Raw genomic sequence first — 127,899 nt, forward strand, 5'->3', positions numbered from 1 at the left:
CCGAGTGTCATTTATATTTGTTACTGTTGCTCCAAGATATTTGAATTTTTCCACCTCTTCGAAAGATAAATCTCCAATTTTTATATTTCCATTTCGTACAATATTCTGGTCACGAGATATAATCATATACTTTGTCTTTTCGGGATTTACTTCCAAACCTATCACTTTACTTGCTTCAAGTAAAATTTCCGAGTTTTCCTTAATCGTTTGTGGATTTTCTCCTAACATATTCACATCATCTGCATAGACAAGAAGCTGATGTAACCCGTTCAATTCCAAACCCTGCCTGTTTCCTGAACTTTTCTAATGGCATATTCTAAGGCGAAGTTAAAAAGTAAAGGTGATAGTGCATCTCCCTGCTTTAGCCCGCAGTTAATTGGAAAAGCATCAAATAGAAACTGACCTATACGGACTCTGCTGTATGTTTCACTGAGACATTTTAATTAATCAAACTAATTTCTTGGGAATACCAACTTCAATAAGAATATCATATAATACTTCCCTCTTAACCGAGTCATATGCCTTTTTGAAATCTATGAATAACTGATGTACTGTACCCTTATACTCCCATTTTTTTCTCCATTATCTGTCGAATACAAAAAATCTGATAAATAGTCGATCTATTACGCCAAAATCTGCACTGATGATCCCCAATAATTTCATCTACGTACAGAGTTAATCTTCTCAAAAGAATATTGGACAAAATTTTGTACGACGTCAACAAAAGTGATATTCCTCGAAAGTTACCACAGTTGGTTTTGTCCCCCATTTTAAAAATAGGTACAATTATGGACACCTTCCATTGTTCTGGTACAATTTTCTTTTCCCAAATAGCAAGTACAAGTTTATAAATTTCGCTATATAATGCACTTCCACCCTCTTATATTAATTCTGCTGGAATTTTATCGATACCTGGAGACTTGTACTTTTTCAGATTTTCTATCACAATTTCGTCCCGATCATTTCTATTTGGCCTATGTACATTTAGTAGTTGCGCAAAATAGTTTTTCCATCTGTTTAGGATTGATGGAGAGTCTGCAAGCAAGTCACCATTCTCATCCTTGATCACGTTTACCCTTGGCTGATATCCATTCTTAAATTCCTTTATACCCTTACATAAATCTCGAATGTTTTTGTTCTCATTATTTGTTTCTACCTCATTCAGTTTTTCCTTCAAGTATCCTCTCTTTTTATTCCTAAGTGTACGACTTGCTTCCCGTGTTTCATTGAAATAATTATCTCTCTTCTCCTCAACTGCATCCTGTAAGAATTTCAATTTTGCCTGTTTCCTTCTTTCTACTACCATGCAACAATCTTCATCAAACCACGGTTTCTTTTTCTTAGTTTCATAATAACCTATGCTCTGCTCAGCTGCAATTTTGATACTATCACTGATATTTTCCCACACACTATTAACATCAACTTCGTCGGAACTTTCTAAAGTGGCAAACCTATTCGAAATTTCGACCTGATAAGTTTGCTTAGCTTCCTCGTCCTTCAATTTCAAAATATTGAATTTAGTAGTATTAACTTGTTGCTCTACTCGCTTGGCTACTGATAATCTTTCTCTTAATTCTCCAATCACCAAACAATGTTCAGAATTACAGTCTGCACCCCTGAAAGTTCGAATATCTGCTATACTAGTATGTCTCCGTTTATCTATCAAGATGTGATCTATTTGGTTGTGTGTCAATCCATCTGGAGAAGTCCAAGTATATTTATGTATATCTTTATGGGGGAATGTTGTACTTTTGACAATTAAATTTTTCGATGTGGCAAAGTTGACTAATCTAACTCCATTGTCACTACTAGTTGCGTGTAGGCTCTCTTTTCCAATAGTTGGTCTAAAAATATCCTCCCGTCCTACTTTAGGGTTGAAATCCCCCAATAAAATTTTCATGTGATATCTAGGTAACTGATCAAAAGTATGTTCCAATTCCTCATAGAAGCTATCCTTTATATGGTCGTCTTTCTCTTCTGTAGGGGCGTGAGCATTTATAACTATGATGTCGCACCATCTACCCATAAGTACTAAATATGGTAACCTGTCACTGATAAATTCGACCTTTTTTACTGCTGATTTTATTCTTTTATGAACAAAGAATCCTGTTCCTAATTGGTGATTATTGTTTCCTTCCCCATAATACAACCAAGTAATCTCCTATTTGAGATATGCCATTCCCATCTAACCTAAACTCTTGTACTTCCACGAAGTCTATTCTATATCTAGCTGGTTCTTTTGCTACTGATGTTACCCCTCCTGTTCTATAAAGACTAGTTACGTTCCAAGTGCCAAATCTCAAAACCTTATTCCTTTGCTGTGGTTGTGCCAGAGAATCAGTCCTATTCTGAGGCTTATTGTAGGGATTCGTAACAAGCTGTTTTTTTACGGTGATGGGTTATTAGCCCTTCGCCCAACCCCCAAGCTGGAGGACCACCCCTTATCGGCTGTCCATGACTGCTTATTCAATATATTCCTAGCTACCCTCCATATCTGGAGGCCGTCTCCTCTATCCACAAGGTCACGAAAAAATTGATGAAGAAAATAAAAAGGTACAGTAGAATCCCTCTTAACTAGCACCAAAGGAACCAGGCTAGTTCTGGATACGAGATTTTGTCGGATAATTTAATGAATACCGGTATATACAAAAAAAAAAAAAGTTCCTATTTTATGGTCCCAGATGTTGAAACTGCAGACATATGGAGCTTATTTCTCTATCACTTGCTCATAACTGAATAAACATAAAAACTGTGTGGATTTTTCTTATTAAAACACATCACACAACACAAATAATACACTAGTTCTAGGTTCGAATATTCACTGAAAATGAAAGTTCGTGCGAACTTCCAAATGTGGCAACACTGATGGCCCAAACATAACTAAATTTTCTTCTTCTTCTTCTTCTTTTTCTTCTTCTTCATGGTTTGAACTTTCAATCCGTTCCAGCTCCTATTGTTGACACCATCTTTTCCTAGGTCTCCCTGTACTTCTTTTTCCTCTAGATTGATATTTCAAGGCCATCCTAGGAAATCTGCTGTCACTCTATCTGTATGTTGTTGCCAGTCTTTCCTATGTTTATTAATTAGTTCATACAGTTCTTTTGTTTGTAATTCTTGTCGAATGTCTTTGTTACATTTTTTATCTTTTTTTTTTTATCCAATGCCACCAGGTTGTCTTTTCGACATTTCTGGTCTTCTCTCCTGGCTGTGGCTTAATTGTAACCCACTTCTGAGGTTGGGGCACCTGGAAGGCGGAGTTACATTACCCCGATGATGTGATAGGATGATTATGATAATGTAGTGCCAGGAGAGGTCTTAAATCTAAACTTAACCTAAATTCCAGACCATGGACGAACACAGGAATAATCCCTTACATTTTTTATCTAGTTTTGTATATCCAGCTATGGATCTAAGAAATGTCATTTCTGCTGATTGAATTCTTGAAGTATGTTTTTTATTTATTACTCATGTTTGAATTCTTGAAGTATGTTTTTTATTTATTACTCATGTTTCTGATCCGTATGTAAGTGTCAGTATTGCCATTGATTTATATAATTTCATTATTAAATCTTTGCGTGCTTTATGTTTAAGTGTTCTTAATATTTCTGTAATGTAGTTAAACTTATTAATTTTTCATTTAAATCTATTTCGTATTGGTGAGAGACAGTACATCCCAAATATTTAAATTGTGATATGGTACTTGTTCAATATTTATGCCATGTATCACTATTTTTTATCTTACTGGGCTTTTTCCTTTAAATGCTATAATTTTAATTGTATTATAGTCGCGACGCTATTATTCCTGGCATGACTCCTCCTCTTTGCTTACGTCTTAGGAAGTGAAGGCTCTATAAAGTCTAGGTAGGTAGTATCGTTCGCCATTTTTGTTCTTTCATTGCTGAGCTGCCATACGAGGAATCTATTTGCCACACCGTTAAATATTATCATGTCGTAGCTCCTGTGATAATAAATCAAACACACTGTAATTCAGCAAATAATTGAGCGGCAAATAACGTCTTCGTGTGCTTTCTGCGAACGCCAACGAAAGAGCCAAAATGGCGGGCGATTATATTAAGTATTTATCGAGCCTTAAGAAATGAATAACGTCTTCATAATTGAATCACAAGACGCACACGTTGAAATGTAGCCTACTTGCAACGTGATTGGCTGCCGGAAATTAGAGCGACGGGACTGCAGTAGAAATTAATTGATTTAGACAGTGGATCATCTTCATTTGTAGCCATCAGTATCTGGTCATCTGTGAATAATGAGGATTTTAATTCTGTCTTTTTTATTTTAATACAGTGAAACCTTGGTAAGACGCTCTTCAAGGAACCGCATAAAAATAGCATATTAAATGGGACCGCGTATTAGCGAGAGTGGATCATTATTGGATTTTTTAAATTTTAACACAAAGGTATAATCAGCATAAACATTTGTTGAAGAAATTTAAGGATTTTTCACTGTTGTTCTAAGTGTTGAAGAAGGGATTCCTAATGATTCCGCCAACTGTTTCTGATTCATAATGGTGTTTTCATCATGTTTACGGAGAATTTGTAATTTCTCTGATATCGATAAAGCATTCCATTTCACTCCTTTATTCATGTTGGCACCAATGAGTCACTTCACACTTGTACACGATGCACTGGTCGTCTTCACTGACAATGCGATTTAAAACTGCCAGCAAGAAGGATAGGCTTTGCAGGTACTCTAGGGTCACAGTCCATTCTATTGTATTCACCAAATAAAGACTCCTACAAATCCTTGAATATGCGGGTGCTAGTGGTAAATGTAAAAGTCCAGGAAAATTTTATCAATATCCTTTAATGTACAATATTTTAGAATTTCATATAGAGATGTCAAGGGATTGGACAAAAAGAGCGTATAATGCGAGCTAATATAACAAACGGGCATGTATTATTGGGGTTTCACTGTACCTCCATTCACATTGTTTTTCCGTTCTCTTACAATTCCATCTATAAATAGATTAAAAGAGCAGTCGATAAAGAAAAACCTTATCTAACACCATTATTAATGATTATTGTACATCTTTGATTAATTTTTATTTTTGTTCCGTCATACATCCTTTTGATAATTTGTATTAAATGCAATGGTATTCCTCTAACTTCTAACATATTCCATAGTATCGATCTTGATACTTTGTCAAACTAAGTAAACATAAAAACTCTGTGGATTTTCTTTATTAAAACACATTACACAACACATATCGAACAGAAAGAAGTCATATAAAAATAACGACATAAAATTTCACGTTCCACTTGAAGTTTGTACACCATTGTTTTCTTAATTCAACAGCCTGCTTTTTCATATATGTACATAATCCTTCCTCCTCCCATACCTAGTGCTTGATGCCTGTGCACGATGTCAAGGTCAGAAAAATGCGCTTGCTTTGACATCACTAATATAGTAGGTTCGTGGCCCATTTATTTTAGGGCTCATCCTAACATTTGCTTTAGTGCCTTAGGAAAACCACGCAAATCCACAGGCAGAATGAGTTGTCTCAATTTAGAAGGCTAGTCAATTGGCTCTGAGGTGACTACTGTATTAAGATACAGCCCCATCACCCTGAAGGCGTGTTGTTGGGAAGGGTGAGGGTGAGTGTTATTGTTTTCGTAATAGTCCAAGGTGAATTTCACCACGAGACAGGTCACTGGGGCATAAGATAAGCTGGGAATGAGTCTTGATCCTAAGACTCGGTCAGGCAATAGTTGCTTTCCGCTTTACAAGTTGCTTCCGATGCTGTATTTTGGGTCACCAGAGACAGAGTTCAGCTCCATCAGCTCAACTTGGATAATGGAAGGAACGAGGGCAGAAATTTGAGGGTGGGGGATGATTATGGCTTAAGATAGGCTGAAAATGGGATCTGATAGAAAGCCCCGAACAAGCAATCTTAGCCCTCCCACCCCATCTTAAATTCCTGGCTATGCCACTGCTGAAAAGACTATAGTCGAGAGATGCTCAAAGGAGCACAAGTCATATATATATATATAAAAAAAAAGGAATAAGACTTTTTTCATTATGTAAACTATCACTCTTATTATCACCATGACTGCATACATGAGCTGTTGAAGAATACTGATTGGAAAATATGATTTGACGCAAAAACACACACACACACTGCCGGCCATTAAAGGCGGGAATCACTATTGAGATGTAAGAGGGAGAGAAATGCTGTACTATAGGTCTCACAAATAGGGAATACTGACAGAAGGAATGCAAATGAAACAAGTGTGCTTAAATGTGACAGGCTCATGTCAGTAGATTTACTGGCATGTGAAAGAACTCCTGCGGGACAAAATTCCGGCACATCCGGCGATGCTGATATAACCACTGCAGTTGCGAGCGTCGTTAAATAAAACATAACATTTTGAAGCAAATGAAACAATGCGATAAGGAAGAGCGGGCGACAGGAAAGGTCACGAGATAGCTTGAATGATATTCAAGAGTACAGTCAGAAGAGAAATTACATCGATAGACTCAGTCTTGCGTTGTGATAGTTACATTACGACTTTAGTTTGTTCCATTGCATGTGAATACATGTCTTGTATCGCATGGTATTATTATTTCATTCGTAAACCTATGTTGCACATTTAATTAGCTTCGAATTTTTCTCTTGTCACGTTCTTTATTTCCACAGTGATGTCCTCATTTGTTCATCTTCTTGGAAGAGACAGTACTTCCATCTGCCCAACCTCTCCCCTCCTCGGTGTGCCTACATACATACATACATCAAAACAGACAGCAACGCCACCATTGCTTTTCGGTAATCGTTCCTTGCACAAGCTATACCTGTGCAAGAATAATGCTATCTTTTGTTTTAGTATATAACTGCCGAGAACATTTCATACTGTTTCCGTATTTTGACTGTGAAGCACATTAATATCACCAGACATGGCTGCCCGGAGATTGAAACTTTAACACATGTCTTGGGATTCTGTGAACAGGGATTGCTCTTGAGGAACTCTAGACATCATCTTGTAAGATTCAAAATTGCTGCCGCATAAAGAAATAAGGGCTGGATAGTAGAAGAAGAAATCTCCTGTCTAGCTGAAAATGAATCAACGAGACGAGTAGATATTTTAGCGTACAATGCTGACACTAAACAGGGCATCATTGTGGACCCCACGATACGTTTTGAAGTAGAATGTCATCAGTCAGCCGAGGTCCATCTTGAGAAGAAGTCGATCTATGAGCCTACAGTCAACTATTTCAAGCTGAAATATGCCTTAATTCACGTTGAGGTGTTCTGCTTGCTCATAGGTGCTCGAGGGACTGTACCAGCTTTTTTCGAAGAATTTCGACGGCAGTTTGCTCTGCCAACATCTCTGAGGGATGACATTGTGATAATTGTGTTAAAAAAATCCTGCCAAATCCTAATTAATCACATGGTGCCACATTAATAGCAATTGTAATTTTTTCACTCCCTTTTCTTTGTTTCCCTTCTTTAAAATTTAATATCTATATTTACATATGTATAATAATTTTTTTTGAGGATATACTGAGTCCGTAAGGGCTACCCTCAATGGGGGGCAGTTTACTATTATTATTATTAAGACAATTACGGCATGGCACGTCCTCAGGTTGCGGATAGAGGAGACGGCCTCCAGATATGGAGGGTAGCTGCGAATATATTGAATAAGCAGTCGTGGACAGCCGATAAGGGGTGGTCCTCCAGCTTGGGGGTTGGGCGAAGGGCTAACAACCCATCACCGTAAAAAACAGCTTGTTACGAAACCTAACAGTAAGCCTCGGAATGGGACTGATTCTCCGGCACGACCACAGCAAAGGAAAAAGGTTATAAGATTTGGTACATGGAACGTAACTAGTCTTTATAGAACAGGAGGGGTAACATTAGTAGCAAACGAACTAGCTAGATATAGAATAGACTTAGTGGGAGTATAAGAGGTTAGGTTAGATGGGAATGGCATATCACAAATAGGAGATTACTTGTTGTATTATGGGGAAGGAAATGATAATCACCAATTAGGAACAGGATTCTTTGTACATAAAAGAATAAAATCAGCAGTAAAAAAGGTCGAATTTATCAGTGACAGGTTATCGTATTTAGTACTTACGGGTAGATGGTGTGATATTGTAGTTATAAATGCTCACGCCCCTACAGAAGAGAAAGACTACCATATAAAGGATAGCTTCTATGAGGAATTTGAACACACTTTTGATCAGTTACCTAGATATCACATGAAAGTTTTATTGGGGGATTTCAATGTTAAAGTAGGACAGGAGGATATTTTTAAACCAACAATTGGAAAAGAGAGCCTACACGTAAGTAGTAATGGCAATGGAGTTAGGTTAGTCAACTTTGCTACATCAAAAAATTTAATTGTCAAGAGTACAACATTCCCCCATAAGGATATACATAAATATACATGGACTTCTCCAGACGGAATGACACATAACCAGATAGATCACATCTTGATAGATAAAAGAAGGCACACTAGTATAGTAGACATTCTAACTTTCAGGGGGGCAGACTGCAATTCTGACCATTGTTTGGTAATTGGAGAATTAAGAGAAAGACTATCAGTAGCCAAGCAAGTAGAGCAACAAGCTAATATTAGTAGATTCAATATTCTGAAATTAAAGGACGAGGGAACTAAGCAACGTTATCAGGTTGAAATTTCAAATAGGTTTGCTGCTTTAGCTACTGCTGACGAAGCTGAGGAAGAGTTAGATGTTAATAGCGTCTGGAACAATATCCGAGATAATATCAAAATTGCAGCTGAGCAGAGCATAGGTTATCATGAAACTAAGAAAAAGCAACCATGGTTTGATGAAGATTGTTCCATTGTAGTAGATAGAAGGAAACAGGCAAAATTGAAATTCTTACAGATCCAATCGTGGAGAATAGAGATAATTATTTCAATGAAAGACGGGAAGCAAGTCATACACTTAGGAATAAAAAGAGAGATTACTTGAAGGAAAAACTGAATGAGATAGAAACAAATAGAATAAAAACATTCGAGATATATATAAGGGTATAAAGGAATTTAAAAACGGATATCAGGCAAGGGTAAAGTGATCAAGGATGAGAATGGTGACTTATTTGCAGACTCTCATTCAATCCTGAACAGATGGAAAAACTATTTTGGGCAGCTACTAAATATACATGGGCCAAATAGAAATGATCAGGACGAAATTCAAATACAAACTGCTGAGCCATTTATACCGGAACCCACACTTTCTGAAGTCGAAATTGCGGTAGAAAATCTGAAAAAGTACAAGTCTCCAGGTATTGATCAAATTCCAGCAGAATTAATACAAGAGGGTGGAAGGGCATTATCTAACGAAATTTATAAGCTTGTACTTGCAATTTGGGAAAAGGAAATTGTACTAGAACAATGGAAGGAGTCCATAATCGTACCTATTTTTAACTTTCGAGGAATATCACTTTTGTTGACGTCGTACAAAATTTTGTCGAATATCCTTTTGAGAAGATTAACTCCATATGTAGACGAAATTATTGTGGATCATCAGTGTGGTTTTAGGCGTAATAGATCGACTATTGATCAGATTTTTTGTATTCGACAGATATTGGAGAAAAAATGGGAGTATAAGGGTACAGTACATCAGTTATTCATAGATTTCAAAAAGGCATATGACTCGGTTAAGAGAGAAGTTTTATATAATATTCTTATTGAATTTGGTATTCCCAAGAAACTAGTTCGATTAATTAACATGTGTCTTAGTGAAACTTACAGCAGAGTCCGTATAGGCCACTTTCTATCTGATGCTTTCACTGCGGGCTAAAGCAGGGGGATGCACTATCACCTTTACTTTTTAACTTCGCTCTAGAATATGCCATTAGGAAAGTTCAGGATAACGCAGATGGTTTGGAATTGAACGGGTTACATCAGCTTCTTGTCAATGCGGATGACGTGAATATGTTAGGAGAAAATCCACAAACGATTAGGGGAAACGCGGAAATTCTAGTTGAAGCAAGTAAAGCGATTTTTGGTTTGGAAGTAAATCCCGAAAAGACTAAGTATATGATTATGTCTCGTGACCAGGATATAGTACGAAATGGAACTATAAAAATTGGAGATTTATCCTTCGAAGAGGTGGAAAAATTCAAATATATTGGAGCAACAGTAACAAACATAAATGACACTCGGGAGGAAATTAAACGCAGAATAAATATGGGAAATGCCTGTTATTATTCGGTTGAGAAGCTTTTATCATCTAGTCAGCTGTCAAAAAATATGAAAGTTAGAATTTATAAAACAGTTATATTATTGATTGTTCTGTATGGTTGTGAAACTTGGATTCTCACTTTGAGAAACAGAGATTAAGGGTGTTTCAGAATAAGGTTCTTAGGAAAATATTTGGGGCTAAGGGGGATGAAGTTACAGGAGAATGGAGAAAGTTACACAGTGCAGAACTGCATGCATTGTATTCTTCACCTGACATTATTAGGAACATTAAATCCAGATGTTTGAGATGGGCAGGGCATGTAGCACGTATGAGCGAATCCAGAAATGCCTATAGAGTGTTAGTTGGGAGACCGGAGGGAAAAAGACCTTTGGGGCGGCCGAGACGTAGATGGGAAGATAATATTAAAATGGATTTGAGGGAGGTGGGATATGATGATAGAGACTGGATTAATCTTGCAGAGGATAGGGACTGATGGCGGGCTTATGTGAGGGCGGCAATGAACCTCCGGGTTTCTTAAAAGCCATTTGTAAGTAAGTAAGGAATTATATTTTTATTATTAAATCAATCACAAAAATGAAACAGTTTTATGAAGCTCACGTCATGCCCTACAGATAATGATTTTATCTGCTGCTGAAACTTTGATTATGTCTATTGGGGCCTTTAAAATGATATAAACATTAAACAGTGACCTCTACTTCATTGGTGGTACGTGAAGAAAAGAACTTTGGAGTGCAGCACTCCACAATGCGAAAGTTACGCTATGGATACCCTTAACTTGATTACTTTTTAACTATGTGACTGTCACTGAATTAGGAGGAAATACATATTATTAACAGAAAAATGAAGATCTCAGGAATCAGATAAACAGAAAAATCAAATGTCTTTTTAGTAGACGTAAAGATGGTGAAAGTAGGAAATGACAAATAATAAATTAACATTTACTGGTACTTTATATAAAGGATGGGTGAACTAATGAATAGGCAGGATAGGGTATCCAGTTTTCTTTGACCCATGGGTGCTTTAAAGTCTTGAAAATAACACTTTAAGAGTACCTTTAATTCTTGGTGTGTCACGAGGACAAACAAGTTTTTATTTACACAATATACAGTTTTTGTTAGAACTTGAGATTTTAATCATATGTTCATTATCATTAAAATGTCATTTTTGTAGTACTTAATGCATTTATAATACAACATTTATTTATAATTCTTATATTCTACCTTGTACAGCTTAAGACAGAAAAACTTGCTGCTGTCTTGAAAAAGTTGTCTATCTTCAAATTCGACTCACTTCGTTTCCAGTGGAGTTTACAAGTGGGCATTTCTGTGGGAAAATGGTTCTAAGCTAACCTTTTAGAGTAATGTGTTGCTTTTATCTTTTTTAAGGTGTTATATCAGGCAAGGGTAAACGTGATCAAGGATGAGAATGGTGATTTGCTTGCAGACGCTCATTCAATCCTGAACAGATGGAAAAACTATTTTGAACAACTACTAAATATACATAGGCCAAATAGAAATGATCGGGACGAAATTGAAATACAAACTGCTGAGCCATTTATACCCAAACCCACACTTTCTGAAGTCGAAATTGCGATAGAAAATTTGAAAAATTATAAGTCTCCAGGTATCGATCAAATTCCAGCAGAATTAATACAAGAGGATGGAAGCGCGTTATCTAACGAAATTTATAAGCTTGTACTTGCTATTTGGCAAAAGGAAATTGTACCAGAACAATGGAAGGAGTCCATAATCGTACCTATCTTTAAGAAGGGGGACAAGACTAACTGTAGTAACTTTCGAGGAATATCACTTTTGTTGACGTCGTACAAAATTTTGTCCAATATTCTTTTGAGAAGATTAACTCCATATGTAGATGAAATTATTGGGGATCATCATTGTGGTTTTAGGCGTAATAGATCAACTATTGACCAGATATTTTGTATTCGACAGATAATGGAGAAAAAACGGGAATATAAGGGTACAGTACATCAGTTATTCATAGATTTCAAAAAGGCATATGACTCGGTTAAGAGAGAAGTTTTATATGATATTCTTATTGAATTTGGTATTCCTAAGAAACTAGTTCGATTAATTAAAATGTGTCTCAGTGAAACGTACAGCAGAGTTCGTGTAGGTCAGTTTCTATCAGATGCGTTTCCAATTCAATGTGGGCTAAAGCAAGGAGATGCACTATCACCTCTACTTTTTAACTTTGCTCTAGAGTATGCCATTAGGAAAGTCCAGGATAACAGAGAGGGTTTGGAATTGAACGGGTTACATCAGCTGCTTGTCTATGCGGATGACGTGAATTTGTTAGGAGAAAATCCACAAACGATTAGGGAAAACACGGGAATTTTACTGGAAGCAAGTAAAGAGATAGGTTTGGAAGTAAATCCCGAAAAGACTAAGTATATGATTATGTCTCGTGACAAGAATATTGAACGAAATGGAAATATAAAAATTGGAAATTTATCTTTTGAAGAGGTGGAGAAGTTCAAATATTTGGGAGCAATAGTAACAAATATAAATGATACTCGGGAGGAAATTAAACACAGAATAAATATGGGAAATGCCTGTTACTATTCGGTTGAGAAACTTTTATCATCCAGTCTGCTGTCGAAAAATCTGAAAGTTAGAATTTATAAAACAGTTATATTACTGGTTGTTCTTTATGGTTGTGAAACTTGGACTCTCACTTTGAGAGGAACAGAGATTAAGGGTGTTTGAGAATAAGGTGCTTAGGAAAATATTTGGGGCTAAGAGGGATGAAGTTAGAGGAGAATGGAGAAAGTTACACAATACAGAACTGCACGCATTGTATTCTTCACCTGACATAATTAGGAACATTAAATCGAGACGTTTGAGATGGGCAGGGCATGTAGCACGTATGGGCGAATCCAGAAATGCATATAGAGTGTTAGTTGGGAGACGGAGGGAAAAAGACCTTTAGGGAGGCTGAGACGTAGATGGGAAGATAATATTAAAATGGATTTGAGGGAGGATTAATCTTGCTCAGGATAGGGACCAATGGCGGGCTTATGTGAGGGCGGCAATGAACCTCCGGGTTCTTTAAAAGCCAGTAAGTAAGTAAGTAAGGTGTTATATTACTCAGTAACGAAAATGCTGGACTTCGAAGTTAAAAACTTTCATGGCATTACTGGTAGTGGTTCTAATCCTAACGACTACCCACCTTTTATTTACTTATTTCTTATTTGAGGTTTACTCTTCTTTTATGATACGTTAATTATATGCTTAGTCATTTATTTCTTAAATAAAATAATCGTAATAATAATTACATAATGTTATACTATTAACATACTGAAACTTGTGAAAACACGACTAATTTCGTCGTATTTTGTCCCATAAAGCAGGCGATTTAATACTTCGATGTGTTGATTTCGTGAAAAGAGTAAACACCATACACTTACAAGAGTGGAGTAGTAGCAGGTTGCTAGTCTGATTCATGCTTATCTAGCCAAAATATTCCGATTAGAAGATAAAATTTGTTCGATCAGCAAGTTTTTCTGCCTTAATCCGTACTTCATTATACATAATTCTAAAGAAGTTCAGGAGATAAACATACTATCAAATATTCAGAGGTACATACTTTCGAAATTGCGAAGATTTGCTTCAGATTTGAAATCCTTATATTTTGCTTATTATTTATTTTGTGTTTAGATGCCAGTAGTTTTGTTTACCGTAAACTGGGTTTACTTTGAACATTTTTTTCAGAAAATCCTATTTAGGTTTCTACATGCTGCATTTGTTATAGATGGAGGTAAATTTGGTATGAGAATGATTTTATGATCATTTACAAGTAGAAACCTTAAATATGATTTTCTGAAAAAATGTTCAAAGTTTCCTCTCTTCGGAATATATATGATAAGAACTTTCTTGTGTTAAATTTTAACGTACCTTGTTAACATGTTTCGACCTATTTTCGGTCATCTTCGGAACTGGTCGTTGTTGGTCTTGGCGCCTCTTGTTTCCTGTATGGGTGCGTTCGTAGTGTAGAGTCAAAGAGTGTATGTGTTTTGAAATTGAGTTGTGTGTTGAGAATATTGTTGGGGTGTGTTTTCGTGTGTCTGTATATTTCATATTGTTCTAGTGTGTTGAGTTTCTGGCTTTTTGGTTGGATGTGCAGTATTTCCATGTCTGTGTTGATGTCTCTGTGGGTGTGGTTGGCATTTGTGATGTGTTCTGCATATGTGGAGGTGTTTTGTAATTTTGTTATGGCTGTGATGTGTTCTTTGTAACGTGTTTGAAATGATCTGCCTGTCTGTCCTATGTAGAAGTTGTTGCAGGTGTTACATTTGAGTTTGTATACGCCTGTGTGGTTGTATTTGTTTGTTTGTGTTGTTTGTGTGTTGAGATGTTTTTGTAGAGTGTTATTTGTTCTGTATGCGATGTTGTAGTTTAATTTCTTGAATGAGGTTGCAATTTTATATGTGTTTTTGTTTTCGTATGTTAGTGTGATGTATTTTTTGTGTTCTTGTGTTTGTGTTGTATTCTTATGTTTTTTGTGATTATGTTTTATCATATGTATTATGTCGTCTATTATGTTAGGGTTGTATCCGTTTTCTTGTGCTATGTATTTGATTGTGTTTAGTTCTTCGTTGTAATCCTGTTGGTTCATTGGTATGTTGAGTAGTCTGTGTACCATTGTTCGGAATGCAGCTTGTTTGTGTTGTATGGGGTGGTTGGATGTGTTGTGTATGTGTGTTGTTGTTGTGGGTTTTCTGTATACTTTGAATGTATGTTTGTTGTCTACTTTAGTTATTGTGATGTATAGAAAATTTATGGATTTGTTGTTTTCAATTTCTAATGTGTAGTGTATTTTGTTTATGTATTGATATAGGTTTTGGATGTCTTTTGTTTCCTTTGTATAGTTTCCTTTGTTTCCTCTCTGTTCAAAGTAACCCCAGTTTACGGTATTTGAAAATAGAAATTACACGTGAAATATTTTTCTGACTCCATTTAGAAGAGAATCATTATTTTAAAATATACAGATGTATCTGAGATATAAATAAACAATAAATAATTATAAATTATATAACTAAAGATCCTCTTAATATAAATTACACTAATTTTAAAAGTGAGTGTTTCAAATGCTGTCTCCTAATCTTGGCAGACATTTAAAATAGTTCTGGTAATATTTTATTTTGGAGAGAACTATATAGAAAGTAGAATATCAGTTCGAATAAGTCATCATCAACATTTTAACCTTCATAGCAAAAGTAGTAATAAAACTACAGACCTTCGATCTATTTATGGATTTATGCACTCAGAATAAATTAAAACAATAATAAAATTGTTCATTGAACTCTCTGAAAGACTCTTATAGTTACATTTGTCATGTCTTTCATATAGACATGTGGAAGAAATAGTGCAGATTATAATTACAGTAGCAGTACACTGGAACTTTAAAGGAAGGATGTGCTCGAATACTAAGGAACTGGTGTCTGTTCTTCTGGTGAAGTCTGAGTTGTATCTGTGGTATTGTATATTTCTGTGGCGTTGCTGGGTGCTTCTCCACCACCAAATGCAAGTCCTAAGAAGTTGCTGATCAGTGCAATTCCATGTTCTGCTGATTCATTAACTGCTGCTATTAATTCTTCCTCATTGATCTCTTCCACTGTTTCACCAGTAGTTGAATTTGTTGGCGAATCTGTGGTGCTGCAAATCATATGAAAATTTTAAGTCATATATTCAATGAGCACACAGTCTACAATTTTATTATTGTCCACAAAATTCAACTCTGCTTGTTATCATTCACACTTATCTTACCATAGTTAATAATGAACTGTTTCCACTGCTTTACAAGCTATGACAGGGTTTTCATTCACCCTAGACCAGTGGTCATCAGCATAGTGCACCCTTGGGCTAGTGTCTCTTACCCATGGAGAAGAGACTGTACTGTCATGCATCTGTAGCTACTAGTGGGTATGTTTTCTCCCTATCCCTTCTGCACAATGGTGCATATTCCGATACACTGTTTACCTATTTCATTGAATGCTGACGACCACTGCCCTAGACTATATTTGAACACAATATCACCAATAACAACTTGTAGCCCTATATTCAATTACATATATATTTCACAGAGCTTATGTAATAAATATATGAGTTCACAATAAAATTAATACTACAGTAGAACATCGATTATCCAAATACTGATCAACCAAATAGTATAAAATTAATATTAATAATACAAAATTAATACTACAGTATTAATTAGGAACATTGAGATGGGCAGGGCATGTAGCACGTATGGGCGAATCCAGAAATGCATATGGAGTGTTAGTTGGGAGACTGGAGGGAAAAAGACCTTTAGGGAGGCCGAGACGTAGGTGGGAAGATAATATTAAAATGGATTTGAGGGAGGTGGGATATGATGATAGAGAATGGATTAATCTTGCTCAGGATAGGGACCAATGGCGGGCTTATGTGAGGGCGGCAATGAACCTCCGGGTTCTTTAAAAGCCAGTAAGTAAGTAAGTATACTACAGTAGAACATCGATTATCCTAATACCGATCAACCAAATACTGTAAAATTAATATTAATAATAACAAAATTAATACTACAGTAGAACATCGATTATCCTAATACCGATCAACCAAATACTGTAAAATTAATATTAATAATAAAAAAATTAATACTACAGTAGAACATCGATTATCTGAATACCGATCAACCAAAACATTGGTTAACTGAAAGCATTCCATTCGGCAAATTCAAATGTTTGCGAGATTTAGCGGCAAAAAGCCGAGTCTCAGCTCTGAGGCAAAGAAAGAAAAAATTAATAATTTGGATTTCTTTTCCTAAACTGTAGACCTACTTTAATTACTATTTTGAACTTGTCAAACTAGGCTAGTCAGTTCTCTGTGTTATTTGTAAAACGTGTAATACGAGGGGGATCCAGGAAATAACGACCGTTCGCGCATACCCGCCACGCAGCTGACTCCCCTTCCTTGTTTGAAGGTCAACTGGCTTCCTTAACATGTGTTCTCATAATGTTGTGAGTACTGGTTGCAACAAGTCGCCATTGTGCATTTTGTGTTACTTCAAAATAAACGACGTGATTGATAATCCCGCCGACTGTGAGGTGAGGAGTGTGATTCGATTTTTGAATGCCCGACATTTGAAACCTGCAGAAATTTAGCGGCAATTGAAAGAAGTGTATGGTGATACTGTAATGAATGAAAGAAATGTGAGAACATGGTGCGAAATGCTCAACAATGGGCGAACAAATGTCCACGATGAAACTTGACCCAGATGCCCATCACTCATCACAGAAGACCTGAAGACTAAAGTGAACGACAGAATCTTGCAAGACAGGCGCACATCACTCGACGAATTGCATATTGCCTTTCCTGACATTTCTCGTTCTTTGCTTGGTGAAATTGCGTTGCAACATCTTGGCTACCACAAAATCTGTGCACGATGGGTTCCACGGCAACTGAGTGACCAACACAAAACTCAGAGAATGGCCTCAGCATTGACATTCTTGATGCGATATCACACAGATGGAGACGCCTTTCTTGATCAAATTGTGACTGGTGATGAGACCTGGGTGTCTCACAACACCCCAGAGACCAAGCGCCAATCACGTCAGTGGCATCATCCCTCATCACCCAAGAAACCAAGAAAATTCAAACAGACTCTCTCAACACAGAAAGTCATGGCTACTGTCTTTTGGGATCGCAAAGGTGTTCTTTTGCTGGATTTCATGCCAAAAGGCACTACGATCAATGCAAATCGTTATTGTGAGACTTTACGAAAACTACGGCGAGCCATCCAAAACAAGAGGCGAGGAATGCTTTTGAGAGGAGTTGTGCTTCTTCACGATAACGCCCTCCCGCACACTGCTGCTTCAACTCGAGAATTGCTGGATCAATTCGGTTGGGAAATCTTAAGCTGAAAGACTTTCTGGGTGGTACACGTTTTGGAAGTGATGAAGAGTTGAAGAAGACAGTGAACACCTGGCTTAATGAACTGGCGGCAGAGGAGTATAACACGGGAATTCTAAAGCTAGTGAACAGATACGACAAATGTTTAAATGTAGGTGGTGATTATGTAGAGAAGTAAAGGAAGCTTCAGTTATGTAACAGACTTTGTTTTTTCAAATAAATATATATTTTTTTAATTATTACAACAAAACAGTCGTTATTTCCTGGATCCCCCTCGTACAAAATACATATTGTATGTACAGTTTTGTGTTTAATATAAGTGTTTCTTTGTTTCATACTGCTTCTATGACACTGGTACAATTTGTTTTCGTAAATGATCGGTTATACGAAAAATCAGTTATCTGAACACAATAGTTTGAAATGAAATGAAATGAAAGTAGCTCCTAAAACATAATTCCGAGTAAATGTTCAGTATGGTATAGAACATTTTTCAATATTATGAAAGATCTTACATTTTGAAGATTTGTAGCATATAGAATGGGTTCAATAGGTGCTGGTACTAATATTTACAAAAGAAGGAAAAGAGGTTGAGGAGGAATGAGGACGAAAAGAAAATTAGGAAGGAGTCAATAAAATATGGTGTAGTTTATGACAAAGAAGAATAAGAATATGCTGAATGTGAGATGACAGTGATGTGTGGTGAGGGTTGTAGTTGTGTATATGTTAATTATCATGACCACGAAATTTATAAAGGAATAGAAGAAACAGAAGAAGAACGTGATGATAGTGGTGATGATATTTATAGGTAGCACATAAATTCTTGGCAATTGTAATGTTTAGAATGTGGTCATGGATGATGTGGTCTTGAAGCTGTTTGGCAAGCCCCTATCAGTTATCACTCTTGAGGTAAGTCAAATTTGTGACTGTCGCCTGCATTTTAAACACCAATACAGTGAAACCTCTCATTTATGGACATCGAAGGGATGTAACAATCTGTCCGCATCTGAGAGGTGTCCTTTATTGGGAGGGAAGCTCCCCAATCTAACAATGAATTTATAACATGCATTATGTATCTCTTCACACTTTAAATAAAATGCATTACTGTAGTTTAATTCTAAATACAGTCTACTGTACTACAGTAAATTCTTTGCAACTTTGAACTTCAGTAGGTAAGACCGAAAAAGGAAAATACAGTACTGTGCCATGCAGTTTTATTCTAGGTCTACAGTTATGCAGTACTGTAATTTATGGTTTTCAACTTAACTTTTACGGTCAGGTGCCATGTTTTTCGAAACAGAACAACTGATTGAAGTGAAGAGAACATTCCTACTAACCCTATCATGTGTCGAATACAATTTCACGATCGCGGAAACCTTGGACCCATCAGACAAGTCAAATTTTATGACTTTGTTTATCCATCTGCTTCCAGCTAACAAGGGGTAACCTGCTGGGCTAGTGGTAGCTTACGAGACCCTTATTGTCTTCTTTCATGTTAAGGAATTTCTGTACAGTTCTCAAAACTAAATTTTCCATTTTTGTAACACATTAGGTCTTGAAATCCAAGTTCTGTCCGCAGTCAGGAGGTAAAGCAAGCTTTAGGACTGTGAAACTGCTGTCCGTGTCTGAGAGTGTCCGTAAACGAGAGTTAAATTTATCATTATTTCTATATTATTTCAGTTGGGACATAAAAATCTGTCTGTATATGAGGAGTGTCCATAACTTGGAGGTGTCTGTAAGGAGAGGTTTCACTGTAGTTGGCATGGATAGTCCTTGGAAGGAACATTCTCAGCAAACCTTCAGTTTCTTATTGAATGTAAGGTAGCACAATTGAATGGTGGAGGGCAGTGACTGTGAATTTATGAAAATGGAAGTAATAGAATAAGCTGAATTCTTATTATATAATGCTCTGATTTAATATATTTCAGGTTATGATCTGGTTATAGAGTAAATCATAAATCCTGGAAAGAAAAAATTAGATTATAAGGTCATATAGGCTATAACAAGTAACTTAGTGTTGTGGGATTTAATCGATTAATCGATCAATTTCTATTGTAAGATGAATTGATCAAAAATATTTAATCAAATAATCGAGTCAGTTAAAATTAATCAGTTGTAGCTACTTGATATTAATTATTATTTTGTTAATGCAAACTCAGAGTAAAAATTCCGTCAATATTCGTCTCTCAGAAATTGCTTACTTCAAACACGATAATACCGTTATTTTGTTACTGCAAAATAGGTAGCAAGTATAGCATTGGGCAAATCTTTGCACAAACACTTCAGAAAGAGATTAAGATATGAGGACAGTGACCTGGGCTAGCCCTATTGAAAGTTGAAATACAATGCGAAACCCATATTAAGTTTGTCAACTCGTCTTCCTAGCATATGAAATACATACTTTGCTGGAATTCTCCCCCTCATCCCTTAGCCATGGCTGCATTGTGTGCAAATGAGAGAATAACTATATTCTTCTCTTTCTAAAATTTTGTAACCCGATTACAATAGGGCCCAGTCTGCTGTTCTGTTGCAGTTTCTTTATTAAGTTTCTAGATAAAGCTTGTGTGTTTAGTTTGCTAAAGAAAAAAGAATCAAATTTCTGTGATCTGTGAAAAAAGTAATAGGTCTATGAGAATCTGAGAAGTAAACTCGGTGAAATATTTAGATTTAAATTGAACGATCATGGAGTAGTGCTTAACAGAAAAAAAAATTCGTTTTTAGTGATGCAGGAAACATTGTTACTAAATGTAGAGCAGCACTTAGTTCAGTACATGTGAATGCACTCATATTTTTAAAATCATGGATGAAGTTTTAACTAGGTGAGTCTTCATACTTTTTTATATTTGTGTTTGCCCCAAAAATCCCCGGAGAAATGACACAATAAATTACAAGCCTACATAATAAATATGTTAGTAAATAACTAAAATAGTATTGCTATGATGTACTGAAGTACATGTGTTATTTTCTTTGCAGGAATTCTGCATTACCATATGGTGAAGAATGGGTAGAACGGAGAAAAATTCTCTCCGGCACAGGACTCGAACTCGGGTCATGGATGAATATGTAATAGAATGCGAAACTGCGGTCAGCACCTTCTGACTGTAGGGGGTTCAAGTGAGATGATCAGAGCCCGACGTCGTGGGTGGTGAACATTAGAATTACGTGTTGGGTAGATTACCCAGAGTACTCTATTTATCCGTTCGTTTGAGACGAACAGACGATGCTGAGAAGACAAGATGGCAGCCAGAAACTTGCTAATGTGTGAATATAAAGTGATACTAAGTGTGTGTATAAGCAGTGTATGTTAAACAGTGATGTTTACGGACGTTATAAAAATGGTGTTGTTGAATGTATTGTAAAGTAAAAGTAATATAATAAATTGAACTATCTAAGTAGTTTTTGCAGACTTTTCCATTGTGCTATACACTAAATACTCAAAGAATACAATCCCAATTATCTAACCTTTTGCTTTATTTTCTGTCTCTGGTTATATTTTAATTGGGTAGTGTAAAATAGATCATCTCTTTTATCTTCCTGCTGGCTCTGGTAAGAATTTTCAGTGGAAGATGGTGTGAGAAATAAAAATGTAAATGTTTTATTTTAAATTGGGTTAGTTGAGAATATCGATGAGGATGGGAGGGAAGGAATATTTTCTGCATAGTTTAACATTTTCGTCACCAGGTACACTGCTAAATGCATAGAGTAATTAGTTTTTGTTTTTGCTACTTGGTGCGCTGCTAGATGTAACAAGTTCTCCACTGTCCAACAGATGGCAGCAAGATCAGTTTCTACATTAGCGCCTCAGTAAGTTTCGCATCCTATTATATATTCATCCATGCCTGGGTTTTCAGTTCTACGTGCTGACGCTTTGTCCATTCTACCCATTCTTCACCATATGGTAATGCAGAATTCCTGCACGGAAATATATATGTACTTCGGTACATCATAGTAATATGATAAACATAAGTAATCACTTTGTGATTCGAGACAGCGCCTTGTTCCGCCAGACTCCAGCCACTTACTCGTAATGAATGCACCTCTGTACATAGTGTTAGACATTGTGCCACTGTCACATATTCTGTGACACAGTACATGAGGGTAGACACCAAAGGAGAACAGAGAGGTAGAAATTAAACTGAGAAGGATTCAATCCAGCATTGGAACTAGAATCCGGTGTGGCTTAGTGGATAAAGCGTCAGCACATAGAGCTGAAAACCTGGGTTAGAGTCCCGGTGCCGGAGAGAATTTTTCTCTAGTCTACCCATTCTTCACCATATAAAATAGTATTGTTTTGTAATACAACAATACAGTATATATGTACATATATACTACATTTTATACTTATGCTTATCACCAAACACAAATTAAATTTAACAATAATTGTATATTACAGTATATTAAAACTTTTTTCAAATCGATCAAATTTCTTAGATTAATCGATTAAATTCAAATCGTTAATCAATTAAATATTTTGATCAATCGACAGCACTAAATTTTTTATTTATTTACAATAGTTAAATATTAACTTCCTTTACAGTAAGATATGCAGTAACCCAATTTTGTTTGTAAGATGGAGCAGTGGACATTAAATGGAGGTGACATCCTGCATATATTTTCATTAATATTAAGTAAATTCTGTTAAAAATCTATAAATTATTACTCTCTGGCTTTTGATAATGGCAATCTACTTGAGAACGTATAATAAACAGGAAACTATATTTTTAATATAATAACACAATCTCAAGAGAAAAAATGGAACTCCATGCATTATAATCCACAGTTAATTCCCGATTTACCACGAAAATCGTCTGTAGCTGCATTTAGATTGGCAACAGGCCATGACTGTTTGGCCAAACACCTGCATAGAATTGGAATATATCAGTCCCCTAACTGCCCATTGTGCAACTCAAACCAAGAAATGGATTCGGAACATCTCAAAATCTGTGCTTCAGTGGCTGGCCATGAAAAATCTTTGAAAAATATTGGAGTGCATGAGGTCAAATGACTTTGTTGTCAAATGCTCGGCATTAGAAAACAACAACATATCTTTAATAGAATACCAAACAGAAGAAACAAAAATGCGGACACAAATTTCCACTTAATTTCAGAAGTATCCAGACAAGGATTAAACCTTGGCAAAGAAAGATCCAATGATAAAGACAAACTTGCATATTTTAAAGAGTGTAAATTCTATTCTGATTTTGCGTTTTCTCTGTTTCAGCTTCAGTTCGCCTCTTCAGCTAGAGAAAGTGTGGTGACAAAAATCTGTCGATCACTACTCCAGGACAGTGGAGAAGGAAAGATCTCTAACGAGAAATTCCAAATTGTAGAATTTGATACACCTCCACAAATGCGGCCCTGTCTTTTGATTTACGTCTTTTGATTTTGCTTTGTAAATAAAATATAATATTTTATTTTGGAATCGGCGCTGAAATATAATTTATGTTGTATTTTTTTGTTACTATATATAAAATATTCAATATTCATTATCCGGAAACATTTAGCCAGTAATTCCATCGCTGACTTCCCTCCTTCCCACACAAAACACAAAGCTCGCTGCCAAACATCTTACTAGTTGTTCTTGTGCTTGGGAAGAAAGAGAATTTGTTGTTTAGTACATCTTCCGACCATCAGTGAACATGAGGCAGATTGCAAACATCACTCGTAAACTGTGGAGGGTGTGTGGTAGGTACATTTGTTTATAACGTCTGACCATCAATGCACTCTAATGTACCATCAGGTCAAGCCTAATTACTCAGGCACATCCGTTACCCCTGTCTTCCTATGGCACAAATCCTACTTCACTAATGTTTTAACTCTCCTCATATCAAACTATTAGTTAAAAAATTACCAATTTCTACCACAGCACTCCTGTTTCTCCTATCACGAGAACTAGAGGAAAGTATCTACAATATTTTATTGTTGTTAATAAACCAATTGTTATCTAATAACAATCTTCACTTTCTTTATAAGCACATCACCCTCTGCCCTAAAGCTTCGACCCTCTTGTCTGTCATCTGTTTCCCCACTCTCCACCTCGATGACAGCCAGAGGGACGCAATGGAGATCGGCGCACGACAAAGTGAGCAAACTGAGTGCAATTTTTAAACACGTGGCTACACACCAAGCAGCCAGGACAGATTTAACATTCTAAGCTCTTACCTTTTTGATTCCGATATATTTCTGCCCTATTGCCTCCAGGTGACTGAATCTTTATGTGCGTACAGCCTATTGCACCCACAATACCAGGAAAATTGTACATATCATAAAACTTTTGTACAATACTCGGGCGTTCTTGTACTGAGGGGAATGTTACGTACCTTCTTCTCATTGATGCTATTGCTGCAGAAACTTTACTAACAATTCTACTTACTGTAGATTTTGAAATTCCAGCATTATCTCCAACCATTAAATGAAAGGATCCAGTGGCATAAAACCTCATAGTTATCAGTACCTGCTGCATTGGAGATAGAGGTGTGTTTCTGTTGATCGGGTATTCTAACCTCTCTTGTATTTCTTCCACAACCTTACCGACGATAGTTTTGGACAATCTATATCTCTTCAAAAATTCTTCTTCTCGCAAATTTTCAAAATCATTTCGTCTTAAAGCTCTTTCCCTATTAGGAACGGCATTCAGATGGTCTAAATAGAGCAGTTCCACATCAAAATCATTATTTACGTCCATTTTCAACTGTTTAACAATTGCTAAGCTTTTAACATAAAGGAGATGGGATGTTAATTTAACACAGATTTTAACTCTTTGTTAGAGCTAACATTTGTTGATGGAACAGAATTTTTGTTAAATCAAATGTTAAACTAGTTTAACAACGTATTAAAAATTAACATTGGTTGATGAAACTCGGCATTAGTGTACATAACTCTTTCTTAGGTTTATATTAAAACTTTTGTGAAATTACAATTTGCAAGAAATATTGTGCTGTTTATAAAAGAGGAAGAGGAGGTGAAAGAGAAAGAATACGATTCAAATTAAGAAGAGAAAGTCAAAAACAAAGGAGGAAAATGAGAAAAAGGAAAGAGACATGAGAGAAGAGAATAATGACACGAAAAAGGAGGAAGAAATTAACAAATTGCAAATAAAAATAATGTAGCCGAATAATTCACTAGAAAAGTGCAAAAAAAAAATATAGAAACAAACTCCCAGCTTTACAAAGTTGACACCTCTTAACAAATTAGCAGTTATTAAATCTGATCTTTGTGCATGAGCTGCAGATTATGGAGGGATTACAGAATACCAGGTACGGTATTTGAAATAATTCTTAAGTATACCTAGCTTCAGAGGTTGTGTTTGTGATGGGAGGATCGACACTCATGCCATCAGGACCCATGCGAAAGCATCCGACGAGATACTGTGCTTGCACATCGCCGAGCAGTGTGGGCTCCAGCTGCAGACACCAGCGTAGACCATCGCTGGTTGGAGCAAGGTCGCTGAATCGTGCGCACAACTGTGCTAGATCCGACAGAATGTCTATACAAGTTGGTTCAGGGTTTGCACCTGTAAAGATATTACCACATTTATACTTTTCAGTTCTCCAGACATTGGGCTGAGATGTTGAACTTAATTTATCAAGAAAATAGTTCCATTAGATTAGTGTAGTAGTAGTGATTTTGGGGATGAGGAGAAGTGACCACTATTTTTTCTGTCTTTTAAATTGTCTCTTGGGATTTTGCTCAGCAAGTTTATTTTAATGACGAAAGTTATGTTATGGTAAGCATATTTAGTGTTTTTTTTTTTAATAAGATTATGGTTGTAGTATTTAGCATTTTATATGAATAAAATACAGTATAAATCATATCGAAACTTTTCATTGATTAGCCTATTCCCACAATAATAGACGTAAACTTTGTAAATGTACACTACTGGTCAAAAGTTTTCGATCACCTATCACAACTATGGATTTGTGGTTAAAACAGGGATTTCGTCTTGAATATTCTATCATATCATAATGCTAGAGAGAGAAAATATTTATTTTGTTGGTCTATTTAGTTTTTCCAATGTGTTTGTTTGTTTTTTTAGTTATTTAACGACGCTGTATCAACTACTAGGTTATTTAGCGTCAATGAGATTGGTGATAGCGGATGGTATTTGGCGAGATGAGGCCGAGGATTCGCCATAGATTACCTGGCATTCACCTCATGGTTGAGGAAAATCTCGGAAAAAACCGAACCAGATAATCAGCCCAAGCGGGCCAGTGTGTTTATATGTTGAAATAAAGTACTATATAGTTGTTTTCATAGCTGATCGAAAACTTTTGACTGGTAGTGTGTATAATAGGAATGCATTACTACTTGCAGATGCTTCTGCGTAATTCACAGTCATTTGAAACATACACACCGGATTTGATAGAAAATACGAGTAATTATGACACCGTGTGAATGAGACATTAAATGTAAGCTGAATAAATTACATTGTTAATTTAAGTTATAGAAACGTTATTTAGTTTCTTCTCTAGACTAGCATTCGATTCCCGATCAGATGGTTATGGAATTTGCGGTGAAAAAAAAAAACAGACTGGCAGAGAGTTGTTCTCGGGATACTCCCACTTTCTCTTTCATTCCATCAACATGCACCACCTCCCCATCATGTCATCTATCTGCAATAAATAAAAATAGGCTGGGGTGAAATCTTGAAGGTAGTGTAGGTTTCCGAAGATAACACAGGAAGGACTTGGGACAAGTACTCATCTGGAAATGAGGCATGGGATCTGTTTCACAATGTCTTAATGGGTTTATTGTGATGGTTATCTAGTGTCTAAGTGAAATGAAGATGATAATGCCAGTGAAAGAGTCCAGAGTCCAGCGCCGATAGTTACTCAGCATTTGTTCTTAATGATGGGTTGAGGGAAAACCCCGGGAAAACCTCAACCAGCCAAGATTTGAACCTGCACACGCTCGTTTCACGGTCAGACAAGCTAACCGTTACTCCACAGCAGTGTACTTCACAATGTTAATACAGAAGAACCTCTATTATCCGTGGTAATGAAGACGGTGGACTGGACGGTTAATCGATAAAATCGGATAATCCGTACCATAAAATATTTTAATAAATTATGTGCATATTACAGTTTTGTAATTTCCTCCGTAATCTTGAGTTTAACATGTTAGATAGTGGACCAAAAGTTACTAATTTAAGTCCGGTTGTCAATGATGGGTTTATAAGGGTCAAGAAAATGCATTTTTATTTCGATACTTAGCAAAACACTTTTGACATCCGTGGAAGATATTTTGCACAGAAGATATAAAGTACAGGCACTCGAACAGTGGGACAAGGACTGAATGTCACAGGTTTGCTATAAATTGTGCGCAAGTTCTTGGGACCATTTCCTTGAAATTGACTATTTTACAAGTAACTGTTCTTATTGCCGGCAGTAGTACTATGTAAGGGTAAAGACTTACTTACTTACTTACAAATGGCTTTTAAGGAACCCGAAGGTTCATTGCCGCCCTCACATAAGCCCGCCATCGGTCCCTATCCTGTGCAAGATTAATCCAGTCTCTATCATCATACCCCACCTCCCTCAAATCCATTTTAATATTATCCTCCCATCTACGTCTCGGCCTCCGAGGCTTATTGTAGGGATTCGTAACAAGCTGTTTTTTACGGTGATGGGTTGCTAGCCCTTCGCCCAACCCCCAAGTTGGAGGACCACCCCTTATCGGCTGTCCACGACTGCTTATTCAATATATTCGCAGCTACCCTCCATATCTGGAGGCCGTCTCCTCTATGTAAGGGTAAAGACACTCTAGAAAAATTAAGTAATAATGTAACGTATAGTACTACATTTTTTTCCGCAGCAAACAAAGAAAGAAAAGAGCGAGAGAAGGGCAGTCTGATAATCCGCCGATCGGTTAATTGGGTCATGGATAATGGGGGTTCTACTGTAAATTACAAATTAACAATATAGTATACAAATTTCAAGTAAAAGATTACAAATGCTTTTGAACTCTGTTTTACAATGAAATCTTATTAATCTGTGAAGTTTGAGAAGCTTTACAAAATCAGCTAAAGAAATTTACAAGGTTCTTTATGCAACATCGTCAACAGTTTACGAAAAATCATTAAGGAGGAGAGCTAAAGTTGTATTTTGCGATTGTGAATTGAGGGAGATGTTTACATTTTTATCCTAAAATAGATTAGGTATAATTGGGAGGCGGATTTCTATGACATTCATCTCTTTTTCTTGTACAGTACTTCGGATTTTAGACTGATTTAAACTTGATTCCAAATATTCTGATGAAATTTAAAAGGTTTTTATTGGGCGTATAAATGCTTATACTTTTTAAGCTTTGTAGCACATTTAATCAAAACTGCATAATAACTTATATTGTGGGAATTTTCTTATGTATATTTCGGTATTTTTTTTAACTTTTATAGCACATGCAGTAAAAATTCATTTTATAATGTTATATGTTGCGTATTTTTCATATGAACATAATTTTATTCAAACCATAACGAGCTGTAGTGAACATAGGCGGAGAGAGAACCGTTTCCTTGGGGGAGGGGGGAAGCAAAACCATAGAATCCCCATATAACAGGGTGATGGGGGACATTATTTACCAGAATCCCCATATAACAGGGTGATGGGGGACATTATTTACCAGAATCCCCATATAACAGGGTGATGGGGGACATTATTTACCTCCTCCCTCCATTATAGCTTGACCTTGGTACAGTAAATCAGAATATGATCATTTAATAAAGGTATTTTCGAGAGCATGTTTCTTACAGTGTTACATCCATATCCGCAATGTTTCAGACCAATGTAGATGTACTACAAATATCCCTCTATTTCTCTCTCGTACAGAAACACATGCATTCATCAATAAAACTACGTAACAGTGCTAACAGAAACTTTTTTTATATGAAGTTTACCTTCCTGAAGATATCATATGAAATGTAAACTCTAATTATTTTATTTAATCTCGTCTTTAAGTTTACACATTATACCGGGATCACTTTTCTTTTTCCTGCATTATTGTGCAGTGTTACTCATATTTTTCCAAGTGGCGGCCTGAACACCTGCAGACTTCTAACACATCAGAACAGGCTGTTACAAAAGAAACATTACAGTGCTTCCATTCCTCAAATGAGGTACTGGTCAGGGGCGGATGCAAGGGGGGGATTAAGGGGATATATCCCCTCCCGAAATTTTGAGAAAAATACGAAACACGAAACAAAAATAATATTAATTTTAATTCGTGAATGTACATAGGAATTAGAGAGTTTTCCACGTAAATTCTCTTTGCTAAAGTCAGGGGCGTATACTGGTTAAAGGGTTTGGGCTACCGCTGACCCTATTACTACACAAAATATATCTAACAATTACTTTAATTTTAATTACTATGGTAAAACTAATAATACAAAATTATTACATTATGTTATATTATAAACTTTTTCTTTCGTAATTTCCTTGGGCTACCGCCGGTAGCCCCGGTAGCCCGCAAAATACGCCCCTGGCTAAAGTGTTAAATTCCAAGAACTGCAGGAAGAAAAACACAGCGTTCTTACTTCAAGACAGAGAGTCATGAACAGTATTTTAGGCTTTTAATTTTCCTTCTCTTCTTAGACTATTTCATTAGTCAGCTCAAGGTCAGGTTTTTAAATCATAAGGGAATCCTAAAGTCCATACAAACTTTTCTGTCTAAAGACATAGTGCGAGCATCAGATGAAGATTTAGAAACTGCTGTTGAGGCTATAGTAAACCAGTGGCCCAATGATGTTGATGCATCACCAGAGTGATGTGGAGAAGAAATTTCCTTGATCAGAAAAATCTTCACCTAATACCTACTGACTTTATATCATCTTTGAACAGGTGCAATGAAATTATTTTTCCCTGCACTCACAAGGCGCTGAAACTTTTCTGCACATTGCCTGTAACTACAGCAACACCAGAACGATCGTTCTCAACATTGCGGTGTTTGAAGATTTACTTGAGGAGCACGATGGGAGCAGACAGATTAAATGGACTGGCCTTGATATATAGCCTATACATAAAAATGTAGAAGTAAAAGCTCATGAAGTACAGGATGAAATGCCTGAAAAGCCTCGTCACCTTCTTCTGCAAATGTCATTCTGTCATTGTTTTTGTATTGCAGTCATTGTAAATGTTAAAATAAAAAAATTATGGTTTATTTAACAACGCTCGCAATTTTCGAGGTTATATCAGTGTCGCCTGTGTGCTGGAATTTTTTCCCTCAGGACTTCTTTTACATGCCAGTAAATCGACTGATATGAGGCCTGTCGCATTTAAACACACTTAAATGCCATCGAGCTGGGTTGGGGTAGAACCCGCAACTTCGAGCACAGAAGGCTATACCGACTACGTTACTCAGGCCAACTTGTAAATGTTTGTGACTCAGAAACAAATTGTGAGTATATAAACTTATTTCTCATTACTCCATTTTCACTATCTCCTCAAATCCCTCACGAAATAAAATCCTGCATCCGCCCCTGGTACCGGTATAGCAATTCTTATACATTCAGAAATTTAAAATAAATATTATAGTCCAGACACATGAACTGAAGATATTAATTCAACAATTTAAGCATAGAAACATAAATAAAAGCAAAAAAGATCTTTTGAATTCAATATTTTTTAACATTAATAGAAAAAAAAAATGGAGAAGTTTGGGGGGGCAGTGCCCCCCCATGTCCCCCCATAACTCTGCCTATGGCGGTGAATGATGTACGCTACTACAAAATTTTTTCAGAATATCTCTAAAAAGATCTATATTTTTACAGAAATGCTATAAAATTGATGTATTGTCTGTTTTCAAGTAGTAAATAGGCCTCTATTGTTTGGCTCTGTGACGAAGACATACTATATAGGCGGGCAGTGGTGGAGAGTTTTCTTGCAATTTTTCAAGTGCTTGTATTGTTCTCTTTCTCTTTTAATGTCAATTCTTGTGCCATCAGTATGTTTCCAACATGCCGAAAGTAAAGATAAGTTTCGTGAGTGAGAAATTGTGTTATTTTCGAGAATTTGACGATAAAATATTTAGTATTATCGCCGCGCTCTCATGGTTAACATTCGGCAGGTCTTTGAGCGGCCTTGTGCATAACATTCGGCAGGTCTTTGAAATTTAATTGTATTATTGTTTTCAATTTCTTATGTCGCCGCTCCAATCACTCGCCTCAATTTCAATATTGCAATCAATAAGCTGCTTCCATTATTAAATCACACCAGGGGCGATTTCTCAGGGCATGCTATGCTTGCTGCGCAAGCCCAATATTTTCGTAGAATGTGTATTTCTCAAAATGGGATTACGTACATTAAAATTTATTTGGATTTTTGGAATATTGTATATATATATAGGCGTAATACCATCCGCAGGTTGCACACCGCAAGTATCGCAACGCTTGCTCGTTTCTCGGAGCTACAGGAAAGACAGAAATAGTGAGAATATGATGCGCGCGCAAGTGCCTTCCTCCTTGGTGCACATGCTTCTGTTATGTGTTGTTTGAAGCTCTGGTCCGAGAGCTACACCAACGACTATTTAACGTTACACAGAGCAGTATTGACAGCGGAAATGTGCTGTGATGTGCGAGTGCAATATAATTGTGTTAGCTGCAGCATGTATTATTAATTCTTAAACATTAATTTGAAGTATTGCAATGAGTTCGGAATTGTGTGTTATTGAAACTTTATTATTAAATCCATTTTCCCGAAGAACTATTCAAGAGAAGACAGACATACAGAATATGTGCACCTGTTCAGTGCAGCTCAATACAACAATGTGCATTGGTTGGCAGGGTCGAAGAAACTAAATAAACTGTTTTGTTGGCCACGTTTGTTATATTATATCGAACTTCTACATCTGATAAGCGAATATGATCCATGACTCATAATGATTTCATAATTATAAAATAAATTATTTATGTGGGTCTGATTATTTTTATTAATTATGAATTATTATATCCTCCCATCTTCCCCTATGTATAAAAGAGCAAGCCTAACTTTCGTGACTAGCATTCGCCCCTGAATGATACCTACTTGTCTAATCCACGTGGACTAAAACCGAGGTTGCAATGTCTTGTGCTGAGGACGAACATTAAGGTATTTGATTAATTGTACATTATGCAACGAGCCTATAATGATAGTAATTAAGACGCAAGTATGTTTGTTTATGAAACGAGCGCGAGCGAGTTTCATAATTTTCATACTAGCGTCTTAATTACCATTATAGGCAAGTTTCATACGACTTTTTATGCTCGACCATATCTCTAACTTTAAATTATTCAGAAGTATACATTTTATTTGTATCTGACAGAAGATCGGAAGTGAACTTGTTCATAGCTCTTGAATTGTGAGATGTACGCAGACGCGAAAGTATTGATTTTTTCCGAGGAACAATAATGTCATTGACCTTGATGTAATGCAGAGAATGTATAACTTGGAAATTGATTTAGAATTGGAAAACGAGATGACAAATTGGATTTATTTGAATATTATTTACAATTAATGCTAATTATTATAGTAACAGAGCATAACCTTCTGCGACAGTATTGGATTTCCAGCTTCCGTGACGTTTCCCTCGTCTTTCGATTGCATATCCGAGAATAATCGAAAACCTGAACTTTAATGAATAGGTGTACTTTAATGACATGCATTAAAGGACTGCTACCAGGTGTATAATTACTACATTTCGGCATGGTCGAGCATAACAATTATTATTAAAGAGTTATTATTAAGAGTTAAGAATGTCAACGTACTCGTATATGAAATAATAATAATAATAATAATAATAATAATAATAATAGCCATTTAACAATATAACAAACAAGTGCTTATTCTTATCGAGGAAGTAGACGTGACGCTTAGAGTGAAACCTACAGAGCAACAATCGGTCGGCAAAATTATGTTTTAAAAGCACACCACACGTTATTGTATGATGCCGACATGCTGAGCATGAGGCCGCGGCGATATTATAATGTGTAGACTTACAGACAAGATTAAATAAAATAGAGTTTATATTTCATATGATATTCAGGAAAGTAAGCTTCATATAAAAAAGTTTCTGTTAGCAGGGCTGGGCAAAATACTGACATCCAAGTATTTCAAATACAAATACAAAATACTTCAAGTAATTGTATTTGAAATAGAAATACAAAATACTTTAAAAAAATTAACCAAAATACATTTGTATTTCAAATACTCAAACTACATTTGTATTTCAAATACTCGGTACAATATATAGGCCTAAAGAATAAGAATATTACAGAAAATCTAAAATATTATATTAACATTAAAAGTATTTTTACCTCGAAGTTTTATATAAACACTGTAACTGAACTTCTTCCTTTTCCCAGTCAGCAATGAAATTATGCTACATATGAATAATTACTGCTCCCTTTCAAAACAACCAGTTCCTCAAATGTTCATAAGATAAGGATCCCCTTGCTTGTGAATGAATAAATCCTGCAAAACAGAACAGTCTTTCTATAGGCGCAGAGAAACACAAACTTGTATTATACTTTATAGATGCTTGTTTCACTGTTGGGTAATTCTCTAGAGTGCACAGGGTCGTCCCTTTGCCATTGAAGAATTGTATGAGCTCATACTCTACAGTAGACAAGTTCTTTTCTTTTTGCTTTTCAAAGTCTGTTTTACTTGAGCTGAAAACATAAAAATTGTTTTCATCGTCTTCATCGTCTGAACTGACCAAAGATGTAGGAGACAACTGCTCAGCTTATTTCACACACATATTCTGTATCCTCTTCTTATCACTTAGTGAGGAAATGTCAGGTAGCCATCTCATCTTCAATGATGGGTAGAGCAAGCTGCCAAAATAGCTCAATTTTTTTTTCTGGGAGCAGATCAAACATCACTTTATATCTTGATGAAGGTGAACTTATTAGGATTGGAGTTACTTGGAATAGACGGCGTAGATTACTAGGTAACAGAATATGTAATCTGTCTTTAAGGGAAATTAATGTTGACAAAAATTGGCCGTAATAGCACGTCTTCTCATTTTGCATTAAATTAAGGGCTAAGGCAATGGGATTCAGAACTGCACAATATTCTTCAAGGTACTGAAACTCAACATCTTTGAAGGTTGGCAATCCCAGTTTTTCACATATACTGTTTATATCGTGTCTGAATTGCAATATTTGAGAGATTCAGTCATAAAGAGAATTCCATCGAGTTGGGCAAGGAAACTTTAATGAATATTTGAAGACATCTGATATAATTTCTGAGTATTTGAGTCTCCTAAACGCATTCCATAATACTAAACATTTAGGAAGTGTTGGGTGATGGATCCTTGATGCTGTTGGAGATTTCTTCGTGGCATTCAGGAAATGAGTTGTGGCAAGAAAACTAAGTGTATGGCTAGCACAACTGAAATGGGTAGGCAAATAAGATAAAAATTCATTCTTCAAATCCAAATCCAAAACTTGAAGAACAAGAAGAAAAAAAAGTATTTTGGGTATTTGAAATACAAAATACATCAATTTTATGTATTTAAATACAAAATACTTTCGAAAATCCTTACAAATTACAAAATACAAATGTATTTCAAATATTGCCCAGCTCTGTCTGTTAGCATTGTTACTTAGTTTTATTGATGCATGGATAATTATGTTTCTGTAAGAGAGAAAAAAAGAGGGAGATTGTACAACTCAGTCCGAAGCATTGCGGATATGGATGTAACACTGTAAGAAACATGCTCTCGAAAATACCTTTATTAAATGATCATATTCCGATATACTGTACCACGGTCAAGCTATAACGGGGGAGGAGGTAAATAATATCCTCACAACCCCGTTATATGGGGATTCTATGGTTTTGATTCCCCCCCCAAGGAAACGGTTCTCTCTCCGCCTATGATTAACACGTTTCGAATAATTTTCTTGGCATTAATCTCTTACAGCTTCTAAGAATCTTGGCCTAAATCCCTAGGCTATTTGAATTTTTCCCAGATCTGACACAAATTTAGATACACACGTGGCTGAGCTTCTATAACGTGTGTCCAGCATGATATCGGGCCTCCACATAAGAGAATACAGAATAGGCCTACTGACAACGGACATTTTCACGCCCAGGCTGGTTGACCGTGAGTCCCACGTGATTTGCTTACCGTTGCATACATCACGGCGACATTTCAATCACTTTAATTCGCTGTAATTCCCATGACTTACCTTTAACGACTTCCCTATGTAGTAATTTGCTGCCGTAGGAAACGTTGACTGCAATTCCATCTGTTGGAGATAAGTACTTCATTCGAACACAGCCTGTAACATAAGCAATTTAGTATTATGACTGAGAAAAATATTTTTTCATACTGGAGCTATTCCATCTCAAATCGACCGAAATATAGAGAAAATTGACCTTACAATTTCTAAATACAATGAAACTTTTTTTGTACTGTACGTAGAAAACTATGATACAATGCTTTGTGCAAAGTTTGAGGCATCAGAACTTCATAGTGTTTAAATTAAAAATATTTAAATTTAGCGTATTTTCATAAACTTAGCAACTTTAAACTGTTGTAGCTCCGAAACCCTTTCACCTAATGATCAAAATCATGGTTTATTTTGATGCTGAGAAATTAAAGTTTATATTGACATATAAACAGATTTTCTTACTTTTTATGGAAATGGAGAAATTTAGATTTTTCCTCATTAAGACGCCTTTGGCCAGGAAAAAAATATTTTAAAAATATATAGTTAGATTCCACATTGAAAGTACAAATAAACACATATTTTTTACTGATGGTATGTTGGTAAGAAAGTATTGAAAATATCAAATAAAGAAAATAAATAGTACGCGCGTGAACTAACCAGCTGACTGTGAGACGGGACCTAGCCGAGACAAGCAAGGCCAGGAGATAAAGACGTGATCTAGCTTTATCACAGGTTTTTATAAACACAGGAGTAAAATGACGCCCAACGCTCGCTTATCTTCAGCTCTCGGCCAGTGCGTGCGGTACTGCGCCGTTCAAGTCTAGGCGTGTGAAATTATTTATTTAATACCCTCGAAACTTATTGCCGTACCACTAACCAAACAATGCCGAATCCCTCTTAAAAATGCAACTTTTTTTCTCAATTTTTTTTACATTTTTACAAATGGCCAAAAAGCCTAAAAGCAAGTAAAATCAGATTATCTGTCTCTCTGTGTACAATAAAAATAAAGATTACTTCTTTACATAACCTACCAAATGTCAGCTTCAAAATAAGCTCCCGTTCAATGTTCTGCAGTAAATGGTTCCAGAGTTCTGAGCGCTGAAAGAGGCTTGTTTTTATAAAATACGCTAAATTTGTCGCTCAACAATACGAAAACCGTTTGACTTTCGATAGTATATTTTTGAAAATTCTCTCCCCTCAGCACCTTGTATAAGTAGGGAAAAAATTAGAGTATAAAAAATGCGAGGTTTTTTACTGATCGATTTCATATGGAATAGCCCTATGGAATCAATCATGTACAGAAGTTGTGATGAAGCTCTTCAGTTGTTAGCACAACTTATAACTCAATTAAAATCTTAATACCGGTATTTCGATATTTTTAATTACCGGTACTCTAGACCTGCCATTTTCAACCGGTGTGTCACGGCACAATAGTGTGTCGCGAGAAAATGAAAACAGTAAAAGTTGTAGCAATAATTGAAAAATGAAAGTGAAAAAAATAGTAAAACAGTGAGTCCACAAGTGTCAACATTCAGCGAACGCGACACAAGTCAACCTTTAGTAAACGTAGTGCAGGTGCGCGAGCCACAAAGAAGAAAATGACTGACGCGCAGCCAGGGTTGCCAGATCAGTTAAGTTAGAATATCGCACCAGCCTTAAAAAATATCGTATTTTACCTGTCTTTATGAAAAAAAAATATCGTACATTAAATAACTCGGTAAAACATGATTTTTTCATATTTCCTAAATAACAAATTAAGAAAACATGCATAATACCATAATTATTATACTGGATGTTCAGTTCAAAGTGTGTCATGGCTCGGTGTATGCCGTCATGTGGCTAGCCGATGAGCCTAGAGAATTCAATCTTCCTACACTTCCGCAGAGGCATATTACCTATGTGGCAGAGAAGTTGCCTGGCAAGTACGGCGTTCATTCTGAAGAGTACGTACCGATACGAACGGTAACGCCGGTAGTGGCAGGAATGTGAACTGTTTGGAAACACGTACTGAGGTGAGTTTTTTTCTTATTGTCGGGATATGGGTTAAGACGATTACTTCCGTATTTTTTGACATTAACTTCGAAGCATTTGATTTGTGTTGTGGAATGTTGCGGTACGCAACCGATGATAACAAATAGCCTACGTACGACTTACTCGCCCAAAACACAGTTCGAAAGAGGTTGTGGTAGCACACAGACCGTACAGACCGCCATCTGTTGCTACGACGTTCAAGTTATACCGTACACGTTCTCAAGTTCAGATTGAACGCCTTGAATAATAGGCAACTTCTCTGACATATAAGCTGAAACTCGCTTCAAATCGCTGACTCAACAACAGTGACGTCATGACACACTTTGAAATGAACACCCAGTACTAATAATACATTGTAATAATTTTCTGTAATTAAATTTTACATTTCTATCATAAACTTAAAATAAAAATACAAAAAAGTGTGTTAATTTTATTTCTGCAGGGCGATCAGACGTCCTCTTTTATCCGGATATGTCCTCCTTTTTAGGCCTTTGTCCGGGGATTACATTTTCAAGACTGGCTTACGAACAAAAGTGTGATATAAAAAACGACAGACTCCCTTGTTATCAGTGAAGGACACAACCAAGACAGACGCATATTTACGTAATTAATTACTAATACTGTATTTATTGACCGTTAATATTGTGATTTCTCTAAATATGACAGGGAGTAAGCTAATGTCAAATTATACGTATACGTGTCTATTTCTTAGAGATACGTGCAAACCATGAAATCATAATTTACTACGTACTATTTGAGGTCTTATCGGTGTTACTTACGATGTTCCAACCAATCTTCGGACTGCTGACATTGACTACTTTTTATTTTAAGACTATATTTTTGCAATACGTTTTCTCATATGTACAGTAGTGGCAAAAAAAACTGGGCCGACTCTTGTAGCTGATTTCAGAACCTTGTTCACTACAGAGCACGATAGACTGGTAACTAAGACTTTCGTGGTTCGAATCCTGCCTGGGGAGGAAACTTTTTGTTTCTTTATTCAAATTTATTCCCAATACTTTTCGATTGGTGGTAAAATTCGTGTTCTGAGAATAAGTTAATTAAGTAGTAAAATATCGCTGCAATAAAAAATATTGGGAATAAATCTTTGGTCGGCGGGAAAAGGCACATAAGTAAAAAACTCAATTTTTCTGTTATAACTAATCATATAAGTCTAGTATTTTTTCTAATTTTTGAAATAATATTTCTTGTATTTTAAATTGAAGAGCGTCTTACTTTAACCAACATACATGAATTTCATCATTATACTTATATTCAGTTAAGAATAAATTAAAAAGAAAGTCTCTCCTGAAAAATTATTATTTTTTGACTTATGTTCCTTTTCCCGCCGACCAAAGAAATTTGAATAAGGAACAAAAAAAGCTTCCTTCCCAGGCAGGATTCGAACAACGAAAGTCTTAGCTACCAGTCTATCGTGCTCTGAGTGAACAAGGCTCTGAAATCAACTACAAGGGTCGGTCCGGTTTTTTTTGCCACTACTGTACATGGAAGACAATTTGAGTTAGCTTCCCCTGCTCAAAATTTCATGCTACGCCACTGATAAATACGTACGTATCGTGTCGTAATTTACATGCACTTGCGTATAATATGACGTAGGTGCGAATAAATGAACACACACACACAATATTTTATTTTTTTTTTAATTTTTATTTCAGTAGGTTATTTTACGACGCTTTATCAACAGCTTAGGTTATTTAGCGTCTGAATGAGATGAAGGTGATAATGCCGGTGAAATGAGTCCGGGGTCCAGCACCGAAAGTTACCCAGCATTTGTTCATATTGGGTTGAGGGAAAACCCCGGAAAAAACCTCAACCAGGTAACTTGCCCCGATCGGGAATCGAACCCGGGCCACCTGGTTTCGCGGCCAGACGTGTTAACCGTTACTCCACAGGTGTGGACAATATTTTATTGGTTAAACAATTTTAGTTTCAATAAAAATAATGCACTATTATTTACAATAGACCTGTAGCAACGGTTTGTTTCATTTGAGCAAAGTAATTAAGCTCGTTTTTTTTATTTCTTAAGCGTTTATAAAAGTGTAATATTTTTATGCTCGACCATGCCGAAATGTAGCAATTATACACCTGGTAGTAGCCCTTTAATGCACCTCATTAAAGTACACCTATTCATTATAGTTCAGTTGTTCAGCCAATGAGAAATTACCATTGTAGCATTATAAAAGCGCAAGTATCGATTATTCTCGGATATGCAATCGAAAGACAACTATAATATTTTCGCTGTAAGAAAAATCTTAATATAAACAATAGCACGTGACTGAAGTGAGGCTTCATTGGCCACTGTTTGGCGCCATAGATTCTCAGTACGTGTTCCCGCCTACTGTTGTACATTCTGTTTCATGTTAAACATTTCCCGTTACTCGTCAAGTAGGCCTCACTACTATGCATTCGTTTGCTTAGGAAATATTTACTTTATAATTACTCTCATTAAAACTCACAGAACTTATTATATACATTTAAGACTATTTGTTTTTCTCCGCTTTTGAGAGGGTTTCCACTCTTACGATTAATAACCACACACAACGAGGATCCAGAAGCCATACTTCAGTACCACGTGCTAACGTGAACGACAAGCTCAAGGGACGCCAACTTGTTACAAGAACAGACTACCTCGGTATTACTGTTTGTATTCATCCGCGTTCATAGTACATAACAAAATATAAAAGTAGCTTTTCTTTTACATATCGTTTTACATATGAGTGAAGTTATATGTTTCATTGTATTTAGTAACTAGAATTCAATTTTTTATTTTCAAATAATACAAGATGATAGTTTCCAAATACAGACTATATTTTCCTGCGTCATGTGAGTGTTTCGACTGTGAGCCAATCACGGGTATGACAGCCACGTGCTTGTGTTTACATTAGGATTTTTCTTACAGCGAAAACAGTATAGCAAAACGTCACGGAGGCTGGAAATCCAATACTGTCGCAGAAGGTTATGTTCTGTTACTATAATAATTAGCGTTAATTGTAAATAATATTCAAATAAATTGAATTTGTCATCTCGTTTTTCAATTCTAAATCAATTTCCAGCTTATATCAAGATTAATGTTCATATTATTCTCTAGATTATATCAAGTTCACTTACATTCGTTCCTCGGAAAAATCAATACTTTCGCGTCTGCGCACATCTCACAATTTAGAAGGTCAGTTCCGCTCCTCACTTCTATAACCATAACATAAATACTTATGAATAATTTCAAGTTAGAAATATGGTCGAGCATAAAAAGTCGTATGAAACTTGCCTATAATGGTAATTAAGACGCTCGTATGAAAATAATGAAATTCGCTTGCGCTCGTTTCATAAACAAACATACTCGCGTCTTAATTACTACCATTATAGGCTCGTTGCATAATGTACTATTATATTAGAAGTTCAGTTCTCTCATTTTCTCTTTAGTAGGTACTGTACTACTCAATTATTAATTTTTAAAAATCTTAAATTGAGGCGGAGTAATTGCCCACCTAAATAATCCTTTGGTGTGGATCTAATAGTATTTATTTATTCTGGTGTAGTTAAGGCCATCAGACCTTCTCTTCCACAACACCAGGAATACAAATACAATAATAGAAATAAACAGAAAAAATATACTTACAAAGTAAAGCTACACAAGAAATAAAGGGAGAGAGAGAAAAAACACTATAAACAAAGTAAAGCCACACAAAAATATACACAGGTTGCAGTCACACAAACTTTAAATGAGTGATTAAGTATGATAATTAATTGCATCCTAACTAATTAACTAACATAAACAAGAAACTTGCAATTTTAATCTAGATTAAAAAAGAAAAAGAAAAAAAAACACACACACAAATCAATACTTCTAGCAATACTTAAAAAACATTAAGTAAGACAAAATTTTCCAATTTAATTTTGAATTGTGATAAAGTCCGGCAATCCCTGACGTCGTTAGGTAACGAATTCCAGAGGCGAGGTATTTCTACAGTATAGGAAGATGAGTATAAAGACGTTCTATGATGAGGGTTAGAAAGAAGTGCTTGATGTCGGTTTCGAAGAGTTGTAAGAAATTGGAAGCGCGATAACAGACAATTCAGAAGAGACAGTGAATGTATTGTTCTTCGTTCCTTCAGACGCATCCATGAAAGTAACTGGAGGGAAGGTATTATATTGTCAAATTTACGAGTATTGCAGATGAATCGTATGCACACATTATGAACACGTTGTAGTCTCTCAGCTAAAAGTGAACTTACATTAGTTAGCAAGGAATCGCAATAATCAAAATGGGGCATTACAAGAGTCTGAATAAGATTCTTTTTTAGACTATATGGTAGAAATTCTTTCATATGAAACAAGGAGTGAAGTTGAGAAAATATTTTTTTGCAAATGTGTGTTACTTGAGTGTTCCAATTTAGATCGCTATCCATAAAAATGCCAAGATGTTTAACTGTTTCTCTGTATTTAACAATAATCCCATTCAATATTATATGTGGTATAGTACCACTATCAAGAGTGCTTCGTAGACGATTATGTCCCATTACGATTGCTTGCGGTTTCTCTGGATTTAACTTTAATCCAAATTTGTGTGCCCACAGTGAAATCGAATTCAAGTCTTCGTTTATTTTATTTACTGCGTCACTAGTCTCGTCAGGGTGGAAATGCAAATAAATTTGCAGGTCGTCAACATACATATGGTATCTGCAGTGTTTTGTCATATTAGTCACGTCATTAATATAGATCATGAAGAGTAAAGATCCGAGAACTGATCCTTGTTGAATTCCAGATTTCACGACACACCATTTTGAAGAATAATCGCATGCAATGACACATTGTTGACGTTCGCGAAGGTAGGATTCAAATCAAGTAACAGAACTTTCAGAAAGATGCAGAAGTCTTAATTTACATAATAGAAGGTCCGTGTCAACTGTATCAAATGCCTTACTGAAGTCAAGTAATGTCAGTAATGTTAATTTACGTTCATCCGTAGGTTCACGTATAACCTCATTCACTTTTAGTAGTGCTGTAGTCGTACTTACGTCTATTTCTGAACCCAGATTGGTATTCGTCCAGTAAGGCATGTTCGGTTAGATAGTTCATTAGTAAGGAGCGGATTCGTATGTAATTAAATATTTTTCTTGCGTGTGATAAAACACAATTAACAAAATTAAAAATTCCGAATGTCAAGTTTCAAGTTTAAAACACGAATTTTATTTCACATAAAACACATATTTTCACAAAAAATTTATGTAAATACATATTTTCAGGAAATCTATTATAAACAGATAAATCTTGGAGTTTTTTCACTTAAATAATTTTTTTACAAGAACTTTTAAATAAAAACTAAATCAATTATATCACTCAGAAATACGTTATCTTTTTAAGAATTCTTGGTTGATTCGTGTTTCTATGGGCTGTGTGGTGTATCCGTGATCCATTTTTGTAATAGTTCGCCTCAACTTCTGAGAACTGCTAGGCAGCATATCAGTGTTATTATATGAGAATAAATTAACATGGACAAGAAGGAGAGATTTTGCAACACATAATTAGGAATGTTTATTGCTGCTGAAGATGATTTCATTCCGCGCTTTGTTTGTGAAACACAACGGATAAGAGTTCGGGTATAAACATTATTTAATTTAAACAAATCTCTCGCCTCTCGTTCATGCCTATGAAGTGAGGAAATACATCTTGTTGTGATTCCCCGTTATCGGACCATAAGCATAAGCTGTGTAGTGTAGGCGTGGTGGCGTCGCTATAGGAAGCTTTTCTCCGACATTGTCAGTCAGTAGCTAGAAACATTTTTTTTTTCGTTAAGACGTGTGTATATTAGCCTCTTAAGGTGCCTAAAATCAAATCGAGTTTCAGATCGCGTCTACAGCAATATGTAGATGAATTTAAAAACATTTTACTACCGACGGAAAAGTGTTATTTTGCCAACCATGTGGTAAATCAGTAAGTGCAGATCAGAGCTCTCAGGTAACCCAATATTTGTCTGCTTCACGTGTGCATTCACGGCAAAACAGTGGATATAAAAAAATGTGTAAAGTTGCTCAAGTATTGGAGGGTGTGCCTGTACGTGAAATTGACGGTGTAGGTGTTTGTGACATTCCTCTCTTTAAATATGCACGTCTGACGTCCTGTGATGTGGAAAGATCGTTTTCACAGTATAAGTCGTTGTTACGTCATAATGGGCATGCATTTGTGATGGAGAATTTGGAAATGACCTTCGTTGTTCACTGCAATTCTCGGACAACTACTAGCAACTGATACTCAAGTGTGACTGATGAGTACCTAGTAACATTTTTTTTTCAAGCTAAGTAATGTATTTTTGTCATATTTAAAAAAAAATATATTTTTATTTTTATTTTTAGCAAATATTTTCGTACTTTTTAGCACATAAAAATAAATATATTTAAATTTTTTAGCACATAAGAATCCGCTCCCTATTCATTAGTTGTTTGTGGAAAAGTAATACTAATAATAAGAAGCAGGGGCGGATGCAAGGGGGGGATTAAGGGGATATATCCCGTCCCGAAATTTTGAGAAAAATACGATACAAGAAAAAAAATAGTATTAATTTTAATTCGTGAATTCTCTTTGCTAAAATGTTAAATTCCAAGAACTGCAGGAAGACAAACACAGTATTCTTACTTCAAGACAGAGACTCATGAAGAGTATTTTAGGCTTTTAATTTTCCTTCTCTTCTTAGACTATTTCATTGGTCAGCTCAAGGACAGATTTTTAAATCGTAAGGGAATCCTAAAGTCCATACAAACTAAAAACATAGTGCGAGCATCAGATGAAGATTTAGAAACTGCTATTGAGACAATAGTAAATCAGTGGCCCAATGATGTTGATGCATCACCAGAGTCTTTCTCCAATGAATTGAAGATGTGGAGAAGAAATTTTCTTGATCAGAAAAATCTTCACCTAATACCTACTGATTTTATATCATCTTTGAACAGGTGCAATGAAATTATTTTTCCCTGCACTCACAAGGCGCTGAAACTTTTCTGCACGTTGCCTGTAACTACAGCAACACCAGAACGGTCGTTCTCAACATTGCGGTGTTTGAAGACTTACTTGAGGAGCACGATGGGAGCAGACAGATTAAATCGACTGGCCTTGATGTATATGCATAAAAATATAGAAGTAAAAGCTCATGAAGTACTGGAGGAAATGTCTAAGAAGCCTTGTCGCCTTCTTCTGTAAATGTCATTCTGTCATTGTTTTTATATTGCAGTCATTGTAAATGTTAAAATTAAAAAATTATGGTTTATTTAACAACGCTCGCAATTGCCAAGATTATATCAGCGTCGCTGGTGTGCTGGAATTTTTTCCCTCAGGACTTCTTTTACATGCCAGTAAATAGACTGATATGAGGCCTGTCGCATTTAAACACACTTAAATGCCATCGAGCTGGGTTGGGGTAAGACTCGCAACTTCGAGCAGAGAAGGCTATACCGACTACGCTACTCAGGCCAACTTGTAAATGTTTGTGACTCGGAAACAAATTGTGAGTATATAAACTTATTTCTCATTACTCCATTTTTACTATCTCCTCAAATCCCTCCCCGAAAAAAAATCCTGCGTCCGCCCCTGATAAGAAGTATACCAGACGATTTACTAACCCGGTCCACCAAGGTCGATAAAAGTGATGTTGATGTCCAGGCAGCAGTTGCAGGCAGGACCCTCACAGGAACAGCTCCTCTCCACCAACTCATTCGGCTCGTTGTCTCGCTGCTGCGACTCATCAGGAGTTTCCAGAAGGCCGTCCCATGTGAACATATCTACAAGAGAACGTTATTTTCAGTATTGAGAATTGTATGCACCAAAAATTCTAAAATATGCAAGAAAATATGCACATAAAATGCCGAAATATGCACTTATATATGAGCTATTCCATCTCAAATCGACCGAAATATAGACAAAATTGACCTTACAATTTCTAAATACAATGAAACTTTTTTTTGTACGTAGAGAACTGTGATACAATGCTTTGTGCAAAGTTTGAGGCATGAGAACTTCATAGTGTTTAAATTGAAAATATTTAAATTCATCGTATTTTCATAAAATTAGCAACTTTAAACTGTTGTAGCTCCGAAATCCTTTCACCCAATGATCAAAATCATGGTTTATTTTGATGCTGAGAAATTAAAGTTTATATTGACATATAAACAGATGTTCTTACTTTTGTTTTTATGGAAATGGAAAAATTTAGATTTTTCCTCTTTAAGACGCCTTTGGCTAGGAAAAAAATATTTAAAAAATATATAGTTAGATTCCGCATTGAAAGTACAAATAAACATATTTTTTACTGATGGTATGTTGATAAGAAAGTATTGAAAATATCAAATAAAGAAAATAAATAGTACGCGCGTGAACTAACCAGCTGACTGTGAGACGGGACCTAGCCGAGACAAGCAAGGCCAGGAGACAAACACGTAATGTGTCGTCTAGCAGCGCATGGCTGTGCTAGCTTTATCACAGGTTTTCATAAACACAGGAGTAAAATGACGCCCAACGCTCGCTTATCTTCAGCTGTCGGCTAGTGCGTGCGGTTCTGCGCCGTTCAAGTCTAGGCGTGTGAAAATTATCTATTTAATACCCTCGAAACTTATTGCCGTACCACTAAGCAAACAATGCCGAATCCCTCCTAATAATCCAAGGTTTTTTCTCAATATTTTTTTGCATTTTTACAAATGGCCAAAAAGCCTAAAAGCAAGTAAAATCAGATTATCTGTCTCTCTCTCTCTCTCTGTGTACAATAAAAAGAAGGATTACTTCTTAACATAACCTACCAAATGTCAGCTTCAAAATAAGTTCCCGTTCAATGTTCTGCAGTAAATGGTTCCAGAGTTCTGAGCGCTGAAAGAGGCTTGTTTTTATAAAATACGCTAAATTTGTCGCTCAATAATACGAAAACCGTTTGACTTTCGATAATATATTTTTGAAAATGTACTCCCCTCAGCACCTTGTATAAGTAGGGAAAAAATAAGAGTATAAAAAATGCGAGGTTTTTTACTGATCGATTTCTTATGGAATAGCCCGTATGCACTAAAAGCTGCAGAGCCGGCAAACTTGCCGTAGTATAAACTTTTACGAATAACCAAACACTAACCACGTAAAGGGAAATATTCAAATTATTTGCCACAAAGAAAAAAATATCACTTTAATTTCTCAGTTAATGCATTATTGGCTACTTATAACTTAATTGAAACCAATTTGATAAAAACAATTCATTTTCTTTCATGACCAGTAGCGGTGCGTCAGTAAGAGCACAAGAGCACGTGAACACCTTGTTTCCAATGCACGACTAGTTTTATTATTTAATACCGTGTTGACGTAGTGGGGATGTATAATATGAGAATGGAGTATTTTAAACTTCCCGCATCTTGCATAAACTTCTTATGTAAACTTGGCAACATGCGTTCACGTACAAGCCGTGCTCTTTTCAAGAAGGTTGCAGGATTTTCACGCATGCGCGGGAGAAAATTGTTTTTCGTTGGCGTATGACTCTTCAAGAGCACAAAGCGTTAAGTGAACAGTGAATCTATCCTACAGACATAGGAGGAGAGAGAATAGTTTCCTTGGGAGGGGGGAAGCAAAACCAGAGAATCCCGATATAGCGAGATTATAGGGGACATCAGAATATATCTTCTCCCCCTGTTATAGCTTGACCTGATAGAGTATATCAGAATATGATCATTTAATAAAGGTATTGTAAAATAAAGTAATTCTAACAAAATATATACACAATTTTACTTTTTTTCCTCTTGTAAGAAAGAGGGACTCGAAGGCTTGCACTGCAGCCTGAGGTTTATTACGCTTACCACTCCTATTCTGTGAATGATTGGGTAGACGAACGGCCGGGCTCTTGTACAAGTATAGCACGCCACACCGTGAACTTAACCCGAGCTATTATATGGATGATGATATGTGAATTAATGATGACGAAATGAGTCCGAGGTCCAACATAGGAAATTACCCAGCGATTCTGCTTCAATTGGTTGACGAAAAACACAAACCAAGTAACTTGTACAAACCGCTCGTTTCATGGCCAGATGTGCTAATCATTACTCCATACTGGTGGACCAATTTTACATTTACTTTACCTGCAGAGTTCTAATACATCAGTACAGGTTGTTACAAAAACATTATAGTGCTTCCAGTCCTCAAATGAGGTATAGCAATTCTCATACATTCAAAAATTGTTTGAGAATCTTATCAAAATAGACCTGTTACTTCCTATTCCAATTCTATTGTCTCCTCAATGTCTATGGCCGTCGCGTTTCTGACGCTCTAGGTTTGGTTTAGCGGCACGTTTTTTGACACTCTAGGTATGTTTAAGCGGTGTGTTTTTGACGCTCTAGGGTCGGGGTTGGGTTAACTTCGCGTTTTTCACGCTGTAGGGTTGGGTTAGCGGTGCGTTTTTCATGCTCTAGGGCTGTGTTAGTGTCGCGTTTTTTACGCTCTAGGGTTTGGTTAGCGGCGAGTTTTTGACGCTCTAGGGTTTGGTTAACGGCGTGTTTTTACGCTCTATTGTTGAGTTAGTTACCATGGCAAACACCCGCGAGGACCGATTGGTTTTGATCTAATAAAAGCGCCTTTTCTGTCTCCGATCGGGACCGAGTTGCATGTATTAGCTCTCGAATTACCACAGTTATGCAAGTAACTGTCCACTATTTAAGGAACCATAACTGATTTAATGTGTAATTTGCGGTTTCTGCTCAATGCGACTTGCACTAAGACATGCATGACTTAACCTTTGAGACAAGCATATGATTACTGGCAGGATCAACCAGGGATCTTACGTTTCAGATAACAGTCCGCTGCTAGACCGTAGCCCGGCAGTCTGTTGGATTACTAATCAATCTCCACACGAATACTACTGTTGCTTATTATTACTGCTGGTTGCGTTAACGACGAGTTCTTGACGCTCTAGCGTTGACTTACCTGCGCGTTTGAGACGCTCTAGGGTTGGGCTAGACGCCCGTTTTTGAGGCTCTAGTATTGGGTTAACGGCGCGTTTTTGATTCTCTAGGGTTGGGTTAGCAGCATATTTTTGACGCTCTGAGGTTGGAATAGCGGCGTGTTTTTACGCTTAATTATTGGGTCAGCGGCGCATTTTTGACGCCCTATGGTTGGGTTAGCGACAAGCTTTTCTAACCCAAAACTAGAGCGTAAAAAACGCAATGTTAACCCAACCCAAGAGGGTCGAAAACGCGCCCCTAAGCCAACACTAGAGCGTTAAGAAAGTCCAGCTAACCCAACACTATAGCGTCCAAAAAGCGCCGCAAACATAACGCTAGAGCGTCAAAAATGCGCCACTAACTCAACAGTAGAACGTCAAAAACGCGCAGCTTTAACGCTCTGGAGTGACTTGCCTGAGCGCTTTTGAAATTCTAGATTTGGGTTAACGACAGGTTTTTGAAGCTCTAGGTTTGGGTTAGCGGCGCCTTTTTGACGCTCTGGGCTTGATTTAAGGGCGCGATTTTGACGCTCTAGGTTTGGATTATCGTCGCGTTTTTCATGCTCTTGGAATGTGTTAGCAGCGTATCTTTGACGCTCTATGCTTCGTTTAGCTGTTTGTTTTTGACGCTCTAGGCTTGGTTGGGTCAGCGTCGCATTTTTGACACTATGGCTGGGATAGCCGACTGTTTTTGACGCTCTAGAGTTGGGTTAGCGGCGCGTTTTTGACGCTCTAGGGTTGGGTTACCGACGCATTTCTGACGCTCTAGGCTTGGTTGGGTCAGCATCGCGGTTTTGACACTATGGTTGGGTTAGGGAACCGATTTTGACGCTCTGGAGCTGGGTTACCGGCGCGTTCTTGACGCTTTATAATTGGGTTACCGGCGCATTTCTGACGCTCTAGAAGTGTTTGGGTGAGCGTCGCGTATTTGACATTATGATTGGGTTAGCGGACCGTTTTTGACGCTCTAGGGTTGGGTTACCGACGCATTTCTGACGCTCTAGGCTTGGTTGGGTCAGCATCGCGATTTTGACACTATGGTTGGGTTAGGGAACCGATTTTGACGCTCTGGAGCTGGGTTACCGGCGCGTTCTTGACGCTTTATAATTGAGTTACCGGCGCATTTCTGACGCTCTAGAAGTGTTTGGGTGAGCGTCGCGTATTTGACATTATGATTGGGTTAGCGGACCGTTTTTGACGCTCTAGGGTTGGTTACCGACACATTTCTGACGCTCTAGGCTTGGTTGGGTCAGCATCGCGGTTTTGACACTATGGTTGGGTTAGGGAACCGATTTTGACGCTCTGGAGCTGGGTTACCGGCGCGTTCTTGACGCTTTATAATTGGGTTACCGGCGCATTTCTGACGCTCTAGAAGTGTTTGGGTGAGCGTCGCGTATTTGACATTATGATTGGGTTAGCGGACCGTTTTTGACGCTCTAGATTTGGGTTAGCGGCGCGTTTTTGATGCTCTAGTATTAGTTTAGTGGTGGGATTTTGACGCTCTAGGCTTCGCTCGATGGCAAGTAACCCACTTTTGATGGATGGCTAGTGACCTACTTTTGCTGGATGGGATTAGAGATAATTTTCCTCCATGGCAAGTTAACTTCTTTCGCTCGATGACAAGTGAACTACTTTCGCTCGATGGCAAGTGACCTGATTTGGATGGAAGGCAAGTGACCTAATTCGCTGGATGCCAAGTGACGTACTTTCCCTCAATGGCATGTGACCAATTTTCCCTCGATATTAAGTGACCTACTTTCGCTGGATGGCAAGTGACCTACTTTCCCTCGATGGAAAGTGACCTAATTTCGCTGGATGACTAGTGACCTTATTTCGCTTGATGGCAAGTGACGTATTTTCGCTCGATGGCAAGTGACCTACTTTCTTGGGATGGCAAGTGACCTACTTTCGCTGGATGGCAAGCGACCTACTTTCGATGGGTGGCAGGTTGCCTACTTTCGATGGATGGCAAGTGACCTACTATCGTGAGATGGCAAGTAACCCACTTTCTCCCCATGGCAAATGACGTACTTTCGCTCGATAGCAAGTGACCTACTTTCCCTCGATGGCAAGTGACATAATTTTGATGGATGGCAAGTGACTTAATTTCGATGGATTGTAAGTGACCTTCTTTCAAAGGATGGCAAGTGACCTACTTTCGATGGATGGCAAGCGACCTACTTTTGATGGGTGGCAGTGACCTACTTTCGATGGATGGCAAGTGACCTATTTTCGAAGGATGGCAAGTGACCTACTTTCGATGGATGGCAAGCGACCTACTTTAGATGGGTGGCAAGCGATCTACTTTCGATGGGTGGCAAGCAACCTACTTTCGATGGGTTGCAAGTGACCTACTTTCGATGGGTTGCAAGTGACCTACTTTCGATGGGTTGCAAGTGACCTACGTTTGCTGAATGGCAAGCGGCCTACTTTCGATGGGTGGCAAGTGACCTATTTTCGATGGTTGACTTACGACCTAGTTTCGATGGATGGAAAGTGATCTTCTATCGTGAGATGGCAAGTAACCCACTTTCTTCCCATGGAAAATGACGTACTTTGGCTCGATAGCAAGTGACCTACTTTCCCTCGATGGCAAGTGACATACTTTTGATGGATGGCAAGTGACCTAATTTCGATGGATTGTAAGTGACCTTCTTTCGAAGAATGGCAAGTGATCTACTTTCGATGGATGGCAAGACACGTACTTTCGTGGGATGGCATGTAACCTTCTTTCCGTCCATGGCAAATGACGTACTTTCGCTCGATAGCAAGTCACTTACTTTCCCTCGATGGCAAGTGACCTAATTTTGATGGATGGCAAGTGACCTCCGTTCGATGGATGGCAAGTGACTTACGTTCGATGGATGGCAAGCGACCTACTTTCGATGGATGGCAAGTGACCTACTTTCAATGGGTGGCAAGTGACCTACTTTCGATGGGTGGCAAGCGACCTACTTTCGATGGGTGGCGAGTGACCTACTTTCGATGGGTGGCAAGCGACCTACTTTCGATGGGTGGCAAGTGACCTACTTTCGATGGATTGCAAGTGACCTACTTTCGATGATTGCAAGTGACCTACTTTCGATGGGTGGTAAGTGATCTACTTTCGATGGGTGGCAAGCGACCTACTTTCGATGGGTGGCAAGTGACCTACTTTCGATGGGTGGCAAGCGACGTACTTTCGATGAATGGCAAGTGACCTACTTTCGATAGGTGGCAAGCGACCTACTTTCGATGGGTGGCAAGTGATCTACTTTCGATGGATTGCAAGTGACCTACTTTCGATGGGTGGCAAGCGACCTACTTTCGATGGGTGGCAAGTGACCTACGTTCGATGGATGGCAAGTGACCTACTTTCGATGGGTGGCAAGCGACCTACTTTCGATGGGTGGCAAGTGACCTACTTTCGTGGGATGGCAAGTAATCTACTTTCTCTCCATGGCAAATGACGTACTTTCGCTCGATAGCAAGTGACTTACTTTCCCTCGATGGCAAGTGACCTACTCTCGATGGTGGCATGTGACCTACTTTCGATGGATGGCAAGTGACCTACTTTGGATGGATGGCAAGTGACCTACTTTCTCTCGATGCACAGTGTGTAATTTCACGCAGGTAGCCTATTTTTAAAGATAAATTCTTATGTAGTCGTGTTTATAACACTCCAAAATATTGGATCCAAGTGTAGACAGATACTTACATCTGCTAGGGGACCCTCACAACAGAGCGAAAGTTGCATTTCTTCGATAAGATCTGGATGCAGAGGCAGACTGAATGTGTTTGGATGATGCGAAGTGAGGAAGATAGTATAAAATTTTTCTGTAATATACAGTGTGGATATATTATAAGAAGGTATATAATTACAAATAAACTAATTCTTTTGCTAAAAATCATTATCTTATTCTCTAGAATAAGTGTCTGAATAAACATGTGCAGAGAGTAGAAGTTCTACCTCATTGGATTATTTTAAGTTGAATTTTTAAAAGTGTAGTCCTCTATCACTTCGATAAAATTTTGTGCAGATATTCATCATGCTTTTCATAGCAAGACGTCGTGTTTTTTTTTCTGCAACCAGATGCATACAGAATTACTATTAATTATTTTCAGACATCATGCGCTCTGTAACCGGAGAACTGTTTTTCAGGTGGGGAGCAAGAGCGAAGGAAAAGTGAAATTCTCAAAAATATAATTGAACATGTTTGTCTCAAAAATTTCTCTAAAAACATTTTACAGTCAATAAAGAAATTAATTAGATTTCTATGCTCGAAACAATCGATTACGGTGGGAAAAATACAGCAGAAATGAGAAAAATTCTTAAAATAGAATGCGCTATGTTTGAACCAAGATGCAAATTCTGAGAATAAAATATATAATGCTTTGCTATGTACTATAAAAAAATTCCAATTTGACTCTGCCAGTACAAGCATTCGAGGACGTCCACGTAAACTTTTCGGAGGACTGAACGAAATAAGAGAACTAAGAAAAAATAGTACATTTTTGAAGAAAGATCGGCAGAAGAAAAGTTTTCTACGTCCAGATGAGTTTCAGCTTCTATGAAAAGAGATGCGGCCAAATTGGAGGAGAGTTTTCAGTTGCATCACTTCAACGTAAGGAGGGGGGGGAATTGGTTTTGCAGGAACGACCAATATTGTCACCTAATAAGGATCTGGCTTTGATTTCTGATTTACAGTTGACCTCCTATCAATATAAATAATTAAGGGAAATGCAAAATCTTATAACAGTTAATTTATATCCACCGTATTATTTAGTACGAAACATTAAGGATAGGTTAAGTTCAGGCAGGAAAGGGGACTACTTTTGACATGACAAAGCAAAGCAGTCGCAATGAATACGATGGAAATATCGCAAGAAAATTTTTCAGGGAGATTTCCACTTTCGCATATATTACGGGAATAGATGGAAGTCTAATAAGTCGTCTACACATATAATATTTAAAACCTTTTCTTGCAGATTTGCAATATTGATAAACGGACATTTGGCATGTATGCAAGGGAGACAAGGAAATTATATTCATTCTTGCACAAATAGTATTAGGCCTATATGCCTACAACTCTTCACAAATTCTTGGCTCATGGACACAAGGTCACATGACACTATTATATCCACTAGTAAACTGTCTGAGGAAGCCCAGGAAACAAGGAACAAAGATGGCAAGAATTTTCAGAGAAATCTTCACAAGAAGAACATCAAGAAAAGAAACAAATATCTACAGTATCTTTTGCTCGGGCTACTTATTTCTTTCGACCCTTATATCAACAGCTTTAGGAAATTAAGGAGAGAAAATCGCGGTCGATTTCAATAGTAGTGCTACAGTTCCCTCCGAGCCTCCATTACTCAGTGCTGCCGAAGGAGAGACTAGCAGCGAGGATACAGGTTCTGATGGCCATGCATCTGACTTCCGAACGAGTATTATAATAAGTAGCAATATTCCTTCTAACTCTTTTAAGCGCTTTCCACATTTTGAATTTTAATTTATTTTCTTAATTCAAATTTCTTTTTCTACAATATTGCTAATTTTATTTGCAAAACTAGTTGCTATTTCCATTTTCGTTATTTAAAACTTATTCACTCCAATAATTGAATGTACATACCAAATTTTGAGAAAATTGATCGATTAGATTTCGAAAAATGATTTTTGGCGAGAATGTTGGCCGCATAGGGGTTTAAAGCTTTGGTATTTTTTTCTCGAAAGTCAGCTTGTGTTTGGGCTTCCCATTTCGATGCTGCTGTATGCGAAGAGAGGCAAGGGCAATACAACGCCGCGCCCCGTTCCCCGACATGCCATTATTTGCGGAGATTGGAGACTGAAACTTTTTAGTTGGGTCAAAAAATGAGGCTAGAAAAAAGTGCTATGAATTTCCTAGATTTTACTGGTTGCTAGTAGTAAACATGCGGGGATGCTACAGTAAATGTGGCGGGTGTTCTCCTTGTATAAAGTGTGTTCTGGATGGTCAAAATTACCTTTACTTGAAATTTTGCCGGCCTCTACCGGCAATATGCCTGGGGGCAGAGGGTTATTCTTTATACTACAGATAGAACTCGAAGAGATCTATTCAACAGCACTATCTGCCTTTTTCTCACAGCGCATACGGCGGAGTTATGGCTGCTAGAATGTTGGCGGAATATGGGTATATGAAGCCGCATCCCGTTGCTCGACATCGCCATTTTTTCCGGAGACTAGAGGCTGAAACCTTCTAGGTAGGTAAAAAAAAAGGTGAAGATAAAAGTGCAATGAATTTGCTCCACCTTACTAGTGATTAGTAGTAAACATGCGGGCATGCTACAGTTAAAAGGGCGTGTGTCTGGATCGAATCGGTCTGCCTGTGTAGAGTAAAGTGTGTTTTGGAAGGTGAAAATTTCCATTTTTTGAAAATTTGCCGGCCTCTACCGACCATATGCCTGGGGACAGAGGATTGTCTTTTGCACTACAGATAGAGTTCGAGGAGATCTATTCAACGGTATGATCGGTTTTGATCTCACTGCGCATATGGCGGAGTTATAGCGGCGAGAATGTTGGCTTAATAGGGGTTTTAACGCCTTTTGTTTCTCGAAAATTAGCTTGTGTTCGGGATTCCCATTTTGATGCTGCTGTATCCGAAGAGAGTCAAGTGAGAGTACAACCCCGCATCCCGTTCTTCGACATCGCCATTATTTGCGGAGATTGGAGACTGAAATTTGTTAGGTGGGTCAGAAAATAAGGCTAGAATAAAGTGCAATGGATTTTCTCGATTTTACCTGTGATTAGTAGTAAATATGCGGGGATGCTACAGTTAAAAGGGCGGGTGTCCGAGGCCAATCGTTTTCATTGTGTAGAGTAAAGTGTGTTTTGGAAGGCCAAAATTACCATTTTTTTTTAATTCTGCCGGCCTCTAGCGTCTAATTCTTCTCCGAATTATCTGTTATCGCGCTTTCAATTTTTTACAACTCTTCGAAACCGACATCAAGCACTTCTTTCTATCCCTCATCATAGAACGTCTTTATACTCATCTTCCTATACTGTAGAAATACCTCGCCTCTGGAATTCGTTACCTAATGACGTCAGGGACTGCCGGATTTTATCACAATTCAAAATTAAATTGGAAAATTTTGTCTTAGTTAATGTTTTTAGGTATTGCTAGAAGTATTGATTTGTCTTTTTTTTTCTTTTTCTCTTTTAATCTAGATTAATAAAATTGCAAGTTTCTTGTTTTTTGTTAGTTAATTAGTTAGGATAGAATTAATTATGATACTTAATCACTCATTTAGAGTTTGTGTAACTGTAATCTGTGTATATTTTTGTGTGGCTTTACTTTGTTTATAGTGTTTTTTCTCTCTCTTTATTTCTTGTGTAGCTTTACTTTGTATATAGTGTATTTTTTCTGTTTATTTCTATTATTGTATTTGTATTCCTGGTGTTGTGGAAGAGAAGGCCTGATGGCCTTAACTACACCAGAATAAATAAACAAATAAATAAATAAATAATAAATAAATAAATAAATAAATAAATAAATAAATAAATAAATAAATAAATAAATAAATAAATAAATAAATAAATAAATAAATAAATAAATAAATAAATAAATAAATAAATAAATAAATAAATAAATAAATGCCTGGACAAGATGGTTGTCCTTTACACTACAGATACAGTTCGAGGAGCTCTATATTGTCATTATATGATCGATAATTTATAGGTAGGCCTATAATTATTATGTATTAATTAAGCTACCAGGGCATTCGTCCACTACGTCCAGGATAATTTTTCATCCAATGCTAGGTCGTTCACTATATTACGTCCACGAACATTTCGTCTAATACTATATTTCGACCACTACCTTAAAGGGGTTAGGTACAGTTTACAGCAGTAAAATTTTTGGAAATATTCAACATTTTTTCCTCCATTATTACATCTTGTACAATAATGAAACGTGGTATGTGTGAAACATTGTCCTTCTGCTATGTGAAAAAAAAAAATATATTTTTACAATTAAAAAAAAATATTTATATATTTTTTAAATTCAAAATGGTGGCAGTTCACTGTGCAGTGATGAAGCGTTTTCCTCATAACTCACACACATGTTAAATTTTTCACGTTCTCTCTCTTTTATTTTATTGCTGAAACTCATGTTTATAATATCATGCTCTTTCAACAACATTCCTTAATAAATAATATATATTTTTTATTTTGTGTTAGAAGAAAATACTGACATTTGGCCATTTTTTAAAATGACTTTATTTTTTATCAGGCAATCTATCAAAGGTAGAGAAGTGATCTTGCATCATATTGTAGATATGACATGCATAAATACACACAAAAAATTTCATCACCGATTGTTGGATTATATTTTAGTTATGTGGGAAAAAAGAATGTAAATAATTTTTTGAAATCGTAAAAATATTTTTGTTCATATAGCAGAATGACAGTGTTTTACACATACTAATTGTCATTATTGTACAAAATACAGTAATGGAGGAAAAAAATGTTGAATATTTTCAAAATTTTACTGCTGTAAGCTGTACTTAACCCCTTAAGTGAACGGAAATTTTACGTCTAGTACTTTGCTTCGACAACTACCTTATGTACACGAATTTTTTTGCCCAATATTACACTTCGCCCAGTAGTTATAATCTACTATTTCGTCCAAATAGAATAAAAATACACTATCAACAGTGCATTGCCGATTGTTAGAAGTATCAATGACATTATGACATTCGTACAAATTTTTAGTAGCTGTACAGACAAAAATCATGTTAGGTCGAAAGTACGCTGGACGAAATTGTGGACGAAATGTCCAATAGGACGAAACAATACGTGTCCAGAGGACAAAAAGGTGAACAAAATTGTTTGTAGACCAAATTTCCGAGGGAGCCAAATCTATTATTGGACGTTCTGTCTGTGGATCATTAATTACACTTTTGTAGAAATAATAAGTGTACTATTACAGCTGATGTAACAATAAATGGTAGTAGAAAATGAAATAATGATTTTAAACAAATTATAACTATGAATGAATACATTTCTGCGCCAGAAATAATAATTTTAATGCTAAAAATTAATTGTATTATGATATTAAATAAATATTTGATAATTGTACAATCTTGGCCACCATTTTAAATTTATTTTTAATTTAACTTACTTTGGACAGTACTTTAAAACTTTACGGAACAGTTGTATTGTATTGTATTTATTAACATTCCATGGTATTCATACATTGCTTTACAGCTAGAATATGGAACAAGTCAAAAAACTTAATACTATTATAAAGTATTAATTTATAGTCACAGTCTAGATGAAATATATACAGACGAGATTTACAATATAGTCTTCTAGTACAATACATAGTTTTAGTATTAAATTCATGAAGTGTTATTGAATGTCATGAATTCACCTACAGAATAGAAGGCGCGAGAAATTGGGTACTTCTTTAACTTGGCGCTAAATAATCTTATGTTTTGAGTTTTTTTATATCGATAGGGAGGCTATTAAACATTTTACTGCCATATAACGCACTCCTTTTTGATAGCACGATAGACTTGCCGATGGAGTATGAAAGTCATTTTTGACGTGTATTTATGCTATGAACTGTTGAATTAGTTACAAAGTTTTCACGATTACATACGAGGAAGATTATTAATGAAAAGATATACTGACAAGCCATGGGCATTATTTGTAGTTTTTTGAAAATAGTCCTACAAGATTTCCTAGATTTGGCACCTACTATTATTCTAATTACTCTTTTTTGTTATAGAAATATACTGTTACTATCTGTGGAATTTCCCCAGAATATTATTCCAAAACTCATTACCGAGTGAAAGTATGCAAAGTATATTGTTTTTAAGGTATTGATATTTACTATCTTTTGCATAGATATAATAGCAAAACAAGTTGAATTTAGTTTGGGGGTAATTTCTTTAATATGATTTTTCCAATTTAACACATTATCGATTTTTAAGCCAAGAAATTTGGTTCTTATTGTTGTTGCCAAATAGGGATCTATTGTTAATTATTGCGCTAGAAATTTGCGAGGTTGAATTTGGACAGGATTTAAATTGAATTATGTTAGTTTTGTTACAATTTAATACCAATTTATTGACTGAGAAGAGAATTTCCTCTGTTGAAGATTGGGTATCGAGTATCCAAAGAAAGAGACACTCTTATGTTAAGAATTTACAGTAACTGTTTTCAACGTAGGTATTAATAAATTATACACTGACCAAGTTCTGTAGGTTACGTAAGAATTACAGCGAATTTCTGTACAGGGCCTACTGAACTTGAACTAGGCCTATTTGTGAAAAAATGCTTGTCCCCAATGGACAGAACGGGGGCACAGGTAGAAAGTATTAGAAAGTCGGAACGTGTTCTTGAATCTAAGCTAAATAAACATTATAACGGTTGACTGAAACTAGCGTCAGTTACTCTGTGATTCATTGCTTACACATTGTTCCCAGTCGGCCCACTAACGTTTTATCGTCGTACCTATTCGTTGCATGTCTTCCTCTTGCTCACCAACAATTTTACGAGTAGGATGTCTGAGATGTAGCGATGTGAATGTGTATGAGAGAGTAAGAGAATAATTCCACTTATTTTAACGATGCTGTATCAATTATGCAGTTATCTAACATCAGTGGAATTGGTGAATTTTGAGCGAGATGAGTCCGAGGACTCGCCATGGGATTGCTTGACATTCGACTTATAGTTCGATAAATCCTCTTAAAAACGTAATTTGAACCCACGCCCAAGCGTAACTTCAGAGCTCGTTTCCTCTCGCTATTTCTAAACTAAATTTTAGCTGTTGAACTTCCAAATGAATCGGTCATTTGTAAAACCACATAAGTCCACATTTTTACGAAAATGAGTTACCGGTGCTATAGGAAGCACTATGGGTAGACGCATTACTTCCAGTCAAAACAACATGAGTCCGATCATTACTAAGCATTCCATAAAATCTTAAAACATTGAGTTCTTTTAAAACCACATCAGTCCCGGACTCATGTGGCTTTAACGCTTAGGGGAGAGTCGGGTAGTATCGGACGCCGGGTAATATCGGACAGTGCGTGTCTTCCATCTACCACCATGTGGTAGTACCTGAATGACATGGTTACGTTTCTCTATGCGACATCACAGAAACGTAACCATGTCAATCAGGTACTATCATCGTGTGGTAAGATGAAAGAAACTCACTGTCCGATATTACCCGACGTCCGATACTACCCGACTCTCCCCTAATGCAGCCATGACGCATTTGCTATCATGCACTTCTTTGTCAAGGTGTTGGACAGTGAGTGTAGTTCCAAGAGTTCTGTATAAGAAAAAATAATCAATAGACTAGTGTTCTATGAAAGTACCTGTACCAGATAGAATAGACATTTTTAATAAAACTACGTCATATGAAAGCAAAAATGAACAAGATGTGTACCTGTGTACCTTCAAGGACTTGTAGAAGTGCATGAAATAAAGAGAAAAAATCCTCAAAGAGAGATCCCAAAGCAAGAAACACCGTCTTTTTTGGAGGGATAATATGCAATTTATGTTATTTTCTTATTGTGAACTAAAGATATGTCTGAAAATTAATTACTCGCGAATAACTTTTTTTTAGTCGGCTATGATATTATGAATTTAATTTGTGAATGATACGAATAATTTTGAATATGAAATAAAAATAACAATAGAAATTGATTGAAAACTGTATAATAATGTCATTCACACTGCAACAAATAATACACTCCATATTTTGTCAGGATACTGGAGTTGTTATTATTGGTAGTTGTTAAAAGAACATGAGTCCAAGAAATTAAAAAAATATTTTAAGGTGATATGAAGTGAGATAATTAAGATACAATGCTTTTGTAATCAGATATACTAATGCACGGTCCTCCTGTAAAAATTTCACAGACCTAACAGAAAATACATTAACTATAGGTAGTTTCTTTTCTATTTTTCTCGAAACTCATTTTCTGTGACTCATGTGGTTTTACAAATGACCGATTCAAATATTCATTACTATTAGGCTGTAGGTATTTTACATGTGGTTTCTTCAGTAATCTATACTCGCACGAAATCTAGCAGCGGTTCTCAACCTTTTTGAATGACGTACCGCCACTTTTAATTTGGGACATTAGTTGTGCCACTAACCAATTTTATTATGGGGAAACTTCATGTGTTGCTCCCAGAGTCATAATCACAGGCGTACGCAAGGGGGTTTACCCCTCCCCCTTGAAAGTTTTGAAAAAAATTGACATATTTAGATTTGAGTACTTTTTTTTATCCATAAACGTTTTCCCTTCTCTAATTTCTCACTGTCAGAGTAACAAAATCTACATCAACATAAGGCATAGTCTTCCTACCCCTCCTTCAATATAATCCATGTGCTTGGTGCTGTGGCAAATTCGAATTATAACAATGCTATCTTTATTACAGAGAGACCTACCGCCTAATACCGACCTTGTAATAAAACGAAGCTGACACATAAAATTGAAAAGGTTGTTTTGATAGTTTTGCGGTATAGATGTTAAATAGTATGAACTGTCGATTTTAAACTTATTTTAAGAGCACCCGTTCGTTAGACTTCTGACTTCATTGTGAAACATTCATTTAACGTTTTGTACATTTCACAGTTCGTATTTTTAATGTAAATTTAACATTATCGTTCCGGATTCTTTGATATGTCTAAGCGACCGCAAAGCTCAATTTTAGAATTTCCTATAAAAATGGCGTATCGATTCTTGTGAGGTTAGTCAAAATTTCACACTGGCAAATGTTTCTTTGCAGCTGCAGCGTGACGATGTTGTCGTGAACATTCTTCCCGGAACTAGTTTCACATCCCTCTGTGAAAACTCAGTTTCTGATAATAATAATAATAATAATAATAATAATAATAATAATAATACACAATTTAAAATACCAGTAATGTAAATAATTGTAAACAATTTTAATAATACCCCCATGACAAAATTCTGCATATTCCACTGGTCATAATTAACGCTTCTGTGCTCCTATACCAGTAAATAATTTATTGCTTTATTTAAGCGTGTTTAATTAAGAAACAGTTACTATTTGAATTTATTCAATGCAATATTCCATTAGATATACAGAAAAATGCATATGTAACCCTATTTATTACATAATGGTAAATGATTGAACATTACATCATAAACATAATTATAATATCTCTGCTGGTGCTAGAATCTATAACTAAAATAAATAAACGCAAAATATATCTGCCAGGTAGGCCAGTTAGAGAAGCCAAAGTTCTTCAGTGAAAACATTTAAATCTGGAAGTGTCAGAGAGAAATATCTGCACATCTGACCTATATTCAAACATTTTCTCTCGACAGCCACCTACCTTCGGTATAATATACTGTAGATGTGAATAAGCTCAGAACCCATTTCACTGCACAGAATCGGAATTTGTCGTCATTTCGTAGCTCCGGATTTAACTACTTCATTAAAAACTGTCTTTAGATCAACCGGCATATTTCTTGCGACTAAAGCCTCGCGATGGATGCTACAATGTACAGTACATACGTACAAATTTAGCCTCGGGAACGACTTCTTTAATTTTTTCAACAACCCCATTGTTGAGTATCTGTAGAACATGTCATTATTTGTTCTTTATAGTAGAAATTAGTAAAATTAAATTTTTCCTTTCCTAATTCAATTTCTTCTCGAGAAAATGTTTCACACAGATAACTCATCGGCATCATCATCATCATCATCATCATCATCATCATCATCATCATCAATAACAGTCTTGGATTAGGCCTCTTGGCCTGTTCCGCTCCCAGAAGAAAGTTGGTCTTTCCATCTCTTCCTTGGTCTACCGATGTCTCGTTTTCCATGAGGTGTATAGTCCAATAGTCTCTTGGGTAACCTATTGTTGGGCATTCTTAATACATGTTCATGCCAGTTGTTGCGGTAAAATTCTATAGTATCCGTAATGGCGGTGATATTCAATTCTATTCGGATGTCAGCGTTCCTTTTATGGTCGAAAAGAGTATATCCTGCAAGAGATCTTAGCAATCGCATTTCAGCAGCTTCTATTCTTCGAAGTTGCCCTTTCGTTAATGCCCATATCTCTGATCCATCTAATAATGCTGGTACTGCCATAACTTTATAGAATTTCAAAATTGTTTCTGGTCGAACTTTCTTTAATAGAGTTGATTTGATTGTTCTTAACAGTTTCTGAAATTTGACTAGTTTAATATCTACGTCCCTGGAGTTTATATAAGAAAGATTGCAGCCAAGACAGTTGAATGTGTTGACTTGTTCTATACAATTATTATTCATTGCAATTTTGAATCTTATATGGTTCTTTCTTTGGAAGGCCATGATTCTGGTTTTATTTATAGAGATTTCCAAATTATAATTTTTTGCTATCTTGTATAGTGTGTGTATTGCTCTTTGTAGATAACTGCCATACAAATATCAAAATTCTCAAAATCCTTGGCTTGCTTTTTGAAAAATAGACGGGTGCATACCTTTCCTTCCTTTACTTAGAACTACGTATGGATGCGTTCACCCTTCGACATATACATAGCTTTTTATTCTTCTTCTTGTATATCCTTTGTTCTCCTTTTATTCCCCTCGTTCTCCTTGTATCTCCCTGTTTTCCTTCTTTTACTTTGTTCTCCTTGTATTACTCTTGTTCTTCTTCTCTTCCCTTGTTCTTCTAATTTTCTCTTTTTTCTCCTTTTATTCTTGTTCTGCTTGCATGTCCCTTGTTCTCCATTTATCTCCATTGTTTTTCTTGCATTCCTTTTGTTCTCTTTATTTCCCCTCGTTCGCCTTGAATTTCTCTTGTCCTCCTTGTCTTGCCTTTGTTCTCATTGTCTTCTTTCTGTTGTTTCTCTTGTTTTATCCCTATTTTTCGTGCATTTCTTCTGTTCGCTTTGCATTCCCTTGTTCTCCTTATCTTTCCATTTTCTTGCATTCCCCTTGTTCCTCCTTGTGTTTCTCTAGTTCTTATCGTGTTCCCATTCTTTTCCTTGATATTCATTTGTTTTATTAGTCTTCGCCTTGTTATTCTTGTATTCCCCTGGTTCTCCGTGTATTCACCTTATTTTCATTGTTTTCTCCTTGTTCTCATTGCATTCCCTTTGTTCTTCATATATTCCCCTTGTTCTCCTTGTCCTTACTTTCCCATTCTCGACGAGCGAGAGAGGATTCTATCGTTTCGAGTAATAGTTCAATTTTCACTTGCAGATATTAAAGTTGGTACCGCCACCATCTTATAAAATGTTAGTTGTATGGGTTTTTGAAGTTTTGTTTTAAATGCTTGTCGTATTGTGTCATGCATACTATAAAACTTATTCAATGACATAATCTATTATAGGCCTAATCTTATTGTTGAAAGTATGACACATTGAATCCTAAATACAGTTAAAATTATTAATTTATATTCTTTTATTATTAATCATTATTTTACATCTCACGTGATCTTCCCCCATAAATACCATTATTTTTTTTGTTTCGCAACTTTCCATATTAAATTTGCCTGTTATTTCGTTTCATTTATGAGCGACTATTTGTAGATCGTCTCCTGAATTAGCGAATACAGTATGGTCGTCTGCAAGCAGTTGTTCAGTTGTTTAGTCAACTGTCCGAAGAAAGGTTGGAATTTAATAAGTGACACCAATAAGGCATCACTCATGAGGTAACTAAGCCAGGAGATAATGGGGTAGGCTGGCCAATTCGTTTCCCCCTCCATTGCATACACCGCTTACTATAATAGTGACATATTACACTAGTCAGACTTCAGATGCATGCAAACAATTGTTCTTACTCTGACATATCGTCAAGTGAGATGTAGTGCCTGATAATAGATGTACATATACGGAATTAAAATTTGGAGAGAGTTTTGATGGGAATCCTACTGCATGTAGGCGACAATTTCACATGACTGTCCACAAGTAGCATATATACAGGGGCTCTTGTTTACTGCACATGCGCAGTATAAGCGAAACTTATACACTAAGGGAACTACTCAGAAGTTTTATTTCCTTATCTATACATATCAACCAGAACCTCAGAACTTCAATTAGAGGTATCTGCAAATAGTGTAGAATTAAAAATTTTATCATTAATTTTAAAATTTGTAGTTAAAAATTTGGTTCTTAGGAAAATATTTGGGGCTAAGAGGAATGAAGTTTACAGGAGAATGGAGAAAGTTACACAACGCAGAATTGCACGCATTGTTTTCTTCACCTGACATAATTAAAACCATTAAATCCTGACGTTTGAGATGGGCATGTATGGGCGAATCCAGAAATGCATATAGTGTGTTAGTTGGGAGACCGGAGGGAAAAAGACCTTTGGGGAGGCCGAGACGTAGATAGGAGGATAATATTAAAATGGATTTGAGGGCGGTAGGATATGATGATAGAGACTGCATTAATCTTGCACAGAATAGGAACCGATGGCAGGCTTATGCGAGGGCGGCAATGAACCTCCGGGTTCCTTAAAATCCATTTGAAAGTAAGTTAAAAATTTGTGCCGTTGCAGAATGACTTCGTCAATACACATATAGGCCGTATAATAAAACAGCAGGGGTTAGAAGGCAACTTTGTCTAACTCCATGTTTAATTTTTATTGTTTTTCCACGCGTTAGTCCTCCTTTCTCAATATACAGTGTACAGTATGTTTGAGTTAAAATATAAACTTTGTGCAATTTTTATGATCTGTTCTAGAAATCATACCTTAAAAATAATTTCCCAGAATTTATTTCTTGACAATCTATTAAATATCTTTTCATAATAAGTGAAGAGTATAGGTGCTATATTACGTTGCCAGTTGTGTATAAAATTTAAATTAAATACGATTATGATATTATTGTGGTATATTATTATTATTATTATTATTATTATTATTATTATTATTATTATTATTATTGTTATTACTCTTACTATCATCATCATCATAATTATCGAGTTTCTGCCAATTTTAGTTATTCTAATTATACAGTAGTTTTGTAGAAGTTTAAAACTTCCTCTTCTTTATCCATGGCACCCGTAAGTTGCTGAAATTTATGTAAAGAAGCTATGTCTTTGGGTAAATTACATACTAAAGTCGCGACGTTGTTATTTCGGGCGTGACTCCTCCTCTTTGCTTACGTCTTAGAAAGTGAAGGGTCTATAAAGTCTAGGTAGGTAGTATCGTTCGCCATTTTTGTTCTTACGTTGCCGAGCTACCATACGAGAAATCTATTTGCCACACTGTTAAACATTATCATGTCGTAGCTAATATGGTAATAAATGAAACGCACTGTAATTCAGCAAATAATTGAGCGGCAAATAACGTCTTTGTGTGCTTTCTGCGAACGCCAGCGAAAGAGCCAAAATGGCGGGCGATTACATTAAGTATTTATCTAGCCTTAAGAAATGAATAACGTCTTCATCAGCGAATCACAAGACCTGCAACGCGATTGGCTGCCGGAAATTAGAGCGACGGACTATAAATTGCATCCCGAATAATTAAACTAATTTGTTCTGTACAATTTTATTATTAAAATTTACGACTACTTTTTATTTAGTTGGTTATAATTGTATAACTACGCTGTATTAACTACTATCAATAAAAAGGCAAAAAAAAAATAAATAAATAACGTCGATGGAATTGGTGACAGCGAGATGATATTTGGCGATATGAGGCCAAGAATTGCTCATGGGATTATGTGATATTCGCTTCACAGTTGAGTAAATTTCGGAAAAAATCCAGCCAGAAAATGAGACCAAGCAAGAATCGAACCCATATCCTAGCGCAGCTAGCTAAACGCATCTACCGCCTGGACTACGCCGATGACGTTTTATTTATAAGGTGATTTTCTCCTTAAAACCAAACACTTTAATTTCCTAAGTAGATATGTATGTATGTATGTATGTATGTATGTATGTATGTATGTATGTATGTATGTATGTATGTATGTATGTATGTATGTATGGATGTATGTATGTATGTATGTATGTATGTATGTATGTATGTATGTATGTATGTATGTGTGTGTATGTATGTATGTATTTATTAACACTACAATTGGCTATACACCGGGTGGCAGTGATATATAATATACAATAATTACAATTACAGAAATAAAATAAAATAAACGTAACTGAAATAAAATAAAATAAACGTAAATCTATAAATATTAGGTGCAATAAACCTAGGACTATAAATAAAAACTATTCTATAATAACGCCTACGATAAGCAAAAGTAAATCTAATTTTAAGTACTTCTATTTCACCCAACTATTACCAATTTAAATAATTACATATCACCTTAATTAATTACATACCAACTTAATTACATATCATCTTAATTAATTACATATCACCCTAATTTATTTACATATCAACTAAATTACATATCATCTTAATTACATATCAACTTAATTAATTATATATCAACTCAATTAGTTACATGACACAACTTAAATAATCACACTGCACCTCCAATTACATTTTCAGTCTAATCTTCTCAACCTTTCCTTAAATCTATTGATTTTAAGAGGACCACCCTGAAAAATTGCCGCAGGTAAGCTGTTCCAGTCTACTATTGTGCGATTAAGAAAGGACAATTTTGCCACGTCCGTTCTTTGTTTTCTACATTTAAACTTCCTAATATGATCTGCCCTTCCTAAATATGATGATGTTGCTAATCTAGCATTGATATCGGTCCATGCTTTGTGTCCCATTTGTGCCTTAAACAAGATATTTTTAGATTACAATTTTATCACTTGTAAAACATAAGCTAGACCTTCGTATTTTATTTTCGAACATAAGACACAAATTTGCGAGTATCTGTATTCAGAGCTATGAACGCCAATCTCAGATAAACGTGAAGCTTTGTTCACGACAACGCTGCACGAAACTGATTCAGTAACTTTTTGTGACGACATTATTTAACATGCAGCTGAGATGATGAAATGTAACCATTTACATATACAGTTGTTTGTGTGAAGATATTTGTCTTCTGTGGTAGACATCTTAACGGTACTGTTCTGGAACATGCCGGACAGTTACATATCACAAACAAGACGGCAAATTATGGCTTTATATTATGTCAGATTTCATGGGTCGTTATCCTAGCTACTCTTTGGGAAAATGTCATGTAGTCGAAATGTTTTTCTGTAGCATTCCGTTTTTAACTACATTGGATATTCAAAGAGAGTGAGGTGGTGGTACTACGAAAATGGACAGTAGTGGATTAAGAGTAGGCTCTAATAATGAAATCACAACATTGAGAAAACCTATCCTACGACCGCTCTGGTGATGTGGTGATATAGTGGTAATGGTGATATGGAAGAGAGGCTGCAGTAGTGATGTTCATGACCGTAACAATTACAGGGTTAATAATGGCAGTGTTAGTAATGATGATCGAAGCGATGATGATAGTGATGATTAGGGACCGTATTCTGTCCCAGGGCGTACGAGATATGGTAAGTTGTTCATAGACTATATTAGCACGACGTCATGTTTGTCTCGTGTCACATGTACTATTAGGGAACACTTGCATCTTGTTTGTGCTGCAGTTGACGTTCTATTCATGATTCAAAACTAGACCTCGAAGACTGTTTACAATGCATTATAGTGATAAAAATTGATACTACCATGACCTTTCCTACAATTTGAATTATGTATTTGTTAATTTATGTATTCGATTTATTTTTAATGGTACTGGCAGAGTTAAGACCATAAGTCCTTCTCTTTCACTTAACCAGTATAACATTACATAGCAAATATAAATAACGTCAATACAGAAAACAGTGGAATAATAATAATAATAATAATAATAATAATAATAATAATAATAATAATATCTACTCACTTAATTACTTACTTACTGGCTTTTAAGGAATCCGGAGGTTCATTGCCGCCCTCACATAAGCCCGCCATTGATCCCTATCCTGAGAAAGATTAATCCAGTCTCTATTATCATACCCCACCTCCCTCAAATCCATTTTAATATCTTCTTCCCATCTACGTCTCGGCCTCCCTAAAGGTCTTTTTCTCTCCGGCCTCCCAACTAACACTCTATATGCATTTCTGGATTCGCCCATGCGTGCTACATGCCCTGCCCATCTCTAACGCCTGGATTTAATGTTCCTAATTATGTCAGGTGAAGAATACAATGCGTGCAGTTCTGTGTTGTGTAACTTTCTCCATTTTCCTGTAACTTCATCCCTCTTAGCCCCAAATATTTTCCTAAGAACCTCATTCTCAAACACCCTTAATATCTGTTCCTCTCTCAAACTCAGAGTCCAAGTTTCACAACCATACAGAACAACCGGTAATATAACTGTTTTATAAATTCTAACTTCCAGATTTTTTGACAGCAGACTAGATGACAAAAGCTTCTCAACCGAATAATAACAGGCATTTCCCGTATTTATTCTGAGTTTAATTTCCTGTCGAGTGTCATACGGACTCTGCTGTACGTTTCACTGAGACACATTTTAATTAATCGAACTAGTTTCTTGGGAATACCAAATTCGATAAGAATATTATATAAAACTTCTCTCTGAACCGAGTCATATGCCTTTTTGAAATCTATGAATAACTGATGTACTGTACCCTTATACTCCCATTTTTTTTTCCAATATCTGTCGAATACAAAAACTCTGATCAATAGTCGATATATTACGCCTAAAACCACACTGATGATCTCCAATAATTTCATCTACATATGGAGTTAATCTTCTCAAAAGGATATTCGACAAAATTTTGTACGACGCGACGTCAACAAAAGTGATATTCCTCGAAAGTTACTACAGTTAGTCTTAAGGTAGGTACGATTAAATAATAATAATAATAATAATAATAATAATAATAATAATAATAATAGTAATAATAAAATTATAATAATAGTAAAAGCAAAATGTAGATGTGTTTAGTTACTTGTAATTCTTCAAACAATTACAATTTCCTTGTTCATAGTTCATTGTGAATTGATTAGTAGGCGATCTATTAAATCCTTATTTAGGGCGGCTTTTGTTGATGCAAAATTATATATATATATATATATATATATATATATATATATATACAGTATATATATATATATATATATATATATATATACAGTATATAACAATTTGGGTCGAAGGAATGAGTAAGATAATGAATAAAAATTGATATATTAAAAATAAATATTCTACAAAAGTAATATTTGAAGAAAGGTCATATTGTAGAGACGAAAAACAGTCTTTCTGACAATCGGATTTTGAACACAGCGCTTTACACCATGTACACAAAAATACGCTATTTTCTCTACTTACACTATCATATAGAATAAAGGCTAACATTGATCAAACATTATTTACATTATTATACACAATTTACAAAATAAATAGACTATAGTATTCTAAAACAAATACCTTGCATTACAATACACAACACTGTACATAACCTTAACCCTATTATCCTAGCGATGCCGTATGGCATCATTTATTGTTAGTGTAGGATATAAAAACGTTAATTTGGCTACCTCATAATTTCCTGCAAACAATTATAATTGTCTAGCTGCATAGTCTGATTGTTGATTGTTGTGATACAAGAGGTTTCCATATCACACTCTTATTTCAAGTGATTCAATTATTCACTATTACATATGGAGTAACCTGTGTAACGCAAAACATGACTGTCCGATTTTCGTAAATAATGAACTGTAATTAAATGTATTGTTTTAATTTTTTGATTATAATATGACCGTTAGTCTATAATGTTACACTCATTATGCGAGTAATCAAAACTCTACTTCTTTTTATTTATGGAAGCAGCATTGAAATAAATTTGCGTGATGCCGTTTGCACCTCTAAGCTTATATGTTAGCACTCTGTGTTGTTCGAAATAATAATAATGTAGAGCAGTGATGTCAGAGCAAGCGCATTTTTCTGACCTTGACGTCGTGCGCAGGCAGCATGCGCTAAGTATGGAAAGAGGAAGGGTTGTGTATATGAATAAGCAACCTGTTGGATTAAGAAAACAGTGGTGCACAAACTTCAAACGGAACGTGAAATTTCATGTCGTTATTTTTATATGGCTTCTTTCTGTTTAATATTATCTATATTGTCTGTAAAACAAAAGTACTAACACTGATTTCTTAATATTGCAGTTGTGTTTTAAATGTTAATAACATAATAGAGAGTTAAGAAGGAATATTCACTTAAATTCCATAGTAGTATAATTATGCTGTATTAAGTGTATGAAACACATCATTCATAAAGAAAGTGGTATTCCAAAGAAAGAGCTTGAGTATGACATGATAAGTTGAAATTTATATTGATGGTATCTTTAGCCTTACAAAAGTAATCAATAAACTAATCAAAACAATATTACAGCACAAAACAAAGTTACCTAGGTTCTGTATATGTTTTAAGTGTAACTAATATTCCATAACAAAACTCTAATCGCATTATGCTTTTAAGGTGATTTTTGTGAGCAACTTCCTATCATCAGAATATTAAATTATTTTCTCGAAATGTGCTGAAGCTATACAACACATACGCACGTACCTTTTCCTTATGATGTAACAGTAGTTGCTTTGTTAATTCATTTCCTTACAAACAATTTCCATACGAATATTTTCAAAAATTTCAATACACTATCTTCAGTAATACGTATATACGGTATATTAGATTTACGAAAACATTCTGAAAGGCTACTAAATAAATAGACCTATACCTACAAATTTCACTTTTCTATACGAAAAGTTGAGAAAATATTTCTTTTGAATAAAAAATTCAAACTTGTGAAAAATGAGCATTAAAATTAAAATTTACATTCTTATAATGCACTTATACTTCTCAGGCAAATCTAAAAATTAACATGGATACAGTTTTAATAAGTTCTCTTGCCTTTATCTATTGAATCAGTGCTGGCCATCCCTGAATATAGCTCGACCAAGCGGCATATACTACCTCTTTGTTCAGTCTCATAAGGGAATACTCTTGAAGAAGCTCTTGGTATTGTTGATGAAAATGAAAGTGATGTTCAACAATTATACTGTACACAGAAACTCCAGATGCTGCCATTCTAACATGAAGATTAGCTGTTGAGGATGGTTTACTTGATTGTACGTGGAAAACAGATCAAATCAAGTGCTGAAATGGTTTTTGTGCCAAAAGAAGAAATAAACAACGATAAACATACCAGATTTCTCAGTATTTCGGAATAAGTCACCCATATAAGTTTTCGAAATATTTTTTGATGACAAAATTATTGAATTTTCCTATAAATCGCACTCTTCGTTACAGAGGTGCTCGTAGAACGAAAGATAGGAAACGTTAATTGGAGATCTGCGTACTGAATTTCTCTGTTCTATGGTATTTACTATTAGCGTGATAGTTTCTTAAACAGTGTTCGTAAGTAAGGTCGAGAATCAGTGGCAGGTTAGGTTTGATTTGTTCAGGCTTTTGATATGCCTTGCATATACGCTTTTTGATTGACACATAAATCTTAGGTACGTAGGTTTGCCCTGGATTATTCGATGTGTAGATCTCAAATTAACGCCTCGTCGAAAGATGAGCTTGCCCATTTTATTGCGGGAAATATCAGCTTGCTCTGGAGCAAAATATGGAATAGTCCCATCGCCCCACTCGGTGTTTCGGTTGTCAATACACTGTGAGAGGCGAACGACATTAACGGTCTTACTAATAAAAACTCTACAGTAGGCTATATACAGATGTTTAACTGTCTTATAGCTACTTATGCAATGAGTAGCTCGTTTATAAGTCGTTACACAGCTACGTCATACTTTCGTCATTACTTCATTACGAAAGGTATTTTTTTTTATTTAAGATGTTTTTATTAAAAGTACCAGGTCTGTTGAACCCTTGCCTTTTACAAAAATATGATTTTATAAATTGAAATGTAAATAGATTTTGTTAAAGAAAATTGATTACTAAGACCGTCAAAGACGGAATTATTTGTTTGAATTTATGTTATGTCTCTTAGTAAAGGGTTGGCATGATGAAGTAGCTTATTTACGAAAGGTAATAGAATATCTGAGGTTCTCTATTGCATCCGGTAGAGCGCTCAGTGTATCGTGTCAAGTATCGATAGAACAACTGGCTCTGATCGATTATCACGCTATATTTTGGTCAAAGAGTACAAGCTACAGCAATTTATTCTAATTATTCCATGCTCTTTGGTTTGTTTCTCTGTGGTTACAAGGCAACCATCATCATAAAATGACAGTCGATACGAACAGCTGTTAGAGGGGCGGCCATTTTTTCTCTATATACAACGCTTAAACAGGGGGTTTCGTGTATATAACTACTGCAAAGCAATCCCCATTCTATAGTTACAGACTGTTTATACATCCATCGCTTATGCATGGTTTATTAGTAACGTTTTCTGTCTCAACTCTGCATAAGTCTCGTATAAAAACTATACACGGTTTATTAGTAAGACCGATAATTATTAAACACAGTATAGCCTGTGCAAGAGAGTATTGAAATTTTTAACCTAAGAGGATAAAAACAATATTAAAGTACCTCATTTGTACTGATGTGCGCCACTCATAATTATTTTTAGATTCTCCTCTCTTCCAACCTCGCCTCTTATTTCTGTCATTATCGAAGAGTGTGTTATTTTTCTACCCTTGCGACGAATTTCACTGTTAGATACGAATTTGTTTAAGATTAAACTGGCGTAGATGTTATAAATGCTACTCATTTAAATATACTGTAATTTTAGATCCAGTTATCTTGTTCCTTTAGGTTTGTGGTGAACATAGAGGCAGTGTGACAGTTTTTGTCCGATTGTTAGGTTTGTAATATCTACACGTAATTCCATGGTTTCTCTTTTATAGACGGACTATCTCATCGTTTCTGAATAGCTTCCGCAGTTAAAAATAGTTATTTATGTAACTAATGGAATAAGTTTATTATTAATATAATCGCTCGAGTGTATTTTTGAAGAATGAGGAGTTAGTCGAGTTCATTAATATTACACGAGTGATAATAATGCACATCCTACTAATTCAATACAATATATCCACGATCGTTTAATAATGTTCATATTTTAAAATAGTAATTTATAATAATTATTTTAAAATAAAAGTATCATTATTCAATGCAGCCTAGATCATGAAATCCATAAAAGTAAGTCATTGATTATCATGGCAAAATCATCATGTTTATGATATTCGCAATTGAGGGGTGCAGAATAGAAATGATGCAAGTCCAAATTGGAAGTTTTGAGATGACTACATATTTGTATAGAACATTTCATTCTCTTTTCAGACGTAAACGTAAGTAAGTTCATAATGCTGTAATTTCTCCACACATTGTAACCCTTTCATACAGTTGTTACAAATTCCCACCTTTTTTCAGATCAGAAGGAAAGCAAGCCCACACTGGTTCATACATGCATGTTTGCATGTCTGTGAGTGTAGTTTCTTTGATTGTTAAATAAGAGTTCAGACAGTGATATCAGTGCTGCTGAGTGTTCAAACCGTTGCTTACGAGATTATTCAAGTTGGCGCACAGCGCTTGAAATACGGATCTGAAGTGGTTCCCGCGTAATGCCAATTCCGCCGCTCGGAGCGCTGTTCGGTTCCAGAAATTCATAGCAGAACACTTAAATGACACTGACATTTGGGACATTTAAAGGACTTACCTTTGCTTATTAAATGCTTCGTATAATATTTTATGGTCAATAGACGTAATTTCTAAACTTCTACGTCTCAATTATATTAAAATGAATTGCTGTCATTCTTGACAAAAGATGATACATATTATAAACTAAGACACTATCTTCCTGTTGTTCAATTCATATATCGTACCTTTTCGGAAATAATGACATGAACACTGTAGTCTACCCTTTCACGTATTTAAACGGTTCAGATTTTGAGCCAGATAGTCAAGATAGACCTACATCATCAGCACATGAATTAAATTCAGGTAGGAAACAAGAAAATTAGAAACGTGTTAATATCTTCAATTTGATTAAATAAATTTATAGCCTATGTGTTTGAATTAATCAACCTATATTATATTTGTATTCTATAATTTTGAAATATATATTAGTCCTACTTTTCACGTGCGATATTATTCTTCTCTAGTGTTAATATTATATTATATAATTCCATTGCCGCTGTAATTATATTTTAGTTCCTATTTTATTTTACTTAATTATTTATATTATTATTCTTTTTTTATTTTAATATTATATCTGAACTGCGACCGAGCACGAGCGCTGCTCATTCGGTCTCAAATTTTGTTAATACTTCTGTATTTTCTTTTTATATTGCTTGTATTATTTTATTTATTTGTATTTCTCTTTGTTTGTTTTGTAATTATATTTCTTTATTCTGTATATTTGAATTTAAATAAAAAAAATAATAATAAAAAAAGAAATATTACATTTTCCGTTTATGTTGTATAATGTAACACTGTAGCTACAAAACTAAATATTTCTCAATAAAGTTTGCGAACACATCAGTGATAAAGTACTTTTGTGATAAATTATCAGTTTGGCCGTTAACATTAACTTTTATCCACCGCCGTGTTTTAACGGTTAGCATGTCTGAAGTGAGAGGGCCCGGGTTAAAATTCTGGTTGAATTTTTTTCCGAGATTTTCCCTTACTCAACTGAAGCGGAATTTCTGAATACCTTTCTGCGTTGGACCTCGGACTCATTCCATCTTGACTTAATCATATGTCATTATCATCTTTATCATAGTGCAACGTCTGTATTCGTATAAGAACGCGACCGTTCGGCGACAAAATTATTTACAGAACAGTAGTAAAAGGTAAAGTCAACGCCATGACAGGCCAGGATGGCACAGAGGGTGAGGCGAGACGTTAAGGCTCTCACCTTTACAAACAATCGGCAAGTTAATGACAGTAGGGATGTCAATCCTACGTGCCCGTCGCCTTTACCCCCAAGGATATGCCCCTGTACTCATTTCTGTTAGAGGCTGGGTTAACCCCAGGACCATAGTGCGGCCGGAAGGATTAGATCAATGGAAAATCCATAACCCCATCGGGAATCGAACCCGCGACCTTCTGGTTTTGAAGCGTTACACCTTAATCGCGCGCTTCACAAAACAGGAGTGGTGAGCGCAATAAACATGACTGCAGTGTAAAGACTGGTTCACAACAAACCGGGAACGGAAACGACAACGAGAACGGAAGTATTGTTAAAATAAATATATTTAAATGTGAGCATTCACAATTAACGAGAAGCTTGCCGGAGCCCGGGAACGGGAACGTGAAAGTTAATTGTGTATGTTCACACTTAAATACATTTTAACAATATTTCCGTTTTCGTTCTCGTTGTCGTTTCCGTTCCCGGTTTATTGTGAACCAGCTTAAGCCTTTGGGTCCATTCTCCGTTAAAAACGATATGTATTAGTGTTTTCATTATTCTTCTGATTATACACTTATTTACTTACTTATGGCTTTTAGAGAACCCGGAGGTTCATTTGCGCCCTCACATAAGCCCGCCATCGGTCCCTATCCGGAGCAAGATTAATCCAATCCCTACCATCATATCCCACCTCCCTCAAATCTATTTTAATATTATCCTCCCATCTACGTCTCGGCCTTCCCAAAGGTATTTTTCCTTCCGGCTTCCCAACTAACACTATATGCATTTCTGGATTCACCCATACGTGTTACATGACCTATCCATCTCAAATGTCTGGATTTAATGTTCCTAATTATATCAGGCGAAGAATACAATACGTGGCAGTTCTGTGTTGTGTAACTTTCTCCATTCTCCTGTAACGTCGTCCCTCTTAGCCCCAGATATTTTCCTAAGCACCTTATTCTCAAACACCCTTACCTTCTGTTCCTCTTTCAAAGTGAGAGTCCAAGTTTCATAAACATACAAAACAACCGGTAATATAACTTGCGGACATTATTACTGCGGGCAAGATATCTCCTCACCAAGAAACATGTTAAAGGAATTATCCTTGCACCAAATGAGTACTCTCTGAACCAAAATGATCGTATTTTAATTATTTAAATACAATTTCAGTTAAGTAACATGTTAAACGATTTATCCTTCTACCGAACACGGATGTTCCCTGAACCAAATGCCCTATTTTAATTATGTAATTATTTTATAATTTCATCTGGTATTGTACGAAGTCATTATGATGATATGAAATTAAATGATTAGCCTAAAAATGTCCCGTTAAGGGCAAAGGCCTCCTCCTATAGAGGGAGAGCTCTATTTGTCTCACGCGGTGAGCTACTCCGCGTAAGAGGTATTTACATGCTTGAAATTGTTCACTTGATTCACATTCTGCATTGTTTTGATATTGTTCGCTTGTTTCTGTCGCACTGGTTTTAGTCGCTGTTCACTTGTCTTCTTAGTTTTTCCAGTCTTCCCTATGTCTTGCTCTGCTTGACCAATGGCTTCCTGCACGTTCACTGAAGAGGTCGGTCCATCTTCTTTTTGGTCTTCCGCGTGATCTTTTGCCAATGCGGGGGTCCCATAATGTGGTTTTCTGCATGGAATTCTAGAGCAGACAACTACATAGAACTTGTGGAAACCATGTTAAATCCATATGAGGAAATGGGATGTAATATGTCTATCAAAATACACTTTTTACATTCTCATTTGGATTTCTTTCCTCCTAACTTGGAGCGGTAAGCGACGAGCATGGGGAAAGATTTCATCAAGAAATTTCTGAAATGGAAAGGCATCATCCAGCATGCTTGCAGACTATTATTGGTTCCTTGTAAAAGACACTGCCGGGTCTAGTTATAAACGGAAGTCTTTCAGAAAATCATTTTAAATGATAAGTTCATATTCCGAGATTTTTCTCATTATACGCATCAAATATTTTTATTGTTATTGTGTTTTTTTGTGTTTAAACTATGTACATTTTTCTATCCAGTAGACATTTTTCAAGTATTATGAGGCATTTTTAATCCCTAGTGTGTTGTAATTTTATCAGTAGCAATGAAAAATTAAAAGAAAGAGAAGTTTTTTCATAAAAAATTCAATTCACTTTTCCGGGAAAATGGTACGTGATGGGGCAATTTGGAATTAAATTCAGATTTAGGACACATATTAGTAATATTCACCTATTTTTATTTCGGAGCAAGACAAAAGGTCAAAATTTGTTGTTTAGTGTAATATGTATTTTTTATACCTTACATGAATTTTATACTGTATTCTACGTTATTGTACTTCTCCTAATCACTATCTTGAATGGAATATAGGACTTCTCGAATGTGATTTATAAGATGAATGAAGATACAAGTGTTAAGTTCTTTAGCATAATCTTCTTATGCAAACTATAAAAAATACAAGAGAAACAGTGCGTATCCCAAAATCAACAAGAACAAACGGCGTTCGACAAAACCTCTGTGGAAACAAAAAGTTTTGTGTTCGGTACTCTTCACTAAGACTTACTTCGGAAGAGAGGACTGTTGATACATATTAGCTTTTTAATCGGTTACGTATCTAACAAGGTTACACCAACTGCGAGGTTGTTTATTGTCGATGAAATTTATAATAGCGAGGTGGTATTTGGCGGGAAGAGGATCATGCATGGAATTATCAAATATCCATCTAGAAAAAAAAAACAACCAGATGATCAGTCCAACCGGGATTCGAACTCAGCCTCGCAACAAACTTTATTGTAAGCAAATTGATCTGAAAGTTAGAATTTATAAAACAGTTATATTACCGGTTGTTCTTTATGGTTGTGATACTTGGACTCTCACTTTGAGAGAAGAACATAGGTTAAGGGTATTTGAGAATAAGGTGCTTAGGAAAATATTTGGGGCTAAGAGGGATGAAGTTACGGGAGAATGGAGGAAGTTACACAACACAGAACTGCACGCATTGTATTCTTCACCTGACATAATTAGGAACATTAAATCCAGACGTTTGAGATGGGCAGAGCATGTAGCACGTATGGGCGAATCCAGAAATGCATATAGAGTGTTAGTTGGGAGGCCGGAGAGAAAAAGACCTTTAGGGAGGCCGAGACATAGATGGGGAGAAGATATTAAAATGGATTTGAGGGAGGTGGGATATGATGATAGAGACTGGATTAATCTTGCTCAGGATAGGGACTAATGGCGGGCTTATGTGAGGGCGGCAATGAACCTCCGGGTTCCTTAAAAGCCATTTGTAAGTAAGTAAGTAAGTAAGTAAGTAAGGTGGATATTTATGACAGAGAAAATAATGTGTAGTACAGTGCAGTGCAGACTTACTTTAAATGGTGGGAAGAGAATCGCTAACTCTTGTGTAATACTGAAGACTTACCCAGGATGCTGGATGTGACGGCGACCGCCGAGAACGCCAACACCAGCAGGCTGAGGAGCAGAGACCGCCGCATGTTGTCCAGCCGACGTTCAAGAAGCCACTGGATGTATGCAGCTCCGATCTGAGTGCGCCGCAACAAAGACGTGCATCCAGGTCAGCAGGTTACCTAGTTTTTCAGCTCATTTGTTGTTCTTGAGAGTGCGGGGGCGCATTTCCGGTGAGCGGTGCAATCACTTTCTGATTTCGACTATTCAGGTCTGCCACGAAAACTCTCTTTAAACCGGTCAACCTGCACGAAAGTGAGTATTTATGGGCGTGCAACATACGCACATTCCTCCTGTATCTTTAGTAGGCCTATAACAAATCTAACTGCAACTCCAACGGACAAGAATTCGATTTTCGGCAGATATTTTGAGATTTATTTTGCGTTCCATGTTTCATATTGTAAATTTTATACTGAACAACAATGTAATTTTATTATCTCAACAATAACTCTTCACTTTCTACAATTCAATTCTACTCCCGTCAACAATGGGATTTACTCTCCACACAGTAACAAAGTATTCGTTAGTGCACTCCACAGACGACAATAACAATTTACTTGGACTATTACGAACAACAATGAACTGTTAATATTCACAAAGCACTATTTACAACACAGAACTTTCAGTTCTCAGTTCACAGCTCGTTTGTCTTGGCTAGTTCTTCTAGCTCAGTCACTCGCGTTCACAGAATCTCGAACCCCAGACCTTCAGAGACGATCCGCTGAACTTCGAACTCAGGTCCCCCAACTGCGGTCCACTGCACTCGAACTCCGGGCTTCAGGCTCCACAGTTACGGACACAACTCAAGTCGCGCTCTGGTCTCGAAGCTGGCTTCACTGCTACACAAGACTAACTCGCTTACAGTTCAAATCTGCCTGTAACAACACTGGCCTACTGACTGACTGACTGACTGTTCCAAGTTCACTCGCGTGCGTAATTTATACTCACACCATAGTTGCGAGAAAGTACGATTTCTCGATATTTCGACGCGTGTCCAGAGGTAGCACTCCAGAGAAAGCACTCGAACAATCCGGACCCCTCTCCTCTCTGCCGCGGTCGCTCTTTCCCCTCTCTTCTCTCCGCCATAGCACATGTCCCAGGAAGCATATGCGCGCGCAACCCGCCCAAAACACGGCCGACTTAGCCTCTCCTCCGTCGGTCGTGAGATCGAATCTCACGTGGCCGTCACAATATTTATGTATTTTTAAGTGGTAAGTCTACTCTGCACTAACCACATTACGAGATAGTCCCCAGGGGCGTATATTGCGGGTGTTCAAGGTGTGCGCTGGACACCCTGTAAATTCGGTAATCTCATTTTTTTATTTTAAGTTGTTTTATATAATGCAGCAGTAATAATGTTAATTTATCACAATTTAAATGCGTGGTAATCTCATTGGAAATTGACGTATATAGTTCAAGACTAATTTTAATTTATTAACTTTTAAATATTTTAAATGCCTGCTGGTTGAATGTGCACAACATCCCCAGAACGGCTTTCGTTTTATAACGTACGCTCTGCCTGATGAAGTGGGATGAGTTCTGGTGTGGTTGTCCTGTCCGTACAAAAGAACCTCCCCTGCTGAGAGTTACTGCTATAATTATCTGCGTGCGCAAGGTGGCATGGTGGGTATACTCGCAAGCTCGCAGGTCGTCCTGTATACAGGCAACTCAACTTGTCAACTGTAGCGTTACAAAATATTGTGTAAGACGTGTGTGTTTACTGTTTGTGTGAGTGAATTTACTATGTTTAGGTTTTACTAGGGTTCATAGCTGTGTGCCAGCGCAGGTGAACAATTTAAATGACTTATTTAATGATAATAGCACTTGGAAATGTACACTGTAAAATATCTTTTGCAAAAGCCATTCTCTTCTCGCCCACTAGAAAAGAAATTACATAAAATGAATGAGGGTAGACCTACCCCGCCACTTCCGCATTTAGTGCAACAATATAAAACAAAAAGCGAACAATACACTAGACATTTTTCTATTTCACAATATGAAAATGTAGAATGGTTAGCGGGTTGTGAAACTTCAAACAGGTTATTTTACTGGCCATGCTTATTGTTTGATCATAAACAATGCAATTTTGAATAACGTTATTTCTAGTTGCCTCCTTTCTCCAGCATTTGCAGGGCAGTCATTGAAACAAGATGATTAATTTTTAAGAAGTTGTGGTGCGAGTACTTTGAATAATATTTAAATGCCTTTTTTATTTTATTTTATTTTTCCATTAGTTTAAGGACATTTTAATGATAACTTTTTTTAGATCATCAACATCCTCCGCCTAGTTATTAAATATAAACAATACTAAATTATATATTAAAAATGGCAGTTAATGTTCACCCGATATTTCACTTAGGCCTATAATAATTGTGCGAGATAGACCAACTATATATTTTTAACAGAACACCCAAACTCCAGATTCAGCATACGCTACTGATAGTCCCGATAATCACAATATCTGTTTTTATAGTAGCCTATTTATTAAAACACGGACAGAAGTATTCAGTAGCAATAAGTCTCAGTGACTTCTACTTTATAAATGCCAATAATACTACTAATAGTAACTCAGTAAATGAACTGATAATTGATCATCAAGAGGATCAGAATCAATCCCCGGCATCAAGCGACAGTTGGACAGTTTTTCTCTGGATTTCCTTTAATGTCATTTTCATTCCATTGTCCACAACATAAAGTAAAGTAAAAATATTTTCTCATGCACCATGAAGGCGCTTGGGGACACGGAGGTAGAGCTCCATGTTTTCATGACTTCAGAACAAGGCCTACATGAGATGATGGACGGCACCAGCTCCGGGGGGAGGGGGGACTCAATTTCAAATGGCACTGAGTGAACCTCGGGGCCGTTCTGGAAGTTATAGTGCATACATATAGGCTAGTACATAATACAGGACATATATATATATATACATAGATAGGTCATAACATACATACGTCATACACACATACCTACATACATACATGGCATGGAATAGAATTTAACTGAGGAGACCATGGATGGCCTAGCATTGCGACCTATTGAGATCTATTGCGTTAACCCTCCGTATGGAATGAGTTGCGTGCCACATATCCCTTACACGCACCGCCCTAACAACATGACTCCCTTAACGACCGGTCCCTACAGCCGACAGAAATCCATATACCATTCCTGCTTCGACGATTTCCCCCAAGGCCCCCCTGTCGGTCCGAGGCGAAACTCCTCCCCGAGTAGGTCCGCCTCGGGTGCCATTGCAGAAGCAATCCAACATCGCCATCCACGGAGGCCGGTCGAGAGAGTCAGCAGCTTCGGGAGGCTCCGGTAGAATGTCTGAAAAACCAGAAACGGAATGATGGAGAGGAAAGAAAGTGGCGAAGATGAATGGGGTTCCAATCGCCTGATAAAGTTACCTGATATTCAACCATAGGAGTGAGGGGAAAAAAAAACCGAAAAAACCTCACCCAGGCAACTCGTCCTAATCGGGAATCGAACCCGGGACCGCATACATACATACATACACACATACATACATACATACATACATACGTCGAGTCCACACCTGTGGAGTAACGGTCAGCGCGTCTGGCCGCGAAACCAGGTGGTCCGGGTTCGAATTCCGGTCGGGGCAAATTACCTGGTTCAGATTTTTTCCGGGGTTTTCCCTCGACCCATTACGAGCAAATGCTGGGTAACTTTCGGTGCTGGACCCCGGACTCATTTCACCGGCATTATCACCTTAATTTCATTCAGGCGCTAAATAACGTAGATGTTGATACAGCGTCGTAAAATAACCCAATAAAATAAAATAAAAATACATACGTCGATCTGCAATTATTGCCTGAACAGCTTCTCACCAAATGCTATAGGATTCGAAATTAGGAAATTTGAGATGGATGATGCGTTAGTGCAGTGGTCATCAGCACAATACACTCTCGAGCTAGGGTCTCTTACCCGCGGATAAGACATTGCACTAGTGTGCATCCGTGGCGGGTGTGCTTTCTATCTCTCCCTTCTGCACGACGGTGTAAATTGCAATACACTTCTTACCTCTTACCCATTTCAGCGAATGCTGACGGCCACTGCGTTAGTGAGTACTTTTTTTCCAAGTGCTTTCTCTTAATTGATTTTCAGAAACTGATCTATTATTGCCATATTACTAGAGTGACCAGATTTACATCGATAAAAAGAGGACATAAAGCTTAAAAAAGAATGACATTGTTCGAAAAAAGAGAACAGGAATATGTACTTAGATTTAGGCTTAGGCCTATATTATACTTTAATTACGTCAATATCTATTTTATTACAAAATGTTTGCAGTACAGATTTAGACTTATAACATAGGCCTACTTAAAAGTATGTTAATATCTATTTTATACAGAATAATTATGATAAAACTTAATAATATTGATTTTACAGTTTGCTACATATGAAAGTCAAGGGAACTATAATTATTAAAGAAGACAGAAAATATCTTTCAAGATTTACATTCGCACCTCGATCTCTCGATTTACTAGCTACCTGTGAACAACGACCATAAGGCCCGTAACACACTTGCAGAGTTTTCGCCAGCGAGAAATGTGTTGCGAGAAAATTAAAATATTGATAACATGGATTCAAATGGACGTCCACACACTGGAAGAGATTCTCGCTCGAGTTTCTCGCTGGAATCGGTAGCTCAGCGAATTTTCTTGACACATTTATCAAAGATGTTTGACATTTATACTCTTTATGACGATTGAATGTAGAAAAAGATATCACAGGTGGCGATGAATTGTATTGTTTTTATTTGAAAATGAGGAAAGATGGCTGATAATTGCAGTCAGAAACTTATCGAACTTGTACGATGTCACCCGTAGGCCTATTTATGTAATACACGGGATGAAAACTATAAAAACACGAAACTTAAAGAAGAAATCTGGAGACAAAATATCAGATTATCTGAAAATAAATAGAGCTATATTTTATTTTGATGAGATTTAATAGTATTGATTAAACACTTGAAATAATATATCTATATGTCTTAACAGTTTACGTAATTTTAATCAGAATATAGCAAAGAATTCTCTATCATATCATGAATGGCAAAAAAAAAAAATGTGGTCCTTTGAACTTGAAATAACGCCTAAACGTATCATCATTCAAACCAAAACCAGTGTCCAAAACTCGCCCTTATTTTCGTAAGATACAATGTGATTTTCAGATATTTGTGGCTTCAATTTTAGGCCTACCTCTTCTTTTCATGACCAAAATATGTTCATGTAACTCCATTTCCTCATCATCTGAATACTAAGAATTCAACATAGCGTTCGTACGTAATTTATAAAGTACGACAATATACTTACAGGTTATATATTTAAGTACGACAATATACGTAAATACATAACCTATAATATTTCCCCCAACGAGTGATTACTATAATCAGAAAAATTCTTTCTGCATGAAGGCAATGCATAGATGATCATAGCGAGGTGTGATCTGTGATAGCGAGAACTCGCCAAGTGTGTGGAGGTAGGCTCTTCGCCTCTTTCTCGCAACACATTTCTCGCTAGCGAAAACTCATCAAGTGTGTTACGGGCCTAACAAGGGGGAGCAAAGAGAGTTATTAGGATCGTTGGCAAGAGTATAATCCGTCGATGCTGCTGTCACCTACAGGCAAGTTATTTGAAAAAGGCGTCAAATCAGATAATTTCAAAATATCAGGTATGCAAGTTACGAAAAGGAGGACATTTCTTGGTTTTTTTTTTTAAATCCGCCCAGACCCCGGACAAAGGCCTAAAAAGCGGGGCATGTCCGGACAAAAGAGGACGTCTGATCATCCTATATATTACTACCACACCGGGCACAGATGTAGCTAACGTCTTCGTACGACAACTGCAATCCCAGAATTTTGTGATATATAAATAATTAGCTCTGTAGTAGGTTTATACTATTTTGATGTGATAGAGCAACTGTGGGCCATATTTGCATTCTGTAACTTCGCTCTAGAATATGCCATTAGGAAAGTTCTGGATAACAGGCAGGGTTTGGAATTGAACGGGTTACATCAGCTTCTTGTCTATGCGGATGACGTGAATATGTTAGGAGAAAATACACAAACTATTAGGGAAAAGACGGAAATTTTACTTGAAGCAAGTAGAGCGATCGGTTTGGAAGTAAATCCCGAAAAGACAAAGTATATGATTATGTCTCGTGACCAGAATATTGTACGAAATGGAAATATAAAAATTGGAGATTTATCCTTCGAAGAGGTGGAAAAATTCAAATATCTTGGAGCAACAGTAACAAATATAAATGACACTCGGAAGGAAATTAAACGCAGAACAAATATGGGAAATGCGTGTTATTATTCGGTTGAGAAGCTCTTATCATCCAGTCTGCTGTCCAAAAATCTGAAAGTTAGAATTTATAAAACAGTTATATTACCGGTTCTTCTGTATGGTTGTGAAACTTGGACTCTCACTCTGAGAGAGGAACATAGGTTCAGGGTGTTTGAGAATAAGGTGCTAAGGAAAATATTTGGGGCTAAGCGGGATGAAGTTACAGGAGAATGGAGAAAGTTACACAACACAGAACTGCACGCATTGTATTCTTCACCTGACATAATTAGGAACATTAAATCCAGACGTTTGAGATGGGCAGGGAATGTAGCACGTATGGGCGAATCCAGAAATGCATATAGAGTGTTAGTTGGGAGACCGGAGGGAAAAAGACCTTTAGGGAGGCCGAGACGTAGATGGGAGGATAATATTGAAATGGATTTGAGGGATGTGGGGTATGATGATAGAGACTGGATTAATCTTGCACAGGATAGGGACCGCTGGCAGGCTTATGTGAGGGCGGCAATGAACCTTCGGGTTCCTTGAAAGTCATTTGTAAGTAAGTAAGTAAGTTAATTTTGTGGTAGGCAGAGCAGCTCTAGGGCAGATTGGCAGAGTCCGTGAATTATTTACAGGCAGAGCAGCTCTGAAACTGGTTGTCACATTCTACAAGTTTTGTGATAGAGCAGTTGTGAAGCAGGTTGACATATTTCGTGAATATTGTAGCAGATAGACGAGTTTTGGAGCAGGTTGACAGATTCTATGAATTGTGTAACAGACAGAGCAGCTCTATAATACTCGTATGTCGAAAGATCCTGTGAAAATTATGGGCAGAATAGCTCAGTAGCAAATTGACAAATCCTGTAAATTATATGATAACCGAGCAGCTCTAAAGTATTTTGAGAAACTTCGTGAATTATGTGACAGACGGGGTAATTCTAGATGAAATTGACAAATCCTGTGTATGAGTAGCTTAATATCAAAGACGGACATCTGACCTCAATCTAAATTTAGATAGCTATGGTTTTTTATACAATTTTTCATGTTCTTTCCAGTTATAGTGAAACCATATGCAAACTCTAACACTACATTTACAAAATAAATTCTGTTAAATATTACAAAGAACACTGTTAATTAAAAAATTGCCTCTAGATCAAAACTATGGAGACGACAGATGTCCGTCTTTGATATTAAACTACTAATATATTGTGACAGACAGATGAGCTTTGAAGGAGGTTGATAAATCCTGTGAATTTTGTAACAGGTTAACAAATTCTGAGAATTTTAAGGCAGGGAGAACAGCACTGGAGGAAGCTTTCTACGGATACCAGAATTTACCCTAGATATATCGTTCTAATATTACTCATTTTCTTTGTATGACTAAATATTTACAATGACAACTTTGTCTCATAATCACTAAATAATCTTTGCATATCTAGAGTGACGCCAAAAAAGATTTAAATTGAAGTCACATTACTGTCAGTGAATAACTTTTATAGTTAAAAACGGACCTTAAGTAAGGGATTACAGTTAAAATTATCACCTTTGATAATTGACATGGGATATAGTTGGTCATGCCAAATTTCAAACCGAAATACGAAATTTCACAAAATTGAAAGTAATCGTAATTTTAGAAAAAATAAAAAAATAAAAAAAGAAAACAAATTGGATTGAACAGGTACACGGAATGTCAAGATCAAGATTATCGAAATTAATAACTAATGAAATATGTTACGAATAGAAGAATAGAGTAGTGCCGACCAATGAAGAAATTGATGAATGAACTCAAGGCCAGTATATTATACTGGTCAAGTTAGCCTATATCCTAGGAAACTTAACAATGACGATGATGTTGATTAAGGCTATCATCTTACTACTTCTTAATAGCTTTCGTAGTAGATAAAAGAATATCAAATAATAATAATAATAATAATAATAATAATAATAATAATAATAATAATAATAATAATAATAATAATAATAATAATAACAGTTTATTTATTTATTTAATTTAGCAGAGCTACTGTAAAGCCAGCAGGCCTTCTCTCCCTTCCTGCCAGTAAAATAAAAGTAAATCATAAAAGATAAGTAGTATTTTTTTCTCTCTGTGAGAGGCGGGAGGGGAACATCCCTATGCACCGCGACCTAAGGTCTATTGTGCGCCCCTAGGATGAGTTGTAGCCCAACGACCGCACCCATGCCGAACAGACCTAACCCCCAACACCCTAACGACCAGTCCCGCCATCCCTCTAAGTCCGTGTACCATTCCACTCCAACAGCCCCCCACATTCCCCCCTCAAACTGTCTGATGTGTACGCCACCCCTTCCGTCTGGCCAACGGTCTGAGGTGTAGGCCACCCCTCGGAAGGGGAGGGTTTCGCTGCTGGGTCACCAACTACCATGCTTGGCATATTCATGGAGGCCGGCCGAGAGAGCTTCGGAGGGCCGACGCAGGCGTGATCTGAAAACCAAGAAGACAACCGGAATGATAAGGAAAGGATGATGGAGGGGGGAAAAGGAAGTGGCGAGAATGAGTGGGGTTCCATACGCCTGATAAAGTTACCCGATATTCATCAATAGGAGTGAGAGAAAAACCCCGAAAAAACCTCACCCAGGCAACTCGTCCCAAACGGGGAATCGAACCCCGGCCCGTTGGGTTCGGGACCGAATACACTACCACGAGACCACAGCGGTGGACTAAGTAGTATTAGTGAAACAATAATAATAATAATAATAATAATAATAATAATAATAATAATAATAATAATAGGTATAACAATGAGTTTATTTAAATATTTAACCTGTAATATACACACATAAATAAAAATTGATAAAATTTAAAGAACTACAAATGCTATTGCTAATAAAGACTTGTGATTAAAATTATAATTAGTGTATCTGAGTTGATGGTCTTTGCAAGTGAAAGGAGTCGATAAATGAGTAATTTCAATTATAATTACTGTGTTCCATCTGTGTAATAAATATTTTCCATAGATTTCGTGTCAATACATAATTCTCCAGGGACTGCCTAACAAATTTTAAATTCCTCTTTGTTTTATTGTAAATCACCATTTATACGAAAGGAAAATATCTACAGTATATTTATTTCCGTAAAATTACTTATCTTTTATTGTAAACCATCAAGTCATTAAATATATACTCACATTTTATAATATAGACTTGGTTATTTCTTTCAAACCCACTGATGTTACATATCTAACCTACATTTTAATAACCATATACCGTATGTTACATCTTATAAACTTTTTATTATTGTTTTATTAACCTTTGTGTACATATATCTAAGGGTAGTATGTTAAATAACCAGAAATGGAAAGTGTTCATTATGTGTTAGCCACTATTACGAGACCTGATGATACCATTTCATGGCGTAAACGTTTATCTCTTGTAACTTCAATAATGTATTCCATTTTCCATTTAATGTTTTACAATAAAAGATAAGTAATTTGACGGAAGTAAACAAATATAGATATTTTCATTTTGTAATATTATACTTATCGGATCAAATATGTCTTTGAAACCATTAATATAGTTTTATAAATAAATAAATAAATAAATAAATAAATAAATAAATAAATAAATAAATAAATAAATAAATAAATAAATAAATAAATAAATAATTAAATAAGTAAATAAATAAATAAACATTATATATAATTCGGTTAAAGGGGTGGCTGCTAAAAGCAAAGGAAAAAAAAGTAAAACTTAACTACTGTATATAGAAATATTGTTTTTTTTTGGTACCACGTTAACAAAGAAATTAATTACGTGGCTATAACGAAACGGTACCCTTTGTTATAGGGCAGCTATCCCTGTCTGGATTTTATCTCTAATTATTATTTATTTAGCAGGTTTTACAATATTAACATCTTCCTGCTCCCAGTTAATGTCTGAATACTGTTTACTGATGATAAATGATATGATTTAAGTGCGTCATCGCAACACAAAATCAGTATTTAATTATATATACTTTTGTAAGTTTTTGTTTAGTTTAAAACCTGGAATTATATGAATAGAAGAGAGTAAATTCAAATCTTTACACTGGCTATAGGCCTATCTATGGTATCAAGTATCACGTTGTAATACTAAGCTTAGAATTTAAATTATTTACAGTTTATTAGTGTGAAGCAAGGTACCTGGGGGTATTAAGGCCCAGCGTGTTGTAAGGCCCATTACCTATTTTTGCCATTAGTTATACACTTTTGCAAAACAGAGCAACAGCTCTTAAGACCTATTTCTTCTTGCATTCGAGTGAGGTATAAAGAAATTAGATTCTCGTTCTCGTTTGTAGGTGACTGGTGGCAACAAGTTATGTGTGATTATTTCTGCTTTCATTATGAAATGTTGTAAAATGTAAGCAGATATTTAATCGTTTTACTGTGTGTTATTAATATAATATTAAATGTACGTTATTGGGTAAACATTAAGAAGTTTGTGGCTACCGTGAAACTTTCGCTAATGAGCATACGAGCACTCCATGACTTAAAAGTGGCGCGAAGTAACAGAGCAGGAAATAAGGCCCATGAAATAAACACGCGGAAACGTCCGTAAGTTCATAGAAGTCCCTGAACTATAAAGCTCAAACTCTGAACCGCAATCTTTTTTGCAAGAAATGAAGCAAACGAAAGATTGACAATTCCTAATGCAGAAAGAGCATTGGATGAACTTCAGGATCTGTAAACATCCATGAGACGCGGATGTGTTCCGTCTGCGAAGATATGCATGTGTGTATCTCTTGTGAATGTGTAGGTCTCACTGAGAAAAACACTGAAGACTTTGTATGCACAAGTTGTGTTCAATACTTATATTCTTTATTGTGGGCCTTATTATCTGTCACAGCAGATATAAGGCCAGTGACATGATGTTAATTCTCATTGCTCACAGTATTTATGTGTCTGTTTGATTATTTCTTTGAAGTAAAATATTATAGCACAACTGTAATAGTAATATGGGTTACAAGAGCGGTATGTTGAAGTTTTCATGTTCGAGGAAAAGTTTGAAAAAGCGAAACGTAGTAGTTGAGCTTTTTTAATTTCCGAGAATTGAAAGAAAACATACCGCTCGTGTATCGTACATTATTTTGTGCGAAGATCGTTTATTACATACCTGAAAGAGGAATTTCTAATTAGTTGCAATGGAATCTAAATCTTGGTTTCTGTTCAATGACGGCAAATTTTCAAAACAAAAATATCTATCTTCAACATTGTTGCTTTAAAATGTTTTCTGTGTTTACTATACTCCAGCAGGCCGTGATATACGTCTGTCTTTTTTTTCCCCAGTCTATGATGAGTCTGGAATCTTGTTGATTTTTTCACGGCTTCCTTAATGTTACTTGCATCACGAATGCAGTAACTTTAGTGGAGTTGTAGAGTTTACTTAATTTTTGCAAATATTTAAAAACAATAATTAACAGTCAATTTAGGTGAAATTGCAGTGGTAAGTTTCCAATTTATAATTATTACTATATTGAACGTCTCTAAAAATAATATGTTAAAAGCCCAAAGCAGTAAAATCAATATGTCACTTAAGCGGTAAGAAGAGGGAAATTGTTATGTGTGTTAGGTTGGGAATACTGAATGTGGAATTTTATACTTTCCGCGGATTTGTTTTGTGCGGAAACCAAGCAAATACGCACGATCTCGCACAAAAGTATGCTATTCCATTATTTAAAAATTGCTAAAAGTCTCCAATTTAAAGTAAGGACATTTTATTTCTTAGGTGGGCCTTATTACCCTCGGTTACCTTAATTAAATTTGTACTTTTCTTCCTCAGGTGTGATACAATAAGAATCAACGCAGGAATAGAACAAAAAAAGATCTCTCGTCGAGGATATTTCCTCGTCTCGGCTTCAAACATAACGGTCAGAGTTTTTACTTCAGGCAGTAACACGACACAACTGAAGTCAGACTCTACAGCACAAAGAGGTGAACAAAACATGCAATCAATGACAGGGCTGTCCCTTGTGTGTGCGAGGCCTCATGTAAAACATGGACTGGACTTATTGAACAGGACAAATTAAGTAGAAAAATAGTAAGAAAAAAGGTTATATGACTAGCTTATTAACATTGCAAATAAATAACTATTGTTAAAAGTTTTGAAGTTTTACGGAGCAATAACTCTTCCGGTATATATTTCTGTAGTTATGAAACACCATCTCTTAAAATTCTGACAATATCACAAAAAAGAGAAAATATAGATCACTGATGTGAGATTTGATAGAATATATCAGCGGTGGCGAAAATGTAATCGTGCGCCGAGCCACTGTGTAACCTGCAACGTGCATAGCACCTATGGAGGGAGGCGGACATCCGAAGGGGAAGTTAAGAACTGTCTGACTTATTAACGGATTTTCATTTTCCTTACGTCAAGCAGTTAAATATAATGTTATACAGTACAAGGCTACAAACTAATGTTTAGTACGTGTAACGAAGAAAGAAATGAACAATAAATGAACAATATCACAACCTAAAATTAACTGTCTTCAGAATGTCTCTGCAACAAAGTTTCAAAATCAGGAATTGTGTCACTTACTGCCAGTCGTAGTTGATCACGAAGGTATTCGTCTGTCAGTCATGATCTAAATTTGGTTTTTACTATTTTAATTGTTGAAAATAATTTTTCACAAACGTAAGTTTTAGCGAACATAGCTTCAACAGAGCAAGCGAAAGAACGAAGCTTCGGATATTTATTTTTTTTGGCAAAGATTTGAAAAGTTCAACATTTGTCAAGTCCTTACATCTAGCTTTCATTTGACATCACATAGTAAATCAGTGAGTTCAAATTGAAGAGCTAACCGCATTATTCGTATATCTGCTGAAAAAGGGTCGACGTACAGAGATGATGATGATGATGATGATGATAACAACAATAATACTTAACCTTTTAATGTTTCATCAGTAACATGTAGTATAATGCCGTTTTATGTTATACAACCGTTTTCCTCGTAATACTTGTGAAGAAATCATACATTTAATATTCTCATCATATTGACAGCAAAAAATGCGTCCTCCCATCCTAATTGGAACTTTCGTACATGGTTTCGAGAGAGACATATGCCACTCGCAGGTCAGAGACAAATAGGCCTACAAATGGAACGGAGTTTGACTCCAGTAAGTGAGAGGGTGGGGGTTGGCGGAGGTTAGAAGCAACGAATGCACAGCTATCACTGCAAGCCACAATGTCTCGCAAGTCACGTTCTCGCCACGGCTGGAGTATATACACACAGAGTGTATCAGAAATAAGGCTATGCGTTTTGATTGAATCATATGATGACAATATTATTGTTACAGGAAATATGATATTACTGTTGGAAATACAATTCTTTAAAATAGTGCTGTTGATCGATCAAAATATTTAATCGATTAACTATTTGAATTTTATCGATTTGAAAAAATGATCTAATATACTGTAATACACAATTATTGTTAAATTTAACTTGTGTTCGGTGATAAGCATAAGTATTAACTGTTGTATATCTGTATAAATTCTATTGTTAAATTACAAAACAACTGTTTTAATTATTTACTAACATATTTATTATGAGGCTTATAATTTTTGTGTCAATTTCTGCGGGAAGTTTTGAGACAAACATAAATTTTTTTAATTATTTACTAACATATTTATTATGAGGCTTATAATTTTTTGTGTCAATTTCTGCGGGAAGTTTTGAGACAAACATAAATAACAAAAAGTATGAAGACTCATCTAGTTAGTACTGCTTCGTCCATGATTTTAAACATGTGAGTGCATTCACATGCTCCGAATTAAATGCCGCTCTACGTTTAGTAACAATGTTTCGTGCATCACTAAACACGACAAAAAAAAAAAAAAAAAAAAAAAAAAAAAAAAAAAAAAAAAACTTTGTTTTCTGTCAAGCACTTTTCCATGACCGTTCAATTTAAATCCAAACGTTTCACCGAGTTTATCTCTCAAATTCTCATATGACATAGGTCTAATGGAGTTTACATTTTTCACAGACCACAGAAAACTTTTTTTTTCTTTATCAAACTAAACACACAACCTTCATATACAAACTTAGTACAGAAACTGCAACTGCAAAGGTACAGCGGTCGAAACAGAAGACTGGCCCCTATTGTAATCGAATTCCCTGATTTTAGAAAGAGAAGAAGATAGTTACGCTCTCACTTGCACACAGTGTAGACATTACTATTTTATAAGGGATGAGGGGAACGAATCCCAGAAAAGTATGTATTTCATATGCTAGGAAGATGAGCTGACAACAAGGTGGAAGTTTTCTTGGAAAACCATAAAACTTAATAAGGGTTTCGCATTGTGTTTCAACTTGCAATAGAGGTAGACTAGGTCACTGTCCTCATATCTCCATCTCTTTCTGAAGTGTTTGTGCAAAGATTTTCCCTACACTACTTGCTTTGCAGTTAGAAAATAACAGTACTATTGTGCTTTTAAGTAAGCAATTTCCGAGAGAGGAGTATTGTCGGAATTTTTAGTATGAGCTTGTATTAACAAAATAATAATTAATACAATTACAACCGAATAATTTTAATCGACTCGATTATTCGATTAAATATTTTTGATCGATTAATCTTACAACAGAAATTGATCGATTAATCGATTAAATCCTACAACACTACTTTAAATTAAACAAGTCACTTACAACATTGCTAACCAAGTCACTTATTGCCTCAAACTGTTGACCTTCACATCCAAGCAAAATTAATAACGTTTTGGGAAGTCATTCATTGGTTTATGATACCTGTTTATTGGAATAGCATGAATTTCTTCCTCAATTGCTATTTCGAGCATGTCGAAGTCTTGCAGTTTCCGGACATAAACCTTCTCCTTCAAATAACATCACAACCAATGGTCACAGGCTGTGAGATCAGGGGAACGGGCTGGCTACTCTGTCGGTTCTCTTCTTCCCACCCACCTGTTTTGCAAATCACGATTCAAAATTTCCCTCGCCGCATAGCATAGTGAGGGAGCGCACCGTCCTGCTCGTGTTCAGCACTTTGCATCACTGGCACCACAATTTCATTGAGGATATCACAATACCGAGCAGCATTAACAGTCTCATCCAAGATTCGCATTCCTAACAATCTTTACCATCCAATCATAGCCCATAGAATTGCCTTTCCAAAAGAAATGTCATATTTCATGTAATAATAAAACTATCATCACATAATGCAATCAAATATATAGACATATTTCTGATATATCCCGTGTATAGAGTAGAATCCCTCTTATCCGGCACCAAAAGGACCAGCTAGTTCCGGATACGAGATTTTGCCGGATAATTTAATAAATATCGGTATATACAAAAAAAAAAGTTCGTCTTTCATGTTGCCAAATGTTGAAACTGCAGCCATGTGAAGCTTATTTCTTTATCACTTGTTGATAACTGAATAAACATAAAAACATTAAAACACATCACACAACACAAATAATACACTAATTTTAGGTTCGAATATTCACTGAAAAGGAAAGTTCGTGAGAACGTCCTAATGTGGCAACACTGATGGGCCGAACATAATTAAATAAACATAAAATCTGTGTGGATTGTCTTTATTAAAACACATCACATAACACAAATAATAAATAATTGTTAGGTTCGAATATTTACTGAAAACGAAACTTTGTGTGAACTTTCTAATGTGGCTAAACTGATGGCCCAGACTGTGGCAATGTGACAGATTTAAACTTTTTTTTTGGGCCAGTCAAAAGTGCCTTTGTTTTGGTATTGCTGGTTATTGGGGTGCCGGTTACGAGGGATTTTACTGTCTATATACACATACATACATACATACATACATACATACATACATACATACATACATACATACATACATACATACATACATACATACACACATACATACATACATACATACATACATACATACATACATACATACATACATACATACATACTTGTGTGTGAGTCCACACCTGTAGAGTAACGGTTAGCGCGTCTGGCCGCGAAACCAGGTGGCTCGGATTCGAATTCCGGTCGGGGCAAGTTACCTGGTTGAGGTTTTTTCCGGTGTTTTCCCGTCAACTCAATATGAGCAAATGCTGGATAACTATCGGTGCTGGATCTCAGATTTCAGCGGCATTATCACCTTCATTTCATTCAGATGCTAAATAACCTGAGATGTTGAGACAGCGTCATATATATATATATATATATATATATAGAGAGAGAGAGAGAGAGAGAGAGAGTCGAAATGGAATAATTCTGCGGATTGAAAGGGATGATAGGATACACTTAAATGCATTTTTTTATTTTAGTAGGTTATTTTACGATGCTTTATCAACATCTTAGGTTATTTAGCGTATATTGAAGAATGTTGTAGTCTAGAATGAACTTAATAGCATTTCTCACTTAATTTTTTTTATTTATAGGGAGGCAATGCTTTTGCTTTGAACTCAATTAGCTGATTTTAGATTACAACACAGCTCTATGTCTAAGCTTCAATTTGGTGTTTGAATGAAGTCGATAGCTGAATTCTAAGCGTACTTTTTATTTGCTCAAAGACTGAAAAATATCGAAAGAAATGAAATAAGGTAAAAATGAAGTTAAAGTTTAAGCTCAAGCTAGGTAACAAATAACCAGTGGCGTAGCGTCAATGTAAGCTAAAATGCTTAGCTTCCCCAGTTAATAATAATTTCATAATAAACCTGCAGTTTATGCAGAAAATTATTTTTTAATTTTAATAGAATTTATATTTACGCGTTAAATATTGCGATGCGGCAGCCCAGGATGATTTGTGATGCAGCAGTAAACAAGAAGCCTGCACACACCAGCTTCCAAGCAGACTGGTTTCTTCTGTGTAATCAACCCCGCAGATTTTCCATCCCTTTCTAACTAAACTACCCTAGTCGCAAGGCTCGCAAGAAGCTAGCTTTAACATTTAAAATAAGTAGTTTCCGAGTTATCCCTTTTCGTCAGTTGTGTTCAGTTGAAGTGTTAGTGTGCATTGTGGCTGATATAATAAATAATGAGCGAAATAACAGTTCCTGACACTAATTTACTTGAATTTTTTTAGGACAATTGTATTATCATGACTGACTTACGAACAAAAGTGTGATTTAAAAAACAAATGACCGACTCCCTTGCTGTCAATGAAGGACACAACCAAAAGACAGACGCATACTTACGTAATGATACTAATATTGTGATTTCTGTAAGTATGACAGGGAGTGAGCTAATGTTATACGTATACGTGTCTATTTGTTAAGAGATATGTGTAAACCGTGAAATCATATTTTACTACGTATCATTTGAGGTCATGCCTTATTGGTGTTACTTACGATGTTCCAACCAATCTTCGACTGCTGACTTGACATTGACTACTATTTATTTTAAGACTGTATTTTTGTAATACGTTTTCTCATATTGCATGAAAGACAACTTGAGTTAGCTTCCCCTGCTCAAAATTTCATGCTACGCCACTGCAAATAACTTAATTTTATAAGCCTAAAATCTTCCTGCAACATAGGTGAGGCCCTCTTCTTGTGTCTGAGGTCAATTTTTCTCTTTTTCACAGCCCTCAGGTACTGTCTTCGCTGCTGTTGCTCAGGATTGCACTGTATGTTGGCCTTCAGGGTTCGAGTCTCGTCTGCAGCATTCACACCAGCCATTGTGTATTTTCCTGGGGTGATGCTCATCTCGGGATATGTTCAATTAAACTTCGTTGTCACAATTAAAGTGGTAGATAGCATCCATGACCCCAAGTTTCAGGGTTGTACGACTTACGTACGTTTCTTTGGGACAACGTGTCCAAATCAAACCACTTAAAGACTAGTTTGCATTCCGAGTCTTGTCATGTAAACACTTAGTCAGCATACTGGGGTCTGTAAACCTTTCGTAAATAGATTTAACCCACTTCTTGGTGCAAATTAAATTTCGTCCATCAATAAACATGTTATATATGTTTAAAAACTAGAAGAATCAGGTTATAATATGAGACAAAAAACAAAATTTTAATTTTTTTGAAGAAAAATTGCCATTCTAGTGATCGATGCATACCTTAAGAGATAATAGTACAGGCCTGCCTAGACCAACATTTTGTTTTGCATATGTTCTGCACCCGTTTCATGCCATGACAAATGAGATTGGCGAATTATAGAAGGAATTATCGGTTAACGCGACTATCTGTTAATTTGTTTTTCTTAAAAGCGATCAGTTTGTACAAAATCAAAACACACTATTGAATTTTTCGGAATAGATTAACCAAGTTCTTTGAACTTTTCCGCCACTAGGTAAGAGTCTCATAAATTGAGACGTGGAAAATGATCTTCCATTGTCATCATTAGGAAAGTTTATATTTTGAGGTGTTACAGATCCCTTCTAAATAATTTTGAACCCAGCAAATACTCTTACGTCTGCATTTTATAAACGTTTTCGAAATGAAAGTCGAAAAAATGGGCATTGATTTATATGACAAATGTACTGGGCTTTAGTCGTATTAGAAAGGTCTGCCATATTTCGGGACCACCCATTTTGGGAAATAATTGTCAAAAATAATTAATAACAACACTGTGTACTCAAACGAACGCAAAATATCGATATATACGGCACAATATTCTTCCACAGCCGCCAAAAAACCCAGGTGTGTAGGCCTAATTCATTTGAGTTTTTATTATACAGGGATATCATTCTATTTTTACTAACATTTCTAATATTAACCTGCTTTACCTCTGGATCAACGGTTGAGAACCGAAAACACCGTTTGCTACCCCCTTCCACGACTGGAGTTCGATGATACTGGCGTAATATACAAACCAATCACTTTACTAGGTATAGGAGGGAAGAAAAGTACTTCATCCATTTACGTAAACTAGGAAGTATCACGCTTTTGAGTTTGATAATTTTCATTAGGTTTTTGTTTAATCAAAATACAGTACAGTATTAACAATGAGTGTCTTTACTCACGAAATGAGCTGTCCATGCGAACATATTCATTATGCAGTGTATAATATACTGTCTACAGCATATTAGCGTACGCTATAGAGAATGAAGTTAAATTGAAAAATAATCATAATATGATATTTAAACACATTTTTGAAAATGGTGGCCGTTCATTTCGATACAGGCTTCAGTTATAATGTGCATATTATCGCACTATAGACTATTGTACCTAATCCCAATTACCAGTTTCGTTCTTCGTACTAGTAACTCATGTTGAAATAATTCTGTGCCTACTCTATAAAAGACTACCTTACGTACTGTAAATTCAATCTTCACTTCTGCCCGATCCGAAAAGATAAAATTACTCAGACATGCTATCTACTGTCCGTTCATGTGATAATGTTGCAGGGTCGTAGAAAGGGGGGAAATCACGTGACAGTTAATTACTTAAAGAGGTCATTTTATTTAAGTTACTTTAAACAGTTGTATAATATTACGTAGACGTCCAATTTCCAACAGAAATTAATGTTCTCAGAAAAGAGCTAAGACTGCATAGCCACTAGCCTTTACAGAGAGGCGAATAGAAGCTAGGGCGGGGGGCGGGGACCGGGATGCGACGTAGGCAAACGGACAACAGTACCTGTGCGAAAATGATTCAATATTGAAAGCTCTTTCGTCACTGGAAAACGCGAACATATTTTCTGGAACGTACTGTTTACTTATGACCGTAAGGCTAGTATGACTGTATACGAGGTCTTGTTCTATGTGGAGGACGGTTGAACTTCATTAGTAAAAGGGGCGGGAGTGAAATACATTCAAAAACTCAGGTACAATAAAAATTGAAGTAAAAATAATATGATGTCCCTGTATTTGAAGTACATATTATGTTGTATTAAAATTAGTTTTGAACATGTTTATTTAAAGTTTTACGTACGTGGAGCTCTGTTGCTTCATTTTTGTCGTATTTAAAAGAAACAATCGTATCGGTATAGGGATTAACCCACCCGAGTGCGAGGCATAGCACATCTGTTGTGACGTCACGGGTGCTGGTGTAAAGTGTGTAACTTCACGATGGCCGCGATTCAGCAGTAAGCTGCTTAGCTTGTGACAGTTATAACTTGTAACGTGATATTTGCGTCACGGGAAATCGAGAGGTATTAACGGAGGATGATTTCCGTCACTGCTTTGATAACCTCAACTGGGAAAATTTCAGCATTTTCAGTAAAATTCTCCTTACATTACTCTCACTATAGCCACATTGCATCCCTATGGCTATAGGCCATGGCCTAGGTTATTCTACTGATTAATCTGTCACTGCCCCTATGCTACACTGTTATTGATATTACTGTAGATAACACAGTTTACTCAAACTTTATTTCGGAGTATGTATGATAAGACTTTCTTGTGTTAAATTCTAAAGTACCTTGTTTACATGTTTCGACCTATTTATGGGTCATCCTCAGAACTGGTCGTTGTTGGTCTTGGCGCCTCTTGTTTTGTTTCCTGTGAGGCTGTGTTCGTGTGGTATAGTGTAGAGTCAAAGTGTGTGTGTGTTCTGAAATTGAGTTGTGTGTTGAGAATTTCGTTGGGGTATGTTTTCGTGTGTCTGTATATTTCATATTGTTCTAGTGTGTTTATAATTAATTAATTAACTAGTGGACTTATTCGTGTTAATTATGTAAGTTTGTGCGGCTTACAGCTGTTTCGGTGCTTCACACACTATCCTCAGAGCCTACTAGATCTCGGCGTCATCTCGAACTTCTCTGCCTGTTATGTGGGTACGTTTGATTGTTGAAAGGTGTTGAAAAGTGGAGTCAAATAGTGTGTGTACTGAAATTGATCTGTGTGTTGAGAATTTGATCGGGGTGTGTTTTAGTGTATTTGTATATTTCATATTGTTCTAGTGTGTTGAGTTTTTGGTTCTTGGGTTGTATGTGTAGGATTTCCATGTCCGCATTTATGTTACTGTATGTATGGTTAGCATTGTGATCGGCGTATGTAGATGTATTGTGTCCTCTGGTTATTGCTTTAATGTGTTCCTTGTATCGTGTTTGGAATGATCTGCCTGTCTGTCCTACCATACATACAATAACATAAATGCGGACATGGAAATCCTACACATACAACTCAAGAACCAAAAACTCAACACATTAGAACAATATGAAATATACAAATACACTAAAACACACCCCGGTCAAATTCTCAACACATAGACCAATTTCAGTACACACACACTATTTGACTCCACTTTTCATCAACTTTCAACAATCAAACGCACCCACATAACAGGCAGAGAAGTTCGAGATGACGCCGAGATCTAGTAGGCTCTGAGGATAGTGTGTGAAGCACCGAAACAGCTGTAAGCCGCACAAACTTACATAATTAACACGAGTAAGTCCACTAGTTAATTAATTAATTATATTAAAGTGTTAAAAGTAGTGTACGCAAGATTCAAAATGGAATAGTGTGTTTAGTTTCTGGCTTTTTGGTTGGATGTGTAGTATTTCCATGTCTGTGTTGATGTCTCTGTGGGTGTGGTTAGCATTTGTGATGTGTTCTGCATATGTGGAGATGTTTTGTAATTTTGTTATGGCTATGATGTGTTCTTTGTAACGTGTTTGAAATGATCTGCCTGTCTGTCCTATGTAGAAGTTGTTGCAGGTGTTACATTTGAGTTTGTATACGCCTGTGTGATTGTATTTGTTTCTTTGTGTTGTTTGTGTGTTGAGATGTTTTTGTAGAGTGTTATTTGTTCTGTATGCGATGTTGTAATTTAATTTCTTGAATGAGGTTGCAATTTTGTGTGTGTTTTGTTTTCGTATGTTAGTGTGATGTATTTTTTTGTGTTCTTGTGTTTGTGTTGTATTCTTATGTTTTTTGTGATTATGTTTTATCATATGTATTATGTTGTCTATTATGTTAGGGTTGTATCCGTTTTCTTGTGCTATATATTTGATTGTGTTTAGCTCTTCGTTGTAATCCTGTTGGTTCATTGGTATGTTGAGTAGTCTGTGTACCATTGTTCGGAATGCAGCTTGTTTGTGTTGTGTTGGGTGGTTGGATGTGTTGTGTATGTGTGTTGTTGTTGTGGGTTTTCTGTAGACTTTGAATGTGTGTTTGTTGTCTACTTTTGTTATTGTGATGTTTAGAAAATTTATGGATTTGTTGTTTTCAATTTCTAATTTGTAGTGTATGTTTTTTTTTAGTGTTGCCTACTATAAACATTTGTAACATTTTTATTTTACTTAATTGAGGCATTGGCATGGGAAAGGTCGTAACTGCCAAAAATTCGAATTTTTAGATTTTCATTGAGAAGGTAGTAAATGGCCATGTCCATGGCACAGAGAAGGTTGTATGTCCGTATGTAATGAAACGAAGTTGGAAACGTAGTCACTAGATGATGTAAGTTGTATGTGCACAGCTGTTGGCGCGGAGAAGGTAGTAACTCCTTTTACAACATCAGAGTGTGTCTAGACAAATATGGGCTGATAACTGTGGAGGGCAAAATAAGAATCGGATGATTCTAATGGTCCTGATTTACATTATTGCCAAGAAACTTTTTGATTCAGTGAACTTGAAATTCCTGGTTTCAAAACATTTCTACATGCCATGTGAGAGGGAATTTGACATCATAGAGAAAAGAAAAAAAAAAAGATGCAAGACTATGGTTCCAGAAGAGGTAAGGCCTAATAATGTAACAATGATGAAGGATGAGGATTTCTTCGACTTTTCTGCAGAATGTGACAAGTTTTTGAATACAACTCCTATCAAAATCAGCACCCTCAACTGGATTAGACTCTCAAGAGCTGATTTTCCTGTAATAAAAACAAGACAGTCATTTAATGACCTTGAAATGTGGACAGAGCACAGGATTTTTAAGAAAGGACAGTCACTAACGTCAATCACTAACTTGCAGTGCTTGCAACGCCTTGAAAGATGACCAGTCGTCCCTGATGCCAAAAAGAGAGACTTCCTCGATGAAAAGTATCATGCATTTTACCGAAAAAATTTGCGCATAATGTATAAATAACGTTAATTCTCAGTTTGGCTGAGGAGTGATTTCAATGTTGTATTTTCATAAAATAGGATTTCACAGATAAATCTGTGCCAGACTTTTCAAATTTCATATGTAACACAAACATGAGTGTATGCCTTTCATTTAAAGCAGTTTCTGTAATAATGTAAGTGAGGAAGTGTTCATAAATTTGTTTTTTGCTTCCCCTGAAAAATTTTGTTTTTTGCTTCCCCTGAAAAATTTTGTTTTTGGCAGTTACTACCTTTCCCATGTCAGCGCCTCAATTATGTTTATATATTTCTTATTTTATTTTATACTTTATAAGCTCTCATATTTTAGCGATATCACAATCTAGTATATACAGTCGCGAAGCTCAATACGTAGTAAATATGCAAACACTAGATAGTTGCTCACCACTAGGATCGCTAATATCGCCTCATTACAGGCAATGCAAAATAGTACCGTCACAGTCTATTGTTTCTAGTACCCTCAAAACTCAAGCTTCGTGACTGTATATAGTAGACTGTGGTGATATTAAGTGCTTTGATATATTACATTTTAAATAATAAATTTTATTATATATTTTTCAGCTTTTGTCAGTAGGAGATTCAAGAAAGAAGTGACCTTATTTCTTAAGAAATATGTGGATCGAAAGAAGGATATCGTTAATGAAAATTAACTCAGCATTTTTGGTTAAAATGAGGTGAAGTGTGACATCCTTTCATAGAAACTTATCTGATGTTGGTTATGTATTTTATGACCGTTGTAAATTATAGAGGGTTTACAGGGTCGACGACATGGTGATGCAGCACTAATCGAAGAAGAATAGGAGGGAAATTTGCAGTCTCGAAAAAAAGAAACTGTTTCATAGCTGCATTTAATAATAAACCTAATAAAATATGCCCGTTATCGAATCCCGGTCTCCTGGTGAGAGGCTATTATAATTATCTAATCTAGGTCTCGGCGAACAACGACCTGTTGTGCCATTGCTGTTAAATTGCTCCGAATAACACTAACTACCAAGTCACCATTTCGTTTTAATTTGTTAGATCTTATCTATACTTCATATTAAAAAAGGATAACTTAGTCGTAAACAGAGCGCAGAAATGTATAGAGAAATTGTAAGACTAGTTAATACCACAACAAAAGGAACATCGATTAAATATATTATTTTATTTTATTCAACATATTTGAGAAAAAAAACGACATTTTACGGACGAGTCATTCCACGTCAAATAGCGCACTGACAAAACTCGTACTTTTAGTGAATGATCGAATTTTATTAATGAATTTCAGATATTAAATAAGGAGATACGAACTTTTTATTTCCACAATTATGGATTATTTTTGTAGTTATGACTATTTCAAATGAAGCAAATTATGCGCGTACTGAAACATAAAATCACTTGAACTCTGAGTCTACATATAGTTGAAATTTGGGGTTTGGCACATTTCGAAGATTAATTACAATACTTTTTACTATTTTATGCCTATCACACATAAATTTAAAAATTTGCCCTAATTGTTCAATTTTGTTAGTACAACCAATAAATTTAGTTTTGCGAAATGTCACTTCCACAATTCTATAGCCTATTCAATTAAATTTACGTATTTGTTTAATTGTTTTATAATAAAGGTGACTATTTACATTATTATTATGTGTAGTTAGAATAGTTAACATTAGTTTATTCTGATACTTACTTACGGCTTTTAAGGAATCCGCATATTCATTGCCGCCCTCACATAAGCCCGCCATCGGTCCCTATTCTGAGCAAGATTAATCCAGTTCCTACCATCATATCCCACCTCCCTCAAATCCATTTTAATATTATCCTTCCACCTACGTCTCGGCCTCCCCAAAGGTCTTATTCCCTCCGGCCTCCCAACTAACACTCTATATGCATTTCTGGATTCATTCATACATGCTACATGCCCTTCCCATCTCAAACGTCTGGATTTAATGTTCCTAATTATGTCAGGTGAAGAATACAATGCGTGCAGTTCTGCGTTGTGTAACTTTCTCCATTCTCCTGTAACTTCATCCCTCTTAGCCCCAAATATTTTCCTAACAACCTTATTCTCAAACACCCTTAATCCAACTCCAAGTTTCACAACCATACAGAACAATCGGTAATATAACTGTTTTATAAATTCTAACTTTCAGATTTTTTGACAGCAGACTAGTTGACAAAAGCTTCTCAACCGAATAATAACAGGCATTTCCAATATTTATTCTGCGTTAAATTTCCTCCCGAGTGTCATTTATATATTTTGTTAATGTTGCTCCAAGATATTTGAATTTTTCCACCTCTGCGAAGGATAAATCTTCAAATTTTATGTTTCCATTTCGTACAATATTCTGGTCACGAGACATAATCATATACAGTACTTTGTCTTTTGGGATTTACATCCAAACATATCGCTTTACTTGCTTCAAGTAGAATTTCCGTGTTTTCCCTAATCGTTTGTGGATTTTCTCCTAAAATATTCACGTCATCCGCGTAGATAAGAAGCTTATGTAACCCGTTCAATTCCAAACCTGTCTGTTATCCTGAACTTTCCTAATGGCATATTCTAGAGCGAAGTTAAAAAGCAAAGGTTTATTCTGATAGTATTTGTAAATTAATTTTTTCACTCTTTCTTAACGAATGTAGTAGGCCAGGTATCTTCAGCGCGAGCAATTCTAGCCTTTAAACGAGGTACAACAATGACGTAGAATCTCAGAATGACATGCAGGCACACGCTTAAAAGATTTTCTATGTCACTGTTGCACGTCGTTTAAAGGCTAGAAATGCTCACGCCGAACATACCTATTGAGTAGGTCGTTAACAGCGAATGAAATTTAAGATACGACGTAAGCCAAATAGGTATATCTTATCCAATAATAGTATGTATTATCTTTATTTCATTAATTATTATACACCGTGTCCCGCTTAGAGGGATCGAGAAATAAGTGCTAATTTAAAGTATAAATAATGGTTTTATTACATAACGTTTTATATAACTTGATGTAAAAACTCTCGAGTTTCGGAGAATGGTCAGTGCAACTCGATGTGTGCGCCTCGACAGACATCCAAAAGGTACTCAACCTTCTGCCAAGTGTTCCATAACATTTGTGGAATGATTAGCCCATCTGCATTTATAATGCGTTGTCTCAGTTTTTCCAAAGTGTAAACTGTTCCACGTTGGTACACAACACTCGTCATAAATCCCCAGAAAGAGGTCAATGTGCGTTAAGTCGGGTGACTTAGGTGTCCAGGCAAGGGTTATCTTTGTTGCTGAAAAACCGATCCTGGGGGAGTTGATCAACAATAAAAGTTCCGTACATGTCCAGATACACATTCCCTTTGATTGTCGCCTCGATGAAGTAGAATGGTCCAATGACGGAATGTTGTACTAAATGGAGCCAGGCTTGTTTCTACGATAAATGTTAGTGCGCATGCAACTGTTTTTAAACCACTGGTGATAAACTTGGACAGTTTCTGCATCTTGTCAGATGTAAATCAAAGCAATATCTTCATCTGATTTTAAGTGGTGAGCATTTATTTCTCGATCCCTCTAAGCGGGACACAGTGTATTATTATTTTATTGTTACGTATAGTCTCGAAAGTCTTAGTAATAGAGAGCACATTTTTAGTCTCGCAATCATGAAGTTAAGTAAATATACACGGTAGTCAACTGAAATAATATTGAAGGTGCAACAACCAATAGTATGCAACAATGTTTGGATTATGTAGGTGTAGTCGGCTTAACAACAGTTGTACCTGGCTGAAAAGGGACTTAAAAAGGTATGAAACTACGCATTGTTTTTGCTGAAAATATATGCAAGTGTATGTATAATTATTTGCAAAAAAAAAAAAAGTAAATCAGTAACGCTGCAGCCCATGAAGGGCCAAGACCGACCAGCCGACTGCTGGCCTCACGTTCACATGCCGAAGCAGAGGTGGACGATCATCGAACCAGTCGTTATATAGCTGACTTTCGCAACCGGATTTTCTCTAGGTACTTATCATAGCTCCCCAAGTGCATCACGATGCTGAGTGGGCACCGGTCCCATACACTGGCCGAAATTTTATGAGAAAAAATTTTCCCCCATGAGACCTTAGACCACGATGCTACGGCGCGGGACACAATTATTTGCAATACAATGTAATTAAATAATTATACTATTAAAATAATCCAGGAGGAACTATACAGGGTGTAACTGAATGACTTTTTGAAAATTCGAGGGATGTAGATGATTATATGATGAAGGTTTTTCACCAGGAACCCATGACCGGAAATGAGAATTGAAGTATCTACAGCATGCCTTGTCTGAACTTGTCGAGAACGTTGCCTTGCAATTGCGCGCTACTATGTGGTACCAGCACGACTTTAGTATGGACTGGACAGCGATCGTCCACCTCTGCTTCGGCATGTGGACGTGAGGCCAGCAGCCGGCTGGTCGGTCTTGGCCCTTCATGGGCTGTAGCGCCATGGATTTTTTTATGGACTGGACAGGGACTTGCATTTTTGTCCATTTCCCAAGGAATTCCTTTAGTGTTTTATTTTCCGGCTTATTGAAAGGAATACATGCTAAAATCATTACTTACTTACTGGCTTTTAAGGAACCCGAAGGTTCATTGACGCTCTCACATAAGTCCGCCATTGGTCCCTATCCTGAGCAAGATTAATCTAGTCTCTACCATCATATCCCACCTCCCTCAAATCCATTTTACAGTAATATTATCTTCCCATCTATGTCTCGGCCTCCCCAAAGGTCTTTTTCCCTCCGGCCTCCCAACTAACACTCTATATGCATTTCTGGTTCGCCCATGTGTGCTACATGTCCTGCCCTCCTCAAACGTCTGGATTTAATGTTCCTAATTATGTCAGGTGAAGAATACAATGCGTGAAGCTCTCCGTTGTGTAACTTTCTCCATTCTCCTGTAACTTCATCCCTCTTAGCCACAAATATTTTCCTAACAACCTTATTCTCAAACACCTTTAATCTCTGTTCCTCTCTCAAAGTGAGAGTCCAAGGTCCACAGCCATACAGTAATATAACTGTTTTATAAATTCTAACTTTCAGATTTTTTGACAGCAGACTAGATGACAAAAGCTTCTCAACCGAATAATAACAGGCATTTCCCATATTTATTCTGCGTTTAATTTACTCCCGAGAGTCATTTATATTTGTTACTGTTGCTCCAAGATATTTGAATTTTTCACCTCATCGAAGGATAAATCTCCAATTTTTATAGTTCCATTTCGCACAATATTCTGGTCACGAGGCATAATCATATACTTAGTCTTTTCAGGATTTACTTCTAACCCTATCGCTTTACTTGCTTCAAGTAGAATTTCCGCGTTTTCCCTAATCGTTTGTGGATTTTCTCCTAACATATTCACGTCATCCGCATAGACAAGCATTGCAACACATAATTCTGCATAGAGTTTTTCTAGTTGTCATTGTCAAATGGCAGTTAAAAAAAATGGCTTGTTTTGATTTTAGTTGTCTGGCAGCACTGCTTTGAACGCTTGCTGTATTTCTACACCCGAATAGAATAATGATCCATGAACCTTGTATTTATATTCTTAATAATGGAGATTAGATATTAAAATCTCACAAGTTACTCTGCAGAGCAGCGATTTTTAAACTTTAATACCGAACTAGTATAGAGCTCACTGGATATGCCTGAGAGTTGGAGATTTAAGAGACATTTTCGCTGGTTGTGGAAACATTTATTACGGACAAATTTACCATTCAAAGAATATCTGTTAGGTTTAGAATGAAAAGGAAGGATTTGTTCGGTGTCATATAGAAAGCATTAATATATTTTGGGCATTTAAATTACAATTTTTATTAATATACATTATTTATATAACAATTATACGTGAAATTGAAAAAAAAAATTAAACTCTATTTACCTAAATTGTACAACTAATTAATTGAGATAAATTACTTTGGAATTAGGCTATACTCACTACTAAAAATACAGGAACACTATGAATTATATAAATATTTTAATGAATACTGATAAAGCTACTAAAATTAAGAAATACATCATCTAAATAAGTATACAAACAAATGATTAATTTCAATGCCAATAACCAACTTTACATCAAAATACTGCAATGCAAAAGTTCCTTTAATAATTCTTTTGAGTAGTGTATAATTCAGAAGATTACAATTAAAACCGTAATTTGGGTCAATATTAAATGAATTCATTTAAGCATATCTTTTGTAATTCAATAATATAAACTGTAGGTGGTAAAGTATTTAGCAACATGATAAAGAAATAAAGGAAATATCCAAGAGAGTGTGCTATTCCATGCATTCTCTTAACCCATTCAGAAACTTCCTCCCGCCAGAATTAAAACAGACTTTAGTGCAAACCCTCGTACTATCACTGTTTGACTATTGCGACGTAATACTTACAGACTTGACAACTGACCTTTCGAACAAGCTGCAGCGTGTGCACAATATGTGTGTTAGATTCATCAGTAATGCTCACAAATTTGACCACATTACACCCTCGTTCAAATCTTTATCCTGGCTGCAACTTAGCAACCGTAGAACACTTCATTCGCTCTCTCTTCTGTTTCGAGTTCTCCACACTTCTACTCCAAATTATCTTCGTTCCCGGTTTAACTACTTATCCTCCAATCACAATCTAAACACCAGGCCATAGGAGAGCCAAATCCTAGCAATTCCTGCCCATAGAACATCCCACTATTCATCCTCTTTTACTGTCTCAGTCCCCCGTGAATGGAACTCTCTACCTCAGAAGATTAGGGGCTGCCAGACAATAACCACTTTCAAGAAAAGGCTAAACGATTTCTTACGGGCGCAGTCAAATTGAAGTTATAATTGTGATCGAGTTTAATAATTTAATTTAATTTAGGTATGACTATCATTACTATTATTATTATTGTTATTATTATTATTATTATTATTGTTATCATTACATAATTATTTTATTGGTGTTGTGAAGATGAAAAGAATTGTCATTGTATTATATTAATTATGTATTATATTGTCTTGTAATGTAGTATTGTATTGCTTTGAATTGTATTGTATTGTATTAATTATGTTATATTCATAGCATTGTAGCAATTTTATATCATACTGGTTGAGTGGAAGAGAAGGCCGAATGGCCTTAACTCTGCCAGTTAAAATAATCCATTATTATTATTATTATTATTATTATTATTATTATTATTATTATTATTATTATTATTATTAAAATAAAGTGAATTGTTGCGAAATGCATAACACTTATAGTGAGAAAGTATGTGTCACTGTCGCTTTGTGACATTCTCTCTTTTTAGTTTGCGGCAGATAATTTTATAGCTACACTTACTGTACATGTTAACCACAGAGGCGCAGCCAGAATTTGGTTCTGGGGAGGGGGAGTCAAAAACTGACTATAATACATACGCGAACAAAAGTTTAATCTGTCATTACTTATAATTACAATTTGAATGAAACAGAACTTGTCACTGGACTAAATAGGTCCCCAACCAAAGCAACCAGAAACCTATTATGCTGCTGAGTCCACTTGGACACAAAATATGCAGCATGCGCTTTCCCGGCAACAATGCAGTTATGTACATGCGCAATGCATTATCACGACATGCCAGAACTGTCAAAACAAACTTCTGTGTTTATCTTTGACACTACGTTTCGCTTATTGTACTGATGCGTAAACATGAGATGTAAAATTTTCTCGCTGCAGTTAATATCATCGCATTTTACCCTTAGGACATATATTTCATTTCGTCGCACTTCTTTTAATGTAGCCACGTTCAGAATTCAACGTGCTTAGTTTGGTAACAGTGTAAGGTGTATTCTACTGTAGCCTATCTCGAAGGCAAAGAGTCCTTAGAGATAGTGTATAGTAGCGCATTTGCTTTGTTTGTTTGTTTGTTTGTTTTTTTTTTGTAGTGGTTAGGGAATTAACATGCCTTATATACGGAGTGAAAAGTAATTAAGCTGACAAACTCTGGGAGGTTGTATGGGACACCAAAACAAACGACAGAAGGCGTATACCAGTGATGTCAAAGCAAGCGCATTTTTCTGACCTTGACATCGTGCGCGGGCAGCAAGCGCTAAGTATGGAAAGAGGAAGGGTTGTGTATATGAATAAGCAACCTCTTGGGTTAAGAAAACAGTGGTGCACAAACTTCAAACGGAACGTGAAATTTTATGTCGTTATTTTTATATGGCTTCTTTCTGTTTAATATTATCTATATTGTCTGTAAAACAAAAATACTAACACTGATTTCTTAATATTGCAGTTGTGTTTTAAATCTTAATAACATAATAGAGAGTTAAGAAGGAATATTCACTTAAATTCCATAGTAGTATAATTATGCTGTATTAAGTGTATGAAATACATCATTCATAAAGAAAGTGGTATTCCAAAGAAAGAGCTTGAGTATGACATGATAAGTTGAAATTTATATTGATGGTATCTTTAGCCTTACAAAAGTAATCAATAAACTAATCAAAACAATATTACAGTACAAAACAAAGTTACCTAGGTTCTGTATATGTTTTAAGTGTAACTAATATTCCATAACAAAACTCTAATCGCATTATGCTTTTAAGGTGATATTTGTGAGCAACTTCCTATCATCAGAATATTAAATTATTTTCGTGAAATCTGCTGAAGCTATGGAGCTGACATTTTTAAAACACATGGGCACGTATCTTTTGCTTATGATGTAACAGTAGTTGCTTTGTTAATTCATTTCCTTACAAACAATATTAAAAAATTTTCAATACACTATCTTCAGTAATACGTATATACGGTATATACGATTTACGAAAACATTCTGTAAGGCTACTAAATAAATAGGCCTATACCTGAAAATTTCACTTTTCTATACGAGAAGTTGAGAAAATATTTCTTTTAAATAAAAAAATCAAACTTGTGAAAAATGAACATTAAAATTAAAACTTACATTCTTATAATGCACTTATACTTCTCAGACAAATCTAAAAATTAACATGGATACAGTGTTAATAAGTTCTCTTCCCTTTATCTATTGAATCAGTGCTGGCCATCCCTGAATATAGCTCGACCAAGCGGCATATACCACCTCTTTCGTCTGTCTCTTTCCTTTCCGCTGTAAAGCGCGCGCTTGCTCCTGTGGGCATCAATTGACATACGTTCTACAGTTCATGACGACTCGACAAACTCACATTTTGTTGTACATCTTGACCCAGAGCAGCGCTTTATTAAACCGGTCTGGTGGCTCGGATATTTGCTGCAGCAGGGGAAATAAACGATAGGCCTAATCCTGAAGTCTTTCAACGCGTTAGACAATCCATGTCCCGCCGATGTAACCTTTGTGTACAGGTCAATGGGGGTTATTTTTGGACATCTTTTGCAGTGATTTTGGTGTGTAAATGTTTTATAAGGGACTCAAGCAATAAAGCATGACAATGGTTTGTGTTACATTAAGATCTGGTGTCCTCGCGAAATAGTGCCTCACAGCACAATATAACATTAGAGGAAAGTATTTGTTTTGGTATCCCATACAACCTCCCGAAGTTTGTCAGTTTAATTACTTTTCACCTTGTATAGGCCCAAAGCATTTAACGAACTTATTTTAAACAAATGCTCTTTCAGAGATCTAATTAAGTGTGCATTTTAACGTGTTAAGATTTTATAGTGACATAAGAGAAGATAGGGAAGTTGACAGTGAAGCATAGAACGTTTTAAACGTTGATAAAGCAGGGTATCATGACCGTGAAAACATTTCATCATATCTGATACATTAAAAGCAAAAAATTAGTACAGCATTGAAAAAAAAATTGCAACAGATGATGTAAATGCAAAACCCTTAAAGTTGATCTGAGCCGAAACTAAAGATAATATTGATTTTGAGAGCATTTTCTGAAATCGATTCGTTCAGGTAGACAATTTATAGGAAACTTTGTAAAATGCTCCCTCTCGTTCCTTCTTCCGTCGAAGAACGTTATAATATCTTTCTGCCGAAAATGTAGTTACACACGTTGGAGAACGTTCTTTTGTGGATGACAACAGTAAAATTGTCTTAGTTACTTATAAAACAAATGAAACTTTTCTCATGAATAATGAATATATTATTATTATTATTATTATTTTGGTTGACGGTAGTTTTATGTTTCCAACCATTTTTATCAAATGTACACCAAACATTCGTGTGTCAATGCTTTCAATATTCCTGTGATTACTTGTTTTTTTGCAAAGTGCTAATACCCAAATATGTAACAACATGTAGTGCTATCTGAAGAAATTATGTCTCCAAATATCTAGAAATAGCATCACACAATGCTGCCAAATTAATTTTCCTCGTGTTAAGATTACAGAGTTTAAACTTCACTTAGAACAGAGGTAGCTTAGGAAAATTAAAAGAAACCATGTATCAAACCAGGAGGTCCGAAACAAAACATTTGAAATTCGAAAGTGGTTAAGAATTTGTATTCTTTTGGTCTTTCATATTTATCAGCATCGGAAGTATCAGATGCTTTTGCAGAACTAATATGAGAGGTTCTTCCTTTTAGTGAATGTTTTGTAAATAATTGATTAAATGGCGATCTTACTCGTGTTAATTGTGTAAGCATGTGCGGCTTACAGCTGTTTCGGTGCTTCTTCACACCATCCTCAGAGCCTACTGGATCTCGGCGTCAACTCGAACTTCGCTGCCTGTTGTGTGGGTGCATTCGATTGTTGAAAAGTGTTGAAATGTGGTGTCAAATAGTTTGTGTGTTCTGAAATTGATCTGTGTGTTGAGATTTTGATCAGAGTGTGTTTTAGTTTGTCTGTATATTTCATATTGTTCTAGTGTGTTGAGTTTTTGTTTTTTGGGTTGTATGTGTAGGATTTCCATGTCTGTATTTATGTTAATGTATGTGTGGTTAGCATTAGGTATGTGTCCGGCATATGTAGATGTATTGTGTCCTCTGGTTATTGCTTTAATGTGTTCCTTGTATCGAGTTTGGAATGATCTGCCTGTCTGTCCAATGTAGAAACTGTCGCAACTATTGCATGTGTGAGTTTGTATACGCTTGTGTGGTTGTATTTATTTGTTTGTGTTTGTGTGTTGAGATGTCTTTGTAGTGTGTTTTCTGTTCTGTGTGCTATGTTGTATTTCTGTTTTCTGAATGAGGATGCGATCTTGTGTGTGCTTTTGTTTTCGTATGTTAGTGTGATGTATTTCTTGTGTTCTTGTGTTTGTGTTGTGTTTTGTGTGTTTTTGTGTTTGTTGAGTTTTTGTTTTGTCTTCCTTATGATGTTGTCTATCATGTTTTGGTTGTAACCATTTTCTTGTGCTATGTATTTGATTGTGTTCACTTCTTCATTGTAGTGTTGTTGGCTCATGGGTATGTTGGGTAATCTGTGTACCATTATCCTGAATGCAGCATGTTTGTGTTGTGTGGAGTGATTAGATGTGTTGTGTATGTGTGTGATGGTGGTTGGTTTTTTGTATATTTTGAAGGTGTGTTTGTTGTCAACTTTTGTTATGGTGATGTCTAGGAAATTTATGGAGTTATTGTTTTCAAGTTCCAGTGTGTATTGGAGTTTTGGGTGTATTTTGTTTATGTATTGATGTAGTTTGTGTATTTGTCGTTTGCTTCCTTTGTATAGTATGAGTATGTCGTCTACGTATCTGCGCCAGTATATTATGTTGTCTGCATATTTGTCGTGTTCATTGTTGAGTATGTATGTTTGTTCTATGTTGTGTAAAAATATCTCTGCTAGTATGCTAGATATGGGTGATTCCATTGGCAATCCTTCTGTTTGGGTGTAGTATTTGTCGTTGTGTGTGAAATAATTTTGCTTTGTTATGATGTCTGTGGTTTGGATGATTTCTTCGATGTGTTCTTGTGGTGTGTTGTTGTATATGAACATTTGTTTTAGTATTTTAGGAAACAAACGACAAATACACAAACTACACCAATACAGCTGTAAGCCGCACATGCTTACACAATTAACACGAGTAAGATCGCCATTTAATCAATTATTTATATCCAAGTGTTAAAAGTAGTGTACGAAAGATTCAACATGAATGTTTTGTATTTTATCATTATATTCTGGAAAGCTATATCGAAACATCAAACTCCCTCCCCCCTCCGAATTATTGGCTGAAGTACCACAATTTAAAACTTTACGAACCACAAACGCAGCAGAATGTTACCACAATGGATTTCATGAATTTTGTAAGACATCCGCCTATTTTTATGTATTAAATAAAACATAGGTTATAAATTATATGAGATACTACAAATGCGAGAAATGGAAATGGGAAGAACGGTAAAAAAAGGAAGCAGAATGGACAAATACTCACAAGGAACTATTCATCTTGAATCAGTGTGAACAATACTCTTCAGACGAGATATCCTGTATGCAGTACTTGAGAAGCATGGGATATCTAGAATAGGTGAGTACAGATATAAATTTTCATTACAGTGTTGCCAGGCGACGAAATAAAAAAATGTATGTGCTAAAATAAGAAAAAATTAAAGTGCGACGAAATAACCGACGGTCATATTTCTTTTATTACTCTTTTTAGCCGGACACACTGTATTTCAATCTTCTGCGTTTCTTAGCTAATTCTTGAGTACATCATTTTCATTCACAGAAATTTTCTTATGTGTGCATGTATATGCGGATGACGTGAATATGTTAGGAGAAAATCCACAAACGATTAGGGAAAACACGGGAATTTTACTGGAAGCAAGTAAAGAGATAGGTTTGGAAATAAATCCCGAAAAGACAAAGTATATATTATTATGTCTCGTGACGAGAATATTGTACGAGATGGAAATATAAAAATTGGAAATTTATCTATTGAAGAGGTGGAGAAGTTCAAATATCTTGGAGCAGCAGCAACAAATATAAATGATACTCGGGAGGAAATTAAACATAGAATAAATATGGGAAATGCCTGTTATTATTCGGTTGAGAAGCTTTTGTCATCCAGTCTGCTGTCAAAAAATCTGAAAGTTAGTATTTATAAAACAGTTATATTACCGGTTGTTCTTTATGGTTGTGAAACTTGGACTCTCACTTTGAGAGAGGAACATAGGTTAAGGGTGTTTGAGAATAAGGTGCTTAGGAAAATATTTGGGGCTAAGTGGGATGAAGTTACAGGAGAATGGAGAAAGTTACACAACACAGAACTTCACGCATTGTATTTTTCACCTGACATAATTAGGAACATTAAATCCAGACGTTTGAGATGGGCAGGGCATGTAGCACGTATGGGCGAATCCAGAAATGCATATAGAGTGTTAGTTGGGAGGCCGGAGAGAAAAAGACCTTTAGGGAGGCCGAGACGTAGATGGGAAGATAATATTAAAATGGATTTGAGGGAGGTGGGATATGATGATAGAGAATGGATTAATCTTGCTCAGGATAGGGACCAATGGCGGGCTTATGTGAGGGCGCCAATGAACCTCCGGGCTCCTTAAAAGCCAGTAAGTAAGTAAGTGCATGTATACGATAACTAGTCCATTAAGGCGCTCCCTCCCTGTTTTGTTCCTAAGGTAGGTCTACGTTTGCTTAGTGATGAAAATGACCTTTCAGGAGTACAAATAGTTACAGGGAGAGTTGCCTTTATTGTGAACAGATTATTACTGTAAGTAAGTCACTGTTATAATGTTGTAGAGCTTCAACAATGTTTCGTTTTTTTTTTCTGGGAGGTTACGAGGGAGTTTACTACAAACCTCCCCTCACTGGGCCAGTGTGTTAACATAATACATGCTTGAAGTGAACTGCCATCTAGTGGATTTACGTGTACAGTTACAAATTGCCATCTAGCGGTTGTTATATGAAAACAGGTAGTCAATGTACAGTACAAAATGTAGGTCAAAACTGAAAACAAATCGTTTCAAACTGAGTACAGATATGAACACAATTTTGTATTTTGTGTACACACATTTGTTATAATGGTATTTCCTTTTTACACATGCATTTTATTGCCATTCTATTGAGCTGAACAAATAATGAGATATGAATTTATTATTAATATGTCAGTTTCAACTGAAAACTCTGAGTGTTGAAAAATGAACACCTGTGTGTGATCTGTGGTACCTACCCTGCATCTTCCTGAAGCTATGGAAATCTTAAGTCTTTCTTTGTCTATGTATCCGGAAAGCGTAAGTATACTGGAAAAGGATAGTAAGTAATGATAAAGTTAAACGGAAATCTAAATAGGCTATATACCTACTCGTAAAATACCGTAAATGAATGAACCTTAATATTCCTCATATACAATACATCTTGTGTAAGAAATAGTGTTCCGGCACAGCGACAGAGGACGATAAGAGACTAAAAAGTCAAGGTCATCAATGTAGGTGTATAAGTTGAGTAGGTGAATGGATCGCTTAGTGGTCTTCGTGAGCGTATGAGTGGATGACTGCCAGATTGGTGGGCTAGATAGTTGGGGAAGAGTTCCGGTAGTACAGTATATAGATGATTACTGGATGGTCCAATGATGAATATACAGGGTTAGTTAAAAGTCCCGCACCACATAAATAACTTTTGAAGCATGTGGTTCAGTGACATGAAACTTGGTATGTGGGGATAACCATATACTAAGAACTCAATAATGGTATTACCGAGTTTTTTCTACTTCCGGTTTAACCGGAAGTAACTCCAACTCTCTTATTTTAAATGGAACACCCAACATATATTTTTATTTCTGAATAAAGCTCATTAAGAGCTTTTCAAAAATTACCCACACTTGGTACTTCTATACAAATTCAGTGTTGCTAAGTCAAGAAAACAGAAAAGTGTATCGAATATTAAAATAATAAATGCACTACCTAAATAACTTTTGAGGCATACGGTTCAGTGATATGAAACTTGGTATGTGAGGATAACCATATGCTAAGAACTCAATACTGGTATTACCGAGTTTTTTATACTTCCGGTTTAACCGGAAGTAACTCCAACTCTCTTATTTTAAATGGAACGCCCAATATATATATATATTATTTTTTAATAAAGCTCATTAATAGCTTTTCAAAAAGTACCCACACTTGATACTTCTGTACAAATTCAGTGTTGCTAAATAAAAATGGAAGTGGTGCAAGATATTCCTAAAGCCTGGTTAAATCATTCCTTAAATGGTTTCTATGATTAAGTGACACATTGTAAAGCAGCTGAGGACTACCAATTTGAACACATAATTTAGAAGGTGAGCTAGCTTTGTTTTGTTTTTGTTAAGGAAGAAGTATTTTATTATTCGATACACTTTTCTGTTTTCTTGACTTAGTAACACTGAATTTGTACAGAAGTATCAAGTGTGAGTAATTTTTGAAAAGCTCTCAATGAGTACTATTCAAAAATTAAATAATATATTGGGTGTTCCATTTAAAATAAGAGAGTTGGAGTTACTTCCGGTTAAACCGGAAGTAGAAAAAACTCGGTAATACCATTATTGAGTTCTCAGTATATGGTTATCCTCACATACCAAGTTTCATGTCACTGAACCGTATGCTTCAAAAGTTATTTAGGTGGTGCGGGACTTTTAACTAACCCTGTATAAAGGAGGAATGGTTAATTTTTCGTATGACTAGATGATGGAGAATGAATTCATAGTTGGTTAGTTTAGTTGAATGGTTGATTATTTGATGGATGGTTGGTTGGATAGTTGGATGAAAAGGAGGATAGGTGGGTTATTTTATGACGCTGTATCAACATCTCAGGTTATTTAGCGTCTGAAAGAAATGAAGGTGATAATGCCGGTGAAATGAGTCCGTGGTCCAGCATGAGAAGGTGAAAAAGAGTCCCAGGTACAGGAAGGGAAAGATTGAGGAAAGGATGTAAATGCTCAAAAGGTGAAAGTAGAGTGTAGTTTGGTGTCATAGCTGTCTATGGTAGCTCAGTCTTCTATCCGAAACGAGCATCCAGTCTAAGTGTATGTGTACGTGAACAACCACAAATATCAGAAAATGCAGGCTCTAAATTTCTAAAATTTTTTAAGAAAATGAACTCACAATTGGACAAAAATTACAAGGTACCACAACAAGACTTATTAGAACTTAAATATCTGATAAAAGTATAAAAAGGGTTACTAATAATATTTTTCAAACCAGTTTTAACAGAGCATGATAAAAAAAAAAAACAAAATAATTCTGTAGTTACGTCATTTGGTAACCATAACATCGTTATGGTCTCCCTGACATCTTTAATATTTTTCCTGCATGTAATAAACACTTTTTTCTGAAACGTAGACTATTCTCAAACATGTAGAGTTGTTTATTTTAATACAATTAATTTTTTATTTGTCCTAGATAAAATAAATTAAAATTTGCATAATGTTTTGTGATCTAATTTTTCTATTTTCAAACAAATGGGAATTATTGTAGTCTACATTTTGTATAAACGCATGTTAAATCAGTGTACAAAATTTCAGAATTCTACCTGTAATGGTTGTGGAGTTATGAAATAATATGTGAAAATTTTCAAATTTTGGAAAATTTAATTTAAAGTAAAAAGCGAATTCTAAAAAATATTATTAGTAACTTTATTTTATACTTTTATCAGAATATATTTAAGTTCTAATAAGTCTTGTTGTGGTATCTTGTAATTTTTGTCCAATTGTCAGTTCATTCCCTTATACAATTTTAGAAATTTAGAGCCTGCATTTTCTGATAATATTTGTGGTCGTTCACATACATATACCCTTAACTCCTACAGGTTAACACTCTTTCCTATCCATTTATTTCTCTCCTGTATATCACTAGATCGTCTGTAAGTTACTCGTAGTTCCACTACTATCGTTACCAGGCGAAGCAGCGACTCTTCTGCTCAAATAACATTCTTATTGCATGAGAAAAGAGCTTTCCTGAAGTCGCGACTACGAGAAATAAATTTACCTCGAACATGGTGATAACTACATCACTTACAAAGGAATAAAATTACAGGAGCCAGCAATAAACTGATACCTCTAAACGGAACCAGTGTTAATGCATGTGACTGAAATTTGCTGGAAGGACAAACAAGCCTAATTCTGACAAGAGTGAGATGCCCAAGAAGAAAAGAATAGCCTACTGGTCTCTAGGTCAGTTCCATCTTTGTAGTTGGTATAGCCAAGCTTTTATATTCTTCTGCTTATGTCAAACTGGAGTGCTGTAAGTAATGATATAAGTAACATCATTTACATAAGAGTTCATCAGTAGAATGTTAATCACTGCATCATGGCAAGTAGTTCAGAAAGTAGTGCACATGCTATAACACTCGATATATTTTGTTGTGTGTGATGGAATGTTGGGAACAGTGGGACCTTAGTTCCGGCACGGAGAAGTCACGAATATATTGCGGGAGTGCCAACGGCATGACAGGTCCAACAAAACAATTCGACGCTTCTTTGTGATCAACTTGTTTTCTTATACATACATACATACATACATACATACATACATACATACATACATACATACATACATACATGCATACATACATACATACATACAAACTGCATGAAAAATGTTCTAACAATCAGGCAGAACAAATAGCAATCTTGAAGGCACTACAACATATAGAGAATGTAGAAATAACAGAAGAAACAGAGAATATTGCAATAGTTAACACAGACAGCAAAGTGACACTGGACACTTTACAGAACAAGAATAAACATAATCCAATAATTGAAAATATACAGTAAAGAAGGAATTGAAAAAATTGGAGAGACAGCAATGGACAGTTCTGTTTAGGTGGGTGAAGGCCCATATTGGAATATTAGGGAATGAGATAGCTGACGTCTTGCCAAACAAGCCGCCATAGAAGATGAAGGGGAAATAGTTTATAATAAAATACCGAGAGATACCATATTAACAGAAGAGAGAGAAAAGACCTTAAGAAAATGGCAAGAGCAGTGGGCTATCTCAACTAAAGGCGCAATAACGAAATCATTCTTCCCATCAATTAAAGACAGATTGAAGATAAATTTACCTGTCGGGGCAGAATTTACTTCTATTGTGACAGGTCATGGCTTCACAAGATCGTACCTTCACATATTCAAGATTATTCCAACTCCAACGTGCCCTTGCAGACTAAAAGAAGAACAGACAGTCAACCATATAATATTAAGATCTGCCACACTGATAAAAGAAAGAAGAATTCTACGAGCTAGTATAATACACACAGGTCAAACCTGCCTCCACCTTTTGATCAGTTCACAACATACCTCAAAAGCTTCAGAAAATTTATAAAATCCATACAATTTGGCAAAATGTAACAGTAATTGAAATTAGAAATAACATTAACAATTATGGTAACCTAAAATAGAAGAAGTACAATTAGGCAACACTTGTATCTATAAGAATTTCAAGATCTCAATCAAAATTGTAAATATCTTGTTCTCATGGCATAAATTATGTAACTAATTATTGTAATATTTTATGTAAAGCATGTAATATTACTCCAATGTAATGGAGCATGCTTATATACAAAAAATACATACTCGTACATACATACATATATACATACATAGTGTTCTGCCCAAAGATAGGTGTTTCACTGCAAACCCAGCATTCTGCAATCTTTCTTATTTTCTGGCTTACTCTTACAAGCAAACATTTTGATGGGGGCAGATAAAAAAGTTATTTTTTTTCCCACCATGTTAATAATGTTAAAACAAGTGCTTATACAAATTTTAGCCACTTGACCGCAATTACGAGACCGTCCACTAAATGATTTTCCCTGGGGTCGTTTACAGAAAAGAAGCATAATAATTGCATGGAAAGATTTATTGAAACAGATATAGCAATTGTTGAGCTATTTGTCAACATATTCCCCACTGGAATTAAGACATTTGTCATACCATGGGATCAGTTTTTGTATTCTTGTGTCGTTGTGTTGTTAATTCCATAGTTGCTTTGTACAGATTTATTTTTTTTATTTTTAACTACAAAATTACATTTTCTTATGCATTTATCACAACAATTGTTACAAATCACGCCATTCTTGTAAATTCTTTAAGACTGTACATTAGGATGGATAATTAAAGTGAAAAGAATCAAGTTTCTAAAGTCGTATGATTTTTAACAATTTTTGTAATAAATGGATAAGAAAATTGTCATTTTTATTTAAAAATTGAAAAATAAAATCTGTAAAAGCAATTAACAACACATTTTTAGCTTCAGAACACTAGCTAATTAAAGAAATGACATTTATGAATAGTTCATTCTCTATTTGTAATATTCTTCTACCTGTAAAACTAGAGAAGAAAGGTATTTTACTAACAACTTCAAATTAATGTAATTTTTAAAATATTGGACAAATGTTTATATGACATTTTATGACATTCTGTCTTCGGAAATAAGCTCCGTAAGTGACGGTAAATCCTCGTGAATCACTCCATATATATATAGTAACAGATATACAATCTATGAACATCTTCCTGTGTCCAAATTTTCCTTCTCCACTCCTCTCTATCTTCCCGCCCTGCTTCTTCTAGTCCATTTTTCCTCATTGATCTCCTAACATTTTCTATCCATGTGGTTTTCGACTGACTTTCTTCCAGGGGGAATACAGTCTAACACCTTCTTCTAACGTGACCATACCATTCTAGTTGTCTATATTTATCAAAATCTAATATAGAATTTATCAAGTGAAGGAAGTTAAAATGGGAACATACAAGTTTGAAAAGGTAAAAGAATTTACATATCTCGGATCAATATTGACAGCAAATAAGGACCTAAGGAACGAGGTACAAAGAAGAATAAATCTGGCTAACAGGGCATATTATTCACGTTTACCAATTGTTAAAAATAAAATAATATCTAGAGAAATCAAAATCAAGATTTACAAAACCCTAATAAGACCCATTATAACATATGGTACAGAAACATGGGTTCTAAATAAAAATACATGCAAACAACTAGCAGTATTTGAGAGGAAAATCTTAAGAAGGATTTTCGGAGCAATTGAAACAGTGGATTGATGGCGAGCCAGATATAATAATGAGATATACGAACTGTACAAGGAATCGGATTTGGAGGCGCACATAAGATGTCAAAGATTGAGATGGTTGGGACACGTCACAAGGATGGAAACTACAAGGAAAGTGAAGATTGTCTTCAATAACAACCCAGATGGAACCAGGTTAAGAGGAAGACCGAGAAAAAGATGGTGGAATTGTGTACGAGTGGATGTAAATAGATTAGGAATAAGGAATTGGAGGGAGTTGGCGATGGATAGAGAAGGATGGAAGAGAGCCATAGAGGAGGTTAAGGCCCACCTGGGCTGTAATACCAAATAAGGAGAAGAAGAACATAGAATTTGGAAACTTCATTTCTTGCCTGATTACATTATTTCTAATTATTTCCAATTTTGAATGCCTAGCCGATGATAATAATTTTAACTGATTATTTTTATTCATTCCCCAGGATCCAACTTCATACGTTATAGTACTTCGAACTATTGATTTATAAATATGTATTTCTTGTGTCTTTCGTTATAGGCTATGTTTATCCCACAGTACTCCATTTAACATTGCTATCGCTGATCTTTCTTTGATTCTACTATAATTTATATCCTTTTTTGTTGACTGTAATATAATAATAATAATAATAATAATAATAATAATAATAATAATAATAATAATAATATCAATATTGTACCATTAACGAACTGTAACTTTAAAAGCAAGACATTTCGTCATAATTTCGTGATATTTGTCCCATAAAGCAGGCGATTTAATAATTGGATATTTTGTTTTTTTGAAAAAAGTAGAGACCATATATAATAATAATAATAATAATAATAATAATAATAATAATAATAATAATAATAATATTTATTTATTCTGGCAAAGTTAAGGCCATCAGGCCTTCTCTTCCACTTTGCCAGAAACAAAAGAAGCTGATACAATTTTACAGACTAATATTTAAAGAACACTAATAAAAATTTATATAGTTATACACGCACAAGTCGAGTAAAATAATGCGAACATACTAAATAATAATTACAAAATAATATAAGGCTAGAAGTTACAGTCAATGAATATACAAGCGGTAAGTGAACCAATATTACAAATTACAAGAATAACAAATTCAAATGTACATTATAACTATACAACACTGAGGAAAATTACATATATACATATATACACACAAAGGAGAATTAAACCTGAACGTGTTTAAACAATTTACTTTTAAATTGCAATATCGTTCGACAGTTCCTGAGGGAGCTGGGTAGGGAGTTCCAGAAAAGAATTGGTGATACTGTGAAAGAGGAAGAATAGTGAGCTGTTTTGTGGCAATAGATAATAGAGGGTCATTTTTAGAACGAGCACCCATACTGTGATAAGAGAATAAGAAATTAAAACGCACCGAGAGATAGTTAGGCGAAGAAGTATTGATGATTGGATATAGGAAAATTAGTGAATGGATGTATCTTCGGTCCTGTAACATTACCCATTGGAGCGTTTCAAGGAAAGGTGTAATGTGGTCGTATTTGCGGATGTCGCAAATGAAACGTATGCAGACATTATGAACGCGCTGCAATCTTTGGGCTAAGTTAGAATTTAAATCTGTTAGTAGAATGTCGCAATAGTCAAAATGTGGCAGCACCAATGTTTGTATGAGAATACACACAATATAGGCCTATAACGAGGTACATTAAAACTAATTAAAACAGGGCCATTTTTCCGTTTTTAAATACAGTCACAAAGAATTTTTACGATATACTGAAAACCAATTAAAACAGAACCATATTTACCGTTTTAATAAAGAAATGAAAAAAAAATTGAGACTCGAATACTTCACGCGTTTGTTTTATGCTATCTTATCGGTCTTCTAATCACATGCGCTCTGAGAACAGATGTAAAATTGATTTCACGAGTGCTTATGTATTATCGGTAAGGAATTATGGAATTATACCGGTAAGGTAAGAAGCAGGTTACTATAGTGTGAATCATGCTGTCTAGCCGAAATATTCCGATTTGAAGAGACAAATGTTCGATCGGAAGGTTTTTCTCTCCTAAGGCCCGTAACACACTTGCAGAGTTTTCGCCAGCGAGAAATGTGTTGCGAGAAAATAAAAAAATTGATAACATGGATTCAAATGGACGTCCACACACTGGAAGAGATTCTCGTCCGAGGCAAAAACCTCGCGCTAGTTTCTCGCTGGAATCGGTAGCTCAGCGAATTTTCTTGACACATTTATCAAAGATGTTTGACATTTATACTCTTTATGACAATTGAATGTAGAAAAAGATATCACAGGTGGCGATGAATTGTATTGTTTTTATTTGAAAATGAGGAAAGATGGCTGATAATTGCAGTCAGAAACTTATCGAACTTGTACGATGTCACCCGTAGGCCTATTTTTATAATACACGGGATGAAAACTATAAAAACACGAAACTTAAAGAAGAAATCTGGAGACAAAATATCAGATTATCTGAAAATAAATAGAGCTATATTTTATTTTGATGAGATTTAATAGCATTGATTAAACACTTGAAATAATATATCTATATGTCTTAACAGTTTACATAATTTTAATCACAACATAGCAAAGAATCCTCTATCATATCATGAATGGCAAAAAACTGTGGTCCATTCAACCTGAAATAACGCCTAAACGTATCATCATTCAAATCGAAACCAGTGTCCAAAAGTCGCCCTTATTTTCGTAAGATACAATGTGATTTTCAGATATTTGTGGCTTTAATTTTGGGCCTACTTTTTCTTTTCATTAACAAAATATGTTCATGTAACTCCATTTCCTCATCACCTGAATACTCAGATTCAACATAGCGTTCGTATGTAATTTGTAAAGTACGACAATATACTTACAGGTTATATATTTAAGTACGACAATATACGTAAATACATAACCTATAATATTTCCCCCAACGAGTGATTACTATAATCAGAAAAATGCTTTCTGCATGAAGAAAGTGCATAGATGATCATAGCGAGGTGTGATCTGTGATAGCGAGAACTCGCCAAGTGTGTGGAGGTAGGCTCTTCGCCTCTTTCTCGCAACACATTTCTCGCTAGCGAAAACTCTTCAAGTGTGTTACGGGCCTAAGCTGCACATACATCTTATTCTCTTTAGTATGGCTTGTTTTGCATTGCAATGTACTATGTTAATATCTTATTAAAGTCGAAATATCTCACATAAAGAAAGAAGAAACTTAAACGTTGGACACGCATTATGTTACGGTTCGTCACGCGTGTGCAAATAGAGACTAATTACCAAGAAGGATAAAACTGGTTAGTTATCACCTTTATCTCCCCAATTAAAATATCGAACATGTTAACATTCTTGTAATCATAATGTACCTGTATATCACATATACAACATCATTTGTAGGTTATGTTCTTACGTTACATTTAAATGACAGAGAAAATTCGATGTCCTTAATTACCACGATATATTATTTCTGTCGTTTTTTCTCTGTCTTGCGTACAATGTATTATACCCATTGTGTCTGCCATGTTGGAAGGCGGTTCCATTTCGATAATTACTATGCAAGTAGTCACGTGGTGTCTTACAGAAGCACTCAATGTTTCTTACTGACTAGCTAAGTTGTGGAAAAGGAGTCAGGATCATTCGTAAAAAAATTACTCGTAACATATCTGATTCGTCGCACATTACATTTTCGTCTCTGGATTGTAGCCTACACCGCATAAAACACAATTCGTAATATTTAAATGGTTTTATGTTTGAAATATCGCAAACAATTCCCATGGTTTTTATTTTTCTGTTATCACCAAATATGTGTATGGTTTTTACTTTTATAGTATTGTAAAACATTTGCTAGGTTCTTATTTTTTGAGTACCGCAAAAAATTTTCATTGTATTTATTTTATAGTATTGCAAAACAATTCCAGTGTTTTTATTTTTCAGAGTATTGCAACACGTTTCCATGGTTTTTATTGCTCTAGTGTCGCAAAACATTTCTATGGTTTTTATTTATCTAGTGTCGCAAAACATTTCAATGGATTTTATTTCTCTATTGTCGCAAAACATTTCTATGGTTTTTATTTATCTAGTGTCGCAAAACATTTCCATGGATTTTATTTCTCTAGTGTCGCAAAACATTTTCATGGTTTTTATTTGTCTAGTGTCGCAAAACATTTCTATGGTTTTTATTTATCTAGTGTCGCAAAACATTTTCATGGTTTTTATTTCTCTAGTGTCGCAAACATTTCTAAGGTTTTTATTTATCTAGTGTCGCAAAACATTTCCATGGATTTTATTTCTCTAGTATCGCAAAACACTGCCATGGTTTTTATTTCTAGTGTCGCAAAACATTTCTATGGTTTTTATTTATCTAGTGTCGCAAAACATTTCCATGGTTTTTATTTCTCTAGTGTCGCAAAATTACTATAGTGTCGCAAAACATTTCCATGGTTTTTATTTCTCTAGTGTCGCAAAACATTTCCATGGTTTTTATTTCTCTAGTGTCGCAAAACATTTCCATGGTTTTTATTTCTCCAGTGTCGCAAAACATTTCCATGATTTTCATTTCTCTAGTGTCGCAAAACATGTCCATGGTTTTTATTTTTCTAGTGTCACAAAATTTCTATAGGCCTAGTGTCGGAAGACATATCCATGGTTTTTATTTCTCTAGTGTCACAAAACATTTCCATGGTTTTTATTTCTCTAGTGTCGCAAAACATTTCCAATGTTTCATATTTTTCTAGTATCTCAAACATTTCCATAGTTTTTATTTCTCTAGTGTCGTAAAATTTATCTAGTGTCCCAAAACATTTCCATGATTTTTATTTCTCTAGTGTCGCAAAACATTTCTATGGTTTTTATTTATCTAGTGTCGTAAAACATTTCTATGGTTTTTATTTCTCTAGTGTCGCAAAACATTTCCATGGTTTTTATTTATCTAGTGTCGCAAAGCATTTCTATGGTTTTTATATTTCTAGTATTAAACTCAAATTCAAAAAGTACCGCATATAATAAAAAATAACTATCTTTATGTTTTAACAATTTAATAAAAATATTTCCATGATTTTTGTCTATAGTGTAGCAAAACATGTATGGTTTCTGTTTTAATAATACCGCAATAAATTACCAAGGTTTTTATTTTTCATGTATCGCAAAACATTTCCATGGTTTTCATTTTCGTAGTATCGCAATACATTCCCATAGTTCTCAATTTTATAGTAGACCCTAACGCAAAATATTTCCATTTTTTTATTTTTATTATATTGCAACGAATTTCTGTGGTTTTTATTTCTCTAATATCACAAAACATTTCCATGGCTTTTATTTTTCTATTGACGCAAAACATTTCAACGGTGTTTATATTTCCATTATCGCGAAACATTACCATCGTTTTAATTTTTTTTAGTATCGGTATAGTAAGATATTTCCATGGTTTTTATTTCCCTAGTGTCGCAAAATATTTCCATGATTTTTACGTCTCTAGTATCGCAAAACATTTTTATGGTTTTTGTTTTTCTTGTATCGCAAATAATTTCCACGATTTTCATTTGTCTAATATCGCAAAACATTTCCATGGTTTTTATTTGTCTGGTATAGCAAAGTATTTCCATGGTTTTTATATTTCTAGAATCTCAAAACATTTATATTATATTTATTTTTATAGTATCACTAGCCGTACCCGTGCGCTCCGCTGCACCTGTTAGAAATAAATATAAAGTAATTACATAATTAAAATAGGACGTTTGATCCAGGGAACAACTTTTACAACAGCGCAAGATAATCTGCTTCGCTCATTACCCAATTTTTTTTTTGCATTTCATTTATTGCATATATATTTTACGTATTTTAACACGATTCAATTGAGCATAGTTAAAATTTGAATTATAAAATAATGGATTGCTAAGCTAACGTACTATTACTGCATACTAAATCAATACACCCTCGTTGTTCGTTAATTCTCTGAGATTAAAATGAGTGTACATAAATATTACTTTAAGAAATACAGAAAACGAATGTACAAAATAGCCTATCAAATTTTCTGTGCATAAGAAGCTATTTTAATCTTACCTATCCTCGATTTACTCGGACGTTACTGTAATAACATTATAGCATTATGTCCATCTAGAGAAACTACACTTTCGAATGGTGAAATAATAATTAATTATACAAATCGATTAATTTAGCTTTTGATATTACTTCATACAAACACAGAAACATTCTCTGTAGGCTA

The 127,899-nt window shown here is 35.8% G+C and overlaps 1 protein-coding gene across 1 annotated transcript; it reads right to left on the reverse strand.

Moving 5' to 3' along the window:
* Positions 1–11,243: 11,243 nt before the first annotated feature.
* Positions 11,244–93,921, reverse strand: LOC138691407 (uncharacterized). The gene is made up of 8 exons (XM_069813318.1): positions 93,822–93,921; positions 87,096–87,293; positions 81,682–81,845; positions 78,477–78,597; positions 44,907–45,065; positions 35,260–35,352; positions 25,389–25,614; positions 11,244–15,869 (listed from the first exon to the last, which is right to left on the reverse strand). Exons 1-8 carry the CDS (start codon positions 93,919–93,921, stop codon positions 15,641–15,643), a joined length of 1,290 nt encoding a protein of 429 aa, XP_069669419.1. The 3' UTR covers positions 11,244–15,640.
* Between the last annotated feature and the right edge of the window lie 33,978 nt (positions 93,922–127,899).

Source organism: Periplaneta americana, chromosome 16 (genome assembly GCF_040183065.1).
Source record: "Periplaneta americana isolate PAMFEO1 chromosome 16, P.americana_PAMFEO1_priV1, whole genome shotgun sequence".
In the NCBI taxonomy this organism is placed as follows: Eukaryota; Metazoa; Arthropoda; class Insecta; order Blattodea; family Blattidae; genus Periplaneta; species Periplaneta americana.

Excerpts from the sequence above, each read along its gene's own strand:
- LOC138691407 (XM_069813318.1), bottom strand. The coding sequence starts at position 93,921 with ATGCGAATCTTGGATGAGACTGTTAATGCTGCTCGGTATTGTGATATC. Across the intron at positions 87,294-93,821 it reads TGCTGAACACGAGCAGGACG|ATCACGCCTGCGTCGGCCCT; the intron begins GTGCGCTCCCTC and ends CTTGGTTTTCAG. Across the intron at positions 45,066-78,476 it reads CGTCACATCCAGCATCCTGG|ATATGTTCACATGGGACGGC; the intron begins GTAAGTCTTCAG and ends GTTCTCTTGTAG.